Source organism: Cavia porcellus, unplaced genomic scaffold (assembly GCF_034190915.1).
Source record: "Cavia porcellus strain 051 isolate PalLab524CR breed Dunkin Hartley unplaced genomic scaffold, mCavPor4.1 scaffold_14, whole genome shotgun sequence".
In the NCBI taxonomy this organism is placed as follows: Eukaryota; Metazoa; Chordata; class Mammalia; order Rodentia; family Caviidae; genus Cavia; species Cavia porcellus.
This window is the reverse complement of record NW_026947497.1, coordinates 157,442-301,620: the sequence shown is the minus strand read 5'-3', so window position 1 is coordinate 301,620 and position 144,179 is coordinate 157,442. Positions and strand designations below refer to the sequence as shown.

The following is a 144,179-nucleotide window of genomic DNA, read 5'->3' as shown; positions in this document are numbered from 1 at the left end:
TCTCATATAAGATAAACTATGTAATATTTAAGTTTGAGATTCTGATTTATTTTACTTAACCTTACAGTCTGATGTGAACATATTTTCTTTTTGAAAAAAAAATAAGATAAAAGAGAACATAACAAAACAGGTCAGAACAGAATGATTTAAGCAACATAGTGTTTCAGCACAATACAAAGTGACATAACAGTAGCTACCAGAGTCCTTTCCTTGAAATATTTGAGTATACGTTCATACACTATTGTATCAAATGTAACAAGACAGGGTAAAACCATTCAAGAGAATGAAAGTATTACGGAGTATTCAGAACCAACTAACAGAAAATGAAAAATAGTTACTATGTTATCTCCTTGTCCATAACAACATTGTTTCTACTATCACATATAATAACATCCAATAAGCTACAAAATATTAAACCAATGGAGACAGAATAACAAAATGTTAGAGGGACTTCAAAACAAATTGATATTAAAGCAGCACTATCTATTATAATGTCTTGTTTTCTTCAAAATAGCTGTTCATACAAACACAGGCAATAAAATCAAACAGCTCAGAGTAAAACCATTCGAACTAATGACTTAAAACTTTATAAACTTCAAAGCAATATAATGGGGAATCATGATTAGCACATACTTTGATGTATTCTTACCATTTATTACACTAGGGAGACTATACGGTATTTATACATGTTAGTTTGACTTATTTTGTTTATGAGTACGGTCTCAAGCTGCATCCATTTCTTTATAAAAAATCTTAATGTGATCATTCTTTATAGCTGAGTAGTACTCCACTGTATAAAAGTATCACAACATTTTTACTCATTCCTCAGTTGACGGACACTTTGGTTGTTTCCAAGATCTGGCAATTACTAATTGCGCTACTATAAACATGGGTGCACATATATCACAGTAGTATGATGTTTTCAGTTCTTCTGGGAATATGACTAGCAGTGGAATAGCTGGAACAAATGGGACTTCAAATCTCACGTTTTTTAGGAATCTCCAGACTGACTTCGACCATCGTTGGACCATTCTACACTCTCACCATAAGTGCAGGAGAGTTCCTTTTTCCCCAGTGGCTCTCCAGCACTTATTGTTGGTAGTTTTCTTGGTCCTTGCTATTCTTTCAGGAGTGAGATGGAATCTCAGTGTGGTTTTGATTTGCATTTCTCTAATGACCAATGATAATGAACATTTTTTCATGCATTTATCTACCATTTGTATTTCTTCATCTGAAAACTATGAATTCATGTCAGATGACCATTTTTAGATTGGGTCTATGAATTTTTACAATATTTTATACCTTTTAGATAGAAATCCTTTGTTTGAGAGACATTTCACTAAGACTTTCTCCCAGTTTGTGAGTTTTCTTTTCACTATACTGGATATTTCTTTGGACATGCAGAAACTTTTTAATAAAAGGTGATACCTGTTACTGATTCTTGGAAGTATTTCACGTATGGTTTGGTTGCTATTCATGAATTCTCTACCTATCCATATAAATTAAAGGTTTTTATCCAATTTATCTTCCAATATACTAACTGTCTCTGTTTTAATATTCAGATCTTTGATCCATTTATATTTTAATTTAGTATATGGTGATAGTTATGTGTCTAGTTTTAGTTTTCATCATATGGAGAGTCAGTTTTTCCAACACCATTTGTTAAAGACACTGTTCTTCTTCCAGTGAATATCTTTTGCCCCTTTATCAAAGATAAGATGGTTGAGTGTATTTGTAGTTATAGTTGTGTATTGTAATCTATTCCCTTGATCTTCAGTTCTATTTTGATTCCAGTACAATGTTGATTTTACTAAAGATGTTTGTAGTATAACTTCAAGTCAGGGATTGTGATACCTCCTGCCTTGCCTTTGCTGCTTAGAAGTGTCTTTGGTATTCTACATCTCTTCTTGCTCCAGATGAATTTTAGGAGTAATTTCTCTATATCTATGATGAATGTTGATGGTATTTTTATTGGAATTTCCTTGAATCTGTATGACAGTCTTGGGAAAATGGCTACTTTCACAAAATTTATTCTTCCTATTCATGAGAAAGGGATGTCTTTCCACTTTCTGAGATCCTCTTCAATTCATTTTGCAGTGTATTATAATTTTCCCTGCATAGGTCTATCACTTCTTTCATAGGAGTAATTCCTAAATATTACATTTTTTGGTTGCTAGTGTGAAATTTGTGGTTTCTCTTACTTCTCTGTCAGTGATTTTGTTGTTAGTGTATGGGAATTCTATTGACTTTTGAGTATTGATTTTGTATCCAACTTCATTGCTGAATTTTTTTTTTTATATCTAAGAGTCTTTCAATGCAGTTTTGGGGGTCTTCTATGTAGAGTATCATGTCATCTGCAAATAATGATAGTTTAACTTCTTCTTTTCCTATCTATGCCCCATTTACTTCTCTCTCTTTTCTAATTACTTTGGCTAGAATTTCCAGTATAATATTAAATAGGAGTGGTGATAAAGGACATCCTTGTCTTGTGCTTGATTTTAAAGTAAAGGTCTTCAAGTTTTGGTCATTTAGTATGATACTGCATGTTGGGATGTTGTTTTGTCATAGATGGCATTTATTATATTGAGATAAAGACCATCTATTCCAATTTTTGAAATGTTCTTATAATAAATGAATTTTGGACCATATCAAAAGTTTTATTGTATTTATAGAAATGATCATGTGATTAATTTTGGTTTTATTGATATTGTGGATTACATTTATTGATTTACATATATTGAACCTTCCTTGCATGCCTGGGATTAATCCAATTTTGTCATGGTGTATAATCTTCTTGATGATTTGCTGCATCCTATTTGCCATTATTTTATTGAGGATTTTTGCATCTGTGTTCATTAGGGATACAGGCATGCAGTTATCATTTTTACTTGGGTCTTTCTCTGGTTTTGGAACTAGAGTAATAATTGCTGTAAGGAATGAGTTAGGAAAGATTGCTTAGAGTATTTCATTGCAGAGTTTGAGGAATATCAGCGTTAAGTCTCCTTTGCACTTCTTGTAGAATTGCACAGTGAATCCTTCTGGGCCTGGGCTCTTCTTTGTAGGTAAGGACTTAATTACATTTTCAATTTCATTAATAGAAATTGGATTATTCAACAGTTTTTCATCTTGTTTTTTATCGGTACCGGCAATCCAACTCACGACCACCTGCTTACAAGGCAGGTGCTTATGCTGCTGAGCTTAATCCCCAGCCCCAGTTTTACTTCTTCTTGACCTAGCCTTGGTTCTTCATATGTTCCTAGGAATCTGTCTATTTCTTCTGTGTTATCAAACCTATGAGAGTAGAGGTTTTCAAAATAGGTGTGGATGATCTTCTGTATTTCTACAAGTCTGTAGTGATTTTTCATTTTTCATTCCTTATTGCATGAATTTGAGCTTTCTCTTCCCTTTTTAAATAAGGTTGGCTAGAAGCTTATCAATTTTATTTATTCTTTCAAAGAACCAACTCTTTGATTCATTGATTCTTTGGATTGTTTTCTTAGTCTCTATTGCATTAATTTCTGCTCTGATTTTTATGAATTCCTCTCTTCTTTCAGCTTTGGGCTTGACTTGTTCTTCTTTTTCTAGATGTTTGAGGTATAACATTATGTTGTTAGTTTGTATTTGTTCTGTATTCCTGATATGGGAACTCAGTGCAATAAATTTTCCTCTGAGAACACTTTTAATAGCATCCAAAAATTCAATTAAATTATATTTGTATTTTCATTTGCTTGTAGGTATTGTTTAATTTCTTATTTAGTTTACCCTGTGACCCACTGATTACTCAAGAGAGTGTTATTCTGTTTCAATGTATATGTGGGAATTTTGCCATATGGCACTATGATATGCTAACATGCAAGGGATAATTTCAACTCCTCTGCATTTATTTAAGTGTTCTGTGTGCTAATATATGGTCTATTTTAGAGAATAACCCAGGTACTGCTGAGAAGAGTGTGTATTCTGATGTTGTTGGATGGAACACTCTGTATATGTCTATCAAGTCCATCTGTTCACAGATGTGATTCAGTTTTATAATTGCTCTGCTGATTTTCTGTCTGGTTGATCTATCCCTTGGTGTCAATGGTGTGTTAACGTATCCTGTTATAACTGAGTCCCTGCTATTTTTGTTTTTCATTTCTGTTAATACTTGTTTTATATACCTGGGTGCTCTGGAATTTGGTGCATATATATTTAAGATTGTTATTTCTTCCTCTTGAAGTTTTCCCCTAACCAGTATGTAATGACCTTCTTTATCACTTCTGATTGTTATTGGTTTGATGTTTACATTGTCTGAAAACAGAAGAGCTACCCCACTTTTTTGGGGGTTCCTGTTGCATAAAGTATTGTTTTCCATCCTGTGACTCTCAGTCTGTGTGTATCCTTTTGGGTTAGGAGGGTTTCTCATAGGCAGCATAGGATTGAATTTTGTTTCTTGATTCACTATGCCAGTCTGTTTCTTTTAATTGGTGCATTGAGACCATTTACATTAATGGTTATAACTACTATGTTGTGCTTTATTGTTGACATGTTATTTTCTGCTGTTGCATCTTTATGTTTCTGTTCTGCTTGTCTGCTTTGCTTAGTGGTTTTTCCTAAGTGTATCTAAACTGCCTTTCAGTATTTGCATGGTTGGCTTGGTGATCATGAAGTTCAGCTGTTCTTTGTCATGTAAGTATCTTATTTCTCCATCCATTTTGAAGGACAGTTTTTCAGAATACATCAGTCTAGGTTGAAAATCATTTTCCTTTAGGATCTGAAATACTTCACTTCATGCTCTTCTTGACTTCATTGTTTGCCCTGAGAAGTCTGCTATGATTCTGATAGGCATTCTTTTATAGGTGAACTGTCTTTTCTAACAGCTTTTAATGTTCTATTCTTATGTTGGATTTCTGGGATGGTAATTGTTAGGTCTGAGAAGAAGGGGAAGAAGAAGGGGAAGAGGGGAAAGAGGTCTGTGGAAGGAGTGGAGTGGACAGCAGTGAAAGTAGTGGACAGCGGTGGCTGTAAAGATAAGAAATATAAAATATAAGTAACCTTTATTTCGGGAATGCGGGGAGAGACACCCCTGGCCCCGGGGCACAGCATCTCCACCCCTGGGCTGATGGTCTCTCTCTGGAACACACTCTCCCTTTCTCCTCCTCCTCCTCCTCCTCCTCCTCCTCCTCCTCCTCCTCTTCCTCCTCCTCCTCCTCCTCCTCTTCCTCCTCCTCCTCCTCCTTCTTCTTCTTCTCTTCTTCTCTAACACATGGAGTCAGGCCCATAAGTAACCTCTGTCTGGGGTGGACCCCAAGGGGCATTAGGGATGCACAGGTATTTCATTGGCACACATTTGGCGCCAGGGTTACAGGGATGGGGGTATAGGGTTACAGGCAAATCTATAGGGGCGGGGGAGGCAGGAGCCCCCTAACTTGGCTGTGGCTTTTCCTGGTTAAAGTGTCCGGTCTGGGCCAGCAACTCTTTCATATCCCTTCTTATGATTATTAGGAAAAGGGGCAAAGATTTCTCTCTGTAACTACTTCCTGCTGGCTGAGGGCGCTGTATTGGGGTCTAGGGGAGTTGATGGGATGAAGGTTGATGCCCAGGTAGACGCTGATGTTAGGTGTTTTAGCCAGGACAACTTCACTGGTGAATGCACGTATGTTACACTGGAAAAAACAAGATGTTATGAGACAAGATGTTATGAGGAGACATGGCACTATCATATTTATGGACCCAAGTGAGGTAGAGGGAAAGGTGTCTTTGATTTAGACCTGTTATTTTATCAGGATGACGTTGAGGTGGCAAGGCAGAATTTTGAAAAATTAAACGTGGGATTAGGAGGAGTGAAGTTATGAGAGGTGTTTACTCCCCCATATGAAAGCATAAAAGTTAAAAGGTAGGTAGGTAAGGCTTGTCTCTGGTATATATGACGTTGGTGTCTGTAGGCAATCATGTTAGAGAGTCCTGCTATAGAAATGATCATTAATAGAATGTAATAAATTAAGAATCAAACTGGACAACAAAACATGACAACCTGTGAGTCATAAGGCAGAGATGAGTATCAAAAGGATGGTTAGATCTAGGGTCTGAGTGATGTGAAACCAGAATGGCAGTTTAAAAGGGAATAAAAGCATTTTAGGATTTAGGACTGGGACCTGTATAAAAATGAGCCCTGTTTGTAACTGGCATAGGTTGACCTTTAATATTCCATGAGACATTGAGGATTTATTAGCCTAACAACTCAGTAAGAACTTTGTATATGTGGTCTCTTATGTCCATGAATATAGAGAATGTCTTACCTTGAGAGTTTTAATGTGATTTGGATTCTGAGACAGACATCTACCAAGGCGCTTGGCCCCTGTGACCTTTGAGGGTGACAAGCTAGGGTGGCCAGGATAACCCAACAGCCATGGAATAAGGTCTTTTGGCAGTGACCTATGAGGGCTACCAGGTAGGATGCCCAGGCCACTCTCTGGTGGCCAGGACAACCCAACAGCCATGGAATAAGGTCTTTTGGCAGTGACCTATGAGGGCTACCAGGTAGGATGTCCAGGCCACTCTCTGGTGGCCAGGATAGCCTAAACAGCCCTGGAGTAAGGTCTCGAAGAATGCCAGGATGGGGGATTTTGTTTGATGTCTTCTGATGAATTTGAATGAGGCCCATGGCGGGGGGGGGGTGGCAGGTAGCTTAACCTTGTGAAGATTTGTCTCAGAATTGTAGGTGTTATTTAAAAGATGAAGAACTATAGCAAGGTCTCTGTGGAACTTGAAGGTCAAGTTTTGCCTTGTTGTTTGAGATCTGGACTATAGTAAAAGTTATCTGTAGAATTAAGTAAGTATGTAGGAGCTTAATATTGGCATTTAAGATTATAAGGCAGGCAGGTTGGTAAAATTATCAGGTGGCCAGTAATAGTGAATAAATGGTAGAAAAATTGTAAGAAAAAAAATAGCCTCTCTCGAGTGGAACTGAATTGTAAAAAAAAGTTTGGGCAGAGCCGCGAGACTTTGGAAACTTGCAGTGTTAAAGGCAGCTTGAAACACTGAGATAGATAGCACATGTAGGAAGAGAGCAGAGTTTGTGTTTGGGGCGGGATGGAACATGTAGAGTGGGCGGGGCAAACACAGGACACGGTAGGCAGGGCAGACAGGCTAAGGTCCCACCCAGACGCCATCCGTGATGTGTTAAGAGGTCGCAGGGAGCTGCGACCGCTTAAGGGGGTGTGGCTTGGAGGCTTGCAGTGGTGATCAGAGGTGGCGCCTGGCACCATGGAACTATGGTAGCCGTGGCATGCACCCAGCATGTGTCCGGTGCAGTGGGGCAGCAGTGGCAGCCTGTGTGCCCGGTGCCGCAGAGGGGCGGGCTGGCAAGGAACATGTAGAGTGAACGGGGTGAAAGCTGGCACAGTAAGTGGAGCAGCTGAGTTTTTACCCAGAGGCTTACTATGACACACTAAGCGGCACAGGGAAATGACGTAGTTTCGCTGCGACCACGTAAGGGGGTGGGGCTTGGATGCCCATAGTAGTGGCCAGAAGTGATGCCTGGCATCAGATGGATGGCAGCTGCAGCTCTCGTTCGATGCCCCAGCGGGGCGGGGTGGTGGCCGAGGCGGCGGCAGAGGCAGTGGCGGCATGGTCAGGGGCACAGCCTGCTGCCCGCGGGGCCCCACACGTGGGGCAGGGTGAGGGCTACGCTGTGGCAGCGGGAGACACACAGCATGAAGTTGAGCAGGCTCTGCTCTGAAGGCTCACGGGTCATGCCGGGGCCCCCGGGCGCGCTGTGAAAGCCGTGGCTCCCGGGCGGCGATGGTGGGTGGGGGTGCATGGTGCAGGGACACGGCAGCGGGCGCTGGGTGCCCAGGCCGGGTGGCTGCGCAGGCGGGGGAGCGGTGCGGGGGCCCAGCAGCACTGTGGCAGTGGCGGCAGAAATGACCGACTGGAATGAGCCAGCGCAACAGGGAACAGGCTGGGTGAGAGGCTGAAACTGTGGGGCCCACAGAATTGGAACGCGATGTGAGAGCGAAAAGAAAAAAAAAAAAAAGCTGTTTAAAATCTAAAGCAGTTTTATGTGAATCTCTTATTCTCTGGTCTCATTTAAACCTAGGCAGAATGGTGGTGGCGGACAGGCTGGCGCGCACTGGGAAACAAAGGGAGCTATAACATAGTGGGAGGAGGGAGGGAGAGGAGCCGGGCACAGGTGGGGGCGATCTACGGGAAGGGCCGTGGCTCACATCCAGAGTTGCTGCGCCCAACCCCTGGGGTGTCCAGGCCTCACTGGCCCCGCGGGAGATTGCCTCGTGACTGCCGGACCGCCGGTGCCCCCCCCCGCCCCCCCCGCCCCCCCCCGCTGGCTGCTGACACTGTGCCCGGATCCGGAAGGAAGGGCGCGCGGGATGGGGACAGAGGGAGGAGGGAGCGTGCGCTGGGAAATAAAGAGCCTGTTTTAAAAGTTATCTCAGGGGGGTTACTCACCAGGTGGATGTTGGTTGAGAAACAGCAGTTGAGTTTGTGAGTCAATTTGTGAGTGTAGAAGTGAAGAATCTTGAACAGCAGGGGACCATAAAAAAACTGGGAAAATTATAGTCTCTCACCTGCTGTCGAGTCACGTGCACTATCTGTTAGGTCTGAGAAGAGGAGGAAGAGGGGAAGGGAGGGAAAGAGGTCCGTGGAAGGAGTGGAGTGGACGACCGTGAAAGTAGTGGACGGCGGTGGCTGTAAAGATAAGAAATATAAAATATAAGTAACCTTTATTTTGGGAATGCGGGGAGAGACCCCCCCCCCCCGGCCCCGGGGTGCAGCATCTCCACCCCGGGGCCGATGGTCTCTCTCTGGAACACACTCTCCCTTTAAAGTGTCCGGTCTGGGCCAGCAACTCTTTCAGTAATTACTATATGTCTGTGTGTAGTTTTATTTTGGTTATAGCTATTTAGAGTTCCATATGCTTCACTGATCCTGATATCAGTTTCCAATCTCATTTTTGGGAAATTTTCATCTATTACTTCTCTAAATGTCCTCTTGACATCCTTTGTGTTGTTCCCTCGTTTTTCATTTATCCCTATCAATCTTATGTTGGTTTTCTTTCTATTATCTTGCAGGTGTTGAATTATTATTTCACGGTTTCTTGTTATTTTTAAAAGATCTTTCCTTCCTTGTTCACTAGCTTCAATCTTGTCTTTGAGGTCTGAAATTGTATCTTCACTCTTATTGAGGCACTTTTTACAGCTTTCATTGGAATTTATGATTTCCTGTATATCTCTTTGCATCTATTTACATATTCTGTTTGTTTCTTATATTGTTCATCCAGAGATTCTACCTTTTGATTGATTTCTCCAATTTTTAACTGTATCTTCTTTAAATATGTTCAGCATCTCTTTCATTTCTTTTATCATTTCTTCTTTTACTTGGAAGATTATTTCTAGTTTGAATTCCTTTAAAGCTTCCCAGAGTTGCTTCTTTATTTCAGTTTCTATTATGTCCCACATTTCAGGTGTATGGCATGTATTTTCTTCTATGTATAAATCTCGAATGTCTTTCTTGGAATGATCTGGAGGTTTGATATTGTAATTTGGTCTTTCATTTTGTCATTTTCCTATATTTTTGTGTTTCAAGTGTTATTCCAATTCTCCCCAGGGTCTGTTGGAAATCCTCTTCTATGCCCTCAGTTCCTGGGAATCTGGCTGCCAAGTTCCTGGGATTAAGAGAGGGTCATTGGGGCTGGGGTAGGCCCAGTGCAACACTAAGCTGTGAAATCCCCCAGTCCAGTGCAACAGGAAGCTACAAGATTCCCTGTCTGGGGCTAAGCATGGGTCCCAAACTAGCTGGGCTCATGGGATGGTGCCAGGACACTCAGGTCATCCAGCCTCTGGAATGGATGGTACTGGCGGTCCCTGAACTCCAGAGTCTGCCAAGCCTGGCAGGTAGTGGCGAGACCTGTGCAGGCCAGTACAAGACCTGTTGAGCTGGTCAGCACTTTATGTTTATATCAATGATCTCTCACTTCAGTAACTAGAATATATTCTTCTGAAAATATTCTTTAATACAGATAAGTTTTCCATTGATTTTATTCTTTCTATTCTTTCCATTTTTTCTGTTCAGTGTCTTCCTGCAGTCTTTCCTTGCCTCACAATCTATTCAATCAGTTATACAAATGATGCTGGTTTCATTTTCTACATTTTTTGCTGTATGTTTTAGGTCCCATTATTTACATAATGAATTCCATTAATTTGTAAATAAAATGACACTTAATGAGAAATAAATAATAAAAAGAATGAAAGAAAAATTCTGATTGTGTTTACCACAAAGAAATTACGTTTGAGGACATAGATATCTTCACACTGATTTGAATATTACACATCATGCACAAATATCTAAGTACTAAATATTAATCTGTAAATATTAACATTTTAAAATGTCAATGTAAAAAAGAATTGGCCTTGCATATTATTATCCATGAAACTTGATTTTGAGAATGCAGGGTACGGTGAAGTCTCCTAAAGAGAAGAGGACGTACACTTCTACTTTCATATCAGAAAAGACCTTTGAGCTCAATTTTTACTAAAGCTTCCTAGATTTATGGACTCAGAATCATATATTTAATCCTTGTGCTACTCTCATCCCTTTCCATTCTGTCCACCTGTGTTTCTCTTTTGTAATGGAAATGTTTAACAAAGCCATTTTATGCTGGAAATATTTAACTTTCTTTTTCATTTTAACAGCCACTCATAGCTAAGGAGATTTCCTTGTCCTTCATGAAAATTTAATCTTGGCCTTTGTAGCAGTATTACAACTATCCAGGTGTAATGACACAGATGGACTAAGTACACTTTTCATAATGAAACAGACTAAAGTCCATGGAGGTCAGGGGTGGGATGTTTGGGTTAGAACTATAGTCTTCTGAAGAGTCTCATTTTATCAGATATGGTGCTTTTGGAAGGTGATCATACAATGGAATTGCCGTTCACATCAGTGAATTAATGCAATGATTTCAGTGCTAATTGTGTTGTAGGGAGGTGATATTGGTACTGGAGATTGACTAGGAAGAACACACAATAATGCCCACACTCTTTCTTCCTTCCCTTCTCAGTCTCATGGCTGCTACATTTGAGAACATTTCCATGCCAGGGCCTTCTTGTTTCTGTACTGAAGCCATCTGTCCACAGACTAAAAACATGAGCCAAACAAAAATAGAAACAAAGATTTTTTTTTCCTTTCAATTGCAGCTATTGAGTATTTTGTTCTAGCAGTTTGAATATGATTAAAACTGTATGGTAAGTAGGGCTGAAATAATTGCACATTCAATGGAGCTATGAGAGAAAAATTGAATATTCATAATTCAAATAAGACAAATGTGACTTGAGAGATGTGTCAGTTGTGTTGATTGGACCATTATCTATTACATACATTTTGAAAAATTACACTATACCACATTTAATATGTACAAATTTATATGTCAATTAAAATTTAAACATATAAACAAAATTTTCCAAGTGAATGATTAATATAAACATAAGAAATTTATCCTTTAGCTCAAATCATAACTAGAATCTACAAAAAACACAAAAATTAGCTAAAAATTAATAACTACAATCAGAAAATTATAAATACAAAGAGAAGAATATCTTCATTATCTTGAATGGAGCAGTGTTACTAACTGGTAGAAAATTTTAAAAATTTCATGAAGAGCAGCAGAAGAAGATATGTTTGATTTCATCAAACGTAAAAATGCAGCACATGAAAAGATACTATGTACATAGAAGAACATGTTACAGTAATGAAGGCACCAGAAAGAGCCAGGAAGTAATAAAGAGCCAAAAAATAAATCTATAAATTCGTAACAAACTGATTTCCCTTTTTACCAAGAAATCAGGTAAAAATGTTAAGGAAAAGACAAGTCTTCAGTAGATCATGCTGTAAATGGTAAATATCCACATGCAGTAGAATTAATTTAGGCTTATACCACACCCTAAAAGCAACTATAAAAGGAACTAAAACATTACACATAAATTATCAATATAAAAGACACTAAAGAGCCAGGGATTTAGCTCAGCATTATAAGTGTCTGCCAGGCAAGTACAAGATTGTGAGTTCGATCTTGGGTACCAAAAATATAAGACCACTGAAAGAAAATAAAATATCAGAGAAATGACTCTTTCATATGAACCTAAACTCAGCGACAGCAAAAGAAAAACGTAGAGAGGAATTTCAGGAAACCATATGCTAAATGTACATTTGAATCAGCAAATAGCCCCTATCATCATGTTGCATAGTAAAATGCACCAGTATAAATAATAAAGTGGCAATTATACTGAAAAAGAAGCAATATTCAGAGCATGGTGAAAACTACAGGATGGAGAACATATTTTTAAAGTCATACAGAATGTTAGAGGTAAATAACAAACAAATAACAAATAGAAAATTCAACAGATGTAGAAACTTCAGGTTTTATCAGTATGTGGATGAAACGAGACTATATTCATAAGTGAAACAAATGAGATTCAAATGTGAAAATAACATATTGTTTCTCTAGTGTAAAGAAACGGAAAGAATAGAGATAGGAGCAAAGATGGCAGACAGATAACAGCTGGCTACAGAGGCTCCCTGAGATAGTCAACTTAGAATTCAGCATAATACAGGGTGGGGAGCCCCAAACAGAGGGAGAGGAATTCTCTTGTCTCAAGAAGAAATTAAGGTCCGGCCAAATCTGGCCGACACTGTGATTTGCTGGGATCCTGCCTCGACTTGCCAGGTCCCACCGCAACTTTCTGGGGGACCACCATGACTGGCCGGGGTCCTGCTGTGACTGGCCAGGGTCCTGAGAAGACTTGCTGGGGTCCTGCTACAACTTGCTGAGGTCCCGCGATGACTTGCCAGCTGTCTGAAGTTCCTCCTCTTCGACTCACTGGAGGCACAGTTACACTGAGTTTGAGGGTCAGAGAGCCAAACAGACAGCTGAGGTCTTGGGGAGCCTACATCAACCTACGGTGAGTGATGGGAGTGGAGCCATTCCACAGAGAAGGGGTTTCTGGTGGACAACATTCTGAGACTGGGCAGGACTGGCAAGTACAAGGGCAGCAGTGACTTCAGTCAATTGTTCCCTTCCCAAATGGGATTGGTGGAGTGAGCTAGACCTGGATCAAATGACCTGGGTGAGACCCAGTAGATTATTTGAGGTCAAGTTACTGCAGTGCTGGTTCACACTAACCATATTGGCCCAGTGGGGCCTCAGAAGTTTGGCTGATCAGTAGGGAAGGCAGTGCAAAGTAATACAGTAGTGCAAGCCATAGCAGCTTGACTGATATGGAGGGAGGGGCTGGCATATGCTGTCACTGACTGCAACTCACTAGCACATTACACTGTGAAGGGTCATCTAGCCAGCCCACTTCAGAAGAACTGTAACCAACCAACAAAGAAACTGGAGACTCCTGGAAGAAGTAAAAAAAAAAAAAAAATGGGAAGAGGAAGCAACAGCAAAGTGTCCCTAGGCCCCAACCCTGAGAACATTGACCCAGGAAAGGTAAATACAAAGGAGAATGAGAACAGCAGACATGGAATATCAGACACAGCACCAGTGGACATAAAGAGATATATTCAGGACTTCACAGATGAGTTCAAAAGTGAAATATTTAGCCAAATAAAGCAAGATATAAGAAGATTAATAAAAGAGATACTAAGCACCTCTCAAGCAGACACAGACATAAGAAGGGAGAAACTCAAACACAGGAGAAAACCATTTGGTGAATAATATAAAAAAAATATAGAATACATGAAGCAGATTCAAAGAGAACACCAGGAAATTAAAAACTCTATAGAAAGATGGCAAATTAGCTTGAAAGAAATTCAGGATAGATTCTCCAAACTGGAAGACAATTTTGCAATGTGGGAGTATGAAAGGGAAAGCTTTTAAAAACTAACAAGGAAACAAGTAGTAACAAAACAAAGGCTAAAAGATGACAAAAGTATCTATAACTTGAGAATAAAGAATGTACATGAAGCTGGGATACAAACAAAAGAACTACAAAGGTTATTCACAGGAATAATTAAGGAAAACTTCCCAAACATATGAAAAGGAAATGATATTCTGATATATGAGGAATACAGGCAGAGAAATGCCCATCAGAATAATGGCAGACTTCTCGACATAAACCATCAAGTCAAGAAGTGCCTTGAGCAAAATATTCCAAGTCCTGAAAGAAAATAACCTCCCTCCCAGATTGTTATACTCTGCTAAACTGTCTCTAGAAATTAATGGAGAAACAAAATGCTTCCAAGACAAAGAGGAACTTGGGAAATTCGCAACCACCAATCCAACTCTACAGAGAATACTTCAGGGCATTCTATAAAGAGAGAAAATTACCAGGACTCCAGGAACAGTGGCAGAAAGCCTCAATGAATGGAGCAGAAAACAGAATAAAGAAGATAAGCAGACAGCTGATGGCAAAAAAAGAATATAACCGGTATGAGGCAGAGAATATTTTATTCAAAACTGATATGATTGATGATATCAAATCTGAGAGTATAGGTGACTACACTGAAGATGACAAGACACAATGATACACATTCTGGTTTGGTAACTTCCAGTTTTTCAAATTCTATAATATATACAAAGTTGTGTTGGTATTAATACTGTTATGTACTGACATATTCAGTTATGATGATACAGCCAATTCTATTGGAGATAACAAGAGACAACACAGGAACTATGGTAGAACTATTTGTACAATGGTCTTGTATGTTTATTTTGTTTCATGTGTTTATAGGAATATCTTTTGTTTTGCCTTTCTTTGTTTTGTTTTCCCTCTAATATAGAAAGGATAGAAATACATGTTAAGACTCATGTGTGTGTTGAATCTACAAAACAGTTTATGAGAACTGATCATATGACACATGATGAAATGAACAAATACTTTGAAGAAAAAGAGACAGTCAAATACCCAGTGCTGATCCTGGAGTGTCATGTGAGTGTTATGTCATGTGACACCCAGCAATAGTATTATTCTTTGCTCAGAATGATTTTAACCTGCTTTAGTTTGTTTAATCTAAACATAAATGAAGATATGGATAACTGCATGTATGTTTAAGTGTATAGGATTGACAACCATGTTACTAAGATTTTGTTGGTCAGTTGAACAGAACTATTTGCAGTCTCGCTGTCTGAATTTCCACTTTACATGTTTCATTTTTGTATCTTGAACAAATATTTGTAAAATGACAATATGTAAACATCAACTAGTGATTTCTTACTGTTTATTTTTTTCTCTGAATGTATGTATTATTTCTAACTATTTTCTGTTTTCTTTAGTCTTTCTTTAAATAAAATTTAAAAAACTGAAAGAGTAAACAAGATCCAAAATGCAAAAAAGACACTGTAAAAATGAAAGTGAAAGAAACTTGTCAAAAGTAAGTAGCGACTGGGATGGGGAAAAAAGAAAAGAAACGTTTATATATATAATCTACATGTAATATATATATATATATATATACATATACACACACAAGGCATATCTATCTATCCATATATATATACATATATATATATATATATATATATACAAAACTGTACTACTAATCTCTTAGTTTATCAAAAAGAAATGTTTATGCTTTCATTGTTTGATTGATAATTTTTTCATGCCTATGTCTTGTAATCTGAACTACTTTGAAGATTACAATACATAATATATTTACCATTGTTAATCTATTATTTTGATTTGAAATTCGGTGTCATTATTTTTATCGTCTTTTCATTTAAAGAAAACAATACACATAACTATATTATAAAAAAGACAAAGAACCTGAATTTCACTTTTCATAAGACATAGAAATGGTTAACAGGTATGGAAAAAATGATCAAATTTGCTAATCTTCAAAATAATGCAAATCAAAGTCATAATAAAAATACCATGTTATATCTATCAGAATTGGTATTATCCAGAAAAATTATAATTGGTGTTGGTGGGAATTTGGTAAAAAGAGATTTTTGAACACAGTGACAATGTAAATTGTAGAAAATATGAAGCGAGTCATTATGATACTTTCTGAAGTTTAAAATTTTAACTACCAAAAGTTTTAGCAATTTCTCCATTGAATGTGTAACCCAAATATCTGAAAGTGTTTTGGGGCATGTGTATGTACCATTACCATGGCAGGGTTACTCACAATACCCAAGACTTGGACTCAAATGAACTCTTTATTACCAGACAAAAAGATAAACAATTATGTTATTTGTAAAAGTGGAACACTAACCAGGCATTAAAAACAAAAGCAGTCATATCATTTGGAGCCACACTGATGAAACTGTTAAACATTTCCCTGAGGATAAAAGCACCATTTATAGAGAGACAAGTATCACAAGTATCAAAATGATTTAATAATATGAGTGAGTACTGTTTTTCTCTATTAGAGAGTTGAATATGCTAAAACTATCAACCTTGTAAAAAATGGCCTTGTTTTCCTTCCAAAATTCATACCCATCAGAAAAGATAGGCTTCATAGTTACTTCCTACAGGTCTAAATAATATGAGTCAAAGTATATGAATTCCTTATTTTAAACTGCACAAAAGAGAATTACAAAACACATCACTCCTGCTTATACAGTGGCTCCTTGCTGCTTGATGACTTGTATTGTACACATGAGGGAATGAAGCAAAAGCTGAGATTTGGACTTTCCATGAATACCCACCACCTGACCCAGCATCTGTGCCAAACACAGGTGCTGTTTGCCCAGTGCCAAGAGATTTTATAAAACATGGCCTGAGAGGGGCAGGGGATTTAGCTTAGCAAGGGAATCCCCTACCTGGCAAGTGCAGAGTCACACATTCAATCCCTGATACCCACCAATCCCCTAAAAAAAGGGTGACAGGAGGATGGTATCACTGTCAGTGAAAATTGCCACATACTGAAATTGCAATAAATGAGTTGAGTTTTGCATCAGGTGGCAGCATTGGTCCATGTCTATGTGAAGTTACTTGTTAGCACTGGGATATTGTCACTGTAATGATGCTATTGACAGTAGACACAATTGTAATTTTAAAGTTTGTATTCTGTATTCTTTGGCCTTGAATCTTCATTATTTTGGTAAGTGTATGCTGCTTAAATGGGGTCAGCTTTTGCACTTCTAGCAGAACAACCCTTACATTTTGTTTTGCCTTCAGCTGTCTAAAATTAGGGTTAATACATTGACAATTGGCTTTTTCTCTGAACTACAATCAGTTTTTTTTCTTAGTACATATTTTCAGTACATATAATCCTACTTGCTTCCTTTTATTGAAATCGCCTTTCCTACTTTCCTCCTCCTTTAATCCCTCTAAATCTACTTTCCCCATTTACATTCTTCTTGATATCACTTATCTTAGCTCATGTTTATATCATATGATATTTACTTTCATTAATGTTATTAGTTTCCTAAGCATGGAACATCTTTATTCTACTTGTTTTCTTTCTGTTTCCCTCTTACTTTGTCCTTAGTCTTTTGGACTCCTTCACATTTTCGAGTGATCCATTTTCTTACCTCCTATCTACCTTCTCTTGATGTCTTTGTTTGTACTTTTTCTCACTGAAATTAGAGACACTGTGTAAGTCTGTTTGATTTATTTTATCCAACATTATATTTTTCAGGTGCATGCATTTTGTATTATTTACTGGATAGTGTTCTAGTTAGAAATCACAGCTGTAAAATTTATTTCAGTTTGTCACACATCTTAATGATATTGCCCCTCAATTTCACAAGCATTATTCTTTCATATCACTTTAAGCTAAAATGAATGAAAGACTAACATTTAATGAAATAGTTGAATGCTTGAAGTGACTAGAAGAAAACACACTCAAGGTTCCATGACATTAACCTGTACAGGAAAATTTGGAGCATGACTTCAGAAGCAGTGGCAACAAAAGTGAGAATAGACCAATGGCATTCCAGTCAAATGAATGCTTCAGCACAGCAATGTATAATTCAATGGACTAGGTTACAACATACAGAATGTATTGTCTTGGAAAACCATACTTGCTAATGTCAAAAATATGCATGGAACTCACACAAATAACCTAATTTTTGAAACTAGCCATTGTACAGACATAGAAACATAAAAATTCCTCAAGTGAAATAAAAATTCTGAATATCAATAATTGTCAGGGTAATGCAAATTAAAACCAATATACCACACGGTTGCTACCAAAAGGTAGAAGAAAATTGTAGACGAAGAAGTGAATCAAAGGAAAGCTTTGCATTACAATTGTACAAATATGTTAATGCAACCACTGCATATTAGAATATAGAGCTCTTCAAAAAGTTAAAAGTAAGTCTACAATATCAAGGACTGACTCCACTACTAGAGATATGTCCACAGGCCATAAACTAGCATGCCAAAACCAGCATCCCAATGTTTGTTGCACAAAACTTCACAATAGTGAAAACGAGAAAACATCCGAAGACTTATCTACAGATAAATGAGTCCTCAGAGAAAAGATTGTGTATTCACAGTGGAATAGTATTCAGGCAGAAGTGAAAGAAAGTTTCTTTAACAATAGCACTCAGTGATGGTGAATGTTTTGGAAAGAAATAACATGTTGCCACACTGGAGATGAATATGAAGAGTATAATATTATGTGATATAAACAAAAACAGTAATAGACCTCCTACACAACCTTCTCTCACTCATACGTGTATTTTTGTTTTGTTTTGTTTTGTTTTTGTTGTTGTTGTTGTTTTTTGTCTTTTTCTTTTTTATCGGTACCAGGGATCAAACTCACGACTGCCTGCTTGCAAGGCAGGCACTTATGCTGCTGAGCTAAATCCCCAGACCCCATAGTGTATTTTAACAAAATGTTGAGCCCACAGAAACACAGGGGATGGTAGTTACTAGAGGAAAGAGCCATTGGGAGGTTGATACAAAGGAACTGTTGGTCAGAGGATGAAAACATTCCAGGAAGATATAAGGAATAAGCACAAGAGAGCTATTGGGCAGTTAACGATGAGCCGACATATTCTTGAAAACTTCTGAGTGGATATTGCATATCTCACCATAAAAATGATAATGATATGAAATAATGTACACATTAATGCTCTACATTTAATAATTTGCAATGTTTGTTTTCTTCTAAAAATATGTTGCTCAGAATAAGCACATAGAATTTTACCTGCCAATTTAAAAAATAAATAAATGTAAAAATACAGTCATTATGTAAAATAGGGTGGAGGTATACCAAAAATTAAACCACAATTACTACATAAGTTAGTAAACACAAGATTCAGTGTGTATCAAAAGGAAAAAAAATCAGCATTTTGTAAAGATATATACAATGCCACTTTTGGTGTATCACTATTAAAAACTGCCAAAAATTGAAATCAATTAAAGTGGCCCTCAAGAGATGAAAGGATAAAGCAAGCAAGGTATGTGTGTGTGTCTCCCTACACAAGAAGGAAATAGTGTCACTTACAAAAAGGATAATCTTGCAGTACAGTGTTTAAGTAAAATCAGCTAGACAAAATTCCATACATACTATAGGACTTCACACATATATGGAATCTCAAAAACTTGATCTCAATGAAAGAAAAACTCAACTGATAGCTAAAAATGACACATTGTTTATAGGAGTATTTGAAGAAATATTGGCCAAAGCATACAAAGGTGCAATCCAAAAGGGTGAAGAAGTTTCAGAGTTTAATGTCATGTTGAATGTGGTGATAGTCCATAATGATATACTGTACTCTTGAATGATTCTGGATGAGTATAAGAAGTTCTGGCCTAAAAAGAAAAGCATGTAAGATATATAATCTGCATACCTATGAATATATAAATATACATACACATATATAAATACACACACACATATAAGCATATACACATATATATTTATATGTGTATATATATATATATATATATACTTTATGACTTGAACTATAAATTTGATAAGTATATATAAAAAATTAAAATTAAGAATTACTTTCTTTCCACAACATTGTGGAATTAAAAAGATAAACAACATCTGAAAATATTACCAAGGGAGGCAAATGATAAGTAAATGGTGGTTGGGAATTTCTTCTTGCAGAAATTAAACTTTCTTCATGGGAGATTATATGACATTTAGATCAAAGGGAAGAAAAAAGTGCCTCTTCGTTAGAGGCTATGACTTCATCTCCCTTAACATTTTACACTGACACATAATTTACTGAAATGTTCCATCCTGTTATATGCTTTCTACCTTAAGGGACTGCAATCGTTGGAGAGTATAAATGAGGACCTCTGAGAATTCAACCCTTCCCACAGTGGACAAGTTAAAAACATCCCAGTTGCCCCTTATCTGTCATTCTTTCATTCGGTCTCCAAGTAAACTCAAGTGGATTTCCAGGGACAGATAGTGAGAGAAAAAAGCTTCATTGGCAGCCATGTGAGAAATGTGGTGCATCCCAAAGAAGAAAGTGGAGGACAGAGAAAGAAATGCTGTTCTGACTGTAGAATGAGAATAGAGAGTCTGGGGTGAGACTGTTCTACAGTATTTTGAAGAAACTCATGTTCATTGAGCTTGCTCTTACGTGGTCAATTTTCTATTTCCTTTATTCTCCAGAATCTATAGCCTATTTCCAACAAGAATTAACTTTTCAAGAGTGTCCACAACTTCACTCTTTGCTATAAATTAAACTTCAATGAAACTTTCCAAATTTGATTATTTATTGTTTATCTTCCTGCTGAAGCTCAATCACATATAAGGTATTGCCTAAATTTTTGTATATTTGGTTAGATTTTACTATCATAGTTCTAAAGTTTTCTTGCAGATTTTACTGGTCTTGTACATTTTTCAATATTCCTGTCACCATTTTTACCTGTCTACAACATGTATAACATTGTTATTATTACCTGAGTCCAATACTTTCATATGGTATCTCTCTCTCCTCCCATTTTACCAAATTCTTAAATATTCAGTAAAATATTAGTAAGTAAAGTTTTAGAAGAACTTCTATGTTCATCTTAATGTATTGGTCACAAATGGTCTCCTGTTAACTGATTTGGAAATTTCTAGTCGTTACTGAATCATGAAAATGCCTTTTGTTTTCTTCATTTATAGAGAGTCTTGATCATGGTCATTAACAACAGTTGTGTCTGTTATACTTTTTTAGAGTTTAATAATACAGTTATTTGTCATCACTGACTAATTCCTGTAATTGAGTCAGTTTTCAAACTTACTTATGTAAAACTGGCTTCCATTTCTGTAATTGTTATATAAATATTCATTGTATTTTTTATTTTTTGTTTGTAGTGCTCAAAATGTAACCAACGAATTTCCAGAAAAACATTTTACCTTTAGTCCACATTCCAGCTGTCTGACACAGGTGAATGAACTTCATTTAATTTTATAACTGTGCCTGTCATCTATAGTGAAGAATGTGAAAGTCTGGAAGATTGTTCATAATATACTTATCTTTTTGCCACAGTAGTGAACTTACAGTTAAACATTTGTTTTCTTCAGTGTCTGTAACATAACAGGTATCATATAAATCCAAGAAAAATCCCAGAAAAGTCATATGATATAAGATATCAGTCTTAAAGTAAATATAACATTAATTCACCACTGTGGTAAGGAATCAATAGAAAATGAAGCTCTCTTGGACCTGACCCTCATCCTCTGTGCTGCACCATACTGGCTTCTCAGACCCCTTCTTATACCAAGCTCTCACTCAACAGGGAAACTATATGTTCTGTTCTCTCAGCCTATAATATTTCTTCTTCACTTAGTTTCTCTTTTTAACAATGACTTCTTCCTATCTTATTCAGAATTTTCTTATTTTACATAAGATCATGACATTCAACATCCCACAATAAGTTGCTCCTTTTTTAGTCTCTGGTAATTTTCATGTTGTAGGCAATAATGATATTGATCTTATCCTAGCATAAAAATTTTACATATGTATTTTTAATGTTTATATTTGTCTTTTAAAATTTAAGTTATTTGATACATACAGGTGGAATATTATCAATTAGTCAATCAAACATATGTATTAGCAATGAATTCTTACAATTTTGACAAACTACATCCACCCTCAAATGTGTGTATGAATGAGAACAGACTCTCACACACGTCTTGTATTTGATTTTAATGTTAGTGCAGTATTTCTCCTTTTACCTATCCAATCCACATATTCCTTCCTCTTCTTGGAAGAATTCATTGGGTAGCCTCTGATTTAGGGTACCTTAAAGTTCTACATAAATCAGAAATGATACAGAGTGGTCAAATGTAGTAATCTGACTGTTGTGCTTGTATGAATTAAGATGTGTTATGTGCTTGTACCAATTCATCTTGATGAATGGTATCAAGTACGTCAAATAAGTACTAATAAAAATAATAATATATTAGAATAACAGGGGCTGGGGATTTAGCTCAGTGGCATAAGTACCTGCCTTTCAAACAGGCAGGTGTGAGTTCGATCCCCGGTACCGATAAAAATGAAAAAAAGACAAAAAAAAAAAAAAATAGAATACTAGTCACAATTAGAGGCCAAAGATAGAGCACCATGTCATAGCCCTTTCTTAGCAAGTGCAAATTGTGAGTTTGATACTTAATACAAGAAAAAAAAAAAAAAGAAACACATTTTTTTCTTTTTTTCTATCACAGTTTAAAGGGAGGCTTGATAAATGATAGCCATGCAAGATAGGTTTATTTTTGTATTATGAACAGAAATTCCCATTTTGAAACATCAATTACATTTTATGGGAATCAAAGTAGAAAACTTTTGAGTTATATCAATTAATTTTACTCTCTAATTTACCATTTCACTAAACATTTACAATGCATAATGCAGAAGTGAGGTATTTGCACTTGAATAATAGATTTTAATGACATGTGCGGTGTCATAAAAATGTTAAAAAGATGGAAAAATTCTTTTCACTGAAGTCTGACTTAATTTTCCCTTCCTTTTTTCCCCTCTTCCTCCCTTTGGTCTCTTTATTATTTGAACATTTTTTCCTACTTCCCATTATCTAACATCAATTTTGGCTTTTATTTATCTTTTTGGTTCCTAATACAAGAGAAATAATGTCACAATGAAGCATACGTGAATGGTTTATTTCATTTAAAAGTATGGTCCCAAGGTTCAGAAGATTGGGGAGAGGAAGGGAAAAAAATAAGACATGTTAGGTATGAGTATAAATTCCCTATGATGAGTATGATAAAGATGCATGCCAAATATGTACCAGTAAAAGTTAAAGTTAAGAACAGAAATAAAACAAGAATAAATTTTAAAAAGAAACACAACTTTTTAAGGCAACATAATTCTTTAAGACAGACATCCAAACCAATGTATCTTAGGGGATAATTTAAAAAAAATTAATAATAATTACACAATGATAATAAAGATTTATTGAGATCCTACTTGTACAGGAGCATTTTTAAGTCTCACAGACGAGAGTAGCAGCAGCCACATTTTAAGGGGAAAGCAAAGGTGTTGACAGTAAACTGCTACATGGCTAGGAAGTGTCATTGCAGGAAAAAAGCTTGCTTGAAAAAATCCATGCATTAAAGAGCCATTCACATGAAGAAACATAGGGAAGTCAAAAATATATGAGCTGTGTTCATTATTTGTATCGGTCATAACAGAGAGGATATTTGTTAGGTTTATAGGTCACATAGACCTAATGAATTAATGAAAACTAGTGAATCTGACATAATAGAAGGGTTGCTACAGTGAAGAGTAAAGAGCATTATACGGGAGAGGTAGCACATGGGAGGCTAAGACAAAAGGACCTCAAGTTTGAGGACAGCTTGGGCAATCAATTAGAAACTATTGGCAAATTGAAAAAATAAGAATCAGAAGGGTGGAAGATATGCTTCAGTAGTAGAGCACTTGCTAAGCAAACATAAGGCCCTGGATCCAATCCCCAGTTCCACAGAAAATTAAAGAAAAGAAAACATAAATAAGAACCAAGAGTTAAACTGCAAAATGGAAACCACTTGGCTGAGTGTGTCACCCTCACTGGCAGGAACCAGAAGAAGGTAAAGGACATCCATCCAGGGGTGACAGAGTGCAGTGATAACTATGAACAGACTGGTTCAGCATTCTTTAAACAGTGTTTTTGTCTTCCACTCCACCATTTACAGCAGACACATGGAAAGAGAGAACAACTCACATATAGCACAGTTCCTTCTACTGGGCCTCTCAGATGATCCTGAACTGCAATCTGCCCTCTTCTCACTCTTCTTTTCCATGTACCTGCTCATAGTACTCGGGAACCTGCTCATCATCCTGGCTGTTGGCTCCAACTCTCACCTCCACACCCCCATGTACTTCTTCCTCTCCAATCTGTCCTTTGTGGACATTTGTTTAACTTCCACCATTGTCCCAAAGATGCTGCTCATCATCCAGGCACAGAACAAAGGTATCTCCTACACTGAATGCCTCACTCAGGTATATTTTTTTATGATTTTTGCTGGAATGGATAATTTCCTCCTGACAGCGATGGCCTATGACCGCTTTGTGGCCATCTGCCACCCCCTGAGATACATGATCATCATGAATACCCGGCTCTGTGTCCTCCTCGTACTAATGTCTTGGTTCATCATTTTCTGGGATGCCCTGATGCACCTTATACTGCTTTTGCATTTAACCTTCACCAGAGGCACAGAAATCCCACATTTCTTCTGTGATCTGCCTCCTCTGCTCCAAGTGGCCAGCTCTGATACCTACATCAATGATGTTGTCTTGTATGTAGCAACTGCCCTGCTGGGTGTGTTTCCTGTCACTGGAATCCTCTTCTCTTACTCTCAGATTCTTTCCTCTTTAATGAGGATGTCTTCTTCTGAAAGCAAGTCTAAGGCATTTTCCACCTGTGGGTCTCACCTGTGTATGGTGTCTTTGTACTATGGGACAAGCCTTGCAGAATACCTTAGCTTTACATTCACTCATTCTTCCAAGGCAAGCATGATTGCCTCAGTGATGTACACTGTGGTGACCCCCATGCTGAACCCCTTCATCTACAGCCTGAGGAACAAGGATGTGAAGAGGGCCCTGGGCAGATTACTCAGCAGAGCAATCTATTTTCCTTGATGGACCACTGACCTTAAAACATAAGGGAGTTTTGTATCTCTTTAAAAGGCAAATATCAGAAATTTTAATGATCTTATTCTTTCTCTTCTCCAAAAACCTATGTGTAGTTTTGTCTTTATGAACACTTACAAATGGCATTTGTGTATATGATTTTTCATGCATTTATCCTTAACAGCCTTCTCATTAATTTTTTAAATTTTATTAAAACAAAGACTAAAGAAAACAGAAAATAGGTAGAAATAATACGTTCAAAGAAAAAAATAAACAGTAAGAAATCACTAGTTGATATTTACATTTTGTTATTTTACAAATAGTTGTTCAAGATACAAAAATAGAACATGTAAAGTGGGAATTCAAACAGTGAGACATCAAACAGTTCTGTTCAACTGTCCAACAAAAACTTAGTAGCATAGTTGTAAGTCCTATACAATTAAACATGCATGCAGTTATCCATATCTTCAGTTATGTTTAAATTAAGCAAACTAAAGGAGATTAAATCATTCTAAACAAAAAAGAATAGTAGTGCAGATTTTACATCATGACACTCAGTGATCAGCACTGGGCACTGTAGTTTTTTTTTTAATTTAATTTAAAGAAAGACTAAGAAAAACAGAAAATGGGTAGAAATAATATATAATTTCAAAGAAAAAGTAAACAATAAGAAATCACTAGTTGATGATTACAGACTGTTCTCTTAGAAATAGTTATTAAGTTACTAAAGTGTAGTATATAAAGTGGAGATTCAAACAGTGAGGTTGCAACCAGTTCTGTTTAACTATCCAACAAACCCTTAGAAATCTGGTTATCAATCATATACCCTTAAATATACATGCTGTTATCCATATCTTCAATTATGTTGAGATTGAATAAATGCAAGCAAGCATATTCGTCATACATGGTGAACACAATGATCATAAGGATATTGGACATACACACACTGAATCTTAGTCTTTTATACTCCCCATCTCACCCATTCCTTGTACTTCTATCCCTAGATCCTCTCTACATGTGCATATGGTCTATATCCTTCATTCCTATCATCCGTATTTTACTTTAAATTATTAATACTTTCATTTTCTTATATAAGAGAAATGGTGCCATATTTAACTTTCTTTGCCTGACTTATTTTACTTCACTGTTTCAGACTGTATCATTTCCACACAAATGTACATCATACTTTGATCACAGCACCCTCCCTGCTACCTTCTCTGCTACTCTCACTCTGGCTACCAGCCCTTTCCGCTTCTACTTTCTAGTCAGCTTCATTATTAGAGTTACCCTGAGAAATTCAGTTCTATCTATTTACTCTAAGTTGATTATATTTTTTCTATTCTTACTTCATCATATCTGTGAATGATATGCATCTATGTATAAATACCTTCCATTTTAACAGTTGTGACAAGGTGTCTATTTGAGATTTTGATTGGCATCTCCAGTTTAGTAAGTCATGCAGAACAATTGTTCATATAGGTGATGTCCTTTTGGGTGTCTTCACCTCAGAAATGTCTCTTCAGATTACTTGCCAATTTTTTCAGCATATTACCATTCAAAAGGGCTATTTATGTTCTTTATATAGTTAGTATATTAAAGGATCAGCAAATATTATGCAAATATTACCTCCAATTTTGTAGCACTTTCTTCATTCTTTTGACAATTTTCTGTTATTCACAAGGTTTTCAGTTTGATAAAATTTTACTTATATTTGCACTGATTCTTTTGAAATTGTAACCAAAAATATTTTCCCACATCAATATTATTGAAAGTTGTCCCTAAATCCTCATTAGTATGCATTTCCAGGTATTACTTTTATATTTTACATAAGTTGTATTTATTTTAATATATTATGTGAAATGTTGTTCTTACTTTCTTCTTTTGAAGGTTAATGCCTGCTTTTCCTAAAACAATTTTTAAAGTATATTCCTTTGCTCCATTTTGTGTTCTTTCAACTTTGTCAAAAATCAATTGAGTGTAAATGCATAATTTTGTGTTGGGTCCTGTTAGTGTTTCATGAGCCTATGTGAATTTATGTCAGCCCTACACTTTTAATTTATATTATGTTTCAATATTGGCATACAAATTGTGATATTTAAATGAAAAATAATATGGTGGAGGTAGATAGAAAAGAGAAAATGACAATAAAATAAACACAATATGGCACATTAACGAAATGAAGAACAATATCTCGTTCAGTCAATAGAGAGTGAAGGTGAATATGAATTTAGCATCCTTTAGGGATAATTTTTCTAAAATGTAGGTATGGAATTAATGTATACTAGCAAAAGAGAAGGGATTTATGATCTACTATAGCTTACATCATACTCTATTGGTAGAAATCTACAATGTCTTCTCTAGTGTCTGAAACAAGATACGGATGCCCACTCTTAACTACCACTTCTATGAATAAGATTTGTTGTTGTTGTTGTTATTGTTGTTGTTTTTGTAGCAGAGATCAAATTTACAACCTTGCACTTAACAGGAATGCCTTTGGGCCACTGAACCTTATCCCCGGCCTAGCCACCACTTCTAGGTACTAGAAGTTCTAGCCAGAGATTTAAGAGTAGAAAGAAATCAAATCCATCTACATTAGAATGATTGAGGCTATATTGTATTTCTATGCAGATGATATGAACTTTCATGTAGATAACCCCAATGCCACCAAAAACTCTTTCAAGTGATAAATGAATTAAAGTTACCATATAAAAATCAACATTTGCATATCAGTGCACTTCTATAAACTAATTACAAATAATTTGAAATTGAAACTAAGAAAATAATTCCATGTATAATAGTTATTAATGTATAAGTTACCTAAATAGATCTTTCTCAAACAAAGACCTACTCCTGTATATCTTCCTGTGAGAATTAAAAATATCATATCACAGCAATATATGCACTATGCACACTCATGTTTATAAAAGCAGTTATAATGGTTAAATTGTGTAAACAATCCAAATGCCCATCAACCAAGGAAGTGGCAAGGGAGATGTGGGTTTTTTTTATATAACAGAGTACTATTAAGTCATAACTAGGGATATGCTTGAGGCATTTCCAGGTAAATAGATACAATTTGAGACCATAGTCCTAAGTGAAAAATCAGACTTCAGATGTATAAAAATTACCTTGTCACCCTGGAAACTGAAAGAGTAAAGAAAGGTGAAAATTTCCAGTAGGTATTGTGAAATGGGAACAAATTTTTCAAAAGGAAACAAAAGTTAGAGTGGTAGAGGAGGGAAAAGAAGGATGGAAAAAAGAATAAGTGATTTTAATAAAATGATAGAATGGAAACAAAGCTTTGTAAATGGGTGGAGAAGATGGTCTAAAGAAAGGAGGGTATAGGAGAAACAATGACGAATGAAGATATATCATGTGTGCCTGCAAATTCCCTACTGGGAATATGAAAATTATGTGTAAAATGTACAATAAACTTATATATTAAACAAAGATGTACAAATGACTGTTAGATATATGAAAAGCTGTTCAACATATCTGTTAACCTGAAAATGCAAGTCAAGCCCAAATCAACATGAGATATTCTCTCAAATCTGTTAGTAGGGATGGTCCACACACAGTGGAGTATCATCAGACATACAAGACGAAATAGTGTCATTTTTTTGTCCTTTTTAATTTTTATCGGTACTGGGAAATAGTGTCATTTATAGTTAAATCAGAATCACTGTGAGTCTCTGTGTTAACTGTGATAAGGATGTTGACCTCAAATTAGAAGAGGGATAACTAAGGGACAGGAAGGGAGTGGGATCAGCGGGAGAGTACAAGAGAAGGCAGTAGGACGGGTGGGTGCAATCACAGTACAATATATCCATGTATGCAAATTATACAGTCAAAACAGTAAATAAGATCCAAAGTGTAAAATAAATATTGTGAAGTGGAAAGGAAAGAAAGAGCTCAAAAGGAAAGAACAGCTGGGATAGATGAAAGAAGAAAAACAAAGAGTAAAGATTATATATCTGTCTATATGTTTATATACATTTATAAGGTAGGTAGCTACACCATAATCTCAATTCATCAGAAAGTTTTTGCTTTCATTCTTTGACTGATCATTTTTATGTGTGTGTCTTGTAATCTAAACAACTATTTTTCAAGATAATAATATGCAATGCATTAACCGGTGTTAATATCTTATTATTTTGTTTTGAAATTCTGTATGATCATTTTTATTCTGTTTTGATTTTAAAATTAAACTACTTGAATTATAACATGTATATAATAGTAAAAAATATAGAACACACACATGATGAAACAAATAAGAAAAACTTGGTATGTAAATAGCATAAATTAAAGTGGAGAACATTATATTGAATAAAATCAGTCGGAAACAGAAAAAATAAGTATCATGTGATCTCAAGACTTAGTAAATTTTTAATCTAATGTAACAGAAATATAAAGCATAACAGTGGATCCTGGAAACTGGGTAACTTTGGTCTCAGTGTTGCAGACAAAAATTTTATTGCAATCTATAAAATTCTAGGTGGGTAAAGAAATAAGAGTTCTACTAAACAGAATCTTACTGTGATTAATGACGTTACACCACATTCTTGAAAAGTTCTTAGTGGTGTTAAGGGTTATCACACAAAAATAATGACAGTACCATGTAATATGCCTGCTAGCATCTATTTAATTACTTCTCCTGTGTAATATTTTCTATTTTGGTACTGGGGATCGTTCTCATGACCTCATGTTTGCCAGACAAGTGCTTATGAGGCTGAGCTAAAGCTTAGGCCCTGTATAACACTTTTAAATATTACATTATCCAAGTTAAACACATAAAAGGTTTTTGTGATTTTAAAATTTAATTAACTTGAAAAAATAAGGAAAATTATTAACTAAGGCTTTCTTTTCTGCATTGTAGACATCAAATGGTCCATAAAATCTCCAGTGTTTCTTTAAGAGAAGCACATAACACAGGAATCATTCCTGACTGGTTGCTACAGAAATTAAATTATTTCCTAGGGAGCACATTTTGACTTACACATCAAAGAAACAAGCAAAAAATTCTAACTTTTCCTTTCAGAAAGTAAAATTCTCCCTATTGCTCCCTACATGGGTAGGAATTGACCAAAAATTTTCCATTCTGCACTTTGTATTCTAGGGTGTTGGTTTGTTTTGATAAAGGGAAGATAATAGAACATGTTTAATGACACTCTGGGGATCTGATTCTTGAGACAGTAGAAATATTAAACATGTCCCCGTTGAGGATCACCTGTAATTTTCTGATCCCTCTTCTGAAAAACCCAAAGTGGCTACCTTGGTTTACATCTTGGAGATGAAAAGTTTCAGGGTCATCCATCTGAGAAAGTTATTTGGTACCACTCAGCTGATGTAAGGAGAAGGAAAAGAGGAGAGAACATGGGTCCTGAATTTTCCCTCTAAATAATGAGAACAGTTTGCTTAGTCTGTGAAAATGAAGTCTTTGTATTTAGAAGGTACAGAGTATTTTTTCCGATCAAGACTTGTTTTTGCAAGCTCTTAATGTTTCTTTCTTTCGCTTTTTGTAAGCTCTATTTTATCTCCAAAAGATTTTTTTTTCTGAGAGGTTCCAAACCTTCTGCACTCTATTCTATGAACTGTAATTCCTTTTTATAATTTTTTCATCCATTTATGAATTTATTAACTACTCACCAAGGATTTGTCATGCACAAAGTATCATGTACTTTGTTACTTAATACATTCTCTATTGTTTTCTTGACATGTTTGTCATAGTCCTTGATAGTTATATAGTACTGTATTCTCATTTATCCTTAAGACCTGCAATATATTTACCATTAATTTAATTAATGCTGACTTTCAACACTCAGTCAAATTTTTTCCTCATATTACCAATACTGTTAGTATCAAAGATGAAAGAAACAAGGTGAGCATGACTGTAAATTAAACACAAATATTGTGGTGCTTTCAAGTAGCATTTTCTTTTTACTTGAGTTGGGTCAGGAAGTTTCTGCTGGCTTTTTGCTTACTAACAATATACTTAGACTCCTGAGCAATTACAATTGGATTTGATCAAATATTTCTTAAATTCTAATTTCTTTGATTAACACCAACAATTCTTCTTGTCTTGGCTCAAATATTTCTATTCTAGAAAAGTATCCCTTATCTAATTCACCAGAATAAATTGTTCCTCTATAACTTTTTTTACCTTTAAATGATATTTTTGGCATATATAATATTGGCCACTTTCCTACCACAGAGGTCTATTTAAAAACATAAATTGGGTTTTTTATTGCTATAGGACAGTATAATTTGAGCACTAGTGAATATTAAAATCAAACCTATCAATTATATATTTTGTCTCTCTTCTCTGTTTATATAACACACCACATTCCCCACTGAAGAGCAAAAACACATTACACTCTTATTGGTGCCTTATTTTTGATAGTAATGATTATATGGTTTTCTTCTCTCCTCTTCTGTATGCAGTCCATGTGTGTTTTCTATTCTCAGAAGAATTCACAAGACAGATATTATCTGAACAAAGAAGTCACAAGAATCATCATTACTTTAATTTGCTGTATAGAAATTTTAAAAACTAACAAGCTTTGCTCAGTGAACCACTGTCATCAGACTCTCTCACTGAGAGTATAGGATTACCAGCCAGAGGTGATGCTAAGAAGCAATAACTTACTGAATTTACAATTTTCTTATGTTTTCAACTTAACTTATGCTTCCTACCTATGCAGATTAACTGGTAACATGGGAATAGAAAATCACACAAGGGTATCACAGTTGTTAGCAACTGTAGAGAAAAGCCTCTTCTAGCCTGGGCAACTTAACAATTTAAGAGGAGCCCTCAAAAATTAAAACAACCAAACAATGGAGCTCTGGGGATGTAGCCAATATAAAGGTCTTGGGTTCAAATTCTGTTACTAATGAGGAAGACAGGGAGAGGAACAATTAAAGGGAGAGAGCAGGAAGGGGAGTGGGCAGAGGGGCCGGACCTTACATTTAGGTTTAATTGGTTTTGATGTGATTTGATGTTTGTGTAAGTTGGAGATGAGACTTATTTCATTTTTTGTGTATTTCCAGTTTTCTAGGCACCATTTACTGAAGACATGATCCATTGCCCACTTGGTAGCCTTTGCATTAATGTGTGTTCTTATTTCTGGATCTTTATAATTTTCCATTTTTATATGTTTCTTTGTATCCATTTTCTTCTTTCTTTCATTCATTCTTTTATTTTCTTACTTTCCATTTCCTTTTCTTCTTTCTCTTTTGCTGTTTTAACTGAAGTTTTTTTTTTTAAAAGTTAGATTTATTGGTTTATTTTATTTTATTTTATTTTTGGTTCTGGGGATCAAACTCATGACCTACCGCTTGCCAGGCAGGCATTTATGCCACTGAGATAAATCCTTGGTCCTCATTGATACATTTTAAGCATAAATAATATTCGTATTCATCATGGGGAATTCGTACCTCTACCTGATATATATATATATATATATATATATATATATATATATATATATTTTTTTTTTTGTCTTCTTGAGACACAGTTTCTCTATGCAGTTCAAGCTGGTTTTGAACTCACTTTCTCACTCTGTCCTTAAACTTCCAACAATTCTCTTGTTTCAGGCTTCTTGATTTCTAGGATTACAGTTGTGTGCCACTATGCCCAGGAACATGATACAACTTGATTTTTCTTTTTTTCACATTTCTCTCCCCTCCCTTCACCTCCTCTTTCCATTCCTAGTTACAAAACTTTTTTTTTTCCATTTATCCATCTTTTCGCATTGTTTTTATTTTTCATTCCTTCACTTTCTGATATTCTCCTCTAATTCCTGTTCCTAGTTGAAAATTTTCTTCCTATTTTATATCTAGTTTACATTCCAGTCCTTATTTACACTTTGAGTATCTCACATCAGAGTAACAACCAGAGAGTTACATATCCGTGTTTGATTTATTTCACTTAAGAATATAGGTGACTCTATTTATTTATAAATGTCTCTATTTTATCTTTCAGTACAGCAGAGTAGAACTCCCTTATGTAAAAATAATCCACATCTTCTTTATACACTAATGGGTTGTTGGGCATTTTGGTTGACCCTAAGATTTAACTACTACAAACTGCTGCTATAAACAGGAGTGTGTATATATCTGTGCAGTGTGATGCTTTTAATTCTTTTGCAAAGATACAACGAAGGGAAATAACCGGGTCATATGAAATGTCTAGTCCTAGTTTTTGAGGAATCTCCACATTGAGTTTCACATTGGTTTTATCATACCAGCAGTGTAGAAGCATTCCTTTTTTCCCACAACCTCTCCAGTATTTGTCACTAGTTGATTTATTGATGTATAAACATTCTTCAGGAGTGAGAAATTCAGTGTTGTTTTAATCTGTATCTCTCGCAATATCAGTATTTTTGGACATGTTGGCATATATTTATTTGGCCTGTACTTCCTCATGTGATAATGTTTCAGATGCCCACATTTGGTTTTGGTCTTTAAATTTAGGAGTTATGATTATTTTGAATACTTTATATATTCTAGATATTTCTCCTTTTATGAAAAAAACTGACTAAATACAGTCAATTCTGTCTTTTCACTTTGTTAGTGATTTATTTTGTGATGCACTTTTTAATATGATAAGGTTCCAGTTGTTGATTCCCATGATGTCAGGGTTTTGTTTATAAATCCTTTGCCTACACCCATGTCTTCTATAGTTATACCTATTCTAATTGTCAGAAGATTTAGCTTTTCTGTTTTAATATTTAAATCTTTGATCCATTTTGATTTCAGGTTAGTGCATGGTGAGAAACATGGTCTAGTTTTAGTCTTAAGCATGTGGAAAGCCAATAATTCCAGCACCATTTATTAAAGAAACAATGTTTCTTCCAATAAGAAGGTTTGTCCCCTTTGTCAAAGAGGAGGTGTGTGAGTATTTTTGGAGTTGGTTCTGCTTCTTCTAATTTTTTCCTTTGACCCTTGGGTTTGTTTTCTTGCCAGTACCATGCTTATTTTTATCACAGCAGCTTTATACTATAATTTCAAGTCAGCTATTATGAGGACCCTTTATTTGCCTGCATGGCCTAGAAATGTTTTTACTATTCTAGGTCTCTTGTGGCTCCACTTAATTTTGATTGCTTTCTATAATTCTATGTGGTATGCTTTGGTTAACACAGAAGAAATAGACAGATTCTTAGATACATATGAATTACTGAAGCTCAATCAAGGATATATAAAAATCCTAAATAGCCTAATATCAGTTAATGAAATTAAAGATGTAATTAAAAATCTACTAACAAAGACAAGCCCAGATCCTTGTGGATTCAATGCTGAATTCACAAGAAATTTAGAGATCTAGTGTCAGTACTCTTCAAACTGTTTAATGTAATTGAAAGGGAAGCAACACTCTCAAATTCATTCTTGGGAGCAAGTATAACCCTGGTACCAAAATCAAAGAAGGATCTTTCCAAAAGTAAAAACAAAATGACAACAACAACAACAACAAAAACTTCAGGTCAGACTCCCTCAGGAACATGGATGGAAAAGTGCTTAATAAAAACTGGTAAACAGGATGCAGCAAATTGTCAAGAGACCTATACATCATGACCAAGGAGGATTCATCCCAGAGATGCAGGGATTTTTCAATATATGAGAATCAATATATGAACTAAACCATATCAACACACATAAAAACAAAAATCGTACGATCTTCTCAATATATGAGAAAAATGAATTTGTCAAAATCCAACACCCATTCATGATAAAAACTCTATAGGAAATAAGATAAGATCATCTTTATCTCAATCTATTATAAGTCATCTATGAGAATCAAACAGCCAACATCAAACAAAATTGTCAGAAACTGAAAGCTTTCACTCTAAAGTCAAGAATATGACAAGAATGTTCTCTATCATCATTCAGTCAATGTAGTTTTAGGAAAAATATCCAGAAGATTTAGGCAAGAGAAAGAAATAAAATGAATTAAAGATAGGAAAAGAAGAATTATAATTAACATTACTTGCAAATGACATTATATAATTCTTAGAAAACCCCCAAAACTCTACCAAAACTTTTGTAGATTTAAAAACAAAATTCAGTCATGTAGTTAGACACAAAGCCAACATTCAAAAGCCAACATAATTCCTGTAGGCAAATAGCAAAATCATCAATGGACAAACTAGCAAAACCACACCTTTCATAATAATATCAACAATGAAATACTTGGGGATCAATCTAATAAGGGAAGTAAAAGAAGATATTTACCTTAAAAATTACAATACTCTAAGAAAGAATGAAGATAATATCGGAACAGGAATAACTATTCCTTACTCTTTGGCAGGAAGACCTAACATAGTGATAATGACCATATTTCCAAAATTTTTACAGAAGTTTAATGCAATCCCAATCAAATACAATTTGTTTGTTTGATATTGTTTATTCTGTTTTGTTTTTAGTACCAGGAATCAAACTTAGGATCAGGTGCTGTGCTGATGAGTTATATCCCTGGACCCAAAATACATCCTGAAGTGATGTTTTTATAGACATATACTTAGTAACATTATGGAATGTGTCATAGACACATATATAACATCATAAGGATTTGGAAATGGGGCAACTTGAGGTAGAGGAAACAATAAGGAGGCTGCAGAAATAGATTTGAAGAGAAAGATCATGATTTGCTTTAACCTTATCTAATTCTATAACAATTAGATTACATTTGGGAAAAGAGATGTACTAGGTTTTAATTAATGTGGTAACATGAATCAAGTTCTTATCATGTGAGACTTTTTCTACTAATGGCAGCCTTTTTTTTTTTTTTGAGATAGGGTCTTATGAGGTGGTTCAGGCTGCCTGTAATTATGAGGAATCACAGGCAGACCTCAAGGTCATGACAATCCTCCTACACCCTGAGGGCTGAGATTATAGAAATGCACTATTATACCCAGATGTGGTAGACTTTTGCTCCAGCTAGTGAGTCATTTCAAGATTTTGAGAAGGTGTATAACATTATCCACCTTTAAGATTTTAAGATGTTCTATCTAAAGAGTCAAGAATGAGTTGTAAAGAGTGAGCTTGTTAAGGCTGATGCAGCAACTTAGGTGTGATGTGTAGGAAAAGACAAAAGTCAAACAAGCAAAGGACAAATTCAGAAGTGGCCAATTTGGGCTAATTTTAATTAAAATGAAGAAGATTGCTTCAAGGCCTGAGGAACACATTATAACTTCTGGGGTATGGGCATGTACAACTGGAAGAATGTAATTGCATCCATTAGACTCCTATAGGCAGGTCTAAGTGCTTAGGAATAGAAAAAACTAAATCCACATATTTTAGAAAATCAATGAAATCAGGATATTGAAAATAACAAAATTTGCCTTATAGAATGAAATGCCAACTCCTTCCTAAAGAAAATGGACAATCAATGATAAGATTCTACTATACTGAGGAGTCTTCCTAGAGCTCCCTTGATGTCTTTGGTCCTCGGGCTCTAGATGAAACAGTTCAGCACAGGAGTGACCACAGTTTACATCACAGAAGAATCTGTGTTTCCTTGAGAAGAATGGGTTACATCAGAACTTGCGTACATCCCAAGTCCTGTTCCATAGAATAAGGAGGCCGCAGAGAGATGAAACCCACAGTGGGAAAATGATTTGTACTTTCCTGCCCTGAAAGACACTCTCATTACTGTGGAGAAAATCTGAGTGTAAAAGTGGATTCTGGTGTCAGGAAACACACCCAGCCTTGTTATTGATGTAGAGATCAGAGATGGCTACTTTGAAAAATGGAGATAGTTCAGAGACAAAATGTGGGATTTTCTAGAGAAGATCAGATGCATCATCAATAGGAGGTGTAATAGGACATCCCAGAAGATGATGAACCAAGAAATCAGAACAAGGAAGCAACACAGACCAGGATTCATGACGACCACATATTTCAGGACATTACAGATGGCCACAAAGTGATCATAGGCCATGATTGTCAGTAGGAAATTATCCATTCCAGCAAAAATCATTTTAAAAATACCTTAGCAAGGCATTCTATGTAGATGTCTTTAATATGTGTCTGGATGTTCACCAACATCTTAGGGACTGTGGTAGATGTGAAACAGATGTCAATCAAGGACAGGTTGGAGAGGAAAATTATATGGTGGCATGGAGGCTGGAGTCAGAGCTGAAGGCCAAGATGAAGAACAGATTCCTGAGCACTGTGACCAGGTACACAGCCAGGAACAGTACAAAGAGAAAGTGCTGCAGTTAAGGATCATTTGAAAGGCCAAGGAGAAGGAACTGTGATGTGCTGTATGCTTTTTTGCTCTCAAATCACTGATGGATATGGAGGGATAAAAGTCAAAAGCAAAATTCTAAGAAAAAGAAATTGACAGTTTAAAAAGTTATTACTTTCTAGTGCCATCAATTAGTTGAGTTATTCATATTCTCTTGAATCTGGCTAATGAGAGTCATTTGCTAAATCAAGTGACACTTTTTCAATTTTAAGTGTGTATAAATTCTGCTAATTTGCTTAATTTAGCAAAAGTCTCTCTTGTCATATATTCCCTAGTTTTAATTATGCTGCATGGATCAGTAGCATAACTGATATTTTCATGGACAAATAGTGTCCAAAATAATTGAAAACACTTTCTTTAATTTCACTCACAGTTCATTAGTCTAATAACTTAAAAATATTAAATAAGCATTGAGTTTGAGCTTAATTTTTATTGTATGACTTGATTCTTCTTATTGATATGACTCTTAATATCTTATAATATATTCTTATATCCTTATAATCTTATAGACTAACTATATGACTATTAATGATTCCTCAATTGTGAAGTTTTAAGTTGCCATTCTGCATACTAGGGGCTCAATAAATAAGAACTAATCGCTAACCTTACAAATTATTAAATAACTAATTTTGAAACCATATATAACATTTATGTAATGTATGTGTACATATATATCATAATGTACAGTATATACCTGTCCTTTAGAAATTTAGAAATTATGTTCTTTAGTCAGACTTCCTTAAATAGAATTTTCACCCACCACTTATCTGCATGACTTTGAGAAAGTTATTTAGCTATAAATACCTTATCTATACAGTAAAAATGGTAAATATTCACTTATGGTAGGAGTTGTGTATGAAATCATAAGGCATGCTTAAAATATATAATGGATATAAAACACATAATTAAAGTAGAAGGACATACTGCCATTAATTCCTTTCAAAATACTCCCCTTTTTTTAACACACTTATTGCATATTTACTACATTTTCTGAAGTAGTTCTGGAAGTCTTCTTTCTTGACATAATTATGCAATGTGATATATAATAATATGATGAAGGTTCTGGTGAATGCCATCCAGTGAAAAGGAAGCTTCATAATGATATTGTAGTGTGCCCTTATCTAATTTATTCACTGGATCTGTCAACATGACATTTCTTGCTCTTTCCTAAAGTTAAAACTGCCATAAAGGTAAATTTTTTTGAATCAATTCAGGTAATTGATGAAATCATGATAGCACAATTTAAGACATTCAGAAAAATAGAACTTTCAAAGTTGCTGCAGAAAATGGCAAGAATAATGTGATGTGTGTTTTAAGCAAAGATGAATGTTTTGTGTGAGCTTGATGGCTATATTTTCAATGGGTCCTTTGGTGTAGTAATTTAAAATTTTAAATCTTTGATCACAGCATTTAAATGAGATAATTTATGTAATTTTTCTATTGTAATTCTGTTACATATAATGAGCACTTCATAAATGTAAAATTCTGTTTGTAAAAGGAAATCATCAATTTTTCATGGCTTCTTTACTTCATAATGTCTTTCTTGCATGAATGTCACCTAGTGATATTTCCTTAAATTGAAGCAGCCATAATTATAAACACAATCTATAAACATCATTATAAATACAACAGATTGGTTATCTATTTTGATCCTCATATAGCATTTCTAATTTTTTGAAGATCCCTGTTGCTTCTTCTTTTAGGGCATGTCCGGTGAATTCTTCCAAGAAAAAAACCACAGAAATGACACAGGGAAAAAGACAAAAGAAAACCACATCACAATTAAAATAAAATATAAGGCATATATGAAGGTGTCCACAAAGGTGTCCATGCTCATGAGTGGAGATGCACTGTGTTAACGTGAAAAGATTTAATTGCTAAGATACGTGTTTGGTGTCATCTCTGAGATTTCTGTAACAAACCAACTAAAATCATCAAAAGAAAACAAGCTGACACAGTTGTACATGTCTGTAACAGAACTTTAGGAAGCTGAAGCAGTAAGATCACAAGTTTGAGTGTGGTCTGAGAAATTTCTTTGGACCCTGTCTCAGAGTAAAAAGACTTAGTGTGATGACCATATGTACTGGACATAATGTGGGAAAATACAAAGATATTTCAAGGCCAACTTAAACTACCTAATCAGACACTGCCTCAAACACACACACACACACACACACACACACACACACACACACACACCACAAGGCACACAGTCATACACATAATGAAAAAAGCTTGGGAAAATATTCCTATAATCTCTAAAGAGTCAATCTTGCTACTGCCTGTAGAATTAAAATTAGTAAATTTATTCTTGACAGAAAACATCATAGAAATGAATCATGGGTTCCTGTGTGGGAAAAGATTCTGTGAAATAGGAAAATTCATACCAAGAGAGGTGGGATGGGTAATTGTCAATGAGAGAAATTAAATAAAGAAAAGTTCCTGGCTGAGGAGAATTAATGTACACTTGCCCTGTTAAATAAGAATTTGACACAGGAAAGAACTTGAAAGGTCGTCTGGTAGACAGTAGAGGATGAGATCAGGACAGACAGATGGTATGAAGCCCATGATGCATCTTCCTTTACTCCTCTTTAAGAGTCACCTCAGTAAATGTACGTTTGCTTTGGGCTCTAGTGTTGTGAAAATTCTGGCTTAGCATGTCTTTCTAAGAACTCACTTGGACCTGTTGTATTATGGGCTCTAATCAAACACAAATGTTTAATATATAATAAGTAGAGGCCAAAATGTCAATTGCATCATAGAAGCAAACCTTCCCACTTGAGGTATTCATGAATGTATACAAAAGAAATAGAAATACACAATTAGTGGAATAGTTATGTCTATTTTTAGGGTTGTGGGTAATGCTCCATCTACAAAAAGCATCCCTAGAATATTTGTCTTTAATATTCATAGCCAGCATTGAAAAAAGATGATATATTTAATAATCAAAACCAACTATAGAAATAGAATCCAGTGTAATTTATGGATGTTTGTAAGCATAATCAATCACAAAATAGGTGAATGAATATAAATAACCAAAGCAGTAAAATAAAAGATTATTTTAAACCTTAGTGTCTATTACTGTGTTTAACAGCCAACGCTGAGCTTATCAGTCAGTGAAAAAAATCTAAAACAATTTTCTAATCCAATAAATAATGGATATTTTTAAACTTGTCAATAGGAGATGCTTAATAAAAATACTCAGTTATTTGTGTTAAATTCCAGAACTCATGAAGACAATCTCCTTCAAATGGAATATTTTAATAATTTTCTAAGTATTTGAAAGATTGATGAGAAAAGCTAATTCAACTGAGTGTCTAACTTCAGAATTAATAAAATTAATGCTATAGGTGCCATGGACCTTAAACTAAGATGATAGCTACAATATTTTGTAACTAGTAACAGCTTGAAATAAATGGAATTTGACAGTAAAAATACAGGAAATAATTTAAAAATACAATCAAATTTGGAGCAAATTAGACATTAACATGCGTAGTTAAGAAGTAACAAGAAAATTGATAGGAGTATACAGTTTATATGAAAGAGTAAAGAAGAATAAATGACTCTAAAAGTTACTCTCGTTATTGAGAAACTCTGGATTCCAAAATTAAGAGAATAAAATGGAATTATGTTAAATATTTGCCTCCATGGAAACTAAGGTTTCTTCAATGTACACGGTCTTCACCTTTGGACTAAAGAACTAGAAGATTTTTTGTATCAGTATTCTTAAGAGTAAGCAAGTGTCCATAATCTCTTCTTCCTTACTGACACACACTGAAAATCTCAGATGCCTGTCACTGAACTCTCAGTGAAAGGAAGGGTTTATTGTTGCTCTCTGTAGAAGTTTCAGTCTATAGTCAGCAGGCTCCAAACAGGGTGATGTGGCAAAGTGGAATCACAGAGGAGTAGGAATCCACCACAAGATGGACAGAACACAGCACAGCAGTGAATCAGAAAGAAGTGAGCTTCTTTCGGTCCTTTATACTCCATCCAGGCTAGTTATACATTGGGCAGTTCCACCCACACCCAGGGTAGGGTACTGTGAATTTCAGCATCACATGTTAATCCCAGCATCACACTTCCTAGGTTGAGCCACATGCAAAACACCCCACTGCGACTTCAGGGGACTTTGCAGGGATGTCTAGATATAAGCCATAACATTTACTGAGTCTCAGTGATAAGAAAGTGGCTAAAACAGCAGAAGTGAGACAAGGGAGATCACAGTCATCATATCTATTTAATATAATACCTAAATTTTAGCCAAAACAATTCAGCAAGAAAAAAATAAAGTGGATGCAAAAAGGAAGAAGAAGAAGTCAAATTCTAATTTCAATATACTATATTTTTAGTGAGATAAAAACATTATAATTCTTGTTTATGCCCAAATAGCATTCCAAAGTGTATATTACATTTTCTTTATCCATTTATGTTTTCATGAGCATGTGTGTCTGTTATTGTTATAACTGAAGTATAGTAATTTTATATCTTGCAAATTTATGACACTGTTTAAAGTTCTGACAATTTTCAATACAGTATATATATATATATATATATATATATATATATATATATATCATCTATGTATAAGATGATGTCACCTGCAAATAGATACATTTTGATTTCACTCCTTTGAAATTTAATGTCTTTTGTTTCACTGTTGAACTCAATTCCTATGGTAAGGACTTGAAATACTGTGATTAATAGAAGTACTGCACATGGCCATCATTTTCATCTTCCAAAGCTCAGTGGAAAATCTTTAATTTCTCCCCACTGACTATAAAGTTGATTTTTAAGATTTTTTAATGCATAGACTTTCTGTGTGGAATCATAGGTCCTCTTTCCTATATCTGTTGATGATTTTATATTAAAAAGTAGTTGAATCTAGAAATAGAGCTAAAAATCATGGTCTTTACTGTAACCAGCTGCTAATTAAATAGATTTAAATGTGCCAACTATTTTTTTTTCTGATACCGAGAATCAAACTCACGATCTTACACTTAACAGGCAGGTTCTTATGCTGCTGAGCTAAATCCCCAACCCTAAACATGGCAACTGTAAAAATTTCTACACAACAACCAAGCAAGTTGATTTGGGTAAAGGTTTTTTCTTTATTGCAATAGTTATGTTAATTTTATTTCTTCACTTGGTTAATGTGAGATTTCTGGAAGAGCAACAAACAACATAAATTTTAACAAATTTATTTTGATTCAGAAACTATGCATTCAGTAATTGGCTTGAGAAATACAAATGCTTTACCACAATATTATATAAATAAATAAATAAATAAATACAAGATAAATAAGTAAGCACAAACAAAGTTGTCTAGATGTTTTGTAGATTCTCAAAGTCCACCAAATGCAGAAAGAAAATATTTAAACAATTTTATGTCTGCTCTGACCATGTGCTGCTTTTACTACACAGTTCTCTAATCAATGCAGTATACTACTCATTACATATTTTAAGAACTTCTGTGTATAGCCTCATAATTGTCTTTGGATATTACTCAAAATATTTAGAGTTTTGTCGCTACTTGACACTTGCATTTCTACATGACTCACACTTTCCTCAAAGGAACACAATGAAGGCTTCCCACATCCACCACAACAGCTCTCCCAGAGGTGTACGGTGACTTTTGTACCTACCTAGTAATAAGAGACATTTCCATTTTTCAATCTACTTGACTAATTAGTAGCAATGTAATTAAAGAATACAGTCTCTCTTGTAATAGAGACCTTTTCCCTCACATTTCACTTCTCATGTAGGGTAATTCCCCTAATCAGTGCTACTGGGAGATCTTGAAGCATTAACACAAACCTGAGGGAGAAATTTCTACCTTTGAAATCAAATTCTGTTAAGAGAAAGCAACAACTAGGCAATTATTTTAATGGTCCTTTTATTTGAAGAAAGATAAAGGAACTACTTTAATCTCCAGGAGAATGATCTTGTTTTCTGTAAACAGCTATACAAATTAGAAAAATTAAGGGATAATTGGAGAAAACCAATTTGCCTTTAATTACAGTTGTCTTCCTGGAGATAGAGGTAGCAGAAAGTTTCTCCATTCCAAGGCACCATGCTTGTTTAAAGCCTAGCATGATATAATAACTGATTGAAAGAGATTATTTGGGAACCCAGTCCCCAGGAACCTGTAAAGTTTAAACTCACTGAATCCCCAAGACAAAACCATCATGTATGTCTTACAGAGAGAAGCTATAATTGCCTGCCTGGAACATCCCCCTAGAATTTCCCATCAAAATCATTGGAGAGAAAGAGCAACCTCCTGGAGAAACAAGAATTTCCATGGCACTGCCTGAGTGTAGTGCATCCTACATACACTGAGAAAAGAGTGGGAGAGAAGTTAATAATAAAGAGAGTTTTTCATTATATTTGAACACTAAAATCAGACAAAATAATAATTGTTCTCAAGGCCCCATGTTAGCAGGATGAACACAATGTATGAACTTATTAAATGTATACAATTTGGACTTCCATCCCAGACCTATCACATCAGAAATTCTAAAGGCAGATGCAGTCTTTTGTGTTTAGTAAACCTTTACTTTATATAAGGAAGTTTGAAGAAAGTTACTCTGGAGGATTTGTTACAATGGATGATGAGGGATCTATGCAGGAATGAATTTTGAAACCACAAGTCTCTCTAGCTCTAAACGCTTCTCTGTAAATCTAATGGAATAACAATGCTTTCACTTTCACCTCATAAAATATGTTTATTTTTTATTGTAAGCATTTATTTGAAATGTTTTTGGAAACAATCCTTTGTTTGTTGATTAACTAATTTCTTAATGTTCCCATAATCACTCAAGTAATATCTCTAATTTTTAAATCCACATTATTTATTTTAAAAATAATTCCTTATTTTTCTAGCCTCACAGTATGCATTTTTCACATACACACATAAGTATACACATAGTAACACACCACCATTTACAACTGTCATTAAAATCATCATATATGTTTTGCTTTATATTGAGATGAAATAAATAAATTATGTTTCAAATTAATGTAAATACGTGTCCTATTGATAGAAATTTTAGTGTGGCTAAAAAAGATAGAAATATGAAATAAAAGTGGCCTTGGTTTTAAGAATGTGGAGAGAGAAAACCATGACCACTGAGGTCTAGCTATTCTCTCTGCCAGGTACATGTTGTGGGGGACATATATGTAGCTTTGGTTTGGGGTGGTGCCTAAGGGCCATTACTAATGCACAAGTATCCCATTGGAATTCATTTCACACCACAGGTAAATTGCCTCAAGATAGAGCCCCTCAGTTCCACCTCCCAGCCTCCTGCCACTGCAGGGTCCAGGGCAAAATCCTTTTATTCCTGTCATTTTGTTATTAGGAAAATGGCAAAGTTTTTCTTTCTTTTACTACTTCCTGCAGGAAGGGATGCCATACTGGGGTTTAGGAGGGTCAACGAGATAACGATTGATGCCCATGTAGAAGCTGGATCCATGTGCTTTAGCCAGGACAACTTTATCATTGGTGAATGCCTGCACATTAGACTGGAAAAACAAAGAGGAAAGATGTTATGAAGAGGCAGGCCATTATCATATTCAAGGACCCAAGTGAGGTAGAAGAAAAGGTGCCTTTGATTTACATATGTAAAATAATTATCACAGTGAGGTAGAATTCTGAAAAATAAATGTGGGTTTAGGAGGAGTGAAGTTATGAGAGGTGATTATTCCCCCATCTGAAAGGATAAAAGTTAAGAGGGTAGATAGGTAAGACTTGTCTCTGGTATGTATGATGTGAACGTCTTTAGGAAAGACTGTTGAGAGTCCTGCTGTAAAAAAGAATAATTAGTAAAAGGTAAGAAATTAGGACCCAACTTCGATAACAAAACATGACTAGCCTAAGAGTTGTGGCTGTGATGCCTTGGTGAGGTGGAGATGAATGCCCAGAAGGATGGTTAGATTTAGGGATAGGAGGACAAAACTTGAATAATATGGAAGCAGGATGGCAGCCTAGCAACTCTGACTGCTGTTGAGGTTGCCAAGAAGACCAAGTATGGACCACTCCACCTTGGTTGTAGTCATTGAGATGATTTCATGTAACAGGATTTTAGTAAGCATATCAGACATCTCCCTGGTTGGGGAAAGACTTTAATTTATCCTGAAAAAGTACAAACAAAGGTGAGAAGATATTTGAGAGTTTTGTGGCAAGGTATGTGTGTAAAATTAATCTGTCAATCTTGACTAAGGTTGTGTCTGAGAAACTAATGATTAGCAAAGGAAGGGGTTGCTATGTATCCCTGAGGAGAGGTTTTACTAGGGATAACAAGTGTAAGCTGTTTAGACCTCAGAGTGTCTGGATCAGCCTGTATAAACACAAAGGAATAAAAAGGCATTTTTAATATCTAGGACTGTAATGTGAGTGGTGGAGGGAGGGAAATGAGAAAGCATGGTATAAGGGTTTGGTGCCACCGGGTGGATTGAGTATCTTAAGGTCTTGTACTAGAGAATAATACCCATCAGGCTTGACTAACAGGAGAATGGGAGCATGATAGGGTGAATGGGTAGGTTTAAAAAAACCATTGTATAAAAGGTGCTTAATTATAGATTTAAGCTCCTGTAAATGTTTGGAAACTATGGGATATTGGGGAACACAAGGGAAAATTGAAGGATCCCTGAGACAAATTAAAATAGGCATGGCATGGGCAAAGCAGGTGGGATTGCAGGTATCTCAAACTATGGGATCAACCAGAGAAGAAGCAAGTCTGAGACCTGTATAAAATAAGCCCTATCTGTAGAGGTTGCATAGGTTGGCCATCAAGACTCCCTATAGAGACTGAGGACTTAATATAGTAGCCTGAAAACTCAGGAAGAACTTTATGCATGACCTCTATGTCCACAAGTACAGAGAATGTTTTACCTGAGACCTCCAGTGGGACTTGGGGCTTTGAGAAGGACACCTTAATGGGGACTGTGTGCCCGGAGCCCCTTCACTCTTCAGCCGAAAGACCAAGCAGATCTGTCAGTGATGAATCTGGTGGTGACAGAATTTCCTGTGAGGGCTAGGAGTTAAGAGGTTGGCTTACCCACTCTCTGGAAGCTAGGATAGTCCAGTGACCCTGGGTCAAGGCCCCAAAGGAACTCCAGGCTTGGGGCATTTTCTTGCCCAACATTTCTTTTTTGCTGCACTTGAAGCATGGTCTAGGAGGGGATCAGGCAGCTCCATATTGTGTCACTTTGCCTGTCTCAGAGCTCCAAGTGTCACTGATAATAGATCAGATTGTTATTTTTTTTTTATTTCTGTTGTTGAAAACATGAAAAGCCATATTAAGAAGGTTTCCCTGTGGGGTTTGAAGGCCAATTTTAGCTTTTTGTCTTGAGATCTGGCACATGGTGGAAGGTATCTGTAGAATTAATTAAGTATACAGGAGACAAATAATACAACCATTACGGTATTTATGATCAAACTTTAGTAATGGCTTCCTATAAGGTCCAGGGAATTTTAGGAATTGACATGTCATTTTTTTGTCATATATAAATATATCTCTATGTTGTTAGAATGTCTAATGCCATCTGATTTTTGGAGGATGGCCTGTTTTATTAATTTTACTTTTTTATTTAGGAGAGAGATCAGCTATGGTGTCATTTAACGCCATGTAAGTATAGTTAATTATGGCTCAGTGGAGGGCGGAGCCAGGCCCAGCAGACGGGCTGGGAAAGGCTCAAATCTGGCCTCTGCCCCAGTGCTGGTCTTGTTGTTCCACATGTATCATATAACTTTATTTTCTGGAAAAGATCTGGTGGATTCCAGCAAAAGGAATCCAAAAGGAATTTGTAATTATCTCTTAATTTCAGTTGTTGAACATCCAGAAAATTGATAACAGTACAGTGCAGTATAGGCAGTAAGCTTAACATAGAACATTAAATGGCTATTAACCATGGGTATTTTAGCATTTGAGCAATGAAGAAATTTGTGAAGCATTTCTAACCATATGTCTAGATCTGAAAGAAAAGCTTTGTCATTATATATTACATAAATTTTTGTTTAAAAGTTATTATTTGACTGGTTACTTCATGTTTGTTTGATCTGAATCTGTTAGCTGGAACACAAGAAAAAGGCAACAGAAGCAATCCCAATTTTACATTTGAAAGCATGAATATACCGTCAGATCAGCAACAACGAATTGTCTTATGAACTTTAGTTGAGGTGTCTCCCATAAGGCTATGGAAATTATTGGAAACTCCAATTAATAAACATGAGCTGGTAAAATTACCAGGTGGCCACTTTTCTTGTTTATCAATTGAAGTCTTGTCCAATGTTTCCTCACCCCAAGAGATTTTATTTAGTTTTAGCACCATTTTGACCAGCTGGCAAACTAGGTGGAAGCATCATTTTTTTAATCTCTAACCCAAATAAACCTTGATTAAATGGTTTGAAAATGTAAAAAAGGAAAAACAATTGTTGAGCTAAAGTAAAAGCAACAGCTGTTTACAGAGTAGGCAAATGGACAAACATGGACAGATGGTCTGTACATTATAAATGGACTGAACAAACAACAGATTTATAGACTGACAATCATCTTAAAAAATCAGAGTGCACTCAAATATATTGGGCTAATTTGAACTATAATAAATAAGACTGGTGCTAACCTTTTTGTAGATTAATTAATAGAATCTCTTGAAATAAGAATACCAGAAAAGGTACCTGGTTAGCTCAGAGTGTTAAGAAGGAGTGGCTAGGTGCCTCACCTTGCCAGGCCTCCACTGGCCCCTTTTATTCCCACCCATCCCATTGCCTCATCTTCAGTGCCATCTGGAGCCATGCTTGGGGTTTATCCTGAGCCAAGATGTGCTCGAGGGCTGGGGCTGGGGGATGGGGCTACTTTGAAGGTGCACAATGTCTGCAGGGGGAGCACAGAGCTGGTTCATGGTATGAGAGCCCAGAGCAGCCCATGCAGGCCCATCAATGTGCACCATGTCTGTTCTTCCTGTGTGCAGCCCAATACTGTCCACAAGCACCTCCCCCCATCCTGACTGCATGCTCAGGGAGAGGCAGGCTGTCATATAGCAGGGGAGGGATTGAGAAATGGGTGAAGCGGGAGGAAAGAATGACACTGGGAAAGCTGCAGGACTTGGTGTGTGAGATATAGGGGAGAATCTGTAAAGAAAGGAGCTGCCTGCTAAGTGTGGGGAGGAGGAGGGATCCTGGGGGAGCAGAGGGAGAGAGGGACACATCTTTAAAACAGGCCTAAAGACCAAAAGTTTTTGCAAACTTGCCATCATTGGGATAGAACAAAATGAGAGATCAGCTTTTTGGATTTTGGTAGCCTTTTGAACCAGGCACCCAAAAGGTGGATTCAATTAAGGTAAAATGAGCCTACCTGGACCATGGCCAGTGTAAGAGATTTTCACCTAATATTTTGGATACGCATTTAATTGGTTCCAACTCATGCTTTTTAATCATCACCAAAAGGCATGAGTGGATTCCCAGTGGATCATGGTAATTGCTCTGCCTTGGGGCTGCCTAAGGGACATAACTGCTACCCCAGGCCAGGGATGGAAGGAAGATCTGATGTGGAGCCCAGCCAACCACAGAGTAATCCTCAGACAGAAATTGGCTCACCTGTGGTAAATGAATTAGACTGGTGTTGTTTGCAAACCATCAGTGACCAGTTGAGCAGCTCCTGCATGTTGAGAAGTGATGAATTAACCCAGGATGCATTCCAGACCATAAATCAGCAGGGGACTCCAACTGGAATAACCCCAGGAGTCACTCGCCTGCTGTTCCTGGTCAGGGAACCAACCAATAGAATTCTTGGTGTGGCTAAAAAGATAGAAATATGTAATAAAAATGACCTTTATTTTAAGAATGCAGAGAGAAACCCCACGACCACTGAGGTCTGCTTTACTCTCTGCCAGGCACGTGTTGTGGGGGCATACATATAGCTTTGGTGTGGAGTGGTACCTAAGGGACATTACTGATGCACAGGTAACCCACTGGAATTCATTTCATGCCACAGGTAAGTTGCCTATGGGCAGGGAAAATGACCTCAAATAGATTTCCTTGGTTCCGCCTCCTCAACCTCCCACTGCTGAAGCATCCAGGGCAAAATCCTTTCCATATAGTTGAAGAACATTGTTTGCTGTTGTGACATTCTTTGTTCTTGTGACATCCTGAACCCAATGGCTTTAGTTGGACTAAATTGTCTGTATGTTTACTGTTATAGTTTTATAGTTTCAGATTTTCCCCTCAGTTCAACTGAATTTACCTCTCATGTATCACTTTATTATTGTTCTTTGAATTGTTATTTCATATGTATCTTTAAAGTTTTTTGAATCTTTTCTAGCTGATTTCCTCAATGCCAAAGTTCTTGAAATCCATTCTGAATTTCTCAGTGAGGTGAATTTCAGAATTTCCACTTTTTTTCCTGCTATTTACAGTCTGGATAAATTTCCTTTCTCTTTGCCATGGACACCATTTGTGGCAAGAATATGTCCTTCTTTTCACTACTACCACTTTTACTTATTTGCTGTTTCTAATCTTTACCAAATAGAAATGAGATGTCAACTTTGTTAGAAGTCTGTGTGAATTGCAAAACTAAACTCATTAAGAAAGTACAAATCTATCTCCTTGCCGTATGAAGACTTTCAGATACAACCCAATTAGGTTTTCATTTTACTTAATATCTTTAGCAGATCAAAACTTTGATACATTTTTCTAAATTTTCAACTGGATTATGAAAAGGCAAATGTATTAATAGTTCTGGTTTTGGATACCTGAGCTATTACCAAAACATTTTACAGTAATCAAATTTTGAAATCTCAAATTTTACTTGAATATTTTATTCACAATCCCTAAATTCTTTTTAAGGCATACTGTTACTGAAATTTATTTATTTTTAATTTTAAAATGAAAACATTTCAATATTTGTCATGTAAACATGATGTTTTCATATAGACATGTGATGTGAAATGACTAAATCAATCATATGAACATTTGAATTATCCTACATATTTTTAAAACATAAAAACACTCAGCAATTTTCAAAAATAGAGGGCATTGTTACTGACCACATCCATCACATTACAAGCAGATCTCTTAAACTGTACTTCCTTTATAACCTAAATTTTGAATCATCAATGATTCCCAGGTCAGCATGAATTCCTAGGCCCCTACTTCAAACCACAATAATAACCACTCTTCTCTTTTAAGTGTTCAAGTTGTTTAAGGTTCCATTAATAACTGAGATTTTTTTTTGCTTTTGTTGCTTGTGCTTTTGCATTTATATCCAAAAAGTCATTGCCTAGACTAATGTCAAAGGAATTACCCTCTATGTTTTCAGTACATAAAACACCAAAAAATGCCACCAAAGATTATCACAAATAACTATTTCTGCAAAGGATATAAAATAAACACAATCAACATTCAAAAATAAATACCATTCTTATACAGCATCAGTGAATACACTGAGAAAGAATCAAGAAAATCATGATTCACAGTAGCTTAAAATACAATTGGATACCTATTAACTTAATCAAGGAAGCAAAAGTCCTCTATAATGAGAACTGTGATCTCAGAGGACATTAGTAAGTAGAAAGACATTCTTCTTCCAATATATTTTAATCAATATTGTTAGCATGGTCATATTACCAAAAATGATGTGTACATTTAAAGCAATCCCAAACAAAATACTAAAATAATTCTGCACAAAACTGGACAAAATAATCCTAAAATTCATACATAACCAAAAAAGTTTCAAAAGTAACGAAACCGTTTTTTTTTAATTTTAAAAAAGCAAAATGATAAAAAGCAAAAAGATACAAGAGTTATAGACTTTCAAAAATAATAGGAAATTAATACTAATTAATATACTGCATATTGTTATCTTAAAAGTATTTTTTCAGCAACAAGAGTAAGCAGTACACATTACAATCCCAGATCTCAAAGTATATTGCAAATCGATACTGATAACAGCATGGTACTGGCACAAAAACTGATACACGAATTAGGGGGACTGAATAAATGTTTCATAAGCCAACCTAGACACATTTTCCTGCATGTGTCTTGGGTGCTGGCCTCCAAATTATAATAGGAGCATAGCTGGAACAAGAAGACACTGGTGAGTGTTTGGGTGGACATAAAATTGCAATGGTTCAGCTACCCTGATTTTAATAGTTTTTTTTTTTTCACTTTTTCCCTTAGGGCATTACATACAATTCTAATTTTAGTATATATGCTGCCAGAGCAATCATTAGATACTGTTCCAAGTTTCAGGAATAGGAAGTAAACCCTGCCTTCTCCTCTAACCCATCTTTACACTTGCTATCTTCTGGTGGGTTTCACTTTTAAGTCCACTTTCTAGGCAGAGGTTTTTACTTTCCCTCATTTCTGAGTATGCACAGATTCTTGTCAGCATCCTCTGACTATCTTATTAGTGCTGCTAACGCTAATCTATCATGATGGATCTCAGCAAGAGTAAATATTTGAGTTGGTGAATATGCCAACTATTCTAATCAAATCACTGCATTTTGTATACAGATATTGAATAGCTAAACTGTGCCACACAAATAAGATCAATTGGCCTGTGGTTATTAAACGTATTTTTAGAGTCAGTTAATACTAAAACCCATGACCTATGGTCTGATTCCATAAGGTGGGAAAGAAAACTGACTTTAGAAAGTGAGGTTATTTTTGAAATATCAAGAATGACTACAAGAAAAGTAAATTTACCTGAAATACAAAGTTCAAATGTATTTAGACTTTATAGCATCATGTGATGAACTTGATGATGAACTTGGTGTAGAGAGAGTCAGACATTCTAACACGCCGGTATTTCTGTCATTGTGACTCACTCTGTGCACAGTAAATGACATATCACAGAACCAAGTACACCCTTCTGAATAATTTCTTTACTGCTTCTTTCATTCTCTGTTTCTCAGCCTGTAAATAAAGGGATTAGTTATTTGGGGGGGCACAGAGTACATCACAGAAGCCATAGCAGTTTTTCTGGAGGAGTCAGTAATTGCAGAACTTATGTAGACACCCAATCCTCTCCCATAAAATAGAAAGACAATTGTCAGGTGACATACACAGGTTGGAATAGCTTTATACCTTGTCCTACCTGATGGAATCCTCAAAAGAGATGAGAGTATTTGAGCATAAGAGAAAATCATTCCAGATAGAGGAACACTACCAAATATGAAAGCTGAAACATATGTAAGGAAGTTATTGATGAGCGTGTTAGAACAGGCAAGTTTGATGATTTGATCGAGTTCACAGAGGAAGAGGGGGATTTCCAGATTTGTGCATAAGGACATATGCAGCACCATCAGAGCAAGAAGGAGGGCATTCACAGTACTAATGGGTTAGGAAAGTAGAACCATCAGAGCAGAGAGGAGGGGGTTCATGGTGAATGTGTATTTCAAGGGGTGACAACTGGCCATATAGCAATCATAGGCCATTGCTGTAAGAAGACAATTCTCCAAACCAGCAAAGAACAGAACAACTCAAGCCTGAGTAAGGCATCCTGAATAAGTGATGCTCTGATCTTGTGCTTGAGTGTTCAAGAGCATCTTTGGAATTGTTGTTGTGCTTAAACAGATGTCAGTGAAGGACAGATTGGAGAGAAAGAAGTACTATGCTGATTTTGAGGTGGTATGAGAGAAAGAAGTACTATGCTGTTAGAGCTGATGGCCAGAATGACCAGCAGGTTCTCCAGGATGGTGACCAGGTTTATGAACAGGAAGAGGCTGAAGATGAGCAGATACAGAGTTGGATCATCTAGTATCTCAAGAAAAAAATTGCAACATTTGTTGGGTTTCTAGTGTTTACATTTCATCTGGTGGAAATATGGAATGAAATAATATGTTAACACTATTGGCAGCACCACTAGGGAACTTGTGAAAATATAAGTTCTTTGTCCCATGTCAAAACTTATTAACCATAAGTTCTGGTAATGGAGGCGTATGCACATGCTTCAATAAACCCTCTAGATGAACTTGATATTTCCTGAAATTAGAGTGAATTTAGTGTTCAAATGCATTCAATGACACAATTTTCTCATGATTAATTTGAACTCAATTAAAAACATATTTTCCTCTGATAGTTGCTTCCTTCATCTAACTTCCAGCATCCCATTTTTCTCCATTCATCTTATTGAAGCATATTTTTATTGCACATCAATTTTGTTTCATTCCTTGTGCCAGATACTGACAGTTAAATAAAGTATAAATCCACAGATTAAGCAAACCAAAGATGAGAGTCCAGTTATGAAATAGTTCTAAAAAATGGTTAAATTTAGCTTAACTTTGAACACCAGAAAGTTATGTCAAATCACACACATGTGATTTTCTTGCTATCCTTCCCACTTACCTAAGAAGATCTTTAGATAAAGTGAGGTTATACTGTTGTTACGAGCTAAACAGTACTTGGCGAATCTGCATTTGAGTGCAGCTGTGTTGACTGCTGAGCTAGTTCTCTATATTGATAACTATTAATATTTCATAATACTGCAGAGAGCTTGAAAGACTTTGAAGTAACCAATGGCAAGAAATAAGCATAAAGTTATACATCTGTGCAGTAATTTGGGAAAGAAAGTGGATGTTTAATCAATGGGGCATGTGGCTAACCTTCTTAAGATAAGACAGCAGTCTTCCTGGGAAAACTGTATGATCTCACACTAGTAATCAAAATCCACTCCAACTGTAGACCATTGAACTTCTAAAAACTTTAATGACAAATGATATGCTTTGAAGATGTGTTAAGCCTCAAATGTCTCCTTTGTTCTGGACCCCATATGTGGAACACCCAGATGTGTTTCTTCTTCTTGATAAGTTTTGATTTCATTTTACTTTTGGGTCTAGTATTATATTCTTTTTTATCTCACAAAAGGTGATTATCTACACTACTGGACAACAATATGGAAAGAATTATTATCATTAAATAATAATTCAAAGCTTATCATTTGCTGATTTTAATATTTTCCTCTAGTATCTTCCTTCTCAGATATTTCAATCTCTAACTATATATTGGTTGCAGCATGATTTGTCAGCTATCTAGCAGATGATAGCAGTGGATAGAAAAAGAGCAAAAAGTGTCTGAAGTTCATTAAGCTCTTCTACAAACTGCATAACATCTCCTTTAGCAATTGATATTAGAACAAGGTGGGCATGTTTATATATATATCATTTTTATCACTCTAAGTTATTGCTTAATTTGAGAAGTATACCGTTTCAAAGCAGATAAATGAAATTGACACACAGACTTCAAAAAATGAAAAAAATAATATTTGGTTATATTCAGAAAACAGAAGCTTACAAGAAAACACAGATATATAAGTCACTTAGAAGATAATCTTACTGGGATTGTCATAGTACGGCAATGATCTCTGACATCAATGGGAGAAAAAAAGAAGTTATAACACATTTATCATTCTGTTCAATCCTACTTATGTATGTGTGCTGAATGTGACCCAGGTCTTCACACATGCTTTTTGAATGAGGAATATCTTCAAGCATGTGAATGTTTAAACAACAGCACCAATTTGACAAAGATGTTAGCTGGATAAGAGTAATCACTTTTCATTTTATGTGTGTACCAACCACCACATTACATGCTTTCAACAAATACAATTTTTCAGTTACTTTATATAGACCTGGTAAAAAATATGGATGTATTATATGATGAGAAACAATTAGATCAAAAACATCCAGCACAGAAAACATTACATGGAACATTTGAATTCACATATCTTTTGCTTTATTTTTTGTATAGTCATGTACCACTATTCATGGAGCTATTCGATTTCATAAAGAAGCAATGTACCAAGGCAACTGAGGGAAATGAAGAAAAAGAACATTCCTAGCATAATAAGTGAAAATCTTAAGATATGTTTCTGTGCCGCAGATACCTTTGGGAATTACCAAGTTGAAAAAAGAAAAAAACTAATACCACTATACACTTGGCATGCTTACATTGTAAAATATGTAGCAATTAAATCAAAATAAATAATAAATGAATTAGATACATCAGTCATATCTGACATTACTTCCAAAACATTAAGTATGGAACTTTTTAACTGTGACTAAAAATATTGTTTGATATCTCATCTGGGTATTGCAAACAGACATGTGTTCTCCAGAAGTACGGGTAGGCTGAATATGTTACCATGCTTCTGTTAAACAAGGATCATATATGGGAGGGAGCATGGGTGTTGCTTCCTGACTGGCACAGGACTGCAGAGGGAAGTGGGCCACAGGCTGACTTCTCCATTCAGTCAGTCCTCAGAGGGTCAATATCCAAAGCTTCTCATTACACCAGCTATTTGACTATCATGAAGTACATGTCTTTAAAAATCAACTCTGTATCAGTGAGGAATTCAGAAAGGCTAATTTTCTGACCCATGTGACCATATTTGTGTCACTTTTTCTCAGCATTATTTGGTTCATCCACATCTCATGAGCACTGAAAATGTTACACACATTGTATACTGCTATAGTAAGTTTCAGTGTTAACTGTTAATTACAAAGAAAACTTTATGCAATTAATAATTTAGAAGCATAATTCTAATTTTTAAAAAAGTTTAATGGTACATGTTAGATACATTTACTGATGATATTCATCATAGGAAATCTGTACTTGCACATGATATATTTTGATATCTCTTTTTTTCAAACCATCTCTCCTCCTTTTAACCCCTTTTCCCTATAGCCAAAGCATTGGTTCCATTTTACCATTTTTATTGTATTTTCTTTTTCCTTTCCTTCCTTTCCTTCACTTCATCCCTGGTTCCAGTTTCCTTTTGAAAAATCTCTCTCATTTTCACTATATCTATCAGAGTATCTATCAGAGTACTATTTTAGTACTTATTTACTTTTTCAGTTTCTCATACCAAGGAGTCCCTGCAATATTTACAAATGTGAGACAAATTTATTTCACTTAAATCTATGCTCTCAATTTATATCTTTTTACCTAGAATTGTCTCAAGTTTATCCTTTTTTTGTGGTGGAATACTACTTCATTGTGTTTTTTTTTTTTAAACAAAATCTTTTTATCTTTTTTTTGATTGAAGGCCATTTGGGCTGTTTCCAAGATTCATCAGTTACAAACTGTGGTGATATAAATCTGTGTGCACATATATCACTGTGGCATAATGTTTTTAATTCTTCCAGGAAGATACCAAGAAGGAGATTAACTAGATCAAATGGGACTGGTAATCCTAGTATTTTAAGGCGTCTCACACTGATTCCCACAGTGGTTATTCCACTTTGCATTGCAACCCACAGTGAAGGGCACATTTTTCTACACAGGCCCTCTAATATTTATTATTGGTTTCTTACTCCAGAAATAATGACTTTCTTAAAAAAATAAATTCTGACTTTAACTTGTTGACTAATTGTAATCCTTCATTTGAGAAGTGCCTGTACATATACATTGCTCATTTTTATTAAGTGTTTTATATTTTGGTGTCTGGTCTTTGGAATTCTTTACATAATCTAGAAGTTACTCCCCTACCCAAAGAATATCTAGAAAAAATTTCCTACTCTAAAAGTTGTCTCTTCACTCTTATTGTTATTTTTTCCAGTGTGAAGACTGTTTATAGCTGATATAATTCAGTTTATTGTACTTCATATTATTTCTTGTGTAATTAGACTTCTGCTCAGAAAGTCTTTGTCTATACCAATGACTTCAAAAGTTACCTATTTCACATTCACAAATATTCAATATTTTGGCTTTTTGATGTAGATATCTTATATATTTTTATTTCTACTAAAGGGTGAGTAATATGAGAGTAGATTAATTCTTCTGCACATGAGTTAGTCAGTTTCCCCAGAACCATGTATTAAAGAAGCTATAATTTCTCTAGCATTTGGTGTTGGTCCATATTTCAAAGATAAAATGGTTGAAGGTACATTCGGTTCTCTCCTGCATCCTTGATTCTGTTTAATCAGTATTTCTATTTTAGTGCCATATCATACTTTTTAACTATCGTAGCTTTGTTTTATTATCTGCAATGTGGAGTTGTGATGCTTCTTGCTTTGTGGTTGTTTCTCAGGCTTTCTATGCATTAATGAGGTCACTTTGGGTTCCATATGAGTTGTAAGATTCTCTTAGTCACTAAAGGCTGGTGGTGGTTTATTTATTGGAATTGCATTAAACCTTTGTATATTGATTATACTTATTTTGAAAATACTGTTTCTGCTTATCAGGAAAAATGTTTTGATATTTCTCATATCTTTTATAATTTTTATTTGTATAGTTTTCATTCATTATAGATGAATTTCTTTGTTGATTGGTTATTTCTTTTTTATTAAAAATTTCAAGGTTCTGTGAATAGAATTAGTTTCCCGCTTTCTTTCTCATTGTGTTCATTGCTGGTATATAGAAAGGTGGCTGATTTGGGGAACTGACTTTGTATCATTTTATCTTTTGTTTTTTCATGATTTATAAAATTCAATTAGTGGAGATTTTTGTAAAACATCATTACATCTGCAAAAAGTGATAGTTTGATTTCATTTCTTATGTACATTTCTTTTATTTCTTTCTTTTGCCTGATTCTGGTGGCTAAAATTTCAATTATTTTAACAAGAGTAATGAGAGGATACTCTCATCTTGTTGCTGATTTGAATTTTTTCCCATTAAAGATGCAATATATCTCAACTAAACACAAGACCACAATTTTTTAAATTGAGGAAACTAGGTGTTTTGGTATTAAGACCTAGTTAACATTGATATGAGGTAAAATCCAGAACAATGTTAAAAGTAAGTTCTTGTGGTCATGAACTAAATGCGAGAACCACACAGAGAGAAATAAATCTTTAAAAATAAATTATACCCCCATACATAAGCCCCACAACATCTACTACCATTATAAATCCACTTGAATCATATAGAAACATTATGAATAATTTATAAAACTGTCAGCCTAATAGCAATATGTAAAACATACAAATCATAAGAAAAAAACATTTTATTCAGAGTATGGAAAGTGAGTGTCAAATTTACTATAAATGAAAAACAGCTTAGTTAAATGCCATTTTACACTGTAAACTTGTGAAGAAAAATTAAAATGATTTGAGAACTTTATTGAACAATGAAAAAATATAATAAGAAGGTAGAGTGGTTCAGTCACTTAGGAAATCTCATCAGAAATATCCAAACATGAAAAACCACTCTATTACAACCAGTTATTCCATTTCAGATTTAAGCTACCCTTTATTTCCTTAAAAGAACAGACCACTGAAAATGTAGGAGAAAATGCTTTCCTAGGCAGTATTCTTCAGTTTCTTAGTTGCCCACATCATAGCTCCTTTTCTAGTTCTGGTAGCTTCAGTCTCTTAGACATGGCTGGTCACTGCGAAGCATAGCAGGGTCACTGCGATGCATATTATATAAACTAATCCCCAGCTGGAAAACCATTCTGCCTCTGTATGTCCTGCTTGCTTATCCATATAAGTCCTAGATCTCCAGAGATCAGGGTCCGACATTCTAGAAATGATTTTGCTCAATGACTGCCTCCAAATTCTCAGTGTTGTTTTGGTGTTTCCACTTCCTGTTGGTGAAAGACATTATTCACAATAATGAAAGAATATCTCATTAAGCCAATTTATTGATGATGTCCGAGAATATGGTATATGATGTTACTTCCTCAGAAAAAAATACTTTACTAGCAAACGGTCCTACTAATTACTTCACAAACAGTGAATATCTACCACTTTTCCTGCAGTAGGACTAACACTAGTAATCAATCCCCATGGTGTAATTTTTCTCTAGGTAGTATGTAGGTAGGACCAAAGCTTTGTTAAAATCACTTACAATCCAGTAGACATTTTTCAAATTAGTACAGTTAAAGAGTGTACCAAAAATTTACCAATATTAATCCTCATTTCAATTTCTAGTTTTGTGGAACCTGAACAATGTGCAGATATTGTGTTTGGAAAACTATAAACCAGATGTCAAAAATAATAAAGCTAGACAAAAAGCAATAAAGCTACATTTAAAGCTAGTCTTAAAGCAAAATCAAGTGAAAAATGAGCCTGGCTAGTAAGTTAGACACGTAGCAGACTTTCATGTTATAAGTTTCAGATATACTGCATTATAGTGATGTCACATACTTCACTTACTCAAGAAGCACAAATCCAAAACAAATGACAAATCACAGAAAAGAACACAGTGTTGGGAAAATTGTTATTCACATGCTGAAGAATGAAACTTGATCCATGTATCTCATTCTGTAATCAGGTGGTAATGAAATCAAGTCAAATAAAAATGAATTAATATATATATATATATATATATATATATATATATACAGAAACACTGAATCTACTGGAAGAAAATAAATCTGTAAAACTCCTGTAGACATTAGCATAGACAAAGACCTACTTAATAGAAATCAATGTCACAAGACTAGAAAAGAGTAAAACCTGCAGGATTTGGATAAAATATCATCCTTTCCACATTGCTGTGATAAAACTAAATAAGTGTAACTTCTTTGGCAATCTGCAAAGCAATTTCTCAAGAAAGTGAAAAATAAAGGTCTATTAGACCTGATATACTGCTATCTCTCCTGAATATGTTCCCAGAAAAGCTAAGGCAATTCTACTACATAGGTACATGAATAATGCATATCCATGTTTACACAAAACAACTCACAATAAGTAAATTATGGAAACAGGCTATATACTCATCAGCAGATGGATATGAAAATGTGATTTGAATACACAGTGGATCACTACTCAGCACAGGAAAGATAAATTTGAATCATACGTAGAAAAATGGATAGATTTTGAGACAATGTTGCTCAGGATAATAAGTCAGTCATGAGAGGTTAAGGATTTTATGTTATCTCTCATATAAAAGGCAAAAGTAAAAATACTTTCAAAAAGAAAATAAAGAGATAAAGAAAAACAGAGATAGAATATTTACAGATTAAAATGGAATCTGGGAAAAGAGGGAGACAGAAGGACTAGGAATGTAAGGGAAGAATAAAAAGACATGATATGGCTACCCACCATGTTCTCAGGCTGAATAAAATACTATGTAACATAAGTATCTATGAAAAATAATAACAAATGGAATTGATGTATCAACAAAGAGAGGAAAAGAGATTCAGAGCTCAACCTGGGCAACTTATCAACTTGATGAAACCAAATCCTAAATATATATATATATATATATATATATATATATATATATATTATCGGTGGGATACAGCTCAGCTTAAAGGTTCTAGGTTTAGTTCCAAGAGTAGGAGAAATCCCCAGGCCTTAGGCTACATCCAAAAATAACACTTACTTGATTTGGCAAGGATGTATGATGCAGATTTTTAGAGATGGAGATAAAGAGAAAGAAGAGATGACAGCATAATGAGAGCATAAATGGCCAAAATACATGTATGAATTTCTTAAAACAGAGCACATAATTATATACAACTAATATACTATACAGTTTAATAAAGCTTCTTATTTTTAATGTCATCATATCCAATGTAAAATGTAGAATATTAAAAGCAAATACATAACAACTAAACTGAACTGACTGATTCTGAAACACAATGATGGAGTGAATAAGACAGAGGATTCTTCTAGCATTTTGAGCCTAAACTGACTCAAAAGAAGCCAGATTATTTAATTAGTTTAAGGGAGCTGGGGATGGTGGCACATGTCTGTAATACCAGGACTTAGGAGGCTGAGAAAGGAGGATTTCCATGAGTTTAAGGTCAGCCTGGGGTCCATAGTGTGTTTAAAATCAGCCTGAACTACATGGGTAGATTCTGCTCAAAGAAAAGTGCTGTTGGAATGTTTGCAGAAGTGATCTGGGAAACTACGATTTTAATGGGCAAAAATTACCAATTAAATATGGGCTGATCAATCTACCACCCAATTGGTTGATCCATACTTTATCAGGCAGTTGTCTTTCTGTTTTTCTCTCTCCAATAAGGAAAAGTATCATATTTTAGGAGCCAGACATACAATTTCAAAATCATTCCTCTGTGAATCCCCTTTCTGCCATGTAATATTCATCTGTATGGTACAAAAAATATTATGTTAGTGGGACAAAATCTGAGCATATTTTAGAGCACAAGTTCTGTCCATGACATAGATGTATTCCAGATGATCCATGAAAATGTTAACCATCAATGGACCAAGATAACTGGTTTCCTGTCTCTAGCATCATGACCAGATATGGCATCTGCATTTACTACAACTATCTGGGGACAGGAAAGAATGTTGGTTGTAGGATAAGGGTAGCTCATGGAGGTTGCAGTGAAGCTCTGAGCACTGTTCTGACATATTCCTGACCTCTAATATATTCCTTAACCTTGTAATAAAAGATAATTCCATAGTTTAAGGATATCAATGCTTTGAATTTAGGATTTGGGGATTTTTTCCTTGTTATGATTGAAAATGTTTACTCAGTTCCAAATATCACACAATTTTCTCAAATTAACATGTCATCAAATAATTCAATTTGACAAGCAATGATCCTGACTACAGTGTATCCTGTTTTTGCCTCAGAAAGAAATAGTTTATCAACAACTGGTCCCAGTAATTGCTTCACACACAGTAAATGTACACTGTTTCCTCTGACAATAGGAGGTAATTCCCATGGCTTTACCTGTACCATTAAGTGAAAACTATTCTTTTGATATGACCAAAATTTTTACTAAATAATATTCTAACCTGCACATCTTAAACTTACCACATCTAAAGTGCACACCAAAAACATTTGGCAAAATTGCGACACTTGCTTCTTATTCTGCTCCTTTAGAATTTACATTAATCATTTGTGTTTGGAGACTATAAATCAGGTCATAATCACAGAGATGGATATAAAATGATATCCTATACACACTCAAGTTGAAAAGCAACTTGAAAAGTTGACTGCAATTGCTTAGTCATTTAAGAGGGAATGCAACAGTAGTTTCATTCATTCATCATTGCTAGGGATGCTGTTTCTTTGGCCTCTAGAAGCAAAATAAATGACACACTATAATAGATGACAAGTTATCCTGCCGATTAGTATTTCCAAGGCTTTTTCATGTACCTGTTCTTCAAACTGTAGATAAAGGCATTTAGCATTTGAAGGACAATAGTGTACATCGCTCAAACCACTACAGGCTTCTTGGATGAGTCAGTAAAGGTGGACCCAATGTACACTCCAAAACTTGTCCCATAAAACAAGAAAATGATTGACAAATGAGATTCACAGATGAAAAAGGATGTTTGCATTATTACTGAAGATTGCATTTTTGAGATATAGAACACAATGCAGATATATGAAAAAAAAATTCCAAAGAGAGTAACATCACAAAAATGCCAATACAAGATTCATAATGCTTTTATGAATTCTAATGTCTGAGGAGGGAAGTTTGATAATATTAGTAAATTCAATAATCTGATTAAGATCATAAAAGAACTGGGGAATTCATAGGTCTGTGCAGAACAACAAATGAGGCATCATCAGGCTGTGAAGCAGGTTGGAGGATGAAGATGAAGGGCTACAGTTCTGGAACATGTGTCAGTCCCAGGAGAAGGTATTCAGAAACAATTTTTTGGCTTATATTTAATTATGTTTAAATATAAGCATATAAAGCATCTGTGAAAAGATGAAGTAAAAGAGAGTAAGATTTATAGTCAGCAAGAGACATATTGGTGAACATAATGAATACGTTTCTGTAGACACTTTGAATTTATTTCCAGAAATTTGGGAATAAATTCTTTTGTTGAACCTTGCAATTTCTGGTTCTTGTTTGTGGGAGCCTTGCAATAATTATACTCACTAAATTCACTCTTTACATTTATCACATAATACAAATAAATATAGGAACCCTTTGTAAGAGACATCATGTGTGAGAAAGGGTAGATTTCTAAAAAGAAAGAGATAGAATCTATATTCTTGGAGAGTTCAAAACGAGCAGAATCCGAGATAGATGAGTCTGGGTCTGATCATCTGTTAAAATGTGTCAAGAGTGACAGGTAGTTGACAAGAAATCACACCATACTTGATTCCTGTCACATTGCATGTCCTCTCTTCCCTGATTGTCAGGTTATTTTAGTAAAATCTCTATTTTAATTTAATCTCTAATTAATCTAATTACCTTAATCTCTAATTTAATTTCCAGGGCATTTTTAAAGACACATTTTGTGACACTCTGGATTCAAGAGCAGCAATGATCAAAATCTCTTCTAAGCATTGAAGAAGGAGGATACGTTCTCAGGAATTGAAGAGAAGTAAAAGAGTCACTGAGTTTCACATTGAGAGACAACAGCTTTGGGAAGAAGCTCAAGTGCTTCACACAACACAAGGTGACCTACTGAAGTCTCCACTTATATGGTGGTTCAATATTAAAACCTCCTCAGTAGACCCTTTGCTTTCATGTCATTCTTATTCCAGGGGTGTAGATGCTTAATGACTGAATCTAAACAAGAGATGTATTCATAATGGCTATTTTCCTGACTCTTGAGCCCTTGTTTGCATTAATGTTATTCAAACCCATGAGATTGTCTAGTCACAGGACATGTGAAATTTGCCTAGTAAATTAGAGCATTTTTTTAATTACAAAAGTGTCATTATAGACTGGCATTCAGATTAGCTGTGATATAAATCCTACATAGAATAGCCTATTTGCTTAAATGCAATTTTTCTGTATTTTGCATATTTTAAGACCTATTTTCACTGTTCACTCCTGCCTGAAAAAATATGGATCTACCTGTATGCTGCTCCCTTACTTGCCCCTTGTACAAAAATATTTCCAATTCCACAACTGTTGTCACAACATATACTGTATATTAAAAACATTTGTCTTCATATTATGATTCTTCCTGTTTAAATGAGATGTTCATTTAACTACAAAACAATCCAAAGGCAGTTTTAGCCATTCTTGGTATTTTTGGTCAGGTTTCAATCATCATTTAACTGCTAGAAATAGTGTTTCTTGCTAGGATTCCTTTGAAAACATTTTACATTTAAGGACTTCATTATTTTCATGTATCTTCAGTATTTTCACTAATTATGAAGTGTTAATTACTTTCATAAGTATATAATTTGCAATATAATATAGTAGTAATATTGCTATATTCTTCATCAATTTCACTCTTTTCACTTTAACCAATTCAGTAATCTAAGATTGAAAAAGAAAACAAAGAAATTGATATGATTGTAAAATAGAGTACTTCTTCACATAACATAATGAAAATTTTTAATACATAAAAGTAACATTAAAATTTCCAAGTACTTAAGACAAACCCAAAACATAATATAGTAAGTAAGAAGAAGCCAAGTTTTGTATATGAGCTAGACAGAACTTGCACCACCCACCTATTAAAGATTTTTCTTAGGATATTAGTTGCTGAGGGCAGAAGGGCTGCTTTAGTTGAAAAATATAGGTGATTTCAACAGGTGAGCACTGCTAAATTGAGAAGATGAATTTAGAATTTTCAGAAACTTCAGAAAATATTTCAATGAATAAATGAAGAAAATTCACTATTGCTTAGAGGATGGGTTTGCAGTCTTTACTATACAACCCATTAGCAGAAGTCATTAATGAAATTAGCAATAATGTCTTAACATTGATGAGTAAATTGTAAACTTGACTGATGAATAAGTAGGGTGAAGCATCTTTGGACTGACCTGAGAATAATATGGGAGGAGAGAATATCAAGAGCGCCAATAGAAACAACTCTTTCAAAGATTTTGCTACAAAAGATGGGGAGAAATGAGCTTGGTTATAATGCAGTAGTGCAGAAAGATTTTTGGGTTTCTAGTCTTAAAAAAATATAAGTACATTAGGTACTAACACAACTACCCAAAATAAATAAATAGTAGAAGCTGAAAATACAGTCAACATCAAATAAATTAAAAAACCAGAGTCTTAAGGAGGCAATACAGTGTAACTTTTTAAAATATTTTTTTTTTATTTTAAAATGAATAAAATGATGCATTTCAAGAATTTTGAAATAAAATAATAGGAGGTTAATACTGTCTAATATATTGTGTATGGTTATCTTCAAAGCAGTTGTTCAGATTACAAGAGATAAACATGAAAAATTGATTAAATAATTGAACAATGAAAGCACAAACTTGCAGTATCTCAGTGGCCCAGCAGAAGCCTCAGAGATCCTTCCACTCATCTGGAGAATCTCAGAAGCTGGCAAGAGCATCAGCGACTTCTGGCCCCACCCAAAGGAGCTCAGCAGCTGCGTAAGTGTAATTTCTTTTTAATCCTTGTTCCTTATTTTTCTGTATTTTCAGTTGTTATGGATTAAAAACTGGCAGTCAACTTAATGCGAGCATAATTAAATCACTATTGTGCTGAGTGTAGGTGTTCTACCTGAGAGAAGTTGCCAGTCTAAATAGAGATGTGGAGAAGGATAGGAAGGCATTGTGGATTCTCCTACATGTTGCCATGACAGCCATTGTTTCTCCTGGAGGAGATCTTCATGACTAGCCTCTCCAGTGTCAGTCCGACCCTTGTCATCAGAGAAGCTTGGGACCCTGTTGGTGACAGTCACTGTATTTAACTTTGGGAGAGCTTTGGTGCTTACACTGAGCATTATTTCCTGGCTCTGAAGAGAAAGATTTGTGCTGTTTAATCTCCAGGAAAAGCTTGTCCGGCTGGCTTCCTGCATGTACTTGACTCCTGATTTTGGGGGGAGCTCAGGGCCTCCATTCCTTGAGGATGACTGTGGTACTTTTCAGGGCAGCTGTGGTTCTTACTTTGAGTGTGATTTCATGGATCCTACCAGGACTGCTCCTTCATTCTGCTGGCATAGATTTTCTAGCTTCCACCACTGACCTTTGGGCCTTTCCAGCACGGATCCATAAAACAGACTGGTGTGAGTCCTTCTCTTGAGCTTTAGATCCCAAGTTGGAATTGTGGAGGCATTGTCATGGGCTCTAGGTTTTCATCTGGACTCATGCCGGACCCTGCTCTGGTATCCAAGCCTTGGCTGAATATTCTTAGTCTTTAGTGTTTTGGATAGATTTCTGGCCCTTTCTTTATTAACTCTGGGTAACAATCATAAAATAATAGTATAAATTCTGTGTCCTGATTCTAATTGTTCTCTGCACAACCCGTGACTACAGCAGCAGTACATCATGATTATATTGCTTGTGTGAAGTTAGCACACACATAATTTCTGTCCCATTTCCTTTTTCATCCACTTTCTCTCCTCCTTTTCTTCACTTGTTCCATCTCCTGATTGCCCTTCCATTTGAGAAAGATACATCTCCCTACCTGTTATCATGTTTGTTTGATTATTCATTTTTGAATACTCATTGATACTAATAAGTTATGCAAGGTAATCATATTTATCATATGGAATTCATGCCTGTACAATGCACATTTTTATTTCTCTTTTTCCACAATCCTCTTTCCTCTCTTCAACCCATTTTGCTCTCCCTTTGTTTCTCTTTATGCTTTTTTAATCATTTCTTTATTCTATGCCCTTACTTACTTCTCATCTTCCCCTACCACTGTTCTTCTTTCCCTTTGAATAATTTCTTTCTATTTCACCGATGAGTATTTTACATTTCAGTCCTTATTTACTCTTTCAGTTTGTCATACAAGTGAGACAATGTGATGTTTACAAATGAGTCCAATATATTTCACATAACAATATGGTCTCAATTTGCAGTAATTTACCTAGAAATTCAACAAATTTATCTTTCTTTAGTGCTGCATATCCTCATTATCCATTCATCAGTTGATGGGAATTTGGGCTGTCTCAAAGGGGTAACTATTACAAGCTGTGCTGCTTAAATATAGGTGTGCATATATCACCATGGTAGGATGTTATTACTTCTTCCATGAAGATAACCAGAAAAGAATAATTAGGTCAAATGGGACCTTAAATGCTGGGGTTTTTTAATGTATATCCATTCTGATCTCTACAGTGGTTTCACCAGTCATCATTCCCATTGGCAATGGAGAAAGTGTTCTTGTTTTCTCCTACAGCCCAATCAACATTCTCATTAGAACATAAGTTCTTAGAATACATATTTATGATCTTCTGGATTTCCAATGATCTGTGATTTAATGCTTTTTATTCATAATTGCTTAAAATTGAGTCTTTTATCTCCTCTGTTTGATAATGTTTACTATGGAATTATTAATTGTATTTAAACTTTCAAAGCACCTACTCTTAAATTCATTGCCTCTGCATATTATTCTCTTACTTATTGTCAATTGTATTAATATCTTCTTGGACTTTGTCATTTACTTCCTAGTAAAAGTTTTGGGTTTGAGTTTTTCTTCATTTTCTAGGAGTTTGAGTTTCAAAATTACATTGTTTATTTCATTTTACTTTGTTTTCTTGATAGAACTTACCACTATAAATTTGCCTTGTAGATTTGCTTTTATTTAGTCTCATAAGTTCTAGTATATTGTATCATTATTTTCATTTAATTGAATATAATGCTTAATTTCTTAATTTCCTCTGTGACCCATTGGTTATTCAGGATGATGTTATTTAATTTCCATGTGTTTATGTAGATTTGTGGTTTCTTTTGTCATTGACTCCTAATTTCATTGCACTGCAGTCAGATAATATGCATGGGTTAATTTCAATTATTTTAAATTTACTTAAGCATGTTCAGTAGGCTAATATATGGTCTATTTTGGAGACTATCCCATGCACAACTGAGAAGAATGTGCATTCTGATATTCTGGAGTGGTACACTCTGTAGATATATACTAAGACCATTTACCCACAATTTGTTTTATTTCTGATATTTCTTTGTAAATTTTTGGTTGATCTAATTTGAAGAGTGGATATTAAGGTCCTCCATCAAATTTGTGTTAGTACTTATTTGATTTTTAATTTCCTTTAATATTTGTTTTATGTGGTTTTATGTAAGTATATTTATGACTTTTAATCTTTTCTTGAAAATTCCCCTTAAATATATGCAGTGAGCTTCTTTGTCTCTTTTGATCAATCTTTGCTGGAACTCCACATTGTTTGTGATTAACTACTCCTGATTTCTTTCTGAGATCTCATCACTGGGATTAATATTTTCCATTTTTTGACTTCTGTCTATGAATTTCTTTTCAGTTAAATGTGCTGCTTGAATGCAGAATATTGTGAGATCTTGCTTCTTGATCTATTTCACCAGTCTGTTTCTTTACATTGGTGAATTTAGACCACTTATATTGATTGCTATAACAGATAATTATGGCATCCCTTTCTCATATTACTTTATTGTTGGTTCCCTGGCTCCCTGCCTTGCTCTCTAATTGCTCTCTAATCAGTTTTCTTGTGCTTGTGGTCTTCATTGTTTCTAACAAATCCTTCTTGACATTCCAAAGAACTGATTTGGTGGTCATGAATTTCCTTAGGTGTTCTTTGTCATAGAAGTATCAGATTTCTCTATCAATTGCAAAAGATCACTTTTTAGGGGTTGGAGGTTGTTTTCTTTTAGGACTTAAAATATCACAATCTGAGCTCTTAATGATTTGAGAATTTTTGTGGGGTAGTCTGCTATGATTCTAATGGGACTTCATTTATGGATTTTTTTCTTTTTACTTTTAAAGAGATTAAGACAAAACAGGGCATGACATCAGGGTAGTTACTGTTAATTATGGGTTGTCTTCTGTTGAAATACCCTTTTGCTTACACTGTTCTGTTCTGATCTATGATTTTTTTTTTTTTTGCTTTTGTCTAAATGCTCTTAGAATCTTGTTTTTGTGCTGAACTTTTTGAATCTTGATTATTTTATCATGGTATAGATTTATTTGTGTCATGGCTATTTGGGGTTCTACATGCTTTATTTATTTGTATGTCAAATTTTTCATCAATTCTTAAGAAGTTCTCTGCTGTTATTTTTGTGAATTTTTTTCTATGGTATTAATGCTGTCTCCAGCATTATCATTAACTCCAGTAAATATTGTGTTGTTCTTCTTTTAGTTTATCTTGAAGCTGTTAGACTGATTTTTCAAGGGCAATTGTTTTTTTCTAAGCCATCTCCTCATGATCACTAGTAACAATTATGTTTCTAGGTATACTATTCTATTGAAGCTTTACTTCATCAAATGTGTATATCTTAATTGGAGGTTAAATCTCTAGAAATTCTGCTTGGATCTGTTTCGTGGATTCCATTGCTTCCTTCAGTTGAGCATTTATGTTTTGCATTATTTTTCTAAGGTTTTCAATTTTTCATATGTGGAAAGCAGTGACGGAGGCACTTGTACCACCGCCTGTGGGAACTTTCTCCCTGACTTGGGGGACCAGACCTGCTCCCCACCAGACCAGAGACCAAGCCCGAAGGGTAAGAGTAACAGCGGTGGCTGGGAGCTCCACCCAGCCTGGGAGAACTTTCGCACTGACCTGGGGACCCAGGCTGGTTTCCTACGGACCCAGGGACCAGGCCAGTTCAGAGACTATAGCAACTGCAGCTGGGAGCTCCGCCCAGCCTGCGGGAACTTTCTCCCTGTCTTGGGGGACCAGACAGGCTCCCCACCAGACCAGAGACCAGGCCAGAAGTGTAAGAGTAACAGCGGCAGCTGGGAGCTCCGCCCAGCCTGTGGGAACTTTTGCCCTGACCTGGGGACCCAGGCCAGTTCTCCACCAGACCCGGGGACCAGGCCAGATCAGAGACTGTGGCAGCAGTGGCTGGGAGCTCTGCCCAGCCTGAGGATACACTCTTCCTGGCCTGAGGAGCAAGCCATAGTTCCCTGCTGGGCCCAGTGAGTGGGGCTATCGCAGGGTACCCCATCCCAGGCTGGTGGATCTCTCTCCCACACCTAGAACAACACTTGAAGCTTCCAAATACAGGAAAATGACAAAACAAAAGTCTAAAATGCAATCTCAAACATCCAGCCCATCCCAAGAAAGTCCAGGAGCCATGTGCATAGAAGAAAACACATCCCACATGACTGAAATACCTGAAATAATGGTAACTGAAATAAAGGAGCAAGTATGGGAAGCCTTGAAGGAATTCAAACTAGAAATATTCTCTCAGATGAAAGAAGAATTGATAAAAGACATGAAGTAGATGCTAAACATAGCTAAAGAAGAGGCAGTTAAAAAATTAGAGGAAGGATAGAATTAAATGGAAGGATAGGATCCCTGGATGAAGCAGGAAGTATAGGAAGCAAACAGAATACATAAAACAGATGCAAAGAGATATACAGGAAATCAAAAACTCCATTGAAAGTTGTAAAAACTGCCTCAATGAATGTGAAGATAGAATCTCAGACCTCAAAGACAAGATTTCAACAAGTGAACAGGAAAGAAAAGATCTTTTAAAAATAACAAGAAATCAGGAAATAACAATTCAACACCTACGGAATGATGCAAAGAGAAACAACAAAGGATTGATAGGGATAAATGAAAAAGAAGGGGACAACATAAAGGATGTCAAGAGGATATTTAGAGAAGTAATAGCTGAAAACTTCCCAAACATGAGATTGTAAACTGATATCAAGATCAATGAAGCATATAGATCTCCAAATAGTCACAACCAAAATAAATCTACACCCAGACATATAATAATGACCATCTCAGAAACTGAACAAAAGAATAGAATATTAAAGGCTTTCAGAGAGAAAAGACAGATCACCTATAAAGGAAAACCTATCAGAATTACAGCAGACTTCTCAGTACAAACAATAAAGTCAAGAAGAGCATGTAGTGATGTATTTCAGATCCTAAAGGAAAATGATTTTCAACCTAGGCTGATGTACCCTGCAAAACTGTCCTTCAAATTTGATGGAGAAATTCAATACTTCCATGACAAAGATCAGCTGAAAAACTTCATGATCACCAAGCCAACCCTCCAAAGAATACTGAAAGACAGCCTAGATACATGTAGGTAAAAACCACTAAACAAAGCAGACAGTTGAACAGAGCAGAAAGATAAACATGCAACACCAGAAAGATAATATGTCAAAAATAAACCAATTTATAACAGTTATTACTATTAATGTAAATGGTCTCAATACACCAATTAAAAGAAACAGACTGGCAGAATGGATCAAGAAACAAAATCCAATCATATGCTGTTTACAAGAAACCCACTTAACTCAAAAGGATACTCACAGACTCAAAGTCAAAGGATGGAAAACAACATTCCATGCAACAGGAACCCCCCAAAAAGCAGGGGTAGCTGTTCCGTTTGCAGACAAAGTCAACTTCAAGCCAATAATGATTAGAAAGGATAAAGAAGGTCACTACATACTGGTTAGGGGAGAACTCCAAGAGGAAGATATAACTATCTTAAATATATATGCCCCAAACTCCAGAGTACCCAATTATATAAAACAAGTACTAACAAAAATGAAAAATCAAATCAGCAGTAACACAATTCTGACAGGAGATCTTAACACACCATTGACACCAATGGACAGATCAACCAAAAAGAAACTCAACAAAGAAATAAAAGAACTGAATTGCACCTGTGAACAAATTTACTTAATAGATATATGCAGAGTATTCCACCCAACAACAACAGAATACACATTCTTCTCAGCAGTACATGGGTCATTCTCTAAAATAGACCATATATTAATTCACAGAACATATTTAAATAAATGCAAAAGGGTTGAAATTATCGGACCATAGCACTATGAGATTAGTAATTTATGATAAAAGATAGTGCAAAAATCCCACAAACACATGGAAACTGAATAACACACTCCTGAGTAATCAGTGTGTCACAGAGGAAATTAAAAAAGAGATTAAGCAATACCTACAAACAAATGAAAATACAGATACAACTTACTGGAATCTATGGGATGCAATGAAAGCCACCCTCAGAGGAAAGTTTATTGCACTGAGCTCCCAAATCAGGAAAACAGAATGGATACAAATAACATGATGCTACACATCAAAGAGCTAGAAAAAGAAGAGCAAGTCAAGCCCAAAGCCAAAAGAAGAGAGGAAATTATAAAAATCAGAGCAGAAATCAACGCAATAGAGACTAAGAAAACAATCCAAAAATCAACGAATCAAAAAGTTGGTTCTTTGAAAGAATAAATAAAATCGATAAGCCTCTAGCCAACCTTATTAAAAGAAGGGAAGAAAGAGTCCAAATCCATGCAATAAGAAATGAAAAAGGTGAAGGCACTACAGACTCAATAGAAATACAGAAGATCATCAACACCTGTTTTGAAAACCTTTACTCTCAAAGGTTTGATAACACAGAAGAAATCGATTCTTAGAAACATATGAAGTACCAAACCTAGATCAAGAGGATGTAAAACTGCTGAATAACCCAATCTCTATCAATGAAATTGAACATGTAATTAATTCCTTACCTACAAAGAAGAGCCCAGGCCCAGACGGATTTACTGCAGAATTCTACAAGAAATACCAAACAAGATCTAATACCGACACTCCTCAAACTCTTCAATGAAATTGAAAGGGAAGCAATCCTTCCCAAGTCATTCCTGGAAGCAAATATTACTCTAGTAACAAAACCTGGGAAAGACCCAACTGAAAAAGAGAACTACAGACCAATCTCCCTAATGAACACAGATGCAAAAATCCTCAATAAAATATTGGCAAATAGGATGCAGCAAATCATCAAGAAGATTATACACCATGACCAACTGGGATTCATCCCAGGCATGCAGGGATGGTTCAACATACGTAAATCAATAAATGTAATCCACCATATCAATAAAGCCAAAAGTAAGAATCACATGATCATTTCCATAGATGCAGAAAAAGCCTTCGATAAGGTCCAACATTCATTCATGATAAGAACTTTACAGAAAATTGGAATAGATGGTCTTTACCTCAATATAATAAAGGCTGTCTATGACAAACCAACAGCCAGTATCATACTAAATGGCCAAAGATTGAAAGCCTTTACTTTAAAATCAGGCACAAGACAAGGATGTCCTTTATCACCTCTCCTATTTAATACAGTACCGGAAGTACTAGCCAGAGCAATTAGAAAAGAGAAAAAAAAAAATAAAAGGGGTAAAGATAGGAAAAGAAGTGGTTAAATTGTCATTATTTGCAGATGACATGATACTCTACATAGAAGACCCCCTAAACTCCATTGAAAGACTTTTAGATATATTAAATAAATTCAGTAATGTAGCTGGGTACAAAATCAATACTCAGAAATAAATAGCATTCTTATACACTAACAACAAAATCACAGAGAGAGAAATAAGAGAAGCCACACTCTTCACACTAGCAAGCAAAAAAATGAAATATTTAGGAATTACTCTTACAAAAGAAGTGAAAGACCTATACAGGGAAAATTATAATACACTGAAGGAAGAAATTGAAGATGATCTCAGAAAATGGAAAGACATCCCATGTTCATGGATAGGAAGAATAAACATTGTGAAAATGGCCATTCTCCCAAAACTGTTATACAGATTCAATGCAATCCCAATAAAAAATATCATCAACATACCTTATAGATCTAGAGAAATCACTCCTAAGGTTCATCTGGAACCAGAAGAAACCTAGAATATCAAAGGCAATTCTAAACAACAAAAGCAAGGCAGGAGGCATCACAATCCCTGACTTGAAGTTATACTACAAAGCAGCAGTAGTAAAATCAATATGGTACTGGAATCAAAACAGAGCAGAGGATCAATGGAATAGATTAGAAGATACAACCACAACTACAAACACACTCAACCACTTTATCTTTGATAAAGGAGCCAAGCAGGTTCACTGGAAGAACGACAATCTTTTTAATTAATGGTGTTGGAAAAACTGGCTCTACATTTGCCAAAAACTAAAACTCGACCCAAGCCTATCACCATGTACTAAATTAAAATCTAAATGGATTAAAGATCTGGATATTAAAACAGAAACACTAAATCTATTGCAAGACAAATTAGGTAGAAACCTTGAAGACATAGGGGTAGGTAGAGAATTCATGAACAGGACTCAAACTGCATGGGAAATACTTCCCAGAATGAATAATTGGGACTACCTCTTATTAAAAAGTTTCTGTAAGTCAAAAAAAATCTCAAGCATAGTGAAAAGAAAACCCACAAAATGGGAAAAGATCTTAGTGAACTCCTCCTCAGACAAATGACTTTTGTCTAAAATATATAAAGAATTTTAAAAAATCAGACCCCTAAAATTCAAAGACCCAGTCCAAAAATGGGCATCTGAGATGAATACACACTTCTCAGAGGAAGAAATACAAATGGCAAATAAATACATGAAAAAGTGTTCATCATCATTGGTTATAAGGGAAACGCAAATTAAAACCACACTGAGATTCCATCTCACTCCTGAAAGAATGGCCAGGATCAAGAAAACCAACAACAAGTGCTGGAGAGGCTGTGGGGGAAAAGGAACTCTCCTACACTGTTGTTGGGAGTATAGACTGGTACAACCTTTGTGGAGGTCAGTCTGGAGATTTCTCAAAAAGCTGGGATTGGAAGTCCCATTTGTTCCAGCTACTGTGCTACTAGGCATCTTCCCAGAAGAACTGAAAGCATCATACCAAAGTGATATATGTGCACCTATGTTTACAGCAGCACAATTTGTAATTGCCAGATCTTGGAAACAACCCAAATGTCCATTAACCGAGGAATGGATAAAAAAGCTGTGGTACTTCTATACAATGGAGTACTACTCAGCTATAAAGAAGGATCACATTGAGGTATTTATCAATAAATGGGCGCAGCTTGAAACCATACTCATAAGTGAACTAAATCAAACTTGCATCTGTGAACTCCGAATAGTTTCCCTAGTGTAGGAAATGAATCAAATATATAAAAGTACGTGATAACCATGATTCCCCATTATATGGCCTTGAAGCCTTATAAATTTTTCAATCATTAATTGGAATGGCTTTATTCTGGGCTGTTTGATATTATGGCCGGTGATGCAATGAACAGCTACTTTGAAGAAAATAAGACATAATAACAGCTAGTGCCGATTTAATACCATCTTGTCTTAAAGCCACACCAAACTATGGTTCTTCTGTCTCCATTGATTTTATCATGTTGTAACTTGCTGGATTTTATCCTATCTGGTAGTATAAACAAAAATTGTTATAGGCAAGGAGATAATATTGAAACCATTGATCATTTTTTCTGTTAGCTGGTTCTAAATACTCTACAGTGCTTTCACCCACTTGAACAGTGTTACACAGTCTTGATATGTTTGATGCTATAGCATATGAAGTTATATCCAAATATTTCAAATAAAAAGACACTATGGTAACTACTATTAAGTCAGGTTATTTGGTGGTGAAGCACTAGGTTGCTGAAAGTGTCATGCTTTAACTTGTATTGTTATGTTGTTATGCCCACTTTTATCTCATCCTCTCCCTTATTCATTAAAAAATAATTTGTTTTTTTAAAAAAAATATCAACCAATAAAAATGCTGCTGGGTCTGTACGGAAAAAGAAACCCTTTACAACTGTTGGTTAGAGAGTGGACTAGTACAAACACTGTGGAAATCAGTGTGGAGATTCCTCAAAAAAATTAGGATTAGAGGTTCCATTCAACCCAGGTATTCCCCTTCTGTGTATCTTCCCAGAAGAATTGAAAAACATCACACCACAGTGACATATGTGCAACCATAAGGTTCAAAATATACAATAGTCACTGTGAGATGGGAGGAAACTGTTCAATAAAAAGAAGAAACTAAGATAGGGGAAAAGAGAAAGGATAGAAGAGAAAAGAAAAAAATGCAAGTTAGTTATACCATTAGTGTCACTTAGTTCACTGAATAAGAAATGTTGTGCTAATATTGATTGAAGAAATTTTTATGCCCATATTTTGCACCTGAGTGACTAAAGATAATGATGTGTAATTTATCAACAATTGTTACTTTTTCATTATTTTGTTGTGAAAATTTGTTTTACCATTTCTTCTTAATATTAACAAATAAAGTAAAAAAATTTTTCATATGTGTATACTCTTTTATTTTTAGTATCATCTATTTTTGTCTCTATGTGATTATATTTTCCTATATCATTTGACCAGTTTCTTCTCTTCTCTTGCTATTGTTTCAGTAAGCTCTGGGCCATTATTTGCAGTTTCCTCTATATCATTGTGCTCTGGAATTGTCATGGTTGGGCTGAGGGTCTGGAGTTCCATTTTCTATATTATAAACCTCACCACCCTTCAATCTAGCTTCCTGTCCTTCATTGCAAAAGTTTGCTTCCATTTTTTACTTCTTTTTAAGATCCTAACTTAATCTTCCTTCCTTGTCCCCCTGTCCTTAGTTCCCTTTCCATTTGAATATGTTTTCCTGTTTCTACTGTAATTTTTGTCCTTATTCACACTTTCAGTTTCTCACACAAGGAAGACATTGTGATATTTACACAAATGCATTCAGTTTATTTCACTTAAAAGTATGGTTTCAAATTTTATACTTTTAACTAGAAACATGTCAAATTTATCTTTTTAATGGATGAATCGTATTTTACTCTATCAAAAATACCCAAATCTTGAATGATGGACATTTAGATTGTTCACAGTATGTAGCAATTACAAATTATGCTACCATTAACATATTTGCACATACATCTTTGTGGTATGATGTTTTTAATTCTCCAAGTAAGGTATCCAGAAGAGGAATAGCTGGGTCAAGTAGTACGTCCAATCCTAGTTTTTTCAGGGTTTCCCATTGTGATTTCCACAATGGTAGCAACACTTTACACAGTTACCAACAGTGACCTTTGTAAGGTTGTCCTTTTTACTCCACAGTCATTCTAGCCTTTGATATTGGCTGATACCTTTATAACAGTCATTCTTCCAGGCTATTTTACTTCCTGAATATTATCTTTAAAATAACCAGTGATATTTTGATACTTTTTGCCATTCCTATTTATTCATCTGAGAAGTATATACTCATTTCAAATATCGTTTTTCAAATTGTTCTTTAAATTCAGGTGTGTGTGATTATTTTAAACTCTTCATATATTATAGATATTACTGCTCTGTGTGAGGAACCACTGACAAAAGAATTTTCACACTCTTTCTGTTACCATAACAGCTAACAAAAGCATGGAGCTTCAAAATGAATGAAAAATGGGCTGGAGACTTAACTCAGTGGCATAAGCACCTGCCTGGCAACTGTGAAGTCATGAGTTCAATCCCCGGTACCACAAAAAAAAAAAAAAAAAAAAAAAAAAAAGAAAAAGAAAAAGAAAAAGAAAAAACTACAACACAACAACACAATGAACTTTGAAACACAAGATAAGAATAATACAAAAATTATTTTATTAAATTTATCACTGGCATGAACAGGCGAAATCCACATTAGTGATAAAAAGCATTAAAGTCCTATTAAAATGACAGGACAAAATGATCAAACATCAGCAAGTGAATTCTTGTTACATCAATCCTAGTTCCTCCTCCATGACTTCCTTTTTCTGTTTTCTCATATTCTATCTAGCTTATACAGAAACACAAAGTTGCATATAACAGCCACTCCAATAGGCAAAAATGTTTCCTTTCTGTCACATCCACTTTTTTCAAACAACTAAGTTCTGCACATTTAAAAAAAAATCAATCACAAATTAATGGCATAGGATCTAGACACATGTGCATTTTGAAGATTCAATTTACTACTGCGGTTTAGTTTTGTTGATCTATGGAAAAGTTGCCTATTATTTGACCCAAAGCAGAGAACATTATCATGATCAGACAGCATCTTATTTTCTTTCTATTACCAAGTGGCCTGGTTAGGAAACAGTCTCAGGAAGAGACCATCTCACAAAGGACTGACTGATAGAAAGCTTACTCTGTTCTGATACATTTTCTCCTCACATATTTTACACAAAGTTTATTTATCCTTAGAATGTAAAAGATTTCAGATGCAAAACTGTTCCTGTAATAGGGCTAAAATAAGCTTAATCAATGAAGCTCAACTGTCTTACTGTCATTTCAAGTCACGGATGCCATCTATATATGAAACTTCTATAGATAAAGAATATGGTTGATGCTACTATTCCCACAGAAAAATAGAGTCATCTACTAGCAACTTGAAGTAATTGTTTTACAAGCTCTAAGTATTCCTCTCTGTTTCTCACAGTAGAATTAACTCTAGGGCTTAATTCATATGAGTCCAACATCATAATCAGGTGGGAGACATAGAATGCATATAATCACAGATTTGTTTAAGTATTTTTGTGGCCATGAATACTCCGTCCAACTTGTTTTTTTTTTCTAAGAATTTGTTGTACATATGTTTGCTAAAACTGAAACTCCTTCACTATGCTTCAAGAATTGTAAGATTTTGCCATACAGCTGGACATAAAATACGGTAAGCTTTCAAGTCAGAAACAAACTGAAGACTTCTGGGTCACCAGAAATCTTGTCTTTTTGAATTTCTCTAGAAATCCATGTCCAAGATAAATAAGATATCATGGAAAAGAAACTTTTCTAGTGATAATACTCTTCCTTCATGTTATTGTTCCTTAAACTATAATCAAAGGAGATTAGCCTTTGAGTAATCATAGAATACATCATTGAAGCCACTGCAGTCTTCATAGGTGAGTCAGTCACTGCAGAGCTAATGCACTCCTCAAAATCTTCCCCATAAAACAAACAGACAGCAGATAAGTGAGACCCACAAGTACTTTCCTTTCAATGATGGTATCTTCAAAAGAGAGGATACCATGTGAATGTACAAGTAAATAATTCCACAGAGTAGAATACCAGCACATATGTAACATGAAACATATATCAGAATGTCATTAATGAAGGTATCAGAATAGGTGAGCTTGAGAACTTGGTTTGTTCACAGAGAAAGTGAGGGATTTCCAGGTCTGTACAGAAGGACAGCCTCAGCACAATCAGAGTGAGCAGCACAGACTCTGCCATGCTAATTTACAAGGAGATTAGAACAAGCAAAACACAGAACTTAGGGCTTAGAACTGATGCCTGTGGACCTTAGTGTCTGACAAACCACATCATAACAGTCATAGGCCATTAATGTGAGGAGAACATTTTCCAGGAATGCAAGAATTATGCCAACACAAGTTTGGGAGAGGCAGCCTGTGTAAGTTATGCTCTGACTCTGTGTTTGGATGCTAGTCAGCGTCTTTGGGATAGTGCTTGTGATTAATCAGATGTCGTCAAAAGACAGAATGGAGAGGAACAAGTACATGGAGGTGTGCAGATGAGTGTTTGAGGTGACAAGCAAGATGATGAGCAGGTTTCCCAGGATGGTGACCAAGTATATAGTTAGGAAGAGGTTGAAGATCAGGGACTGGAGTTCTGGATCATCTGTCAGTCCACGGAGATTGTATTCTGAGACAGTTGTTTGATTATTACCTTGCATGTTGCTGATGAGTATGGCCAAAATTACAGGTAAGCAGCCATAAATGTGTGGAGCAGCAGCAGCCACATTTGGAAAGTTATTATAGAATCAATCTTGTGGAAACCATGAACTTCAGAACTGCAGCTTTTAGAACTGTGAGAAAGTGCATTTCTCCTGTTAAGCTTCTCCAAATACACTTCCTTTTAATGGCTGATCTAGTGATTCATACCCAAAACAAACATTTTCAACAAAACTAAAACAAGAATTAAATTTAAAGTAAGAATGTTATTGGAAATGGTGTACATCTGTGCTGAGATGGAAATAGACCTTCTCATGGTAGAGTGTATGAGATCAGAAGAATGATAACTGAACATGTATTATTGTGCATATATTTTTGAATATGTCCAGAATACACTAGAGTAGAAGCACATGTATTTTCTCTCATTGTCTATGCATGTCTTCCCATGGCTGTTTTCTCAGATGAAATTCTATTAACACAACTTCCCCAATTTCAAAATCACTATCCATGGGAATTGTGTTAGCTTGTTGCCTACCAGAAAAATAATGTTCACAACTCACATGAATGCTGAAGATGGAATGTCTGCCCTCAAAATGTGTACAGGAGAAATATATCAAGATCCTCCTATTCAGGAAGAATCATCTCTGAACAAAGTTTTTTTTTCCCAGCCTGCATAGGGCTACTAAAAAGGGTGTTACATAGAGAATTGTATAGTCATTAAATCTCTGAGTTCTCAACATCCATAGCTCCTCATTAAGTCACCAATTTTGTTGTCATTCTCCCCCAGGATTGAGTACCCTGAGAGATTAAAAACATTAAATTCAGGAATTGATAATAGCTCATTTACTGACCCAAAGTCAAGGCCTATAATATTTATTTATCTCCATCATTTCTGCTTACCTCATTTCATAAGTCTTGTACATACACAGTATGGAAATTTTCTGGAAAATTCCAAATTTACATTTTATCTATAAACAAATATAACACTAATGGCACCAAGAAGACTGATAAAATTTTGCCTATGAAAATATATCCCAATTATATGAGTATAAAAATATAATTATAAATACTATTTATTAGGTACTGTATTGCAAAATTTCAGTATCCAGAGGAATTATCATCATCATTATTTTTTCTCAATTTATCTTTATTCTGTTTTGTATAGAAATTCTAAACTATTGTCTCTGACCATGGATGACTGCAATAGATATAGGTGGAAATGTTATTCTTTATTGAAAGATTTGTGACTATCTCTTTAAATTCCATCTCAATAGATTCAATGTGTATTTTTACTCATAAAAATGGACTTTGTAGTGAAATTATGTTTCTGCAGTTTAAATTTTATTATTTATGATAATAATTAAAATTTTGTATTACAAAATTAATAATACAAATATTATTTTGTTATATCTGAGTTATACTGAATATGTTTAGATAGTGCTTTAAGAATAATTCACTTTTAAAATATATGTATTTATTATTATTATTACTAATTGGTTTTTTAATTCATGTTAAATTTATGTAGTTTTTAATCTCTGTTTTTCAAGATAAAGTATTTGAAAAATACCTTTAGAAGAGTTTTCATTGAGACTTCTGGAAGAACATGGCAGATAGATAGCAGCAGGTATGGAGGCTCTCTGAGATACCCCACTTAGAATCCAGGAATGCTGTAGTACAAGGAGTCCTAAGCAAGGGGAAATACACCGTGCTGACCCAGGAATGAACTAAGCTAAGAGCCAACAGGAAATCCAATCCTGGTGCTATAACAGGAACAGATAAAATCTCAGTGCAGAAGCCAGAACCCACGCCACTGGAAGCCATGATCTGAATTTCCTGCTGCCACTGCTGCATCCAAATCTGCAGGGCAGAGAGAGAGACATGTGAGAGCTCTGAGAGTGGGAATCTGCAAACAGAGTTGAGAGCAGGACTAGCAGGGAGCCCTACATAGACTTGCAGTGATTGAGGGGAACGGGGACCCTTTCATAGAGTAGGAGGCTCCAGCAAAGGACATACTGGGCCTGGGCAGACTTGCCAGAACAGGGCGCTGCAGTGACCTGAGTCACAGATTCCCCTCTCAAGCAGGATTGGTGTGGAGTGCCTGGCCTGCGAGACGCCAGTGACTAAGACCCAGCAGGCTAGCACAAACCAGGTCCCAGAGCCTGGAGGTGCACCCAAGCAGTGAAGCCTTCAGTAGGTTGACCTGGAGGGGAAGGTCCATCATAGGCTGCCCAGGTCTATAGCTCCCTGGTACACTGCAGTGGGCGGGAACACCTAACCCGTGCAATTCAAACAAACTGTAACCGACAAAGAAAGAAACTGGGCCTCCTATATACACTTGTATAAAAGGAACAAAAAATATGGGAAGAGGGAGCAACAAGAAAGCATCCTTGGCCCCAATCCTGAGAAACATGCAATATCAGACATGGCACCAATAGACATAAAGCGCTATCTCCAGAGCCTCATAGACAAGTTCAGGAATGAGTTTATTAATGACCTGAAGCAAGATATAAGTACAATTGTTAGAGAAATGCTAAGCACCCCCCAAGAAAAAACAGATGGTGGAATGGAAGAACAGAAAAAAAGGGGAGAATTGTTTGATGGAGAAAAGAGAGAAAATATAGAATACGTTAAGCAGGTTCAAAGAGATTACCAGGAAACTAAAAACTCTATCAAAAACTGGCAAAACAGCTTGAAAGAAACTAAGGATAGATTCTCTGAACTGGAGGGCAGATTTGTAATATGGGAGAATGAAATGAAAAATTTCTTAAAAATAACAACAAAAAAATAGCAACAATACAAAAGCTAGAAGATGATAAAAGGTTCTATAACTTAAGAATAAAGAACATAAAAGAAGAAGTAGGGACACAAATAAATGGACTACAAAAGCTATTCACATAAATAATCCAAGAGAATTTCCCTAACTTAGCAAAAGGTAAAGGTACTCAGATGTATGAGGCATACAGGACCCCAGCCACCTACAACCCAAACAGAGCTACACCCAGGCATATAATAATAAAAATTCCAGAAATCCAATATAAGAACAAAATACTAAAAGCCGTCAGAGACAAGAAACAGATCACTTACAAGGGAACACCCATCAGAATTACAGCAGACTTCTCGGCGCAAACCATCAAATCATGAAGAGTGTGGGGGGAAACAATTCAAGCTTTGAAAGATAACAACCTCCAGCCAAGATTGAAATATCCTGCACAACTGTCCCTAGAAATTGATGGAAAAACAAGGTGCTTCTAGGATAAAGAAGAACTAGGGGAATTTGCAACCACCAATTCAACTCTACAGAGAATACTGCAGAATATCCTAAAAAAGGAAAATATCAAGACTTCAGAAACAGCAGAGAGACCACAATGAATGGAGCAGAAAGCAAAATGAAGAAGACAAACTGACAACAAATGGCAGAAAAAGAGCTCAACAGAAATAAGGCAGAGAAGATTGGATGGTAGGAGCAGCTATTTTGGAGAAAACAAGATGTCATAATAGCTAGTGCTGATTTAGTATCATCTTGCTTTGAAGTCCCATCAAGCTTTTATTCTTCTGTCTCCATCGGTCTTAACAGATTGTATCTTATTGCATTTTATTATATGAGATAATATAAGCAAAAACTTTTATAGACCAGGAGATTATACAGAAACCGTTGTTCATTTTCTGGTAGTTGGTTCTAAATACCCTGTAATACTGTCATTCTCTTGAATGGTTTTACATTGTCTTGATATGTTTGGTGCTACAGTATACAAAGTTATACTCAAAGATTTCAAGGAAAGAGACATTATGCTAACTACTTGTATGTCGGGATATCTTGTGGCGAAACACTATTTTGCTTAAATTGTTATGCTTTGACCTGAGCTGTTTTGTTGTTATGCCCTCTTATGTATCAGTCTCCTTTTTTAAATTATTTACTTTTTTAATTTTTTTCTTTTTAATTAAGGCAAAAATAAAAAAAACAGGATATATTATATAGTAACCCACTTTGTTTTCCTATTAACTTGATTTGAAACCCTGTATAGCCCTCACCATCTTGCTTTGACTGATTTTCCTCTATTCTGCTTTGCTTGATAGTACCAAGTTGGAAAGTAAAGGCAACAACTGTAAAGATTCATTATGATGTCTATTCTGGTTGACTATTATCTTCTTTTAAAACCCTGTAATGTCTCCAATATTTTGGCTTTATTTTTTACTGTTGTTTTCAATTTTATTATAACTGATGATATAGGCAATTCTTTTTAAGATAGCAAGAGGCACTATGATAACCATTGTTGATCCCCTAGTATTTTGTTTTTACATTATCTATTATGTTCATCCTTTTGATTTGACTGACTCTGTTCCATTATGTCACATCTGGTTTTACTCTCTTCAAAAAAAAAGTAATAAGAACTGTGGGAGTAATAAAACCCAAAATGTGTAGTTGTCATTATATAAAAGAAAGGAAAAGAAAGTGCTCTGAAAAATATAACTGCATACATATTTAAGTGTATGTTTGATAACCACATTACTGAGTTTTATTGGATCATTGAACAAAACTGTTTCCAGCCTCACTGTTTGAAAGTCCACTTTATATGCTTTAATTTTGTAACTTGAACAACTATTTCTAAGATAACCATATGTAGTCTATTAACTAGTGATTTCCTATTGTTTATTTTTTTCTGAAATTCTGTATAACTTGTACCCTATTTCTGTTTTTTTTCTTTTTCTCCTTAATAAAAAAAGAAGAGTTTTCATTGATTGTATTTCTCTACCATCTTAAACCAATTCACATTTTAATAAATATTACTATTCCATAATATTCTTGAGTTTATTGTGAAATTTCAATATATGTACACAACATTCAGTTCAAGATTTTAATGTGAAATATATGTACACAACATTCAATTCAAAAGTTTAATGTGAAATTTTAATATATGTACAACTGTCAGTGTTCAAATCCAGTTTCTATCCCCATTCCCTTTCCTGTTGTAATTTCTAGTAATCAATATCTTAAACTCAGAACAATATTTGCCTTACACTCTGAAAAAGAAAATATAGTACTATTATTAAATATGTTTCAATCAAATATATGAGTGATTCAAAGAAGTATTTGTTCACATCACTAGTCCATTGCTTAACTAGACTATGCGAATTTTTGTTAAGTTTTTAAATTCACCCTTGATATGAAGGCTTGATGAAAAATTGAGAAATAATTTTCATTATTTGGCAGGCTATCTATTCCTGAGTTCCATTTGGTGTGCAGAAGCATTTTAGTTTAATACAATCTCATTGATCTATCTTTGCTTTTATTTCCTGTGTTTTGTTTTATTTTTTTGTTCTGTTGCCTAATTTTGGAATCATATGGTGATAATCATTAATAAAGAACTGTCTTGAAGAGTTTCTCATATGGATTATATTCTTGAAGTTGGGTAGCTCTAGTTCTTCTGTATCACATTTAAGACTTGAATCAATTCTGAAATGATTCTTTTACAGGATAAAAAATATGAATTGAATATCTAAATTATGTTAATAGGTATACAGTTTCATCATCACCATTTATTATAGATTCTGCTATATGTGTAATATATAATCTTGCCACATTTTCAAAGAATCAGTTGGATGTAGCTGTACAAATTTACTTCCGCCATCTCTATCCTTACTCTTTCTTTTGTTTTCTTAACTCTGTGAGGAATGCTATTGGTGTTTCTGTTGCACTTACAGTCAGTATATAACTATTGAATGCCAGTTGTGAAATTATGGCAATTTTATTTCTTTTCACATTCATTCATTGAACCACTCTTGCTCATCTTGTATCTGAAGCATTCTTCCATTTTATCTTATTTCACACTTTTCCCTTTTCTTCCTTTCTCTTTACTCCTATTCTACTTCTACCTAGTGAACCATTTCTTCCCACTTCACTATACCTATTATATACCTTGGTCTTTACCTACCCATTTGGTTTCTCACAAAGAATAAACATTGTGATATTTACACACATGTCTCTGATTTCACTAAGTTATATCAAAGTTCAAACATTTACCTAGGAACACCTCAAGATTATTCTTCCTTATGACTAATTAGTATTCCATCATAATAAAGAAATGTTTATCCATTCATTGGTTGATGTGAATTTGGTTTGTTTCCAAGATTTAGTTATCACATGTTGTTCTGCTGTAAATATGAGGGTGCATTTATCTCTATGTTTTGATGTTTTTATTTTTTCTGGGAAGATATCCAGGAGAGACATTGCTGAGTCAGATGAGATCTCCAATTCTAGTGTTGTGAGAAATCTGCACAATGATTTCCACAGTAGTTGCACCAATGTCCACTTCCACAAACAATGGAAAAGTGGTCCATTTTCCCCAAAGCCTCACTTACATTTATTATTGGTTGGTTTCTTGATTACAGCCATTTTTCTTCTGTAAGAAAGAATCTCAGTAGTGTTTAAATTAGCTTCTCTTGAATTAACAGTAATGCTCAACACTCTTTCATGTATTTTGTTATTTGCATTTATTCATTTGAGAAGTATATATTAATATCAGATTCCCATTTTTAATTGGGGCTATAAATTTTGGATTCTAATTATGTTCAATTTGTTATATATTTTAGATATTAGTTCTTTGCTGGAAAAACTGAATAAAATTTTTCCCACTCTGTTGGTTGTCTTCTCAATCTACTCATAAATTTTTGCATATGAAAGGATTTTATTTGGAAGAAATGTCAGTGGTTGATTCTCTGTAGGATTTCTTGGGTAATCAGAGGACTGTTCATGAAATTTTTGCCTACATTTATGTCGTCCAGTGTTTTACCTATTCTCTTTTCCAGCAAATTTAGTGTTTCTGTTTTAACATTTAGATCTTTGATACATTTTGTTTTAATTTACTATGTGGTGGTAGTAATATGTCTAGTTTTAGTCTTTGACCATATAAAAAATTGTACTAGATGATATTTATCTCATTCTGTTATATGCCATCTATAAGAAAAGGACAGCAAAAATCATACTAAATGGTGAAAATTGAAAACTTGATATCTAAAATCAAAAGGAAGTCAAGAAAGCCCACTATCATCAATCCTGTTCAATGCAGTTCTGGAAATATCATCCAGAAAAAAATAGACAAGAAAATAAAATAAATAGAATGGTAATAGGAGATGATAAATTTAAATTATCATTGTTTAAAGATGACATGATTCTCTACATAGAACATCCCAAAATCTTCACATAAATATATGCAAACTTAAAGTCAGAAATCATTATTGTAGCTGAAAACAAAGTCAATACTCAAAAATAAGCAGTATTCTTTTACACAAACAAAAAAAATGCACAAAGAAAAAATTAGAGAAATAACACCCTTAACAATAGCATTGAGAAAAATAATTATTTAGAAATCAACTTAAGAAAAATGTAAAAAACCTATACATTGAAAGTTACAGTACTCTGAAAAAGGATATTGAAGAGGAGATCTAAAAATGGATAGATATCTCTTACTTTTGAATGGGAAGAGCTAATGTAGTAAAAATGGCCATATTTTCAAAATTTCTGTCCAGATTTAGTACAATCCCAATCACTATATCATCAGCATACTTCACAGAACTACCCAAATAATTACTAAAATCCATTTGGAAACAAAAGAGACCTTTTAGAGTAGCAGAAACAATCCTAGGAAACAGGCAAAGCAGGGCATATCATAATTCCTGGTTTGGAATTACACTATAATACTTTTGTGATAGAAACAGCAAGGCACAGAGGCTCTCCCCACCTGGAGGACTTTGGCAGGCTGATAAGATTGTAAATGAGTCCTGTCTTCACCTGAAGGACCTCAGCGGGCCTGTAAGAGTACTAGTGAACCTACCTCCATCTGAACAAAACTAAGAGAGCCTGAAAGGCTCCCAATGACACAGAAGGGTCCCAATGTGGGTGCTCAGTGTGTGTGAAATCCTGGAATAATCCGAAGCAGCAAGAACAATGGTTAATTCATGTCAATACTCTTAGTCTAGTAAGCCTTGGAAGAGTCAAGGACCCACCCAACTGACCCCAAAGAAGGAAGTAATGTGATTGGCTTCTTCTTACAACATGGGACCTCACAACTGGCCAAATGCCAGTCACGCTGTAGAATATTCACTAATATTCACACAATACACAGAAGAAATTGGGGAGATGGAAAAGCATGACATATGAATCAAGAGGCAAAAATCACAAGAAAAAATATCGAGATGTACTCTCAGACCACCATCCCACTCAAAGCAAGTACAGAAGGTATAAATGTCAGAAATATTGGAAAATATACACATGGAATTTTGGAAATGATCACAAATGAAGTAGAGAAGCCAACCTATGGACTAGGGATATAGTTCAGTGGCACAACACCTGTCTGACAAGCACAAGATCCTGAGTTTGATTCCTTGTACACAACAGAAAAGAAAAGAAACCCATCCATTAGGCTATAGAGTAAATGAGAAAAGACAGAATCTCTCAGATAAAAAAAAAAAGATTGTGCTGAAAATTATATTAGTTCTGGGAACAAAACAGTTAACATTGATAGTATTGGAGCAATTTTGCATGTTTGTGTCTGGTGATCTGAGGAACTCTTGAAGATCAGAATGTAAAATAACAACCTTAGTTTTATCTCTACCACCTCGTTTTGAAAGCCTATATCATTGTTTTGGGCTCTTTGCTATTGTTATTTGTCTTTTTGTTTCTTATTTTTCTAGTAATTAGTTTTGTTTTGTTTTTCTCTCTAATACTGAAAGGATAGATGTATAAAGTAGAAGCTTATATAAGCCTAGAAATTCTATTAAACAGTTTACAAGACTCTATTGCATTGTGCATGATGGAATGAATAGCTTCTTTGAAGATAAAGAGGCATTGTGTTATCCATTGCTGATTTCCTGTCATTATGCTGTTAAATCTAATAATGCTTTATTCTTTGATTAAAGTGGTTTTATTCTCTTTTTTATTATTTCATTTCAGCATACATAAAGGTATAGACAGTTAATTTGTTTTTTTTTTAAATTTTATTTAAAAGGAAAAAGAGAAAAAAACAAAACAAAACAAAGCGGTGTAAGGGTACAAGTAATACAGAACTACAAAAAAAAGAGCAAGAAATCACCAGTTAATAGATTACATATTATCATCTTAGAGATAGTTGCTCAAGTCACAGTATCAAAGCATACAAAGTGGACATTCAGTTTGAAGAGAACAAGAGACATTATGTCAGCCATTATTGATTTTCCTATTGTGCAGCTTTGCAGGCCTGTACTGATTTATTTTCTGTTTTGATCAGTTTTGTACTATGTTGTTGTATATGAAGTCATCATGTGTAAAGATACTGAAAAGTATTTAGAAGAAAACAGAGGCATTATGGTAGCCACTATAGATTTCCTGTTGTCTTGCTTTGAAATATGTGTCACTTACATTCTTATCTTCTTTGTTCTGTCTTGTTATGTTTTGTTGTTTTGAAGTCCTATCAAGCTGTTATTCATCTGTTTCCATTGGTTTAACATGTTGTTTCTTATTATATTTTACTATATGCGATAGTATGAACAAAATATTTTATAGTCAAAGAGATAATATAAAAAGTGTTGTTTGTTTTCTGTTAGCTGGTTCTAAATACCCTGTAATTCTTTCATTCTCTTGAATGGCTTCACACTATCTTGATATGTTTGATGCTATAGTATACGAAGTTATACTACAATAATTCAAGGAAAGAGACACTATGGTGACTACTATTATGTCAGGTTATCTGGTGGTGAAACACAATGATGCTTAAATTGTTCGAATCTGACCTGTGTTGTTCTGTTACTGTCATGGTTTATGTCTGTGTCCCACAGCCCTCATGAGTTTGAATTGTGCATTTGTTCTTCATTCATTGTCTAGTGCTTGGATTGATGATGTCAGTGCTCCACCCACGTAGGGGTGGAGCCAGGATGTGATGTAATGGCAGGAAGAAGGTGTGTCTTTCTCTTTTTGCTGGTTCTGGCTTGCTGTTTGCAGCTGCCATGAACTGCGGTCCAGCCGTGCCCGCCTGTCTTGGAGCCAACTGAATGTTGACTGAAACTTCCAAAAACTGTAAGAAATAAAGGTTTCCTTTCACCAGTTTGGGCTTCTGTTATTTTGTCTCAGTGATGAGTAAAAAGTAACTAAGACAGTTACTATGTCCTCTTTTATCTCAATCTCCTCCATTCTTTTTTTTTTTTAAGTACTTTATTTGTTCTTATTTTTTTTTTAATTAAGGGAAAACTAAACTAAAAGTAGTGGGATATATTATAGTAACTTTTTGTTTTCCTATTAACCTGATTTGAATCCCTGTATTGCTCACCCCATCTTGTTCTGACTGATTTTTTCTAACTGTGTAGGATAGAAAACCATATTACTGAGATTTTTGTTTTATTACTGAACATAACTGTCTGCAATCTCACGGTATGAATGTCCTCTTTGTAATTTGGGCAACTATTTTTAAGATGACAATATGTAATCTATTAACTAGGGATTTCTTTTTTTTTTTCTTGAAATTCTGTATTACCTGTACCCTTTTACTGCTTTTTTTTTCTCTTTAAATAAAAAAAAGGTTAGATCAGGGCCATTAAAAAAATAACCTGTTATAAATAAATAATTAATGACCATAATGAAGAAATTTCTTAGAGTAGCTAGAAAAGACATAGATAAAAGAAAATAAAGAAGAACAGAAAAAGCATGCATATCATGGGTGTCCAATATAAAACAGAAATAGAATGCATGAAAAACATTCAAATGGATAACTAGGATCTTAAAAGTTCCATTAATAACTTGCATAATCATGTGAACAAAACAGAAAACTTATCATTAGAACTTGAAGAAACAATTGATGCTACTGATCATGAAAGGAAATCTCTTTTGAAAATAAAAAGGGAGATCTCACATGGAAACCAGGGCCGTGTGTGTCAATGCTAGATTGGAGACAGCCAGCCCCCAGCCTCTCTCTCTCTCTCTCTCTCTCTCTCTCTCTCTCTCTCTCTCTCTCTCTCTCAGTCAAAACCATTTGCAGACTGTGGAAGGAGAGAACCAGGACACCCCAGAAGTAATCCTCACCTGGAAATCAGTACCATGCACAGGCTGATGCCTGAGTGCATACAGCCATACCCAAGTCTCTCTGTGCATCAGCACCATTTGCAGACTGCAGGGGGAGAGAATCAGGCTTCACCAGGAGGTGATCCTCACCTGAAAATCACAGCATTTTCATTGTTTTGCTGGGCTGGGTTTTATTCTCTTGTTTTGTTTGATTATGTTAACTGATTGCATGAGCAGCTATTTAAAAGATAGCAAGACATTATGGTAGATATTTTTTCTTACTAATGGCTTGTTATGAAGTCCTTTACTATACTCACTGCTTTGGTTTTATTGTTTGTATTCTATTCTGTTCTGTTGAATTTTGGTATATCTGAAGGTATCTGCAGCTATTTTGAAAATAACAAAAGGCATTATGGTAACCACTGTTAATTTTGTATTCTTTTCAATTCCTGTATCACTTTTACTGGTTTATTTTGATTGCTTTAAACCTGTTTCATTTTCCTTCGTTTTATCCTATTTAAAATATAAAAAAGCAAGAGATTAAGAAATAAGAATTCAGCAGTTATAAGATGATAAACAACAACAACAGAAGGATTAGCATCAATGAAAAAAATTGCAGTCAATGCAAAAGATATTTAAAAAATTATTTGCAGAAGTGGAGAAACTTGTTGAAGCACAGCAAAAGAATCTGACATACAGTTAGGTGGGGTATATCGAAGTTTAATTAAAAATTATCAAAATAAATCTAAACATAGACATACTATCATCAAGATTCCAGAAATTTACCAAAAATTAATTTTTAATAACTGCTGAAGAAAAGAAACAGATCATCTATCAAGAAAATCTCATTAGAATCATGGCCAACTTAATTACATAAACTTTCATGTCAAGATGATCTTGGAATGCAATATTTCAAAATTTGAAAGAAAACAACTTCCAACCCAGGGTCATGTACCTTGCAAAACTAACTTTCAAAGTTAATGGACAAATAGACACTTCCATGACAAAGTACAACTGAAGAAATTCATGACTACCAAACTAACCCTACAAAGAGTACTGAAAGGTATTCTAGATAAAGACTGAAATTACCACAATGTGAAGAACAACAGAAAAAAAAAAACACTAAGCAGGGCAAGCAATTAAATGGAGCAGAAAAGCACAGAACTAATAGCAGAAAATACCATGAAAAAGATAAACCAAACCACATCAATTGTAATGTTAATGGTCTCAACTCACCAATCAAAAGAAACTTTGATATATTGGATCAGGAAACAAAATCCAACAAAAATACTGTATACAAGAAGATATTTAACTAAAAAGGAAGCTCCTAGACTGAATTTCAAAGGGTGAAAAAGAATATTCCATGAAACAAGAATTAAAAAAATACTAGAGCATCAATGAAAAGCCCTGCTTGTGAAGGATCCTATAATTAACTTAGCAAAGATTTAATGCCATTACTTCCAAATTCTTTGACAAAATTGAAAGGGAAACAATTCTGCCTAACTCATTCCTGGGTTTCAGTATATCTCTGACACCAAAATCAGAGGGAGATCAAACTGAAATTACTACAGCCCAATCTCCTTACTGAACATATATGCAAAAATCTCCAGTCAAATAGTAGCAATCAGAATGCAGGAAACCGTCAAGACAATTATAGTGCATGACCAAGTTATATTCATGTCAGGAATGCAGAGATGGTTCAACACATGCAAATCAATAAACGTAATACATTATATCAACAGAGGCCATGACAAAAATCACATAATCATCTCAAAAGATGTAGGAAAAAGCTTTTGATAAAGTCCAACATTCATTTATGACAAATTCTATAGAAAATCAAAAGAAATAGTGTTTATCTCAATCTGAAACAAAAGTGATTTATGACAAACTAGCAGTCAACATCATATTAAATGGGCAAAAACTGAAAATCTTCAATCTAAAATCAGAAACAAGACAAGGGTATTCACTATCACTATACCTATTCAATATAGATCTGGAAACATTAACCATGGGAACTAGATAAGAAACAAAATAAGAGAAATAAAGAATAGGAAAGGGTGGTGCTGGGGATGTAGCTCAGCAGCATAAGTGCCTACCTTGAAAGTGTGTGCTCATGAGTTTGGTTCCCTGCACCGATAAAAAAGGAAAAAAAAATTAGGAAAGGAAGAAATTACACTATAATTACTCACAGATGGCATTAAACTCTACAAAGTAGACCTCAAAAGGTTCACTAAATGACATCTAGAATTGATAAATAAATACAATAGCATAGGTGAATACAAAGTCAACATTAAAAGTTGAACAGTAATTCCATACACAAACATCAAACTCACTGAGAAATTAGGGAAACTGCATGACTCACAATACCATCCAAAAAATGAAATGCTTAGGAATCAATTTAACAAAGCATGAAAAAAATCTAATATTGAAAATTGTCATACTCTAAAAAGTACCAAAGAAAGTACCGCAAAATGGGACCATATCCCTTTCTCAATGGTAGGAAGAACAAACATTGTGAAAATAACCATACTCCTGAAACTTTTGTATATATTTAATGCCATTCCAAATAAAATACCTTTAGTATAACTCACATTTTTAGATAAAACTTTCCTAAAATTCACTTGGAAACAGAAGACACCTTGAACAACAAAGAGACAAGATGCAGAAAAACTACAAAAACACTCAGTCACCTTATCATTGACAAAGGAAACAAAGATGTTATCTGGAAAAATAGAGCCTCTTTAATAAATGGTGGTTGAAAAAATTGGCTTTCCACAGGCCAAAGACTAAAATTGGACACGCATTTATCACCAAGCACTAGATTAAAGTCAAAATGTATCAAAGATCTACATATTAAAGCAGAAACACTAAATCCACAGGCACTAAAGTTAAGTAGAAATCCTGAACATAGTGGTAGACTGAGAGTTCATGAACAAAAACCAAACTTCATGGGAAGTACTTCAAAGAATGAACAACTGGAATATCATCTTTTTTAAAAGTTTTTTGCACATCAAAAGAAATCACAAAGAGAGTGAAAAGGCAACCCATAAAACGGGGAAAAAATTAGCCAAATGTCCCTCAAACAAAGCATCTCTATCTTGAACATATCAAGAGTTGAAAAAAATCAAGGCCCCAAATTCAAAGACCCAATGTAAAAATGGGTAGCTGAGATAAGCATGCACTTCTCAGATAAAGAAATGTAAATGACAAATAAATACATGAAAAAATGTTCAATATCATTAGTCACTCAAGAATTGCAAATTAAGACAACACTGAGATTTCATGTTGTGCCAAAAATTGGCTGTCACCAAGAAATCAACAATAAAAAAGGCTGGAGGGGTTGTAGGGAAAATGAAATATTTTTACACTGTTGGTAGCAGTGTAAGCTGGTGAAACTACTGTGGAAATGAGCATACAGATCCCTCAAAATCTAGGTTTGATAGTTCAATCTGATCCATCGATTCATCTCCTGAATGTTTTTGCAGAAGAATTGAAAATATCATACCACAGTGATATATGTTCACCAATAATTATGGCAGCAGAGTTTGTAATGGCTAATATTTTGAAATAGCCCAAATGGCCATTAGTCACAGAATAGATAAAAAAGCATGAGGTATTTTTATACAACCGTATACTACTCAGCTATATAGAAGAATAAATGTGATGCATTTGTAGGTAAACAGTTGCAACTTGAGACCATACACATAAGAGAAATAAATCTGACTTAAATGGTTAACCATCATATTTTCTCCCAAGTGTAAATAATTGAATCAGTAAATAAGAACCAAAATGTACGATAGATATTGTGAAAGTGATAGAGGAAGAAATTGCTCAAAAGGAAATAACAACTAAGATAGTGGAAAGGAGAAAAGAAAGGAAGGAAGAGAGACAGACAGACAGACAGAGACAGAAACAGAGACAGAGACAGAGACAGAAACAAAATAGAAAATTATACTATTGATCTCTGCTAGTTCATCAAAAGTAAAATTATGCTCTTTCATTGAATGACCAATTTTATGGATATAACATAATCTGAGCAATTACTTTGATAATAATATGCAATACATTAAGTATCATTAATCTCCTATATATTGGGAGATTCTGTATCATCATTTTTATGTTGTTGCTTTTAAATAAAATTAAATAAATAAAATAAAGTCATGCCTTGAAGCTTTGGTGGAGCATGCCTGTCATCCAATTTCTCTGTGAGGCTGAGAGAGGAAAATCATGAATTCAAGCCCAGACTGTACAACTTTGTGTCATAGCAAGATTGCATATCAAAATACAAAGGGAATGGGGAACTAGAGATGTAGATCAATGCAAAGATTCTGTGTTCAGTCCCCAGAACTACAAAACGAACAAATCAAACAACTTGGTCCTGAAGTTAATTACTGTCCCAGCCATATGGAAGAGAATATCCCAGAGTCCTAATTAAGTATGTTCCTTCACTCAGTGAGTGGTAATATCATCCCTCCCACCCACTACATATCATAAATCTCTACCAGTTTCTTCAGCCTGTGACCAGTGCTCAGCAAATCAGAAGCCTGTTTTCTGCCTTGGGGCAGTCCATTGAGGATGTACACCTTTGTGCCTGGGATGACTTGATGACATGCCGTGAAAGCAGGGCAAAAGAGGATGCAGCTGGCAGTGTTTTCACACCTGTTATTTCTTCCTTTGGTTCCACAGTCTCTCCAAGCCTCAGCCCTAGAGGCAAATTACTCTGAGATTCTGAAGCTTTTAATTGTGGTGTAACCAAGAGGACCAGCCAGGTCAGTATAGGGTGTGGAGGTGACAGGGCAGGCACCTGTTAAAGAATGGCAGCCACTCTTCCTTTCAGTCAATTGCCAAAAGGAGCAGCACTGTACCTGTTTTGTTCACCAAGATCTTCAAGCTCAAGTCAAATATGAACATGCTGATGCTAGGGGGTGAGTAAATTGCCTTGGGCTTCTTTTTGAGCTTGGGGCCTGAGATAAGGGCCTACCCTTCACAATCTTGATGGGACCTGCATCTGAGGAAGGGGAACAGGCTCTGGAAGCTGACTGTTATCAAGAACCCACTACTTTCTGGCAACTGCTAAGGCATAGTGGTGTCCATGTGCCCACCAGGCAGAGGACAGTGAGGATGGGAAGGCATTGAGTGATGTACAGAGATAGCAGGAGTGGGGGCTCTGATGAACCTGGGAGATCAGCATTTCAAGATTTGTTTTGCAAGTTATTTTGTCTCCCATTGGGATGAGTCACCTGCTCTGTCTGGCTATCAAATTCCTCATCCATCATGTAATGGGAGGAATAAGATACAGGATCTTCAAAATTATACAAGCAATTCTGTTTTGAAATTTGGAAAATGTGGAGATGCCTAAGGAGAATGCATAATCTTATCACTCCCCCAATAAATCACTGGTAACATTTATGTTTCAAAGGAATGTGTATTGTTTTGTTATCATGTGATAAAAACATTTCCATTTTAACAAAGATCTAAATTTAGATTCATTGTGTTACTTCAAATTAGCAATAAATTAATAGTGGTTTTATATGTAAATCTTGTACAAATCTACAGGTTATTTTGCTACTCCATGTGACAGAAAATAGTTGGAAGGAGTTTTCTCTGAAGGAAAATGTACATGTGAAGATTTCAAATACCTGTTACAGTGTTGCAAATTATGAATATCATAGAATTTAATGCAAGCCCCTGTGTGAATGTGCCCATTTCCCAATATTCATGCAAATATTGTACTTTAATAATTTAAAAGACTGTTATCAGGCCAGATGTCACAGATCTGTAATCCCAGCACTCAGGAGATGGAGGCAGGATCAGGACGTGTGTAAGGCTACACAGCAAAATCAAGGCCAGCCTGAACTACATAAAATGACCCTGTGTCAAAAAACAGACTCATCATATTTAGTTTTGTCTTGCATTGGTTTTTTTTAATGTCTGTGAGGTTAGACTTTTTCTTCATACTGATTAACTGTTTTAATTTCTTGTTTAAGGCTTGCTTCTGTTCCATACTCTTTCTAGAAAATGATGTTTCTTGTTGATTTATAACCGTTCTTTACATATTAAGCCCATTGACCTTTTCTGCCATATGCATGGATAATTTCCCCCTTGTTTCAATCTTTTACTATTATGTGATTTGTAAACCTAGTTGTACATTTTTAAATCAAATTTGAGGGTTTTGTCTTTGATTTCTTTTTCACTTTCATGCTTGCACAATCCATTGCTTTCTAGCACATTTTAGGTGTTCACCTCTGCTTTCTTTTATATTGTCCTGACTTTAGATCTGTTCCATGAAAGGGGACAAACTTACCTCTGCATTTGCAAAGTTGTTTTACCTCTGGAAGCCAAAGGCAGTGGCAGTCTATAAGGCTGCATTCTGTTTCTAAGGAAAAGAGAGATCCAGTCCAGAACCTGGCTGTCCTTGACCCAGGGGTATATGGGTCACCAGTCTGACTCCCTGTCAAGATATCCAATGAGCCAACACCAGGAAGGATGACAAGGTATGGAGAGATGGATGTTGAGAGCAGAGTACCTTGGGAAAGGAACTAGCCTCTGTAAAAATATTCAGTAGTTTTAGAAAACAAAACATGAAGCAGAGTATAGCAGCACTGACCTATAATGCCAGCTACCTGAAGTCTGAGGAAGAGGGATTACATGTTTAAGACCATTTGGGCAATTTAGTGAAACCCTATCTCAAAATAAAACAAATAAATTAAACAATGTGGAGTAAGAGCATGCCAGGCAATCCTTTCTGCATATATATCTTTTTCCCCAGAGTTCTTATAGCTCCACACCAAATTAATAAATTTCTCTTTGTAGCAATGTATCAGATCAGCAAAGGACATAAGAAAGGAACACATAGGTAAGAACTCAATCCTGCCCCCCTTATAACTGATATATCAATATACATCTTAACCCCCAACAGCAAATCTGACCACAGTGGAGATGGGTCTTATGAACATAATTAATTTAGAATATAGTTGTTAAGGGGATTTAGCTCAGCGACATAAGCATCTGCCAGGAAAGTGCAAGGTCATGTGTTCGATCCCCAGTACCACCAAGAAAAAAAAAATAGAATGTGCTTGTTAGAGAAAGTCCCAATCCAATATGATGGAAACTCTTCTTTAAAACTGCAAGTTACAACACACCTCCAGAGAGAAGACCACACAAAGAGACAGGGAAAAGACATCCATCTCCACACCAAGGAAAAAGGCTTGGAAAAACTAACCTTGATCATTCCCCTGCTCCCTCCCAGAATGGTCTGAAAGCACTTCTGTTACTAATCTACTCAGTCTATGGCACTTTGTTATAGCAACTGATCAAAGTACTCTGTTCACCATTCAAATAATTCAAAGCAATCTCACAATATTATGATAGCCATAATATGTGAGAAAAGCCTGATGTCAATGCAGCACAAAAAATTGTCCTTGCTACTGCAAAGAAAGTGCAATTACCAAAAAATATGAAATCTGAATAACTAGAGTCTGCAATGTAAATGAGAATGTGTCAAGAAGGTAACAATCATCAGAGGACTTGGAGAAAAACATTCATACCCTCTTGTGCTAGCTCTTGCTTCACTGCTTTCCCTAAATGAAATTAAACACCTGTTTCCAGATTCACATCAGTAATGAAAGGTCTTTGAATGACTACTCTTGCTCTTCTGAAAATGACACTTAGCATCTCACCTAATGGAGAATAGATCTGATCACTGAAGGGGCAGACACACTGAAGGTATTTTTTGGATCCATGATGATCATCTTGGAAGAAGGTGCAGATTTTCTTTCATGAGGGGATAAGTTTTATGAGTGAGGCTTCACTGGAACTTTCTTAGACTCTGTACCCTAGTGGCCCAATAGCCAAAGCTAAACATTAGATCTAAAATGTCAGTAGCATTCTGATCCCAGGAGCCCGTATCCTCAAAGATTAACTCTTCAGAGGGCAGTAAGTTAGAATGGATTATTTCCTGGTTTTGAGGTCAGGTGTGTTTCATCTATGTCTGTCCATTGTGATTACATGTACCTCACCCACATCACACATTGACTTTGCTGATAAATTTCTACCTTTAGTTTGAGCTGTCTCCACTTCATCAATTCAGGGAGCATGATTTAAATTAAGTTGGAAAATGGAGAGTAAATATATATATATATATATATATATATATATATATATAACATAGGTAAAATATAGTAAAATAGCTAATACTCTGATATGGGTCACATATACACTAAATAGTTCTAGAACCTTAATTTACGTTTTATACATTTAGTGTAAAATATTTTAACCTCTTTTAATTGATTACTGGTGACTATATTTTTTAAAAATTCTAATCCTTAATTAAATTATATGAATAAATGTCCAATTCTGCCACAGTAGTTTCACTGTACATTGTCTTTAACGTTAACAGATCATGAGAATATATATGTGTGTGTGTGTGTGTGTGTGTGTGTGTGTGTGTGTGTGTGTGTATTTTAATACTGGTTTAGTTCATGTGAAAAGTCACCAAAAGCAGTAGAATGAAGATGTCTCTAGAGAGTTTACTTGCATTTCAAACATCATTGGATCATTTGCAGTAGTGTGCTTTTAAAACTCTTTTATAACTAATGATTTCAATAATTTCATTTTCATCATTTCTTTTCACAATTTGTTTCTATATAAATAGCCTTAATCTATAACTATCAATGTATATTACTTTACTATCAATTTATGTGCTGATGGAACAGTAAAGCTTTTCTTCACTATCATAATCCTATTAAGTATCAAAATGCATGTGTAATAGACAAAAGACAAAAACATCATTGAGAATACAAAACAGACTGATGAAATCCTCCCAGTGAATAAAAAATAACTCAGATATAACAATAAGAATGGCCAGAACCTACAGATCTATGGACTGTGGCATTATTGCCATGTGAAGAAAATACTATTTTTGCAGCCAGTGAAGACTTGATGTCACTGGAGAAGATTGGTTTCCATGGACAGAGACAGAGCTTCTGTGTTTGAGACACATGAATAAACTTGAGAGTGGAGTGCTGTCTCCCTCCCCTACTGTGGACTTGAAATGAAAATTTCAAGTAAAAATTAAACAAAGCTCATTTTTGGTTTAGTGGATGGATTTCTTTTCAGTTTATGGAAAAAAGGTAAAACAAAATTTCATTATAAGATTTTAAGATAATAAAAATGGTTAATATGTTACATTTTTGTTATTGAAAATCAAATTCAAGACCTCATGCTATCCCCAGCCCATTTTGTGTATTATTTTCTACAATGTACTTAATCCAAATACAAGATATGGGCATAAATATCTAATTGATATAAGTGAAATCTTTCCTATTCTATAAACTAAGAAACACTAATAGTATAACACTAATAGTATAATTTGCATATTTTCTCTTTTTTCTCTTCCTTCTTTTCCCCTTCCTTCCCTCCTTGCTCCTTTTTCCTTTTTAACAACGTGTTTCCATTTCACAATACATATTATATGTTTTGTACCATATTTTCCCTTTCAGTTTCTCATACCAGGGAGACAATAGAATGTTTATTCATGCATGTCTGACTTATTTTGCTGAATGTGGTCTCAAGTTCCAACTATTTACCTATAAAGGTCTCAAGTTTATCCTTTATGACTGAGTAATACTCTTTTGTATAAAAAGATCACATCTTTTTATCATTCCTCAGGGAATGGACATTTGTATTTTTTCCAGGATTTTTTTTATTACAAGTCATGCTTCTATAAGCATGAGTGCACATGCAGCACTGTGGTATGCTTTTTTTTATTGTTTTGGGAAGATACCCAGAAGAGGAATACATAGGTGTAATAATACTTCTAATTCTACCATTCTGGAGAATCACCATACTGATTTCCACAGTAGGTGCATGGTGGATGTAGGTGCATGGTGGAATTTTTAATGTTTTAGTTATTAATAAACAGCACATGGTGATTCACAGAATTCAGGAGAGGACATCTGAGAACTGATTGATGTGAGAAACTATGAATCTGTAGGATGTGTAATCAAATCACAGCTGGTTTGAGTGAACCTCAGAAAATTATAGTAGGAAAATTTATGAAAGTGAGAATAGAGAGCTCCCCTGAAGAGGTTTTCTATGAAGGAAAAATAGAAGTGTCAGTATAGCTGATAAATTTGACAAAGAAGTGATTTATTTCTTTCAGAAATGTCTTATATGAAACAGACATGAATTGGTTCTGTGCATGTCTTTGTGTATTCTAATGACACAGAAAACATACTTCTATCACAAAATTAAACAAGAGAGAATTATTGCAGACATGAATAATTCCAACTACAGTGGAGACTGAGGAAAAAAGATTATGAATTGGGAGGCTAGGCTGGGTTAATCAGCATGATCTTCTTAAAATATAAATGGATGAGAATATATTATATCAGTTGAATATTTGCCTTATATGGGATTATCTAGATCCAAGGGCCATAATCACAAATGAATGAATGAACAAGCATTAATAAAATAAACAGGAATACAAAATCATATCAAACGCATGCAGTAATGCATACATATAGTCTCTACATGTATGCATTTATAATACCCATATTCATTAGTCAAATGGAATTAAAGGGTTTCTCTTATAAATTTTAATAACCATTCATTCTTCGTTATTTATTTTTTTAGTTTTATTTAAGGAGAAAAAGAAAGAAAAACAGAAATGTATACAAGTTATTTAGAATTTCAGAAAAAATAAACAGGAAATTACTAGTTAATAGATTACATATTGTCATGTTAGAAATAGTTGTATAAGTTACAAATTTAAAGCATATTAAGGGGACATTTAAACAGTGAGACTGCAAACAGTTATGTTCAATGAGGCAACAAAACTCAGTAATATAGGTATCTATCTTATACACTTAAATATACATGCAGTTATGTCCTTTAGAGCACATTCTTTTCCTCTTTTTTGTATAATGACAATTACACATTTTGGGTTTAATTACTCCCACAATTCTTATTATATTTTTTGAAGAATATAAAACCAAATGTGACATAACAAAACAGAGTCAGTCATATCAAAAGGATGGACATAATATATAATGTAAAAACAAAATACAAGGTGATTAACAATGTTTACCATAATGCCTCTTGCTATCATAAAAAGAATTGCCTATATCATCAGTTATAATAAAATTGAATGAAATAGTAAAGAACAAAACCAATGAAACCAAAACATTGGAAACATTAGAGGACTTCAAAAGACGATAATATTCAAACCAGAATGGGCATCATAATGAATCTTATTGTCTTCACAGTTGTCTATACTCTCAAACTTGGTACTATCAAGCAAAACAGAGTAGAGAAAAATCATTCAAAACAGGATGATGAGAGCAAGACAGGGTTTCAAATCAAGTTAATAGTAGATCAAAGTGGGTTACTATAATATATCCTGCTATTTTTATTTGCTTTTACCTTAATTAAAAATAAAAAAATAATTAAAAAAGGAAATTGAGATAAAAGAGGACAGAACAACACAACAGCACAGGTCAAAATATAACAATTGAAGCAACGTAGTGTTTCACCACAAGATATCCCAACATAACAGTAGTTACTATAGTGTCTCTTTCCTTGAAATATTTGAGTATTAGGGGCTGGGGGTTTAGCTCAGCGGCATAAGCACCTGCCTCGAAAGCAAGCAGTCGTGAGTTCGATCCCTGGTACCGTTAAAAAAATGAAAAAGCCAAAAAAAAAAAAAAAAAAAAAAAAAAAAAAGAAAAGAAATATTTGAGTATAACTCCGTATACTGGAGCATCAAACATATCAAGACATTGTAAAACCATTCAAGAGAATGACAGTATTGCATGGTATTTAGAATCAACCAACAGAAAATGAACAACGGTTTCTGTATAATCTCCTTGTCTATAAAAGTTTTTATTTATATTATCACATATAATAAAATCCAATAAGATACAACATGTTAAGACCGATGGAGAAAGAAGAACAAAAGCTTGATGGGACTTTAAAACAAGATGATATTAAATCATACTAGCTATAATGATGTCTTGTTTCCTCCAAAATAGTTTTATCCTACAATCCAATCTTTTCTGCCTCATTTCTGTTGAGCTCTTTTTCTGTCATTATTTGTCAGTTTGTCTTCTTCATTTTGCTTTCCGCTCCATTCATTGTTGTCTTTCTGCCACTGTTTCTGGAATCTTGGTATTTTTTTCTTTTTAAGAATGTCCTACAGTATTCCCTGTAGAGCTGAATTGGTGGTTGCAAATTCCCCTAGTTCCTCTTTATCCTGGAAGCATCTTGTTTTTTCATCAATTTCTAGAGACAGTTTCGCAGGATATATATAAATATTGGCTTGAGGTTATTATCTTTCAAAGCTTGAATTATTCCCCCTACCCCTGCTCTTTGTGATTTGATGGTTTGTGCCGAGAAGTCTGCTGTAATTCTGATGGGTGTTTCCCTTGTAACTGATCTGTTTCTTGTCTGTGACGGCTTTTAATATTCTGTTCTTACATTGGATTTCTGGAATTTTGATTATTATATGCCTGGGTGTAGTTCTATTTGGGTTGTAGGTGGCTGGGGTCCTGTATGCCTCATACATCTGAGTATCTTTACTTTTGCTAAATTAGGGAAATTCTCCTGGATTATTTCTGTGAATATCCTTTGTAGTTCATTTGTTTGTGTCCCTACTTCTTCTTTTTTCATTTTATCAGTACTGGGGATTGAACTCACAACTGCCTGCTTACGCTGCTGAGCTAAACCCCCAGCCCCTCCCTACTTCTTCTTTTATATTTTTAATTCTTAAGTTACAGATCCTCTTATCATCTTCTATCCTTTATATTATTGCTGTTTGTTTCCTTGTTATTTTGTTATTTAAAGAGAAAAAAAGAAAGGAAATAAAATTTAAAAAACAAAGCAGTAAATGGGTACAAATAATACAGAATTTCAAGAAAAAAATACAGTAAGGTATCACTAGTTAAAAGGTTACATATTGCCATCTTTGAAACAGTTGTCCAAATTATAAAATTAAAGCACATAAAGTGAACATTCATACAATGAGATTGCAGACAGTGTCAATCAATGATCCAACAAAAGTTCAGTAATATAGATTTCCATCCTACACACTCAAACATACATGCATATCCCTTAGACCACCTTCCTTTCCTCTCTTTTTAATAACAATTACACATTTTGGGTTTTTTTAGTCCTGTTATTTTTAAGAGGTTTTTTCATTTCATGCTCCCACATTACAAATCTGCCCTCAAGATCAGATAATCTATCCTTAGTTTCTGTCAAGCTGGTTTGCCAACTTTCAATAGAGTTTTTAGTTTCCTGGTAATCTCTTTGAACCTGCTTCACATATTCTATGTTTTCTCTATTTCTCCATCAAACAATTTCCCCTTTTTTTCTGTTCTTCCATTCCACCATCTGTTTTTTCTTGGGTGGTGCTTAGCATTTCTCTAACTATTCTACTTATATCTTGTCTTACTTCATTAAATACTTCACTTTTGAACTTGTCTATGAGGCTTCAGAGATATCGCTTTGTCTATTGGTGCTGTGTCTGATTTGCATGTTTTCTGTTCTCATTCTCCTTTGCATTTACCTTTCCTGGATCAGTGTTCTCAGGATTGGGGGCCGAAGACCATTTCTTGTTACCTCCTCTTCTCATATTTTTGGTTCCTTCCATAGAGGCATATACAGGAGGCCCAGTTTCTTTCTTTGTCTGTTATAGTTTGTTTCAATCACGCTGGCTAGGTGTTCCTTCCCACTGCAGTGTACTAGGGAGACACAGACCTGAGCAGCCTCTGCTGGACCCGCCCCTCCAGGTCAATCTACTGAACGCTTCACTGCTAGGGTGCACTGCCAGGCACTGGGACCTGGTTTGGGCTAGCCTACTGGATCTTATTCTGTGGTGTCACCCAGACCAAGCACTCCCCACCAATATGTTACTAAAGTCACCGCAGTGTCCTGTTCTGGCTAGTCTGCCCATTCCCAGAATGTCCTCTGTTGGTGCCTTCTAGTCTATGAAAGTGTTCCCTTTCCTCTCACTCACCGCAGTTCAATGCAGGGTTCCCTGCCAGTCCTGCTCTCAACTCTGTTCATCAATTCCCACTCTCAGAGATTTCACATCTCTGTCCCTGCTGTGCTGATTCAGACGCAGAAGCAGTGGCAGGAAATTCAAACTACAGTTTCCAGAGGCACAGGCTCCAGCTTTGGTGCTGAGATTGTATCTGTTCCAGTTATAGCACCAGGATTGCATTTCCAGTTGGTTTCTCTCAGCTTAGTTTGTTCCTGGGTCAGAAGGGTATATCTCCCCTTGCTTAGGACTTCTCACAAGGCACCATTCCTGGATTGTTAGCTGGCTATCTCAGACAGGCTCCATAGCTGCTGTTATCTATCCACCATGTTCTCCCAGAAGTCCATTCTTCGTTATTTATAATATAAAAGAAAACTTTCAGAATATATAGGAAATAAACATCTATTTTAATGTTTTTCTTATTTAATTAAATATTTTATTCGTACATTTTAGATATACATAATGATCACATTCAGCATTGGTATTTGAACTTCCTATGATATGTCTTGATAATTTTTTTGATTACACTCTCCTCCTTTCAATCATTCTTCTTTTCTTTATTGAAAAAAGCTTTATTCCATTTATTTTTTATTTTATTTTTTTGTTTCCCTTCTTTGTTTTGTCTGTCTTTACTCCCTACTTCTACTTCCCATTGTGAAATAGGAAAAAATGTTCTAAACTGTTTTTTAAATTTTATTTTAAAGAGAGTAAAATTAAGCAGAATAAAACAGATCAGAAGAAAACAATATAAGAGACACAGATTTCAAAGCAAGACAAAAGGAGATTTCACTGCCTATCATACTGTCTCTTGTTTTCTTCAAAATTATTTTCCATATATTCACACACATGAATTCATACAAAATAGCCTTAAACAGATCATAACAGAATCATGAAGGCATTTTTGACCTTAAAAACTAAACAATAGTGAAATCAACAATGGCTGGCATAATGTTTCTCATTTTCTTGAAAATAGCTGTCCATACCTTCATGTATGTTGAAATGAAACAATACAAAACAGACTAAAATTACTATGAACAATGAATAATGGCATTGATAGCTTTCACAGCATGATGCAATAAATCAGCACTGGTTACCATAGTATCTCTTTTTCTTCAAAGTAACTGTTCATTTCATCATGCATTATATAATTGATGCTCATTAACTTTTTAGGAGATGATCTACTCATATATGAGTCTTTACATGTATGCCTATCATTTTTATATTAGAAGGAAAAATAAAACAAAACAAAATAAATTACTAGAAAAACACGAAAGAAAAAAGACAACAATAGCAAAGCGCCCAGTACCCTGAAAATATTGGCCTTCCAAACAAGATGGTAGGACATAACTAGGGTTGTTATTTTGCACAATGATCTTCAAGAGTTTATCAGATCACCATAATATGCACAAATATTCCAATCCTATGACTGTTAACTTTTTGTTCCAAGAACTTACAGAATTTGTAGCACAATCATCATAGTCATCCTAAGTGTGTTTATATAATTTTAGATATTTTTCTTTTCCCTTCTTTTCCTTTTTTGTCATTTTCCCAGAGATATTATTTTCCCCTTTAAGCAGATTATTATCCTTTCACTATGTCTGCAGGATATTTTGTATTTTATGTACTCTTACCATTTCTTACACTAGGGATGTGATATGGTATTTACACATATGAGTTTGATTGATTGCACTTGTGAGTATGATCTCAAGTTGCATCCATTTACTTATAAATATCTGAACATGATCATTCTTTATAGATGAATAGTATTCAATTGTATAACAAATACCACATTTTTTTATCCATTCCTCAGTTGATGGGCATGTAAGTTGTTTCTAAGATCTGGCAATTACAAATTGAGTTGCTATGAACATGGGTGCACATACATCACTGTGGTATGCTGTTTTCAGTTATTCTTGGAATATGCCCAGAAGTGGAATATCTGGGTCAAATGGGACCTTCAATCCAAGGTTTTGAGAAATCTCCAGACTGACCCCCACAGTGGTTGCACTAGTTTACACTCCCACCAATGGTGCAGAGGTGTTTATTTTTTATCCTGTAACTTCTCCAGCATTTATTGTTGGTAGATTTCTTTATCCTGGCCATTTTTTCTGGAGTGAGTTGGAATCTCAGTGTTGTTTTAATTTGCACTTCTCTCATGGCTAATGATGATGAACATTTTTTCATGTATTTTTTTTTTTTTTGCATTTGAATTTCTTCATCTGAGAACTGTGTATTCATGTCAGATGCCCATTTTTGGAATGGGTCTTTCAAATTTGGGGTTATGATTGTGTTTTAATTCATGACATATTCTACACAAAAGTCATTTGAGGAACAGCTCACTAAAAATTTTTCCCAATTTGTGGATTTTCCTTTCATAATGCTGGAGATTTCTTTCAACTTGCAAAAAGACTTTAATAGAATGTGATCTCAGTTACTGATTATTTGAAATATTTCACGTATGAATTGATTCTTGTTCATGAATTATCAACCTACTTTATGTCTTTAAGATTTCTACCTACTTTGTCTTCTAGTAGATTTAGTATTTCTGTTTAATATTTAGTTCTTTGATCAATTTAGATTTCAGCTTAGTACATAATGATAGGCATGGGTGTAGATTTAGTTTTTGACATATAGAGAGCCATTTGTTTCATCACCATTTTTAAACAGATTATCTTTCTTCTAGTGAATGTGTTTGGACCCTTTATCAAAGATAAAGTGACTGAGTGTTTTTGAAGTTGTAGTTGTATTTTCTAATCTATTCCATTGATCTTAGATGTGTTTTTATTCCAGTACCATGTTGATTTTAATACATTATCTTTGTAGTATAACTTCAAGTCAGGAATTGTGATGAACTTATCTAAATGACACATTGTGAAAAAAATTAGATGACCAATGAAAAAGATGGAAATTGTGAATGAACAAAATAAGAAACAAACAGAATGCATGAAGCAGATTCAAAGTGACGTACCAGAAATCAAAAATTCTATCAAAAGTTGGCAAAATAATGTCAACAAAAGCTGATTTTATAGGAAAGACTTTCAATATTTTCTACATTTAATATTTTTATTGTTAACCGTTTTAACATCAGTGGATTTTTTCCAAATGACATAATATCTTTCTTTAGTTATTTTCTTCCAGGATTTTTTTGTTTTTGTTTTATTTTAAAGTGGATGTTTGGGTTTTCCATTCTTTTCATGTTTCTACTGAGACAATCATGTGATTTATGTACTTGCTTCTATATATGTGATGGATTCATTTGTATTTGTTTTTTAATTATTTTTTGATGTGTATTTATTTTTGATGCAAGATTTCCCTATGCAGTTCAGACTGTCCTTGAACTCACTTTTAAGCCCAGGTTGGCCTCAAATGCACAGTGATGCTCTTGCCTTAGCCTCTTAAATCCTGGGATTACTGGGTGGGCATCCACAACTGGTTTGATTTGTATATTTGAATCAATATTACATTCCTGAGAGGAAGCCTACTCTGCCATGATATATCATCTGTATTACTGGTTCATTGCCCTGTGTTTGCCATTATCTTGTTGAGGATTTTTGCATCTACATTCTTTTACACATTCACAAGAGGGCATGTTTCCTATGTTTCACTGAAGTATCAGCAGAACATGTGTGTATATCCAGTGCATGACTGTAAGATTTATACCACCAGTGAGAAAGCTGTCCCCCTAAGACAGCCATGCTTGTGTCAGTGGAATATCAAGTCTGAGAAAATGTGTTAAAGTCAATGGCTTGTAGTAGATAGTCTTTTTCAATTAGGTCTTTGTCTGTTTGGGAAATTAAAGTCATACTTCCTGCTAAGAGACAGTTTGAAAACAGTCTTTGCATACCATCACAGACAATAAAAATCTGTGATGGTATGAACAGCTATTTTGAAGAAAATAAGACATCATAACAGCTAGTGCTGATTTAATATCATCTTGTTTTGAAGTCCCATCAAGCTTTTGTTCTTCTGTTTCCATCGGTCTTAAAATGTTGTATCTTATTGGATTTTATTATATGTGATAATACAAACAAAAACTTTTATAGAAAAGGAGATAACATAGAAACCATTGTTCATTTTCTGTTAGTTGGTTCTAAACACCCTGTAATACTGTCATTCTCTTGAATGGTTTTACATTGTATTGATATGTTTGATGCTATAGTATACGAATTTATACTCAAATATTTCAAGGAAAGAGACACTATGGTAACTACTGTTATGTTGGGATATCTTGCGGTGAAACACTACGTTGCTTCAATTGTTATGTTTTGACCTGTGCTGTTGTGTTGTTCTGTACTCTTTTATCTCAATCTCCTTTTTGAATTAATTTTTTTATTTTAATTTTAATTAAGGTAAAGGTACATAAAAAATAGGAGAATATATTGTATTAACCATTTTGATTTCCTAATAACTTGATTTGAAGCCCTGTGTTGCCCTCACCATTTTGTTTTCACGAATTTTTTCTATTCTGCTTTGTTTGATTGTATCAAGTTTGATGGTATAGGCAACTATTTTGAAGAAAATAAGATTCACCATGATGCCCATTCTGGTTTGATTATTATCTTCTTTTGAAATCCTGTAATGTCTACAATGTTTCTGTTTTATTGGTTTTGTTCTGTACTGTTTTGTTCAATTTTATTATAACTGATGATGTAGGCAATTCTATTTAAGATAGCAAGAGGAATTATGATAACCATGGTTGAATACCTTGTATTCTGCTTTTACATCATGTAGTATGTCCATATTTTTTTTTTTTTTGGTCTTTTTCATTTTCATTTTTATCGGTACCAGGGATCGAACTCACGACTGCCTGCTTGCAAGGCAGGTGCTTATGCCACTGAGCTAAATCCCCAGCCCCGTATGTCCATATTTTTGATTTGACTGATTCTGTTCTGTTATGTTACATTTGGTTTTATTCTCTTCAAAAAATTAATAAGAACAATGGGAGTACTAAAGCCCAAAATGTGTAATTTTTATTCAAAAAGAAAAAGAAAGTGATCTAAAGATATAACTGCATGTATGTTTAAGTGTATAAGGTAGATAACCATATTACTGAGTTTTTGAACAGAACTATTTGCAGTCTCACTATTTGAATGTCCATTTTGTATGCTTTAATTTTGTAACTTGAACAATTATTTCTAAGATGACAATATGTAATCTTATAACTAGTGATTTCCTACTGTTTATTTTTTTGAAATTCTGTATTACTTGTTCCCTTTTTCTGATTTTTTTTCACTTTAAATAAAATTTTAAATAAAGAAAAAAAAAAGAAAGAAAACAGTCTTTTCCTTCTAATTTCATTCGAGAGTTTGAGGTAGTTTGACATTAGATCTTCCCCCAAAGCTTTTCTCTAATTTAGGGGTGAATCAACTAAGCTTTGGACTTTTCTAATTTGGGAGATTTTTATTCATTACTTGATTTTACTGTCTCTTATTGGACTCTTCTGAGAAGATTTACTTTCTTGCTTGAGGTTTTTGTTGTTTGTTCATTTTTGTTTTTGTTTTTGAGACTGGGTTTCTCTGTGCATTTAGGCTTGCTTTGACTGCACTGGGTAGCTCACTCTGGCCTTTTACTTTCAAAAACCTTGCTGCAGCCTCTCAAATGCTTGAATTCCATGTATGCCACACCATGCCTGTTTATTCAGGTTTGATAACCGATATGTCAAGGAATTTATGCATTTCTTCTCTATGTTTATATATAATGAATTACATGATTTGAAATTACACATCTTCTGAAGTTTCACAACACTCATTTTGATTTCACGATTTCCAATTCAGAATGTATTAATATGTTTCTTTCCCATCACTCTTTTTGTAAATTTTGTTCAAATGTTTGTCTGTTTTGTTCATTCTTTTGAAGGGCCTGTTCCCTTATTCTTTGGGTTTTTTGTGTATTTAATTACAATTTATGTAACTTCTGCTCTCATCTCTTTTTATCTTTCCTGGTGTTAGCTATTGATTTGTATTTTATTGTTTTTCCTAGAACCTTCATCATTTTGTTATTTATTAGAGCTGCATCATTTGGTTATTAGGGCTTGCTCTGTTTCTATACTATGGATATTTGAAGAAATAAACTTCGCATTTAGGACTGCTTTCACTTGTATCACAGTTCATTTTATGTTGTAATGACATCTATACTGGAGTCTGGAAACGTTAGTTTCTTCCTTGCTTTCTTCTATGATCCATTTATGTTTAGGAGCCATGTATTTGCAGTTAATATTGTTTCCTTTGCCATTGTTTTCTAGTTTCACTGCATTGTAATGTGTTAATATCAATGAGATAATGTTGATACATTTGTATTTATTTAAGCAAGCTCTCTTAGCAACTATGTGATGATTTTTGACATAGTTCCTTTTGCTGGTGATTCCAGTGTGTACTCCTTTCATGTGACATGGAACAGTATGCAGAAACATATAGATTCCTTATGTTTTAAGGTGTGGCTCACACCTAGTATTTGTTAGTTCATTTTCTTTATTTTTTTTTCTTTATTTGTATATTTGTGATATTTGGCTATTAATCTGTGGTGATAGTTTGTCTAGTTTGCTGCCAGGCAACTGTGTTTTGAATGTTTTATTTTCCTGTCACCTTTGACCACCAGTGATGCACAGATGTGTCCTGTTGAGCACCTTCAACCATATTAGGAAAAAGACAGATAAAAATGAGAAGATTCATTTGTATCACCCATGGGACAGCTGCATTATGGGGCAGTCATACAAGTATCACCAGTGATTCCACCCATTGGAAATATGTTAAGTTTCATGTTGAGAAGTCTGATACAAACTTTATGGGATTACTTTCATAAATAACTTGTTGTTTTGCTTTTTGAAAATTGTTTTTGTTTTAAAGATAGTAAAATACAACAAAACAAGACAGAACAAAACCAATCAAGACAATGCAATGAAAATTGGCACAGAACTTAAGAGCAGTACACTGGTATAACAATAATATATACCACAGTATATCTTGTTGAATTCACAGTATTTGTCCATTCAATCATGTCTAGCAAATTAAACAAGAAACAGAACATTATAAACCAATCAAAGGAGAATATTGAGTAAAGCAAAACAGTTAAATTGAACAAATAAAAAGAGGTATATTTGCCTTCAAAAAGATAGAAGGAAATCTCCCATATTTGTAATACTGCATACTGTCTTACTCCTTAGAGATGCTCAGACCACTGACCCTAGATCAGCACAATCAATCCAACAATACAAGTATCTAGTTGCTTTATGTGCCTTAGTTGTTATCTATTCCGGCTGTCCTCGAAATCATCCTATTGCTAACTGGTGGGTTAAAAATAGGACGTCTCATTCTTAGTTTGCAAACCACTAGAGTCACAGGTCACAATTATTTGTTGTCTCCCTGGTGTGACTGCCACTCACTTGCACTGCTGTTTACCAGGAAGGAGGGTTCATGATGTTTTTGGTGGGTCCATTAAGTTCCTACATAGCTTGTTCTCAGGAGATGCTGAATTGTTGTCTGCTTGATGCTCTTTTTGTTCAATTGTGCTGCTGCTTACAAGGCAAATGTGTTTCTTATATGCAGCTTCTGGATATTGCTACTTTAAAAAATAATTTTAAAGGCAATAAAACAAAAGAGAATAGAACAAACATGTCGTATCAGAACAATGCAAGCAACACAGCACTTCGCAGCAAGACAACTGGTTATTAACAGTCATTACCATAATGTCTCTTTGCTTTGACATAGTTGAGCATACCTTCAGACATAATATTATCAAGCATAACAAAATAATATAAAACCATTTAAAAGAATGAAAGCATTCAAAACCAAATAACAGGAAATGAACAATGGCTACTATAAGTTCTGATTTTCCTCAAAAAATTATTTATACTGTCTCACATAATAGAATCAAGTAAATTACAACAGGATAGAACCAATCAAAACAGAAGGAAAAAGGCATGGTAGGACCTCAAAACAAGATGACTGTAAATCAGCAATGGTTGCCATGTCTTGTTTTCTTCAAAATAGCTGTTCATATTTTCATGCATAATAAAATCAAGCCAAACAGAATAAAATCCATCAAACCAATGAATGAAAGCATTATAAGACTTCAAAATAATATAATAGGAAAACATGATTACCATAGAATATCCCATTATATTCAAAATAGCTGCCCCTATCATCTAACAGAATAAAATCTAACCAAAAAGACAGAACAAAGCCAAACCTTAACAAAATTGTATAGGCAATGCAAGAGTTCAAGATAAAACAATAATTAATTGGCAGTAGTTTCCACCTTTCCCACCCAGATGTTTCCTCCCCTTTATTCTTACATTAACTATTTTGCTTTTAAATTCCATTAACTCCTTCTGTGTCTTATGCTAGACTTCACGCATATGACTTCAAAATATTTCAGCCATAAACATGATGTCCAGTTGCAACCATCTACCTACAGAAACCTTGAGATTATTCAACTTTCTACCTTGGTAGCTTTCCACTGCATGAAAACACCATATCTTTCTTATCCATTCTGCAGTTGATAAACAAGTTACTCTTGCTTTTTTTAAATTTCTTGTCACATAGAACAATTGTTTTCTCTCCTTTGATTTTCAGTCTGTGAATTTCCTTTCCAGTTAGATGTGTATATAGTATATCAATAAATCTTGTTTCTTGATCCACTCTCCCTGTGTTTCTTGTTATTACTGACTAGAGGCCATCTACATTAATGTTTACAACTAGCATACAGTAGTTTGTCTCTGCCCTGCTATTCTCCTGTTGTTTCCACTCCACTTGTCCTCTTTATTCAAATGCCTGTCTTGTTTGGCGATCCTCCTCTGCTACTGTTCCTGGGCATGGTCATCTATATATCTCTCTAACACTCTCTGTAGGGTTAGTTTGTTAGTCATGAGTTCCTTCAGGTGTTCTTTATCATGTAAGTATCTTATTATTCTTTTGACTTGCAGTCTATTGGTTTTCTTTTGGGTTAGAGGGTTTCTTCTAGACAGCATAGAGATGGATGTTGTTTCTTGATTCATTCTGTTTCTTTTATTTGGTCTGTTTCTTTTAATTGATGAATTGAGGGAATTTACATTAATGGTTATAGCTGAAATATATTAGTTTACTTTTACCATGTTATCTTTCTGCTCTTGCTTCTTTAACTTTCCACTCTGCTTAATTTTCTACCTTGCTTAGTGTTATTTTCCTATGTCTATCTAGAGTGTCTTTAAGTATTCTTTGTGGGGTTGGTTTGGTTATCATGATGTTTTTCAGCTGTCGTGCATCATGCAACTATCTTATTTCTCCACTCATTTTGAAGGACAGTTTTTCAGGGTACATCAGTCTGGGTTGGAAGTCATTTTCGATTAGGATCTGATCTGAAGTACTTTACTCCATGCTCTTCTTGACTTCACTGTATGTGTTCAGAAGTCTACTGTGATTCTGATAAGCTTTCCTTTATTGATAATGTCTCTTCTCTCTCTCTTCCCTCTTTAATACTTTGTACTTATGTTGAATTTCTGGGATGGTGATTACTATATGTCTGGCTGTAGTTTTATTTTTATTATGGTTATTTGGAGTTCTGTATGCTCCACTGATATGTATGTCAGTATCTTTTCTTATGTTTGGAAAATATTCAGCTTTTACTTCTGTAAATAGCCTCTTGATATCATTTCTGTTGTTACCATTTTTTGTTTATCCTTATCAGTATTATGTTGTTTTTCTTTGCATGTTCTTGCAGCTGTTGAATTGTTATTTCCTGATTCCTTCTAATTTTTAAAAGATATTTCCTTTCCTGTTCACTAGCTGCAATCTTGTATTCAAGGCCTGAAATTCTACCTTCACTTTCATAGAGGTGGTTTTGCCAACTTTTGATGGAATTTTGGATTTCCTGTATATCTCTTTGAATCTGCTTCGTGCATTCTGTTTGTTTCTTATATTGTTCATTCAGTGTTTCCATCTTTTGTACTGTTCCTCTAGTATTTAATGGCATCTTCTTTAGATGTGTTCAGCATTTCTTTCATAACATTTATCATTTCTTCTTTTATGTTGGAGACTATGTCTGCATTGAGTTCTTTTATAACTTCTGAGAGTTGTTTCATTACTTCAGTTGCTATGATTTCAGTCATTTCATGTGTATGCATTACATTTTCTTCTATGTACATGGGTCCTAGGCTTGCTTGGGTTGAGCTGGAGATCTCAGATTGCATTATGGTCTTTTTTGGTCATTTTTCTATATTTCCTAGTTTCTATATTTCCTAGCTTTTCCAAAGCTTTCCCTGTGCATGCTGGAAATTGCCTTGTGCACCTTCAGCTCACAGGACTGAATGGAGGTTGCTGTGCATTAACCAGCAAAGGCTGATGTGACCACCTCTGTGTCCTCTAGTGGTTTAGGACACTGGGAAGAATCTTAATCCCTGGGAGTTATGGTCCAAAGTGTTCTTGATTGTGCTGGAAATCACCTTTGTGCCTTCAGCTCCTAGGAATGAATGGAGATCATTGGGCATGGCCCAGTCAGGCCCCAGAGGCCTTTGGTGTATTATCCAGGATTTAGGATGCTGAGTAGTTTCTTAACTGCTTTTTGTGATTGTTCAAAGGTTTCTCCAATGTTCTGGAAATCACGTCATGGGCTTCCAGCTCCTGGGACTGAATGTAGATCACTGGGCATGGCCCAGTCAGGCCCACAGGACCTCCTAGGTATTCTCTCTTGATTTAGGATGCTGGATGGGGTCTTACCCACTGGCAGCTATGGTCCAAGACTTCCTTTGCACACATTGGAAATCAACTTCTGTACCTTTAGCTCCTGGGACTGAGTGGAGGTAACTGGGTATACCCTGTCAGGTGTTTGGGCCTCCTGTGTGTCCTCCTGAGATTTAGGATGCTGGTGGGGTCTTAACTGCTGGAAGCAATTGTCCAAAGCTTTCACAGAACATGCTGTAAGTCACCTTATGCACTTTAAGTTCCCAAGACCGAGTGGAGGTGCTGGCTGTGGCCCAGTCAGGCCTGCAGGGATCTCCTGTGCATCCTCCAGTGATTTAGAATGCTGGGTGGGGAATTACAGCCATGGTTGAATGCTTTCTCCTAGTGTGCTGGAGATCACCTCATATGCTTTGAGGTCCCGGGAATGAATCTGTATTGTTTGCTTAGTCTCAGTTCTGTTAATTACTGATCTGATCTTTAATTTCCTCCCTTCTATGAGCTTTGGTTTGACTTCTTCATTTACCTATAACCTTGAGGTGCAACATTAGGTTGTTTAGCTTTCTGCTTAATGTGCAGATTTGTTGCTTTATATTTCCTTTCTAGTACTAATTTCATTGCACCTCACAGGTTCTAGTATATTATATCTGCAATTTCGTTGAATTGCAGCTAGTGTTTAATTTTGCCTTTAACTTTCTCTGTGAATCACTGGTTTTCAGGAGGGTGTTATTTAATTTCCATATGTTTTTGTTGGTTTTGCAGTTTCTTTTGCTATCTATTTCCAGTTTCAATGCACTATGACCAGTTAATATACAGAGGAAAATTTCTTTCTTTCTTTTTTTTATTTAAGAGGAAAAAGAGAAAAACACAAAACAAAACAAAGCAGTGTAAGGGTACATGTAATACAGAACTACAAAAAAATAACAGTAAGAAATCACCTGTTAATAGATTACATATTATCATCTTGGAAATAGTTGCTCAAATCACAGTATCAAAGAATACAAAGTGGACATTCAAACAGAGAGACTGCAAACAGCTGTGTTCAATGATCCAAAAACATTAATATAGTCAGCTATTTAACACCCCTAAACACACTTGCTGTTATATCCTTTAGAGCTCTTTTTTCCCTTCTCTTTTTTACAACAAAATTTACACATTTTGGATTTTATTACTCCTTAGTTCTTATTACTTTTTTTGGGGGGGAGAGAATAAAGTCAAATATGGCAAAACAAAGCTGTCAGAGGACAATTTCAATCCCTTTGCATTTACTTTATCATGTTTGTGGGGGCAAATATTTGGTCTGTTTTAGGTAACTTGCTATGAACAGCTGAGAAGAATGTATATTCTGACGTTGATGTCTTTAAACATCCAGCTAGTCCATTTGTTCACAGGTTTGATTCAGTTCTTTCTTTGCTGACTTTTTGTTTAGTTGTTCTATTCTTTGTGAAAATGGGGTGTTAAGGTTTTCTGTTATATTGTAACATTTGTATTTGATTTTGATTTTTCATCTCTGTTAGCATTTGTCTTATATAGATGACTGTGCTTGCATTTGGTGCATATATGTTTATATGTTTATGGTTTTTATCTCTTCCTATTGGCTTTTTACTCTAACAAGTATATAGTGATTTTCTTTATCTGCCTTGATAAGTTTGTAATGAAATTCAAATTTTCTACCAACACATTAGTTAGTCCTGCTTTTTTCTGGTTTGTGTCACATGGAGTGTGGTTTTCCATCCTTTGACTTTCAGCCTATGAGTTTCCTTTTGAGTTAGATGTATTTCTTACATATAGCTTATGGTTGGATCATGTTTACTGATTATTCTGCCAATGTGTTTCTTTTAAATGGCAAATCAAGGTCATTTACATAGATGGTTATAACTGATAAGTATTGGCTTAACTTTGTCAGGTTATTTTCCTGGTGTTTGTTCCCAGCATTTTCACCTTGTTTCATTGATCACCTGCCTGATGGTATCTTTCTGATGTCATTCTGGGAATTTTGGTCATTATTATCTCTGTCTAGTGTGTATTTCAGTACTCTTTCTATGACTGATTTGGTGGAAATGAATCTCTTCAATTGTTCTTTGTCATGTAACTATCATATTTTTCTATTAATTTTCAAGAAAATTTTGGAAGGTGCATCAATCTGGGTTGAAAGTTGTGTCCTCTCAGTCTTACAATACTTCACTCTGAATGTGCCTTAAATTGAGGGTTTATGTTGAAAAGTCAGTCATGGTCCTAATGGAATTTCCTTGCAGGTGAGCTATTTTTTTTTCTCTACCAGTATTTAGTATTGTTTTTGTGCTGAAATTCTGGGATTTTGATTATTATGTATCTAGATATAGCTTTATTTTGGTTATGATTATTTGGAGTTCTCTATGCTTCACTTTTCTCTACATAAGACTCTGTTCCCATGCTTGGGAACCTATCTCTTTTAATTCTGCAAATATTTTTTTTGTCATTTGCATTGATTCCTGCATTTCTATTAATACATAGCATTCTTATATTATTTTTCGTTATTGGAGTTGTTGAATACTTTGCTCATGGTCTCTTCTTAGTTTTAACATTCTTTTCCTTTTGTGATTCCTACCTGAAATACTGTCTTAAAAGTCTGAAAGGTTAATTTCAGTTTCATTCAATAAGTTTATATGGCTTTCAATGGAATTTTTAATTTCCTTGATATCTATTTGAATTTGTTTCCCTTTATTCTGTTTCATATATTTTTCATTCTAGGTTTCCACCATTTTGTCATATGCCTGTACCCTTTTTTAAATCTTGTCTTCACTCAATATGTGGAGCAACAACTCTATTAATTTTGGTATTTCTTTCTTTATGTGAGATATTCTTTCTAATATGATTTCCTCTCTATGACTTGAATATTTTTCTGTATTTTGATTGCTATGTTTTCTGAAATTTCAGGTGTGTGACTTCAAATGTCCTCCATTTTGGTGTCTTCTGTGCTGGTTCCAGATGTGAAGGGCATATGAGATTGCTTTTTACCTTTTTTGTTTTGTTGCATTCACCCATTGGGTTAATATTTCAGTATTTTCAATCCTGCTAGTTTCAATCATCTATCACATGTGCACTAGGGACCTACTGTGTGGCTGACATTCACACAGTGACTGTGCCCACTGTGTAGGGGATAGAGCATCCACATGAATCCCTCCTGTGGAACCAGTTGTGTGATCTTGTACTCTGCCTAGGCTGACAAACCAAGGAGTAATTATGTGAACAAAACCTGAGTGAGTTTTTGTTATTATTAGGCCTTCAGGCTGCTCCAGGATTCCAGTCCCCACTATCTATAGTGCATCACACTTGGGATCCTACGGTGACATTAGGAATCTCATAGGCCAGGCATGATTTATCCAGGAGATTGGATACCTCTCAACACCATTGCCAGCACACATGTGGTTTTCTGTATGAAAGAGGGACTCACCCTCAATCTCACCAGTTCCCTAAAGTTCTCTGGATTTGGGCAGGATGTGACAAGATACCTTCCATCCCACTGAAGTCGTCTCAGGGGAAATTCACCACACACTTGCTGGTGCAAGGAGAGTTTTTGAGTGGTCAGAGGAGTTGCCAAGGCTTCCAACAGGCCACAAAAATATTGCAAGAAGGAACCAGTTCCTGACATGGTGTCAGATGCTGTGAGGGAGTTGTTATTGAGGCTTTTCTCAGCTGTTGAGTTAGCCCTGTGTCAGGGAAGGGCAGCTATGATATGTTAGTTTTTGATGTTGTCTGGGGGAGAGGAGTGTGTAGAAGAGGGTCCCTTTGACTGATGAGATCCTCCAGGATGTCAGGAGCTGCAGTCTAGGATATCATGGGCTGCTGGATCATCCAGATGTTGGAGGAAGTATGGAAGAGGTTCTGCTTAGCTGCAGGAGTCCTTCATGTGCAGGTGGGGCTCCTCTAATTTTGGATAAGTATCCAACCCTGCAGATCATGTGAAATGACACTAAGTGATTTCATTTAACCTGTTAATTTTCCATACTTACAAAGCAGAGTATGAATCTTTCAAAACAACATAAGAACTGTTTTCCCTACAAGTATCCTAACATTTTCATATGTGTATCTCAAAACTAGAATACACTAAAGTCATGAGAAAATATTTACCACAGCCAATTTCAAAGACTGTCTTGCAGATGTGCACTTTGTGGTTAAGGTGTTAATTTACTGAATTCTTTACACAAAACAAACTTTAGTTGAAGTTTTGAAAACTTTTATCAAAATGTTATGTTAGTCTCAAATCTTCTAAACAACTTACTTGTATTTTAATTTGCCAAAATCAACATATGGGAATCTAAAAAATATGGGTCCTCGATATTCTTATGTCTATTGAAAGAGCTTCCATTTGGTATGTGAAAAGAATAAAGCTTTACAGAATTGAGAACAAGGTCTAACTGCGTAATGTAGATTTTGTTGATACCTGATTTGAAGCAAGCCTCAGACTCTTTAAAAGTCTAGCTTTCTCAGCTGTAAATGCAACTAAAAAATCTACATCAAGTGGGAGTTACAGAAATAAGTAAACTGTTAATGTGTGAAAATTTGTGTCTTAGTTCATAGACAAGTACATGATAATGAATTTCAAATTTAAAAAAATACGTTGAACTGATAAAGTGATTTTAAATTGATGATATTGACTAATAAACAAAAGTCTCAATGGACCAAAACTATAAGCTCTCACACACACACACACACACACACACACACACACACACACACAGGCACACACACAGACAATTTTTGTGTTACATCATAGCAAAGGCAGGTGTGAAGCACATTTCTTCTACTTACTCAGTGCATCTTTAAAAATAAACATTTGGGATAATTGAATATCAGTGATATGCAGAATTTGAAAAATGGTCCTATGTAGATGTAAGAGAAATCTTGACTCTCAAACTACTAGGACAATAGATGCACCTTATGATCATAACTATGTAAACACATAATAAGGGACAAACTCAGTTACAGCTTTTCCCAAATTACATTCAGAATAGGAGCAACAATTCCACAAATTTAAAAAAATAGGTTACTGAATAGTTTGGGATAAGAAATAATTACACTAAGCAGGAAAAAAGCCCAAGTTCTCTGCTTCTAAACATATTAATACCAAAACCATATTGGCAGAAATGCTATATGGTTTTAAATGGAATAGAATTATATAGAACAATATCTCATTTATGGGAAAAGTGTCTCTGTGAAAACAGATAGTGAACATTTCAATCTCTTCTCAAAAGTGGTCAATTCATTTAGCTAATAATAAATTTTCCCCCATCAAAGTACATAATCTCATTCTATATTTATTCTCTCAATGTAGACATTTAATAAATGTTTACTCTGGTAGAAAAACTACAAATGAGGATAAAAAATCAGTTTGTGAAATTTCCCCAATAGGTTTTAAAATTCAAGTGTGCTCTTGCATATTCTGTGCAATCTTATGGTCTTTTATACTCCAGACTCTAGGGAAAACTCGACAAAAACCCCAATCTGATCATCTCTCTCAATCCCTATGTACAAAGACTGTTTTTTGTCATGTATTCTAAAGTAAAACATTTTACACTCTACTTTTCTCCCTTGTTTGACTTCATTACAAATACTACCACCAATATGTAAAAAATGTTGTTTTCTCTTGTTGCTCCATTGGCAAATAGCTTCTATAAAAACTTACCCTCTGATATGTGCAACACACTATAATGTGTATTAGATATAGTAAACACACATAGAATCACACTGAATTAATTAGCCATTGCTGTATTCTTAGACTGCTCTTATCCCTTTCCTGCACGGCATTTTATTGTATCATAATCCCAATTTTCCCTAACATAGACTCCATAACTGACAATACCCACAGTGATGTAAAAAGCAATACAGACACCTAATAACAAAACTAGTTACAAGTGAAATGAAGAAATCAACAGCTGAAGAAGGTAAAACATCTCAACTAAAACTTCTGCAAGTCTCTGTGTCTTTCAGTGTATAATCAAATGAAATTTTATCTGTCAAATACAGACTCAGTTATCTCATTGAAAGGAAAAAGATGCACTCAGAGTGTACTACAAAAGCAAAAGTTTCCACTATGAATTATGATCCCACTATGAATTACCCGAAAGTTTGTCCTCCTCACTATCTTCAGGTACCTGCAAAGACAAATACCATGCAGTGCTATTCTGCATCAGTGCTTTCCAGGAGTGTCAATCAGGAAAGCATGAATAGGGTTCTATGTATTACACAACAGAGATGTTCTTAAATGCTCATGAGTAAACTGTGGCCATATTCCTTTGGAAACTGGAAATTCAGGAAGTCAGCCCTACAGAGAGCATATAAAATACTTCTATTCAGATTCACAGTGGTAGAATTAATAAATAAAAATTTTATAGACTGGAGCTTATGTGTAGCTTCGTGCCATAGTACACACTTAACATGCAGGAGAGACTAGGTTAGGGCCATATCCCATCTTCCAAAAAAAGAAAAGCTGTATTTGCAATATACACTGTGATTTCCTGATACAAGAATACATTTTGGCCCAAACTTATTCTTCAGGTGTTCATTTAAGTATTCCTAGTTGCTCATCATTGCACAAAAATGAAACATTCACTTTTCCTGAATATTAGTCTCCCTTTGTGATTTGTCATACCACATGTCCATTTCTAAACTGTTTCCAGTTACCTTGCCTGGCTCTTAGCCTCTGACCCTAACACAGAGCCACTCTGATCTATCTCTTCACATTTATATACTGCTTCCTGTTTACTTTTTCTGCAGTGAGAACATCTAAGATCTAAAATACTAGAAATTTTCAAGTGCATGATACATAATTGATAACAAGAGTCACTGTGCTGTACAAGAGATCCCTTACATTATTACTTTTTCAGACAATGGTTTTGAAGAGTGAATCAAGGATAACTGGGTAAAATGACATTCTATTGTGAGTAATAACTTCCCACATTGTCTATAAAGTCCAGCTTTCATACTTCTGACCTGTACCATGAGTACCTTTCATTCACTTTTGTTGGATATGAGAATGAAGAAAAGAAAAGTATGCCTGAGTGATTTTAAAAGTCCTGAGTTTGGCCAGAAATCAAACTGCAGTAAAGTTGAAATCTGCAAAGATGGAGTACTGGAGAGCTTTGTTGCCAAATATTTTAACATTAAAGAGAAGCCAAGTATTTTGGTTCATAATGATACAAATAATCCTTATGGTTATGGGAAAAATCCAAATGACTACTCCACTCTTTGAAGACTTTGTGAAAAAGTGAAAGACTGATCTCTTAAGGGAGACCTCGAACAACATGGTCCAGAGCAGTAACAACCTGGGCATGATAATTGATTCCCCAGTGTTCAGGCACTGTGCTCTGCCACTCAGGAACTCAGAGACTCCTGAAACTGCCATTGAGACACAAAAAGTCTGGGATTCTGTAGAGACTGGTGGTAGACTATGGTGTCATTTACATGATGCTGGCTTTACATGCATGCAAGATTCAATTGTGGGGCAAAAAGGATTGAACCTACATTTCAGAATAACACTTGGGAGGTCAGGCAGTGTGTTACTGATAGGGCAATGGGTGAGGCTGTGAGAGTGAAGCCAAGCATGTAGTGGAGGGCCTACCCAGAAACTTGGAGAAGGAAGGAATGTGAAACAGTTGAGGAGGCTTACAAGGACTGAACAATGCTGACCCAAGAGAGAAGCCAGGAGACTTCCAAATAGCTGAAGTTGTGTAGGGATCTGACTATACAAGCCTTTTGGAATACACATCCTGCCATAGATTAGTCCTTGTGTTGGACGTGGAACTACAGTACTTAATGTTTCTACTGATAGATGAGCTCTTGTTTTGATCCCATTCCTCTCTATCCTGCTTTCTCCATTGTGTAATGGTAATATGTACACTATGCCTTTGTATTTTGGCCCTGTTTAGTATTTCTTCACATTTACAGGGGCTCGCAGCTAGTTGTCTGCCTTGTGTCTCACTAGAGACTTTGGACTTGGCAATTTCATCAATGCTGCTCAAATACCTTCATAAGTAAGGTCTACAGTAAGAAACTTTGTGTAAAAACTTAATGAGAAACTCAATATTCACGACATCCATCAAGACACATGACAAGCAATCACTATATTCTAGAGATTAGTGTAGCAGGAAAGACCCTACAGGGTACACAGGGGTCAGAAATGGGGACTGTATTTTATCAGTCTCCCGAGTGACTTAGCATGGGGCACTGCTCCCAGGACACATTCATCAGCTACTGCTTTCCTCACTGTAATCAATGACAGTGTTGCCTTTGTTCACATCAAAACACTGTCATCATGATGCACTGATTTACTAGTTAGTGTCTTTGAACCTATAATAAAACTCAGAATTTGGTTTTAATCTAGTCACTGAGTAAGGTTCTGTGGTGCCAGATATCCAGGAAGTTGAGCGAGAGAGTTCCCTGAGCTCAGAGTTCCCACCCAGCTTGGACAAGATCCAAAGAAAGCACCATAAGATGGATACCCTAAGGAAAGTGCTCAAAATACACAACAGCCTTCTAAATGACAAAAAAAAAAAAAAAAAAGCCTGGAACAGGGGAAAATAGCTACAGGACTAAGATCAAAGGGAGTAATTAAATGTCAACCTAAGAAACACATTTGTGAAACCCTATTCACTTCTTATTTACATTATTTTCTTGTTGATAATTTATTTCTTGTTCCTTTATTTTAAAATTCATCACCTGCCCACTGCACTTATTCTTAGATTTTTTTGTTATTGTTGAGTTCATTGTTTCTATCTAGAATATCCTTAGCAATTCTTGGTAGTTCTGGCTTGGTGATCATGTAGATGAGATGCTCTTTGTCTTGGAAAGATCTTTTTCTATATCAGTTTTGAAAGATAGTTCATAATTTTGCAGAATATACTATTTAGAATTAAAAGTCATGTTTTTTTAGGGCTTAAAACACTCCCTTGTATGATCTCTCATTCTTAAAGATTTTATTGAAAAGTCTGATGTAATATCAATGATTTTACCTCCATAGGTGATTTACTGCCTTTCTCTGATGGCTTTTAAGAGAAAATCCTTGAACTGGATATCTGGTCTTTTTTACTCTGCTGCATCATGAAGAGATTTCTATTTGGGTTCTATGTGCATCATTTAAAATTATGTTGAATTCATTCTCTATATTTGGAAATCTTTCTGTAATCATTTCTGTACATAGGTTTTTATGCCATTTTGTTTCAGAATTCTACTAACTCCAATTACCCTTGGATGTGTCTTGTGCCATCCAGTGGTGGTTGGATCTCTTATTCATGTTATTTTCTTGTTTTTAATGTATCTCTTAGCTAAGGGTCACTGATATCAGCCCTACATTCAACAGAATTTTCAATATTCTGGATTTGTTTGGTACTTTTTCATGACCACTAATTGTCTGCTAATGTGATGATTCCTGTTTCATAACATTTGGTTCAGCTAAGCTAAATTTTCATTAGTGTTTTTTTTTATATTTTCTGAATTTTTTTATTAAGCCCATTATGTAAATCCTCTTTTAGCTTACACAAGCTTTATTATCCATTTGCTTCTTTTCAACTTTTCAGATAATTCAGCTGTGTGACTTTTGAGTTCCTGCCTCTCAATGTTCCATTGTTAAACTTTGATGGAATTGGTAATTACAGTAGGCATTTTGCTGCCTTCCTTTCTTGTGTGTGTGTGTGTGTGTGTGTGTGTGTGTGTGTGTGTGTGTGTGTGTGTTGAGGTTTATATTTTGAATACAGCTGAGTTTTATGCTATCTTGGAGAACTCTTTAGTTAGTACCTTCTGTGGAAATGCAAGGGAATGTATGTCAATTACCATATACTCAGAATGAGTAAACAGAAAGCTGAGCAAGAAAAAAAATCCATGGTGACAAGCCCCAAATGTCAGGAATAAAAGTTACATTCCAGGCAAAATGCATGAACTCATCCTGCTAGTGAAAGTAAAAGAAGCGATGCTTCCAGGAGAAAATGGCAGATAGATAGTAGCAGCTCAGCTATGGAGGCTCTTTGAGATACCCCACTTAGAGTCCAGGAATGTTGCGGTGCAAGGGGTCCTAAGCAGGGGGAGATGTACCCTGCTGACCCAGGAATGAACTAAGCTAAGAGAAACCAACTGGAAACGCAGTCCTGGTGCTATAACAGGAACAGATAAGGTCTCAGTGCAGAAGCTGGAGCCTGCGCCTCTGGAAGCCGTGATTTGAATTTCCTGCTGCTGCTGCTGCTGCTGCTGCTGCTGCTGCTGCTGCTGCATCTGAATTGGCACAGCAGGGACAGAGATATGCAAAATCTCTGAGATCTGGAACTGGCAAACGGAGTTGAGAGCAGGACTGGCAGGGAGCCCTGCATCGGCCTGCTATGAGTGAGCGGAACGGGAACACTTCCATAAAGTAGGGGGCTTCAGCAAATGACATACTGGGACTAGGCAGATTTGCCAGAACAGGACACTGCCAGAACAGGACAGTGACTTTTGTCACATATTCCCCTCTCAAGCGGGATTGGTGGGGACCACCTGGCCTAGGTGATGTCATGGACTAAGACCCAGTAAGCTAGCCCCAACCAGGTCCCAGCGCCTGGAGGTGAACCCTAGCAGTGAAGCCTTCAGTAGGTTGACCTGGAGGGGTGGGCCCAGCAGAAGCTGTCGAGGTGTGTGTCTCCCTAGGACACTGCAGTGTGAGGGAGCACCTAGCCAGCACAATTCAAACAAACTGTAACAGACAAAGAGAGAAAAAAAACTGGACCTAGTATGGGAAGAGGAAGGAACAAGAAAGGGTCCTCAGGCCCCAATCCTGAGAACACGGATCCAGAAAAGGTGAATGCAAAAGATAATGAGGAAAGAAAACATGCAATGTCAGACATGGCACCAATAGACATAAAGCGTTATCTCCAGAGCCTCATAGACAAGTTCAAAAGTGAAGTATTTAATGAAATAAAGCAAGATATAAGTAGAATAGTTAGAGAAGTGCTAAGCACCACCCAAGAAAAAACAGATGGTGGAATGGAAGAACAGAAAAAAAGGGGAAAATTGTTTGATGGAGAAAATAGAGAAAACATAGAATATGTGAAGCAGGTTCAAAGAGATTACCAAGAAACTAAAAACTCTATCAAAAGCTGGCATAACAGCTTGAAAGAAAATTAAGGATAGATTATCTAAACTGGAGGGCAGATTTGTAATGTGGAAGCATGAAATGAAAAACTTTTTTAAAATAACAAGAAAGTGAAAGAAGCCTAAATAAGGCCATTTAGTCCACTTGTTTTGAGTTGATTTTGCAAAATCACCCAGTTTGGAGGTTATACAACTTAACAATATATTTTTAGTACTCCACTAACTTTGTTGTTTGTACAAATGCTGAAGCAATCAAAGGAGTAAAAATGTTACTGGAAATCTCAAATTTTCTATGTTCTTAAGCAAAATATGTTTTCTATTATCTTCCATTTAATTATCTTTCCCGTGGTTGATATACATTTGTCTTTTGCTGTCTTCCTGTTTTTGGATAAAAGATTCTTTTAATTGTAATTATAACTAATAACAAAAGAATTTGCTATTCTTAGATAAAGGATGTGAGCAATAAAGATTTCAAAAGTTCTGAGCAGCAAATTTCTCTAGAGATATAGAAGCTAGAACATTCTGTAGATAAACCACACCATGCTTCACAAAGGCAGACAACCTGAAATTTTTAACTAAACTAGGTATTAGCTTGCCACAAGCCTCCTCTGACATCACCATAGGAGACTTGCACTTCCAACCCCAAAGCAGGATGAATCAAACCGAAAGCCATCTTCCAACTTGCTACCACATGGTAGTTCTTTCTTTCCCCAATCACTGTCTTTTAGTTTCTTGGCTTTATCAGGCTACAGTGAAACTGGACTTCTCATTGCTATACTAGGATGCTTCCTTGGCTCTTGGAAAAGTGAGAGTACTTCACATGTGAGGTGGATATGCCATTCCTACTGTGAGGAGCACAAAGACTTAAACACATACAAATACTGGAAAAAAAAATTTTTTTTTTGTAAAAGACCAAAGAAGGTATGAGATTACAGTTTTCCTGAGAAGACCCAAAGATCACTTTTCCTACTTAAGCAATAAAAAAGCATTAGTAAAAAAGACTCCAGCTTGGTGAGGATCCCCCTTGAATTTGATGCTGCTATGGATCTCAGTTTTCTAAAATGAGTGTGGGCAGAAGGACTCCAAAATATTTGAATATGGAAGTTAAAACTTCCATAAAAATCAGGACATATTCAGTTGAGTTCTTCATTCCTCTGTCTGTTTAATTTGGAGATGAGGCATCTTGATAATGATTGCAGATTCCCTCACATTAACTCAAATGAGAACCCCAATACCAGTGCTGTACTTCACATGGGATGATACGGAGTGACTGAAATATGAAATACACTCAGGGATTTGAGGGAAGGACTTTTTGTCTTTTCTTTAGAAAAGGAATTCAAAAAGTTTGCATTCAAGTGAGATGCAAAATATTTATAATTTATAATTTTGTCTCATGAGTGTGTTAATTCACTTACACTGATTCATAAATAATCTATAGAAATACAGCCATGCAGGAATCCCTCAAACATCATGCTGAAAATATAAATAAATTAAAGAGAAAATAACACATAGATCACAGGAAGTGGGAACATAGATCTTTTGAAAATTGGAAGGGAACAAAGAGATTTGCAGAATGGAAGGAAACAAAGAGAAGGGGATGAAAATAGAATTGATGTGTTATCTACATGTACGAATGTAAACTATATGTACTGTAAATGTGTTTCAATAAATATAAAAATTAAAAACAATAAAAGTTAGCAAAAACATCACCATGTCCACCCACTGCATTAATGCTATCATCATATACATAAAGAGGTTCCCCCAAGCAGTTCCATAAATGTTGCAAGCTTTGGAAGAACACATGAGACCCAGACTATATGAAATAATTTGTCTTGAGCCAGTAATTTGACACATTGACTAGCTTTTAAAGGCTCAGTGTTTAGGGTCATACTGGAACACTCTCTCCACAGTACAATTCTCAGAGAAAGAGATACGTTGTCTTGCCATGATTCTGTGAGTTTGGATAAAATTAACCCACACCTGGGAAGTCTGCCTTCATCCACATCACATGCATAGCACTTGCCAATGCAGTGTTGCATGCAGTGTATATTGCAGGATATAAGCAGCCCTGACACTTACGGCACAAGTCACAGCAGACTTGATGATTATGAAAGTTGTAGCCATGGTGAAAAATCAGTATGGAGACTCTTGGATTCAGAACCAAGTCTATGTCATTTGCAGCCAAGTATTATGCAGCCTTTGAGAAACAGCTGCTGGCCTGAGCTGGTCCAGGAGCACCATGGACATGCATCCAGCAAATCTAATGAATAGGAGAGTCCTTCAGATCTTTCAGCACATAATTAGATGATCACAGCTGAAATTTATCACCAGGTGAAAATGGTAAGTCTGAATAAACCCTAGCAAAACACTCAACATGAATAAACAACAATTTAAGTGTAAATCTAAATTTACACCAAAAAACCAATGTCCACAGGCCCTACCAAAATTCACTGTGCATATAGACATGCATATGTAGGCACATTTTGTTTTTTGCATCATTTTCCTTTTTTAACTATATGATCAGTTCTACATATTGATCTATAGTTTAACTGTTTAACTTATCAGTTATCCTGTAAATTAATGATCTCTCCAGGCTAGTCCAAGAATACCATATTGACATGGTATTTGCCATAATGCATTTCAGAGAATCATTGTCCTTTTTCCCACAAATGATATTATTTATGGGATATGATTATATTATTTCCCTCTGTTTTCTTTGTCACTATCTGTAATGCTATAATATGTAATTTTCATGTACTGGTATTTATAAAGCTGTGTTTAGAATTTCTAAAGGAGAGGTTCAAGGGCAAAGGATTTTGGGTGAGTGTGTGAAAACATGACTGAATAGAAGGAATCAAAATGCAGTGCAATTAAAAGAGTAATTGTTTGTGTGCTCTAGCACAGGTTGTTGATGATAGTACACAATACCCAGTGACACATTTTTATGAAAATCTGAAAGATAAAAGTTGAAGATCCAAATAAAAGAATGATAGGGTGTGGGAAATGTTAACACCCTTAATGGATCAGAGCATGCTGTTATATATATTGAAATATCACAATAAACACCATTAACACATACAACTAGTACATGTTGCAAAAAAGTGACAAGAAGGCATGCAAATGTATTACTTTAAATGTATACAATCATAAATGTGCCATATAGAAAAGAATCCATATAAAAATGAAGCCAACCATGGTACCAGCAGAAAATGAATGTGCATAGCTAAGTAAGAAGCTCACCAAGAGTAAAACCCCAACTTATTGCCTGCAATGAAAGACAATGCACTGGCTTTACTTTCTTTACTTAATTAATATGATTTGAAACAGTTTTTACACAAAGTTTTAGTAATTAGCTTTCATATTTCAAATAGTTCCAGTAGATTCATTGCACATTTCCCTATCACATTTTTAATATGATTTCAAGTTTTCTATAAAATAAGATTATTATCATATTGGTTACACATGAACACAAATACTGTCATCATTTTATTATTTTACATTTGATATTACCTGTCATGTTTTGATCTATTCTATATAATTTTGAGGTTTTAAATATGGATTAAACATAGTCACACATCATGATAATATAAATATTCATCCAAGCTTTCTATTTTCTTATTGTACACTTTTAATCCCTGTCTCCTTTACTTTAAAACACTCATCTGTCACAGAGAAGAAAACAGAGCAAAGAAATATTAAAATACTTCTGAGTTTCACAGCTATTCTGTGGACATACAGCACCAAGTCACCTGCATGCTTTGACTCACTCTAATATTCTCTACACTATGCATTATGACACATCAGTGGTGACATGCAAACAGATATCACCTCTCTCACTAATCAATGATTTCTTTCCAGCATTCTCTTGAGTGCCTCTTTCACCTCCTTATTCCTCAATCTCTGGATGAGGGGGTTCAATGTAGGGATGACATGGTGTAAAACACAGAAATTATTTTATTGATAACCACAAATGAGCCTGAGTAAGCCATACATAGATTAAGAAAAGTGTACCATACAAGATTGAGATTGCAGCCAGGTGAGAGTAACATGTGAATAAGCCCTTCCACCTGCCATGGGCAGTCTGAACCTTCAGGATGGCCACTGTGATGCATACATAGGACCTATGATGATCACACCACTAAGCACTCCCTTGGGTCCAGCCACAATACAGAGCACCAACTTAGTGAGCCTACTGTCAACACATGCTAGAGAAAGTAATGGGAAAATATCACAGAAAAAGTCATTGCTTAAGATTGGACCACAGAAAGGTAGGGAAAACGTCAACACTGTATCATTCATGGTGTTAATAGGAGTCATTGCATAGGGTCCCAACAACAGACACACACAAACCCTTTGCGACATAATGAGTATATGCAGCAGGGGCTTACACACAGCTGTGTACTGATCATAGGCCATGACAGCCAGGAGCAAACACTCCATTACCAAAAAGAGACCAAAGAACCAGAGCCTACAAGACATGCTTTTGTTCTTCACAAAGATATCACATGGGGTCTTGGGTGTGATAAAAGAAGACAAACAAATGTCTACAAAAGACAAGTGGCTGAGGAAATAGGATGAAGGACTGTGGAGTCTGGGATTGAGCCATATGAGAGTGATCATCCTCAGATTACCACACACTGATGAGATAAACAGAGAGAAGCAGAAAGAAAAGGGTGACTTTCTAAGGGAGGTGACCTGCGAGGCCCACGAAGATAAACTCCATCATTGCTGTCTAGTTCTTCTCTTGCATCAGGGTTGCTGGAAATGTGTCACAAAAATAAAGTTTTTCATTACAAAACACAACTAGTAACTTCTATTAATAATACTTAAACCCAAGATGAATTATTTAAACACTTCTATAAAAGACAATTTTTAAACCTTATTGAATTGAAACTTTAGATAAGACCCCAAGCTACACAGTCTGGTATAATTTTGGGGAAGTTAACCTTGATTTCTGGGTCTGGTCAACTTTGCCAACCATGCGGCCTAAAACTCCTTCTTGTTATAAGATTGTTTCAAAAGGGAATCACCATCCATGGTGCATCTTAACATTATGAAGGGAAAATTAGATAGATTGGAGAATATTTTTGAAGGGGCAAACCATAAGGTGATGAATATCCATATCCTCATAGAAGACAAGGAAAAGCTAAGCAGGGAATTATTATCCTTATGGAAGGATCCAAATCTCATAATGCTCCTAAGACACAATATGCAGGGTTGTACTGCCTGCTCCCACTTATAAAGGAATGTGAAAATGATCAAATGCACACTGGAAAAATGTTTCTCATTCTTAAGATTAGAGCAAATAAATGATAGCTGTTTATGTTCATCAAGGAATGTCCTCTGAGAGAACAAGATGCACTCTATGATATTTATGAAGTAAAATGGGCACCCAGAAAAGGATGGTAATAAGAGAAGTTTGAGTAGAAAAGAAAGAAAGTCACTATTTCTCCCATAGCCTTATTCCAATAAAAGTATATGAAGCCAGGAGGGGACACAATGCCTGCCTTAGAACTCAGTTGGCAGCCTGAAATGAAAATTACACAGAAAATTAAGTATTGTTTGAGCTAAAATACCAGAATCATTTTACAAGTCATTGTACATTTTATGGAAACACCATTAAAGGCATTTTTTTGAAGTCTATAATTATAACAATGGGAAAGCTCAAATGCATCACATTTCTCACAGAGAAAATATTTTAGGTGATTCATTCGTCAGATGAGGAAGAAAAATAATTCTCCTTAAAATGACTAAAACATGATGATTTTGTAAGATAACTAATATGAAAATATCTGGCTTGCACAACATAATCAATGAACAGCCTTTGGATATAAAAGCAATACCATCACAAGATTTGTAATAATCATTTTAGAAACTAAGTCTATAATATTTTCAAACAACACATAATAATTACATTATTTTTATTTATCAATATATTTTCCTTATAATGATGGCTTGCTTAATGTTATATGTAGTATGTTTTTGAAGTCACAAAGAAATATTTTCTACTGTTTTATTTTGGACATTATACAATGTTAGAAATATTTTGTTTATATTCATCCAAATATTGCAGCATATATGTTTGGGGATAAGAAGTAGTAAGACTAAATTTATATTTAGTCCAATTACTATTTGCTTATTTATTTAATGTAGGTCATATTGCTTCTTTTCTAAAGTGAAAAGGATGAATACTATGCTTTAACAAAATCTAACATTTTTAAGTTGTACAACTCTTAAAGGATACCATCTCACTTTTCAAAGAATTATTTCTTTTATAGACAAAAATTAAACATAGATAAATATTTCTCAAGTATATATGTTTTTGTTGTGAAATGGGAAACAACTTACTTGACATACTTTTTGAAGTGAAAACACATAAAATCATCAGTAGTCAAGACTACAATACGTTGTAATTAACTATCTTTTTTTTACTTACACAACAAGGAATTCATGTCAGAAAAAGAAAAAAAAACTTTCATACCAGTTCTTTAGTCTTAAGAAGATGTAAACAAGACACTAACATATGCTCTTTCAGAAAACTAGAGCTATGCCAAGCGTGGTGGCTCATGTCTGCAATCCCAGCACTCCAGAGGCTGAGGCAGGAGGATTGTTGTGTCCAGCCTAGGCTCTAAAGTCAGATCAAGGCCAGCCTGAACTGAATAGTGAGACCCTGTTTCAAAAAGACAAAAAAGAAAAGAAAACCAGAGCTGCAATGTCTCAGTCCCAAATTTAAAATTCTTAGCTATATTTCTAAAAGTTTTCATGCCTCAAAGTACAGCATCCTTATACCTTCAAAGATATCCTTTATATATCCATTGACCACATAAATGCAAGTCATCACTCTCTAGAAGTAAAGATGCAGGCATAAGCTCTCTGCATGTTAGAGGCCTATCCAAGGTAATGGTAAAGAAGACAAAGCCCATTTCTGAGATGCCTGAGTACAAAGACACCATCCTTGACCTGCATATTGATTTACAGACAGAAGCAGAATAATGGATGTTTTCTTTAGAGATTTCAGTAATGTAGTGCCAGGTCCCTGAAGACCTGAATCTTCAAGAGATTCCACCTGAGGGACAAGATTTAAACTGTAATTACAGAGAAACCAACTCTCAGTCTCTCTATCTTACTTTAAGGGAGAATTTTTAGAGTAATAACTTGTGTGTATCAGTTAAAGTCTATTAAATGGACAGCCAACACGAGCTACAGTGAAGGATAAAGCAATGGGAATTCTGGAGCTACATCAATAGGCATAAATCCCATCCGTGAGTGTTGAATATTTTAATATGTTCTCTCAACAATGACAGCACAAGTAGATAAACTCTGAATAAATATACATGATATGGTGACAACACTGTAAACACACAAAAAATAGTGCTTACAGTGTACTCACCCTGATAACATGCACACTTACGAGAAACTGTCCAGTGTGAGCAATGTCTTTACTCATTCTGTTCATGTAAATACATAAAATGACCCACACCAGAAATAAAGCTCATGAATATAAACAAAGTACAAAATGTCTCAGAGATCCTGGTTTTCTACAAGGAATGTTTGACATTTAATCCCAGTTCTAAGACATAAAAAACTAACACTGTGAAGGAACCTTATACTCTAAAGTATAGTATGTCTCTCAGTACTACCTATAGGATTGATTTGGTGGACATATATTCCTTCAGTTGTTCTTTGTCATGGAGATATCTTATTTCTCCATTAATCTTCAAAGATAGTTTTGTAGGGTACATCAATTTGGCTTGAAAGTTGTTTCTTTTCAGGGCTTGAAATATTCAGCCCAAATTCACTATAACTTACATGTTTGTGTTGGGAAGTTGGCTGTGATTCAGGTCTGAGAGCTGAAGGTGTATGAGGTTATTTCCAGTGTGCTTGCACTCAGGGAGAGCTTTGGACCATTGATCAAAGCAAAAAGCTTCCTGAAAAGCAAAAAGCTTCCCCAAAAGCTTCCTGAAACACTAAAGAAAGCATGGGATGTCCCACAGGCCTGATTGGGTCAGGTCTAGCCACATTCATTCTGTCCCAGAATCTGAGTGCAAGTGAGGTGATGTCCAGGGCACTTGAGCTTGATGTTGGAGAGATTTGAACCATCAGCCCCAATTGCTCGGACCCCTGCCAGCTTTCTGAACCACCAGAGGAGGCATTGGAGATCCCATAGGCCTGAATGGACCATAACTATCCACCATTCATCCTAAGGAGCTTAGGGTGTGCAAGGCAATTTCCAGCATGCTTGTGATTTTGGAGCTTTGGGCCATGGCTCCCACTGGTTAAGACTCTAACCAGGTTCCTGAACAACTAGAAAATGCACAGTTATTCCCCTTAGGCCTCACTGGACCACACCCTGTGACATCCATTCAGTTCCAGGGGCTGAGGGTGTGTGATGTGATTTCCAGCAGAACCAGGGGGAGCTTTGGAAAATTTCTCAAAACCTGGATATACTGGAAAATGGTAAAATGAAGGACCAAATTGCAATCTCAAACCTCCAACCCATCTCAAGAAAGCTTAGGAGTCATGTATATAGAAGAAAATACAAGCCATACATGTGAGAAGACTGAAATGATAACAACTGAAAAAATAGAAACAACTCTGGGAAGCTATAAAAGAATTCAAATGAGAAATAATCTCCAGGTTAAAGAAATGATAAATGTAGTGAAAGTAATGCTGAACACATCTAAAGAAAACAAAGTTAAAAATATTAGAGGAACAATGCAAAAAGATGGAAACCTTCAATAAACGATATAAGAAACAAACAGAATTAATGAAACAGATTCAAATATATATATAAGAAATCAAAAATTACATTGTAAATTGGCAAGAACACCTCAACAAAAGTGAAGATAGAATTTCAGACCTTGAAGACAAGATTGCAGATAGTGACTAGAAAATGAAACATCTTTTAAAAATAAAAAGGAATCAGGAAACAATTCATAAGCTGCAAGATGATGCAAAGAAAAGCAATATAACATAGATAGTGATAAACACAAAAGCAGGGGACAACAAAAATGATATAAAAATGCTATTTACAAAGAAAAAGCTGAAAATTCCCCAAACATGACAATGGAAACTGACACACAGATCCCTGAAGCATATAGGTCTCCAGATGACCATTTCAAATTAAAATTACACGCAGAAATAGAGTAATCACCATCCCAGAAATTCAACATAAGTACAGAATATTAAAAGCCATTAGAGATAAAAGACAGATCATCTATAAAATAAAACCTATCAGAATCACTGCAGCCTTCTCAGCACAAAGAGTGAAGTCAAGAGGAGCATGGAGTGAAGCATTTCAGATCCTAATGGAAAATGACTTCCAACCCAGACTGATGTACCCTGAAAAACGGTTCTTCAAAATGAATGGAGAAATAAGATAATTGCTAGACACACAAGGGCAGATAAACATCATGACCACCAAGCCAACCCTGCAAAGAATAATTGAAGACACTCTAGGTAGACATAGGAACAAACTACTAAACAAAATAGACAGTGGAAAGTTAAAGAAGCAACAGCAGAAAGGTAATACAGCAAAAATAAACCAATATATGTCAGTTATAATCATTAATGCAAGTGGCCCCTGTTGTACTCTAAGAAACATAGCTTCATTACATTTGTATTATAGCAAATTACCTGTAACATGGCCTTACTGTATATGTGTTTTCCTTTTCCCTCTGGGTGATTTAATTGATATGTTAATCAATGCTCTTCTCTGTAAAGAATTGCAAAACCTTACCTAATTGATATGTTAATCATTTTTGCCCTCTACAAATAACACATGCAGTGCTAAGATAAGCTAACAGGAGTTGTTTAATTACTCCTAGGCTTCCCCATTCTCTGCTGAGGAAAACAGGGTTTCTTCTTATCTAAACTTGCTTGTATGCAGGGAGACTTGTTTGTTAGCACAACCCTTACCTGACCTTGCTCTCCCCAAGGAACATAATCTTGCCATATTTTTTGTTTTTTAATGTGCCACATTGCCTTCCCACTTTCCCTACCAGGTGGTGGTCTGTCATAAAATGTGCTAATTGCACTGTTCTTAAGAAATGCTTAACTTTCTGATAGCTGTCCCTATCTCTACATATGCTGAAATTGAACTCAAGAAACCAGTCCAATGTCATTATAATCAGCAAACAATAGTATATCATAATGCTACAAAATTAGCCTCGGGTTTCTTAGCGCCTCTTCCTCAGAGTATCTGTTCATTACATCTTGCATTATATAATATGTAGAGATAGGGACAGCTATCACAAAGAGAATGAGAGATGCTATGGTAGTAATTATTGTCTTCCCTAATTTGGAACTTGAGGACATAAAAAGCCTTCATCATCCTGTAATGATTTGATTAGTTCTATAATATGCAATAAGTATATAAAGTGGGTGAAGATGGGGACAACTATTTGTAAGAAACTAGAGACAGTTAGATAGACAGTGAAGATCTCCAGTGGACTTGCTTTGAAATCTGTTTTTCTTTAAATTGTTTTTTTAACTGTTTTGCTCTGTTTTGATATGTTTAATCTTACCCTCTTTGAGATGTAAAACAAATGTGTAGGACTGATAACCATATTACTGAGCTTTTGTTCGATCATAGAGCAGAATGGTTTGTAGTGTCACTTTTTGAATGTCATTCTAAATACTTTAATTCTATAACCTGAACAGCTATTTCTAAGATGACAATGTGTAACTTATCAACCAGCAATTTCTTACCGTCTGTTTTTCTGTAATTTTGTATTGTTTCTACCCTTTTTTTTAATCTCCATGTATTTTTTTTCTTTCCTTTTCTTTAAATAAAAGAAAAAAGAAATGCTTAATTTGAAAGAATGTTGTGGCTTAACCCTAATGCAACAAAAGGGTTAAGTTACAAATCCTTGTAAAAACTTAAGTTTCAGCTTCTTGTAAGTTTAGAACCCTTCCCACATGTTAGTGTTAACAAGCTGTCCCAAGATAATTAACCACCTCCCCCCTTCCCCAAGTTATTGCTAGCAAGTTGTCCAATAATTAACTTTACTGAAAGTTATTGCAGATGTGCTATTCTGAGATAATGTTTATCTGCAGAATGGGAGTAACTTGAAAGACACCAAAAGCCTCCCGATGTTATCAGAACTAAGTGGAAAGCTTTACAGTTTCCAGACTTGAGTCAACAGCTTGATTGCTCTGCAGGTTTTTTTTTTCTCCCTCCCCCTGCTGTTAAACACCCTTCCTTCAGTCTCGGGGGCGGAGCACAGTCTCCAAATTGGCTCCCGGAGACTCATCACCAGGAGCCTGGCCTAAATAAAGCCTTTGCTCCCCAAATTTAATTTCTTGCTTCCTTGGACTTTATTCCGGGGTCTGAGCTATCACAGCCTCATTTCACCAATTAAAAGTAGCAGACAAATTAAAAGAAACACAATGGATCAAGAAACAGCATCCAACCATATGCTGTCTACAAAAAAAAAAAAAAAAAAAAAAAAAAAAAAAAACAACTAACCCAAAAGAAAACGCATAAACTGAAAGTCAAATGATGGAAAACAATACTTCATGAAACAGGAACCCAAAAATAGCAGGGATAGCTATGCTGTTTGCAGACAATGTGAACTTCAAATCAAGAATGATCTGAAGGGTACAGAAGATCACTACATTCTAGTAAGGGGAAAAATTCAAGAGATAGAGATAAGAACCTTAAATATATATATATACCAAATTCAGGAGCACACATCTATACATAGCAAATGTTAACAGCAATGAAAAATCAAATAAGCAATAACACAGTCATAACAGATGTTTATATACCATTGACACAAAGGGACAAATTAATCAGACATAAAATCAGCAAAGAAGTAACAGAACTGAATCACACCTGTGAACAAATGGATGTGAGATATATGTACAGAGTGTTCCCCCCAAAAGCTTCAGAATATACATTCTTATCAGCAGTACATAGGACATCCTCTATAATAAACACATGCTAGCCCACAAAACAAATGTAAGTAAATGCACAAGAATTGAAATTATCCCTTGCTTGTTACCAGATCATAGCACCATGAAACTAGAAGTTAATGATATAAGAAATCGCAAAAACTCTACAAACACATGGAAATTATATAATACACTCCTGAGCAATCAGTGGGTCACAGAGGAAACTAAAGAAGAAATTAAGCAATATCTACAAGCAAACGAACATACAAATACAAGTTACAGGAATTTGTGGGATGCAATGAAAACAGCCCTCTAAGGATTATTTATTGTAGTGAATTCCCACATCAGGAAAACAGAACAATCACAAATAAACAGCCTGGTACTACACCTCAATCATCTAGAAAAATGTCCGGAGCTGCTTCCGTCCCGCGGAATGGAGCACACAAACACTTAGCCTCTGCAAGCACCTTTATTGACTGGGCAGCAACCTCAATACATGTCCGTCCTCGACGGCTTCTTCCGTGTTGTGCGTCGGGCACTTCCTATACTTGGGCTTATATAGCTAATGTTATCCAATCATGGGATTACACGTGGGGACAGGCGATTGGGCGGCAACAAGGAAGCAATCAATCATTACCATATATGGCGAGGACAGTAAGCCGAGCAAGAACCAGGAAGCAGGATGTGTGCGCCATCTTGGGCACACGATGGGCGGGGGAGCAGCGAGGCGGTAGGCGGACGCCATCCTGTGGCTATATTCTCATGGGTAATACGGCAGGCTCCCAACAGAAAAAGAAGAGCAAGTCAAGCCCAAAGCCAAAAGAAGGAAGGAAATTAGAAATATCATAGCAGAAATCAATGCAATAGAGACAAAAATACAAAACAAAGCATCAAATAGTTGGTTCTCTGAAAGAATAAATAGAATTGATAAGCACCTAGCCAAATTTATTTTCCAAAGGAAAGATAAAACTCAAATTCATGTTATAAGGAATGAAAAGGGTGAAATCACTATAGACTCTGTAGAAATATGGAACATCAACAGCTATTTCAAAAACCACTACTCTCAGAGGCTTGATAATACAGAAGAAATGGACAGATTCCTGAAACATATTAATTAAAAACTAAAACTAGATCCATGCCTATCACCATGTACTAAACTAAAGTCTAAATGGATCAAATATCTAAATATTAAAACAAGCACACTAAATTTATTGGAAGAAAAGTAGGTAGAAATCTTGAAGACATAAGGGTAGGTAGAAAATTCATGAACAAGAATCAAATTGCATGGGGAATACTTCCCAGATACAATAACTGGGATCACATCTCATTAAAGAGTTTCTGCATGTCAAAAGAAATCTCCAGCATAGTGAAAAGAAAACCTAAACTGGGAAAAACATCTTAGTGAACTGTTCCTCATACAAAGGACTTCTGTCTAAAATATGTAAAGAATTTAAAAATTTCAGACTCCCGAGATTCAAATACTCAGTCCACAAATGAGAATCTGAGACGAATACACAGTTCTCAGATGAAAAAACACAAATGACAAGTAAGTACATGAAAAAATGTTCATCATTATTAGTTATTGTATTTACATGAACAATGTGAATGATGGCATTACCACATTGCTCACACTAGACAATTTCTATCAGAGTCAATGGGGGAGATTTGTTAATATTATTTTTTGGGTTTATAGTGTTATCTTCATCTCCTGTATATTGACTCATACTTTGTCTACTTGTGTTGTCATTATTGAGAGAAAAGTATTACATTTTCAACTCTCTTGGATTTGTTTCTCTTTGGAGACATGCAGTCTTTGATTTGTCCATTTTTGTAGATCTGTTTTTACGTTCCTAAATTTTGAGAATGTTGCATTTTTTGATAACTGGTCCACACTGTCATTATGCAAGTATATTCTTTACCTTGGTAAATTTCGTTAACATCTATTTAGTCTGATGTTAATGTAACTAAAACAAGACATCTTGTTTCCTGAGATACACACTTAAGAAGTTATAAATGAGCTACAGTTGAAATGTAGGAGTTCATAGAATGTTGGATATGGTTGGATGCTGTTTCTTGATCCATTGTGTTTCTTTTAACACATTTAACACATCAAATGCTGTAGTATCAGCATTTGATGATGGGTTAACAATGAAGTTCACAGCTGAGATGGCTGAGCCTATGTTATTCAGCTCTAGGATTTCTTCTCTCTTGTGTGACTCTCGCATTTGAATGATATCTTTGCTTCTCTATCTGCTTTTCTGGCTCTGCTCATCTAATTGGTACTTTCTGGAATAGTTTTGCCCTTGACATTATTAATTGTAAAAATGTCGCTCTCATTACTTAACAATTCTACTGGAGACAATTTCTTATTTACTCTGGCTTTCTTCAAAACTCAATTACTACTTTTTAGTTTTATCTAGTTGAACTGGTAGTTGGAATTACTCTTTTATTTTTATATGTATGGATTATCTCTCCAACTATGATCTAGAGCTTTAGTGTTGATAAATGTCTGTAGAAACTACTGTGTGTTGAGTGTTCTTATAATTGCTTTAAAGAACAACTTTATATATTGACTTATTACCTTTAGTAATCTTGGAATCATCATTGTTACCAAGTACCAATGCCAGTTCTCATTATTTATTTTAGAGTTTAAGGGTAAGCTTAGAAAGTTGCTGAAACTGACAGCATCAGTAAAACATGGAACTATGATTTATGCCTACTCATGCAGCTCCAGAATTCTCATGCATTCTCCTTCATTGAAGCTACTGTTGGCTGCCCATTCCATGGATTTTAACTGACACACACAGATACTATTGTATTGGTCCGGGTTTTACTAGAGAGAACAGATACATAGGATATACAGAAACAACAAGAATGGCTTACCATAGTCAGTCACAGAGTCCAATGAGGGAGTGTGCAGAGGGTGTCTATGCACTGGAAGCCAAAGGATACAACCCAAGGTCTGGAGTTCACCGTAGTGTCACATGCAAGTCCACACCAGCAGGCTGATGGGTCTGCGATACAAGGCCAAAGGCCCTTTGATGAAAGGCTGAGGAGTCTATGCTGGAAAGATGAAGAGTCTATACTGGAAGCTAGGAGGCGATCTACAAACCGAAGGCAAAGGCTGGATATTCTCCCAAGAATGGAGTGGATCAGTCCTTCCTCCTCCCCTTCTGTATCTCGAAGTGATGACCCACCCTAGGGTGGGTCTTCTTCTACATCCTTGGGTGTAGAATTGCTAAACCCATTCTGTCTCAAGTTGACACAATCAATCAACCACTACAATCCACCCCTTGTCAATTTGGCAACCAGACACATTTCTTTAAACTAGTTCCAGATACACAAACTTGCATATAATTGCACCTAATAGGTTTTAACTGTCCTTCATATAAATGGAAACACAATAATTCCCTTACCAAAATACACAATGTAACTTTTCTTTGGTTGATGCTTACTCCTATCAGTTCATAAGCTTCACATTATAACACAAGTTTAACAATTCCCAAAAAACATCATTAAGTCTAACATTATGTTACATTGAAACCGTATTTGGGGAAAAATAGTAACCATAATCCTCTTTTCTGTAACTGATCACAGGGTCATAGGTGTTATTTAGAACTTCCTTCTTCCACTACACATTTCATATTCCCTTGGCCTTCAGCAAGCACCTCAGTAGGTCATGGTTCCTTCCTTGGTAGAGTAACATATACCTTCATTCCAGAAGGTTCTGGACCACTTGTCACTTTGTCTGGATTACATTACTGTAATTTTCCTAGCACCTTAATGGCAGGGCATGGTAATACTAAAAGGAGCCCTAAGGAATTTCCTGTATCTTACATATATTCTTCCTTTCCTCCATTGTGGAATAGTAGTCCAACTTCCCCTTGGTAGTCTGGGTCAATCTCCGCTGACAACACTGTGACTCCCTTTTTAGATGGTTTCATCAGAGACATGAGGAGACCAAAATGATAAGGGGGAAGTCTTAGCTTCCAGTTCAGTGGTACCATTGTCATACTTCCTAGTATAAGCCTTCCACCCTCTGGAACCAAAACTTCTAGGCCAGCAGAACATTAAGTCATGGGAACAGGAAGCAAAATTTTGCTAGTATATATAAAGGGGTAATGGTGAGTGGCACCATTCCTACTTCCACTCCTTGATTCCTGGACCCATGGATCCTGGGTATGGGAGACACAGTGCCATATAATGGATGTTGATTCAAAGCATATACAGTATTTTACCTCAGCCTTGCAAACTATTTCTACCTAGCTGGTGTTGTAATTGTGTCTTCAAAAGGCCCCATTCCATCTTTCTATCAATCCAGCTGCTTCTGTATGGTGAGGGACATGTTAGGACCAGTGAATTCCATGAGCCCTCAGCAGGCCAAGAGCTGTTTCTCAAAGGGAGAGTAGTTGTCTGCAGGGCCCTCTGTCTCACTTCTTTAGCTGTAAAATATGTTCCTTGGTCAGAGGCAATGCTATGTGGAATTCCATGATGGTGGATAAGTCATTCTGTGAGTCCACAGTTGATAGTCTTGGCAGAAGCATTAGATGCAGCAAAGGCAAAGCCATATCCAGAATATGTATCTATGCCAGTGAGGACAAAGCACAGTCCTTTCCATTATGGAAGTGGTCCAATAATATCAATCTGCCACCAAGTTGCATGTTGATACCTTTGGGAATTCTGCCATATTGGGGACTCAGTGTTGGCCTCTGATGCTGGCATACTGGGCATTCAGCAGTTGCTATAGCCAGATCAGACTTGGTCAGTGGGAGTCCATGTTGCTGAGCCCATGCATACCCTCCATCCCTGCCACTATGGCCACTATGTTCATGGGCCCATTGGGCAATGACTGGGGTGGCTGAAGAAGGAGATTGTCCAGAGAATGAGTTTTCTGATCCACATGATTATTAAAGTTGTCTTCTGCTGATGTTACCTTTTGGTGAGCATTTACATGGGAAACAAATATTTTCATATCCTTTGCCCATATAGAGAGTTCTATCCACATTCCTTTTCACCAAATATCTTTGTCACCAATTTTCCAATTATGGTATTTCCATAAGTTCCTGACCATCCAGCTAGATCATTTGCTAAAGCCCATGAATCAGTATGTAGTCTCACATCTGGCTATTTCTTCTTCTGGGAAAAATGTACTACCAAATGCACTGCTCAAAGTTCTGCCCACTGTGATGATTTCCCTTCACCACTGTATTTTAAGGATGTTCCAGAAAGGGGCTGTAATGCTGCAGCTGTCCACTTGCGAGTGGTGCCTGCATAAAATGCAGAGCCATCAGTAAACCAGGCCCTAGTCTACTCATCCTCTGATAACCAATCATATGGTAAACCCCACAAGGCTATAGGTACATTATGGGAAACTTAAGGAAACAGAAGGTATAGGAGCCATAAGTATTTGGGCAAGTTCCTCATGTACCTGTACCTTCCAGGCCTGCTCTGGCTCAATTATGAATATACCACTCCCATTTAATGATAGACTGTTGCTGGGCACTTCCAACTTTATGACTTCGTGGGTCAGATAATATCCAGGCCATGATAGGCCACTCAGGTTGCATGGTGACCTGGTATCCCATAGTCAAGCATTCAGTTTCCACTAGGGCCCAGTAGCAGGCCAAGAGCTGTTTCTCAAAGGGAGAGTAGTTGTCTGCAGACGATGGCAGAGCCTTACTCCAAAGTCCTAAAGGCCTCTACTATAATTCACCAATGGGGGCCTGCCAGAGACTCCAAACAGCATCTTTGTTTGTTACTGATACCTCGAGCACCACTGGATCTGTTGGATCATATGGCCCCAGTGGAACAGCAGCCTATATAGCAGCCTTGACTTGGTGCAAAGCCTTTTCTTGTTCTGAGCCCCACTCAAAATGAGCAGCTTTCCAAGTTCACTCGGTAAATGGGGCAGAGTAAGACACCTAAGGGAGGAATGTGTTGCCTTCAAAATCCAAATAGCCCCACTAAGAGTTGTGCCTCCTTTTTAGTTGTAGGAGAAGCCAGATGCAACAATTTATCTTTTACCTTAGAAGGGATATCTCTACT

At 35.4% G+C, this 144,179-nt stretch overlaps 1 protein-coding gene and 2 pseudogenes across 1 annotated transcript; 1 reads left to right on the top strand and 2 right to left on the bottom strand.

Moving 5' to 3' along the window:
* Positions 1-24,061: 24,061 nt before the first annotated feature.
* LOC134470370 (olfactory receptor 7D4-like) lies at positions 24,062-25,000 on the top strand. The gene has a single exon (XM_063224406.1). It carries the CDS (start codon positions 24,062-24,064, stop codon positions 24,998-25,000), a length of 939 nt encoding a protein of 312 aa, XP_063080476.1.
* A 27,124-nt stretch (positions 25,001-52,124) lies between these two features.
* On the bottom strand, positions 52,125-118,773 carry LOC134470366 (olfactory receptor 7G2-like; annotated as a pseudogene).
* An 11,303-nt stretch (positions 118,774-130,076) lies between these two features.
* The window catches only part of LOC100724010 (olfactory receptor 5G3-like), a 14,277-nt pseudogene continuing 174 nt past the window's right edge, over positions 130,077-144,179 (bottom strand).

Bases quoted from the DNA above. Each gene is read 5' to 3' on its own strand.
- LOC134470370 (XM_063224406.1), top strand. From the start codon at position 24,062: ATGGAAAGAGAGAACAACTCACATATAGCACAGTTCCTTCTACTGGGC.